General features: G+C 40.9%; 6 protein-coding genes across 12 annotated transcripts in view; 4 read left to right on the plus strand and 2 right to left on the minus strand.

The window, feature by feature from the left end:
* The first annotated feature begins 5,519 nt into the window (after positions 1-5,519).
* ubap1 (ubiquitin associated protein 1) lies at positions 5,520-38,478 on the plus strand. The gene is made up of 7 exons (XM_003226368.4): positions 5,520-5,657; positions 24,249-24,289; positions 25,632-25,756; positions 28,629-29,528; positions 34,763-34,963; positions 35,830-35,931; positions 37,142-38,478. The coding sequence occupies exons 2-7, from the start codon at positions 24,256-24,258 to the stop codon at positions 37,280-37,282; spliced, it is 1,503 nt and encodes a 500-aa protein (XP_003226416.1). The 5' UTR covers positions 5,520-5,657; positions 24,249-24,255; the 3' UTR covers positions 37,283-38,478.
* Positions 38,479-40,220: 1,742 nt separating this feature from the next.
* On the minus strand, positions 40,221-73,462 carry kif24 (kinesin family member 24). 4 transcript variants are annotated; one of them, XM_008119167.3, is made up of 15 exons: positions 73,140-73,461; positions 70,266-70,396; positions 69,031-69,304; positions 63,641-64,253; positions 63,241-63,430; positions 60,204-60,301; positions 59,746-59,961; positions 56,365-56,452; positions 53,737-53,858; positions 53,287-53,392; positions 50,960-51,031; positions 48,721-48,830; positions 43,244-45,361; positions 41,996-42,089; positions 40,221-41,550 (listed from the first exon to the last, which is right to left on the minus strand). In XM_008119167.3, exons 3-15 carry the CDS (start codon positions 69,080-69,082, stop codon positions 41,407-41,409), a joined length of 4,023 nt encoding a protein of 1,340 aa, XP_008117374.1. In that variant the 5' UTR covers positions 69,083-69,304; positions 70,266-70,396; positions 73,140-73,461; the 3' UTR covers positions 40,221-41,406. The 4 variants fall into 4 exon arrangements, with proteins under 4 accessions (XP_008117374.1, XP_008117376.1, XP_008117377.1 ...); XM_008119169.3 differs by lacking the exon at positions 70,266-70,396; XM_008119170.3 differs by lacking the exons at positions 69,031-69,304; positions 70,266-70,396 and having other exon boundaries at positions 73,140-73,462.
* A 228-nt stretch (positions 73,463-73,690) lies between these two features.
* Positions 73,691-78,195, plus strand: nudt2 (nudix hydrolase 2). Its single transcript, XM_003226376.4, has 3 exons — positions 73,691-73,829; positions 76,976-77,106; positions 77,819-78,195. Exons 2-3 carry the CDS (start codon positions 76,983-76,985, stop codon positions 78,130-78,132), a joined length of 438 nt encoding a protein of 145 aa, XP_003226424.1. The 5' UTR covers positions 73,691-73,829; positions 76,976-76,982; the 3' UTR covers positions 78,133-78,195.
* A 95-nt stretch (positions 78,196-78,290) lies between these two features.
* Positions 78,291-119,364, plus strand: spata31f1 (SPATA31 subfamily F member 1). Of its 2 annotated transcripts, none has more exons than XM_062972606.1 (4): positions 78,291-81,823; positions 104,734-104,788; positions 106,430-114,055; positions 115,386-119,364. In XM_062972606.1, the coding sequence occupies exons 3-4, from the start codon at positions 106,456-106,458 to the stop codon at positions 115,907-115,909; spliced, it is 8,124 nt and encodes a 2,707-aa protein (XP_062828676.1). In that variant the 5' UTR covers positions 78,291-81,823; positions 104,734-104,788; positions 106,430-106,455; the 3' UTR covers positions 115,910-119,364. The 2 variants fall into 2 exon arrangements, with proteins under 2 accessions (XP_062828676.1, XP_062828674.1); XM_062972604.1 differs by lacking the exon at positions 78,291-81,823 and adding an exon at positions 98,827-99,360.
* LOC103280372 (uncharacterized) lies at positions 83,672-94,041 on the minus strand. Of its 2 annotated transcripts, XM_008119171.3 has the most exons (7): positions 93,882-94,041; positions 93,504-93,686; positions 89,481-89,957; positions 88,108-88,251; positions 86,525-86,581; positions 85,679-85,769; positions 83,672-84,279 (listed from the first exon to the last, which is right to left on the minus strand). In XM_008119171.3, the coding sequence occupies exons 2-7, from the start codon at positions 93,556-93,558 to the stop codon at positions 84,069-84,071; spliced, it is 1,035 nt and encodes a 344-aa protein (XP_008117378.1). In that variant the 5' UTR covers positions 93,559-93,686; positions 93,882-94,041; the 3' UTR covers positions 83,672-84,068. The 2 variants fall into 2 exon arrangements, with proteins under 2 accessions (XP_008117378.1, XP_062828677.1); XM_062972607.1 differs by lacking the exon at positions 86,525-86,581.
* Positions 119,365-127,640: 8,276 nt separating the features above from the next.
* Positions 127,641-144,179, plus strand: part of atosb (atos homolog B) — a 46,002-nt gene continuing 29,463 nt past the window's right edge. The window contains exon 1 of one of the 2 annotated variants that reach the window (XM_062972610.1): positions 127,641-127,747. The gene's annotated coding sequence lies outside the window, so the exon portion shown is untranslated. Of the gene's footprint in view, positions 127,748-138,380; positions 138,477-144,179 lie in introns of those variants that run through there. The other variant, XM_062972609.1, reaches the window with a different exon arrangement.

A 144,179-nucleotide genomic window follows, 5' to 3' on the forward strand; every position in this document is an offset into this window, starting at 1 on the left:
CCATAAAAGTGAGTTACATTGCATAAAGGGGAATCATGAATGATATAAACAATTGAAAATACTTGATAAGAACGAAGTTCATAACATCTGGAGAACCCAGCGTGGAAATCCATAAAAGTGGAGTTTTAGCAGCATGATTTTACAATTCATGAAGTTGTTATCTCTTGCCTCAGGCTAAAAGGTCATCCACCTTTTGTGCAGAGAGTCACAGTAAACTCCAGTAAAAAGTCTCAATCACCTTCTACTATAAATATATGGAATATAGAACATAAAGTCTTGATTTTTGAACTATCTTTTACAAAGTCCTGGGGGGGGGGGGTGGTCACCTCGATCACACCAGCTTGGTACAATCAGCAAGCAGTTTATTGTATAACATATGTAGGAAAGCAATAAAATAGTAAAGTCCAAAATCCAAGATAATCTTCAAATGCTAGAAGAAAACCAGGTCCATTAGAACATAGAAATCCATGATGCAAGTCACATGAAAACAAGAAACCAAAACAGCAGCAACTCTCAGGCAAAAAGCTTAAACTTGGTAACAGCTTGATTCATGGAACATGGAGCACTTGAAAACGAAACCAGCATGAATTAAAGACGTTGACTCAACTGAGACACTAGTCTCACATTAATAATTATAAACCTCTTCCAAAGGCCAAAACTGACAGGAAAGCATTCTTTCTCCCTTTCCCACTAAATAACAGGTTATCTTTCTTTTGCTGTAAACGAGCACAACGCCTGAGATTCTGAAGGTTCTGCCGCTGTTTACTAAAACTTTGTTTTCTGTCCAAGGTTTCACTACCATCTCTCTCAGCACCTGGCAAAGCAATCTCAGCATAATTTTCAGGCTGCTGCTCTGAGAAACTTAGTGAAAGGTCTTTCCCAGAAATGCGGCTTTGTTCAGGCCTGTCTTCTGAACTTAACTCCGACCTGAGCCCATCATCAACACCATCATTCCCATTATGCATATCAACATGAACATCATTCCCATCATTAACATCAACCTGATCATCATTCCCATCATGAGCATCAGATTCACTCACAGGCTGAACAGGTTGACATACAACAACAAAGTGTCAGAAATTAGGATAACACACCAACAATGATAGGATGGTATATAAATAAACTTTTATTATTATTATTAATTGACCTCACACAGTGAATCGCAGCGCTCTCTGGACCATCCTCCAAAAAATCGGGTGCCCTGACAAATTTGTTTTTTTTAATATATATATATATATATATATTTATTGAAGGGTTTTATATACAGTTATCATAAAAGAAACATAGATAGGGGGAAGGTAAAGGAGGAAAAAAAGGGGGGGGAAGAGGCAATGAGGGGGATAGAGGAATAAAATAGGGTGGAAGAGGGGGATGGGAAAGTTAGGGGGTAATTGTCGATCTTCCATTCTCAGCACCTCGGTTTAATTATTCACTGTTAGTCTCTTTTCCCAATTCTCTCTGGGTGGATTTGTATCTTAGTCTATCAGTTCCAAATCCTGTAAATTCATCTTTACATTGAATCTTCAAGTTGATTTCTTATATTCTTCATAAGATGTCCAGTCTGTGCACTTAATTGGTTTTCCTCTGTGTGTTCTGACCAGAAATGTTAATAAGTCCATATCATATATTTCATCTAATTTGTCAAGCCAGTCCTCAATATTAGGAATATTATGCAATTTCCAATATTTTGCAAATATAATTCTTGCCGCCGTATTTATATAAGTAAATAAAATATCATCATTTCTATCAAACTTTGTGTCTTTATCAGTTATTCCCAGCAGATAGTATTCTGGTTTTAATGGGAAAGTCTTTTTTAGTATTTTCTGAGTTTCTATGTGGATCACTTTCCAAAATCTATGTGTTTCCTCGCAAGACCACCAAACATGGAAGAAGGATCCCACTTGTTTCCTGCATTTCCAACACTTGTTTTGTACATTTGGATACATTATCCCTAATTTTTTTGGAGTGATATACCACCTATGGAAAATTTTTAGCCAATTCTCCTTTAGAGCAATAGCATAAGTGTAATTTAATTTTTTGGTCCATACTTGTTCCCATTCCTCAAATTTAATTTGTCTACCGATGTTTCTGGCCCATTTCACCATACATACTTTTACAGTTTCAGTTTCGGTTGACCATTCTAATAGTTTGTTGTATAATAGTGTAATACTTTTCTTTCCATTTATGAGTAATTTGTCCCAAATTGTTACCGTTTCGTTAAAACCTATTTGATTATCTTTTAAATATTGCTCTTTTATCTGGGCATATTGGAACCATGATAGGTTACAATATGTCTCTCTTAATTCGTCTAATTCTTTCAACTGAAGCCGACCATATTTCTTTATTAAAATTTCTTTGTATGTGGGCCATTTTTTCCATCCAAGTATTCTCCTTTGGTTAGTCTCCAAAGGTGAAATCCATAGTGGTATTTTTGAATATATATATTTTTTGTATTTTTCCCAGATCTTAATAATTGAAGATCTTACGAAGTGGTCTCCAAAAGTTTTTTCCACTGATCTTTTATCGTATCCAATGTATGCATGCCATCCACGACACAAGTCGAATCCTTCTAGGTCCAATAATTTCTCATTCTTTAATTTTGCCCAGTCCAGTACCCATGTTAATGCTGCCGCCTCGAAGTATAATTTAAAGTTCGGAAGGCCGAATCCTCCTCTATTTTTTAAGTCAGTTAATGTTAAATTTTTAATTCTGGGTTTTTTCCCCTTCCAGATGAATTTTGAGATTTCCCTGTTCCAATCATTGAATATCTTGGCATTCCTGATGATCGGGTGCCCTGACAAATTTGTGAACATCCTGTGGCTCCTCCATGATGGCAACAGTCTTGGACAGCAATGGCTCCCAAAGTGACCCATTTAAGATGGAATCAGGTGTCAAGCAGGGATGTGTTATTGCCCCCACCTTATTTTCCATCTTCATCGCTATGATACTTCATCTTGTTTATGGGAAGCTTCCCACTGGAGTGGAAATCATCTATCGGGCTGATGGCAAGCTATTTAACCTCAGCAGACTGAAAGCCAAAACCAAGGTCACAACCACATCTGTTATAGAACTCCAATATACTGATGAGAACGTAGTCAGTGAGCATTCAAAAGACCTACAAGCCACTCTAAACACATTTGCAGAAGCATACGAGAAGCTCGCTTTCTCATTGAACATTGAGAAAACCAAAGTGCTCTTCCAACAGGCACCAGCTAAACCCTCTGCAATGCCAGGAATACAACTTAATGGTGTAACATTCGAAAATGTCGACAATTTCCACTACCTTGGCAGCCACCTCTCCACAAAAGTCAACATCGACGCTGAAATACAACACTGCCTGAGCTCTGCGAGTGCAGCATTCTTCTGAATGAAGCAGAGTCTTTGAGGATCGGGACATCCGTAGAGATACCAAGGTGCTCCTATGCCATCAACTCCGCTGGACTGGCCACGTTGTCCGAATGCCCGATCACTGTCTCCCAAAGCAGTTGCTCTACTCCGAACTCAAGAACGGGAAATGGAATGTTGGTGGGCAGGAAAAGAGATTTAAAGATGGGCTTAAAGCCAACCTTAAAAACTGTGGCATAGACACTGAAAGAAAACTGGGAAGCCCTAGCCCTGGAACATTGGAACTGGAGGTCAGCTGTGACCAGCAGTGCTGTAGAATTCGAAGAGGCACAGATAGAAGCCAAAAGGGAGAAACGCATCAAGAGGAAGAAGGCATGTTAAGCCAACCCTGGCCAGGACCACCTTCCACCTGGAAAGCAATGTCCTCATGGCAGAAAAAAAAAAAACCATGCGGGTCCAGAATAGGTTTCCACAGTCACCTACAGACCCACGGTCAAGACCCTACATTTGGAAAACCATCCGACTTGGACATGAGGGATCGCCGATGATGACTTTGAAAGTAGTCGTTATACCCCAGAAATGTCAGTTTTTGTGGCAGCACTTTTTTAACCTTTCCATGTGGCATTTTCAACCTTTTGTGCACAGTGCAAAAACAAGTTTTCTCAGTTTAGCAAACTTTCCCATGTTTTTATAATATAATTAATTAGGAAAGGACATTTCTAATCCAGGAAATAAAAAACATGTTGCATACTGAAATATGTACATTTTCCACATAGTTTTTTAGACTCTAAATATACCAATCTGCATATTCATAAGTATATTTTTATGAATGTCTAATGTAATTAATTTTAATTGAATTGCAATGTATTATATAATTTTTATATGTGTGTTTTTATTGCAAGCCGCCCTCTTGGGTGAGAAGGGCGGGATACAAATGCTGTAATAAATAATTAATTAATAATTAATAGGTTTGTAGATTTGGAAGGGACCACATAAGGCCATCCAGTCCAAGATCTTTCTGCCATGCAGGAAAACAACCAGTATAATACACTACCAGTATAATATATAATAACATATACGTATTATTACACTGTATTATATTATTATACATCAACATATATAACACACTATGAGAATATTATATAGGTAAAAGGTAAAGGTTTTCCCCTGACGTTAAGTCCAGTCATGACCGACTCTGGGGGTTGGTGCTCATCTCCATTTCTAAGCCGAAGAGCCGGCGTTGTCCGTAGACACCTCCAAGGTCATGTGGCCGGCATGACTGCATGGAGCGCAGTTACCTTCCCGCCGGAGTGGTACCTATTGATCTACTCACATTGGCATGTTTTCGAACTTCTAGGTTGGCAGGAGCTGGGGCTAACAGCAGGCGCTCATTCCGCTTCCGGGATTTGAACCTGGGACCTTTTGGCCCGCAAGTTCAGCAGCTCAGCGCTTTAACACACTGTGCCACCAGGGGCCCTAGACACCTCCAAGGTCATATAATATTACATATACTACCTATATTACATATAGGTAGTATATGTAATATTATATAATAATAAAAATAATAATAATAAAACTTTATTTATACCCCGCCACCATCTGCCCAACGGGGACTCGGGGCGGCTTACATGGGGCCATGCCCAGAACAATACAATATAACAAAATATATTAAAAAAATATCATCATAACACAATTAAACAATACAATAGATAACATACATTACAACACAAAATCAGAGAAGCAATAAAAAACAAGGGCGGGCCACATGAACACTAAGTTAAAACTCCGGGTGAGAAAGAAATAAGAATAAAAACCACAGAGAACAGGGTCATAAGATAGTGGTACATAAAGATAGTGGTAAATATTATATTACAACATTATCATAATAATAATTATTGCTAGTCGGGGCTGCTTTGATTGTGCTTTTCCTGCATGGCAGGGGGTTGGACTAGATGTCCCATGTGGTCCCTAAAATTCTATCATTAGTGGAAATTTTCTTTGAAATCATCGGGGAACCGGAAGTGCTGCTCGGCCGGCATTTGGGCTGAGCCTCTTTGGGCCCGTCGCCGCCTTTGCGTGGCGTGCCCGGCGTGATGACGCATGACGCCGCCGCCCGCCTGCCAGTGAGGGGGGAGAAAGAGGCGGACAAGATGGCGTCGCCCCGCTGCCGAGGTGGGTCCGGAGTTGGGAAGCGGCTGGTCGTCATGGAAAGGGGCCTGTAGCCGGGCGGAGGAGGCGGAGAAGGAGGAGCGGCGGGAGCGGAGGAGAAGGAAGAACCGTCGAGGCGGAGGAGCGGGGCCGCCGCCAGCCGGGTGAGTGAGGAAGGGAGAACCGAGGCTTTGGAGGCCTGAAGGCCCTCAGCGGCAGGGAGGGGCGTGTCGTTGTGCGCATGCGCAGAGCCGCTTGGGAGAGGAAAGTGCTGTATTCCTTGCAATAGTAATAAGAATAATAAAGAACCCCCCAAAATTTGGAAGCTGAACTGAAGGGAAGTCTCCCCACGTATTTCAGAACCCTAATCCCACATTAAAGGGGTGCTTTGGGCCCCATTTTTTTTACCTTATTTACCTTATTTCTACCTCGCCTTTCTCTACCCCGAAGGGGACTCAAGGCGGCTTACGTATGGCAACCATTAGGTGCTTTAAAATACATACAGAGACTTAAAATAAATTTAAAATTAGTGCATATTAAACATTTAAAACGTTACATTCAACATTAAAATCACATTTTATAGGGATATAAATATAACAACTGGAATCATCATCATGAATAATAATAAATAATAATCACATCACACAGTCCTAGACACTTGGGAAGTGTTCGACTTGTGATTTTGTGATACGAAATCCATCATATCTATCTTGTTTGCTGTGTCATACAATGTTGTTGTGTCAATAATAATAATAATGGCAAGAAGGTGGTTTTCTCCTGCCCCTTAATTTTACCTGAAAGGACCCTTGCCTCCAATTAAGGGGTGCTTTGCATCCCAATTTTGGGGGAAACAGGAATGTAAACTACAACAATCACAATTAATAATAATGGCACATAATACTTCCATTTCATAGAATCCTAGACTTGCAAGAGACCCCAAGAGCCACCCAGTTTCTGACATAGGCCTTATCTACACTACTATTATCAGTGTAGATCAGGAATGGACAAACTTTGGCCTTCCCACCTCCAGGTGTTTTGGACTTCAACCCACACAGTAATAATAATAATAATAATAATAATAATAAACTTTTATTTGTACTCCATCACCATTGCCAAGAGGGACTCAGGGTGGCTCACAGAGAACTCGAGGTTTAGCATCCGAAGTACAAATAGTGCAGAAATAAAACATAAACCATAAACAGCCAGCATAACATCACAATATCACAATTCCCCCTGATTAAAGACAGTAAAAATACAGCTATTGCTGCTGATAAAAACAGTATTCAATCTCAGACTAGTAAATTATTATTATTCATTCATTCATTTCTGTCCCACTTTTCTGCCATGGGTGGGACTCAAAGCAGCGTACAAAGTTTATAAATATCAATACATATACAATGGCACACAAAATACATAATCAACTAAAACATCATACTGTATACAAATTTAATAAATAATCCAACTTAAACACATCATATAAAACAGTTAATACTTATACCAGGTACAATTTAAAGTTTCCCTAATTCGTAAAGTGTTTGATGTAGAATCTGAAGGTCCTAGTATGTATTTTTAAAGAATCTAGATATGGTCGAAGGCTTGTTGGAAAAGCCATGTCTTTAATTTTGTGCAGAAGGCTTCCTAACAGCTTGTCCTAACAAGCCGAAGTTGGCCCATGCCTGGTGTGGAGTCATATAAAATTGTTCAATGCAGTTAAACTGGATTATTTGAGCCTGCATTGCCCATATAAGATAGTTCAGTCTGCAGTTTAATGGCAGTGTAGATGGCACCATACTGAAATACACAATCCAAGCCCTCCTGATAGATGGCTATACAACCTCTGCTTAAAAGCCTCCAGTGAAGGAGATTCCTAAGGAAGCATATTTCATTAACAGGGCGTTCTTCCTAATGTTCGGGTGGCGTCGCTTTTCCTGCAGTTTGAATTCATGATTCTTTTGTGTCTCCAGAGCAGTGGAAAATAATCTTACCCTCCCCTCAATGGGACATCTTTTCAAATGTTTAAACCTGGTTCTTGTGTCCCCTCCTCTCAGGCCCCTTCTACACTGTCTTTACATCTCAAGGTCTGATCCCAGATTATCTGCTTATCCCAGATTATCTGGCAGTGCGAAATCCAGTCTAAAGCAGAAAATCTGAGATCAGATCATGGGATATAGAGCCTGTTTGGAAGAGCCCTCATATAATCCAGTTCAAAGCAGATAACCTGTGATATAAAGATGGTGTAGAAGGAGCCTCAGCCTTCTCTTCTCCAAGGTAAACATCCCTGGCTTTCTCATCCACTCCTCATAGCCCTTGGCCTCAAGACCTTTGATCATTTTAGTCACCCTTCTTTGGACATGTTCTAGCTTGTCCAAATCCATATCTTGGATTGCTTTTCCCAGAACTGCACACACCATCATTACAGGTGAGGTCTGACCAGAAAGCAGAACAGAACCTTCGTTTGGGTTGTTTGGAGTGGAAGTTATTCAGGAGCTATGAGGAAAGCCAAGCTCTGTGGAAAAGCAGCTCCCAGGTTCGGCTCTTAACTTCTCATCCTTCTATGTCCCCTTTTTTTGTCCTTTATCTCAGTTTCAGCTGGGAAACTATTCTATACACCAGGCATGGTCCAACTTTGGCCCTACCTCCAGGTGTTTTGAATTTTAACTCCCAACAATTCCTAAGAGCTGCTGTTAGGAATTGTGGGAGTCCAAAACATCTGGAGTTTGTCCATGCCTGCTATACACAAAACAGACGTCACAGGTCTAATGCGAAGTGTGAATGATTTGCTAAGTACAATTACTTGTTTAAATGTGAAGTGTAGAGTTATTTGCCTTGAGGGGGGATTCAACGCAGTTAAAATACAGAAGTCAAACTAAAGACCATAAAAATACTTATATTAACCAACATAGAGCAACGATTAAAACACCAGTACAGTACTAGTAAAATGTAAAATTAAAATGCATAGTTTAAATTGGACTGGGCAGGCCTACAGCTTGTTTATCTGTCAGATCTTTTTTGTCAAGACATACCACAGTCTTTGGTAAGGTGACTTTAAGAAAGTTTCTACATGTGGTGAAAAAGTGATAATGAAGATCTGCTGTAGTTGGAGGGTGATCATGAAGGTTATATTATATCTACTGGGGCTGATGAATCCAGTTATACAACTGGAAGTGCAAGAGTGTATACAAAGAATGGGGAGGTGGTTTCCTTCAGAAGATGCACAGCAGGCTCCTGCTAGAAAATATTTGTCACTCTTATATCTAACTCAGAGCAGTGTTTCAGCCTGACAGACAACCGTATGAAGTTGAGAGCCTTTTGTTTCTCCTGGACACTGCTGACCAGCTGAGACTTCATTCTGGACACGGTAGTGGAAAATCTCATACTTGTTGCAGTATCTTTCTGAATTTTAGTATTTAGACATAGCAATCTGTAGAATTTGCGAAGCAACGCAACACACTGCGTGGTATGTTTAAAAAGCAAAAGTAAAAATAATCCTGTATTTTTGAAAGAATTGAAACTTTTTTCTCAGTACCTTTTGGTTGCTTTTGTTTGGAAAGTACCTAAAGCGCCTGTGTTTCTTTGGGGGCCCAAAAGTCCACAATCTCTTGTCAAAATGTGGAACACTTTTTCATGCATTCAGAGTCATGCATATCTAATTTGGAGCCTCTCATGTCATAAATCTCCTAGTTGACTTTCTTTATAGGGGGGAAAGCTTGGATTTTCTGTTTCTGAAAACAATAATGAAGTGTTTGTGTGTGAACTGAAGCAGAACAGGCTGTGTTTTGGGTTGGGTGGCTGCCCTTCATTCTTTAATGAGGTCTTTCTTTTAAACAGCGTATCTTGGGGTTGTCATATGTCAGTTGATCTGATAGCACATTCCCTTCTGTGAAGTCAGTGAGGTTTATTTCCAAGTAAATATGCCAGGAATCCTGCTTGAACTGAGTTTAGTTTTCTGCTTCTCTGGGAATGGAGAGTATTGCTCACCACCATTACTGGCAAATATTTGTAGATTTTCCATCCCTCTGCAAAATGTAGACCCCTATTATCTAGTCTCTGTAGCAATTTCCATAGAATGTAATAATAGATATAGTGACAAGGAAAATCTTTGTAGAAAGATTGTTTTTCCCATAAGGGAAGTAGAAAACATGTACCTTTTTTAACCATGGTAGAAAGCCCTATTTCCTAATCTATATCTTTGAATAAAGGGAGGAATTCTGTGCTGTGACTTGTTTCAATGCATTAGCCTATGCGCCTGTTTCTGTTTAACTTTTGGGCTGGGCCACTGGTAGGAACTCTGGACTCAATCAGTGAGGAAGCTGCTGAATAATGTTAGCTTAAAAATTCCGCCTACTGAGTCACAATTAGGTCATTTGTTATATTGATTTCCAAGTGCTTGTTCAAACAGCACAACATTAAAAAATGTTCTCTGTTCAGTTTTCCAGCAGTCAGCTGATGAATATGAGTTTGCTTGATTCCATTAATGCCTGTGACAGCTCCATGATGTGTTGTCTGAAAACTCCCACCATTCCCAGGTAGTTTGGAAAAGGTATACCTGTGGTAATATTTAACAGAAAAGTAGTAGTTACTTTGGAGTATAATGAAGGAGGTAAAGTCTTCTGTGTCTGAAATTAAGCCTCTTTAATTTTGCATCCTTTTATACTTTACAATGACAGCACTTTGATGCTGCTTTAAGTACTATGTTGAATCTTGTTGACACTTGGGATTTGTAGTTTTGTGAGTAATTTCCAGTTCTCATGTTTAGTGCCTCTGGAAACAGCAAGCCCCAGGGTTTCATAAGATACAATTATGGCATTTAAAGTGATATCTGAGTGCTCCAATTGTGCAGCGTGAAAGCGATCTTACTCTGTAGACCATAAAAGTCAATTCATGGCCTGAAGAATTTTTCAGTTCAGATTTATATAATCATCCAGGCAGATAAATAGAGTTTTCACTGTTCTTATGCATGGATTCTTGCAAACTAAGCAATATGCACTGTTTGCAGGGCAGTCACAGTGTGGCCCTTTGTGCATAGCTAGAGGAATGCAGGATATTTTGGCTTCCTCCCTAGAGCTGGCATAGGGATGATGTGACATAGTAATCTTAGGCTGTGAGTGTTCTTTAACTTCAAATGTCTGCTACCTTGTGACAGATTCTAAAAGAAATGGCATAGTGAGATTTTCAAATGGGGAGAAATGCTGTCGCTATTCATCTGCGGGATGACACTTTTAAAGGCACTTATGTGCTACTGAACAGCTCAGTGCATTAAAAAAATCTAATTTGAAAGTACATCCCGATACTTTTCAGTGAAGCATACTTCATATAAACATGTTGAGCATTGGAGAAGTAAATCTCATGGTAACAGGTACGTTTGGCTTAATAGGATACAATGGCAATAGATGTTACTTGGGAGTATGCAGGAGGAAGTTAGAACTAGACATATAAAATACTTTCTGAACATTAAATCCATGGCAGAGTTAAGAAATACTGTATTTATTAAATGAGGTGGAATATATTAGAGTAGAAATGGGATTTATACTAGTTAAGCTAAATATATTTTATAATGTTTCCCCCATGATAGGAATGGAGAAAAACAAAATCCTCCAAATGTAGACAAAAGGAAGACATTACAATAAGTGGAAGCTGTAGTTAAATACAAGTATATCTCAGGTAATGAAATTGATGTGTTCCTGAACATGAAGCAAGATGCTGGGTAACATTGAGTAAAGCTGGCCAGTTGCAGTTCATGAGACTACTGTGAGGGAAGGAATATAATAATCCAGAGGCTAAAGGGCAAGATAGAGCCAGTTAGGGAAGAGGGGAATGGAGGAGATCGGACTAGGGGTTTGGAGAGCTGAAAATGTGGAGCAAATTCAAGAAGTATTGCTTTGTTTGAAACCAAAATGTTACTATGTGCAGAACCAACATAAAGTCAGATGTTTGTTTTATATGCTTTTACAAAAAATCTTTACTGTTTTCATTTTCCATATTTCTCTGTGGATGTCTTAACTTAATAATTAACCAGAAAAACAAGTCTTGAACCTGCTGATCACCACATAGCTACTGGTACAGGAACATGGGCAGTTTGATGCTAGAGTAGGACCAGCCTAAAGGAGACCAGGCAATTGATAGAGGTTCAAGGATTGGGACAGTGGGCCCGACCTAGAGAGGGATCTGTCACAGTGGGCCTTGTGTGTTCAGCACAGAATTTGATACCAAAGGCAGAAATAATATAGAAAGGATAAGTATAAGGTCCACACAACTAAAGAACACTTCAGCAAGTTTCATCCAACTTTTTATTCAAAACTAACCATATGCACACATAAAATCAAGTAATATTGCATATGTAAATAAAAAATATTTTGACCTTCAGAGATCACATGAAGGCTTTTATCAAAATGCATCCTAATATGACTATTGTTCACCAGTCCCCAAACTTGGGATCTATGTTTCTTTAATGTGCTGGAGGGAGTTGGTGAGACAGGCTTATCCACTTCCCCCTTTTTGCTTTGTTTTACTGTTTGTATATGCTCAGTAAGGGATTCTGGAGGGAGCTACTTGTTTATCTTGCTGCCTATTGTATGGAAGCACACAGCTCCAGAGGGTCACGTAGAGAAAAATCCAGCTCTTTCCCAACTCAAGCTTTTATTGCATTGTTTACTACAGACAGGTTGCTGCAATCTGAAACTTTGTATTTCTCCATCCCTCTTTCACTAATTTCTCTTTGCTGATTTGGACAGAGGACATGAAAGAAAAGAGGGGCAAGATAGGCAGTGAAAATTATTGTAAAAAGGACCTTCGTTGTCAGAGGCTTTTTAAAATTGCTATACCTGTTGAAAAAATTAAAAGCCGCTTAAACTATTATGGACACACAAAATATTTTGTGGAAACTTAGACTAATATTTTTACTTTTCGGTTATTAATAGGTACAGGAGTTATTTTTATAGATTGCAATTTCCATTTTTATGTAAGATCTCCATCACTGCACAGTTCCAAAGGTTACCTTGCAGATTTAATATGGGTATACATCTTGAAAGATCAACTTAGCTATTTTATTATTCATTTGTTTATGTTTATATAATATATATGCTACATTTCTCCAGAGCAGAACCCAAGGCAGCTTCAAAAAATGACAGTACAGTTTTTAAATGATTGCAATACATTCTTAATACATTTTAAAATCAAGTATTTTTGTTAGACTTTACATAGTAAAAAGTTCACTCTTACATTTTACAATATACTGTTTCTAGATAGAAGTATAATGAAAATAACTCTGCATTTCAATTCTCGTTGGCCTTACTGTTTCAAATTCTCTAGTTATTCAACTCAAACATGTGCATATATGATTTGTTCATGCATCTCATGAAGTGGAATGTGTTCACCAAAGCCTATGAGCCTGTTAGTTTTTTAAGATGCCACAGTAAATCTTCACTGATTTGTTGAGAGAGTAGTCTAATTCGTTGTCAGATGGAGGGCCATTTTCCAGTTGCTGTGAACTTAAAACAGAATTTAGAACAGGGCAGCTGCAGCTGTGAAGGCTTTTTATATATTCTTCATGAATTTCTTCTCACATTCTGGTGGTAAGGCTCTCTGTTGGTTGCCCTGAAGCCCTACCTGCATTTGAGAGAGCAAAATGATAGCCTGGTGACCGGTCACCATGGGAGCAGAGATGGCTAGGAGGTGGCCATAAGAGATGACTAATCTGAAGCCTGGGCCTCCTCCCTTCGTCTAGGTATTTTTGAAAAGGAAGATATACTGCAATTTGACATACAAAGAGCTGAATCTAGGCTCTGTAAAAATGGTAGGGTGGTGACTAAGTAAATACTTTGGTGCTCTTTTGGGTTGCTACATAGCGTGAAGATAATTTAATTGTTAATTGTATTATGTGACAAGGGTCTTGCTCTGGTATCATTATTAGAATGTAAAAAAAATCAAGTTAATACTAAATGGAGCATACCAATGATGGTCACTCAGCATAGCAGAAGACAGTGACAATATCGGCCTAAGGGACCACGAAAAGTAGCTGCTTCATTCGAACATGCTTTTTCAGTTTTAAAACTACTTTAATATTTTCTTTTAAATTACATCTTAGCCTCATTTTGTGGGATGAAATTGACTAAGTCTGTGCCTGACTGACTGTTCAGGTCAATTGAAATGCTAGCATCCTGTGGCATAGTGTCACACACAAAAGAATACTGTCTGTCGACAGCTATTTCTTTCAGTTTAAAGGGTATTAAAGAGTGGCCTTTTTTTGGAACTGCCCCATATTCCTTTTGGGAAGAGTCAAGTGTTCAAGTGAGTTAGATTTTAAGAAATTTGCTTCACACATATCGTTCCTTTGCCAATTACCCCTGAATTTTATTTTCCTTAATGCAACATAGGTTAAGATAACATTACTATAATGTCATATTAATTGCTGTTTCTTGAATTGTTTACCTAAAAGGTATAAATTAGACTCTGTCTCTCATTTGTGGCAAAGTTACGAATTTCCAGTTACATTTGTCTCCAGATTGAATCAGTCTCATATTCTTCCTCACATCTGTTGTGAAAGTAATTTGGATTGCAAAAAGAAGTAATTGAAAATATCTTGGTTCTTATTGTTAGTACAAGAGCATATGCATATTCTTGGCTGGCAAAAAAACTGTCTTTCAGGGATGATCAACTGATTAGCAGTGAAAATTAGTTAAAACTAAGTTGTAATGTCATGCGTTGTAAATGAGGGCCTATGTAGAAGCACTTCTGCTGACAGATCTAGACTCGTCCTTCTTTCCTGTTACCTGTTAAAAGTGCTGGTTTCCTCACCATAGGTTTCTGTTTTTCAGAAAATAGTGCTGTGAATATGGAGTGAGCCACTGTTAACAAGGTTGTCTTCTATCACTGCCTGTTCTAGTAATAAAGTAACTGATTTGAAAAGCAATCTATATTAAGAAAAGATGTCTCCCTTTCCACTCCTTTATGGCCTTTTTGCACTTGATGAAAGATATGGCATGCCTAGTTTCCAGAAACTGTGGCTTATCCTTAGAGATATTCTTAGAAGGGAGCCTTAACATGCACTTGTGCTTTTTTGTATGTTCAAGCTTAAAATTAGTAATGCACTCACCCCAGCATCATATCCTGAAAGAGACTAGAGGAATGGTGTCACATTGCCTGTTCTCACACTGAGAATAGAAATTCAGCCGGTAAGGTGTGAGAAGTGATGTTCAGCACAATCTTTTCATTGACTCAGATTTAAGACTGGGTAGTTTCAATGGAACTTGCTCCTAGGGGAAAACAGTTAAAATCATCCCTTATTCCCTGTGGATATCCCTGTCTTTTCTGTAATATGTGTGGCTTATGCAATGTTTTTTTTTAACTAGGAGCATGGTGTTTTGATTGAAGGAAATAATAGAACCACCCTATTAACCATCAACCATTGTCAGACTTCACCTGGAATACTGGTGCGGTGAGATGATAAGCCACCATTAAACATTTATTTATTTATTTATTTATTTTCATCATTTCTATTCGGGGGAATAGAAGCCCCGCCCCCCCGCCCCGGTTCTCACTTGAAGGGACTCAGGGCGGCTTACAAAACCTGCAGAATTCAATGCCAATACACAACAATACAAAAGAATAAAAACATAAGCAGTTAAATTTTTGATGTCATATAGAACTTCAGAGACAAAGCTATGAACCAATGGATTCCAATTACAATTGAATCCTATTCTGGGAGAAAGGCAACATACAGATGCAATAAATAAATAATAAACAAAAAAGATACTAGCTAAACATTACGTTGAATCCTGATGGTAGGAGCTGTTTTACAATGAAATATGTGTGTACTTTGTGGATTGAAAAATCTTTAGAGGAGCTGGATAAGCATTTTCAGGGATTCTTTAGGTGTGTACAGTGGTCACTTCATATCTGCTAGGGTTTGGTTCTAGACCTCTCTGTAGATACCAAAATCCATGGATCCTTAAGTCCCACTATATAGACATGGTAAAATTATGGCAAAATCATAAGTAAGGCCCCTTGGTTCACTCCATATATGGTTCACTCCATATATATATGTGGATGTGAGGAAGAGAAATAAGTTGCATCGTCAAGAGCAGTTTTCACGATACTCTGTGCAAGATAGCCAGCAATTGATATATAAGAGGATGTCATACCTATTCAATGCTTCAGTGTTAGCCTTTTGTATAAATGGCAAACCTGCCTGGTAATGATCTCAGTAATTTTTGAATGGATGAGAAAATTGACTTAGTTATGGGCGACCTTGTATAGTATGCAGGGCAGTTCTAAGTTGCTGCGTTCTTCTTGAGGCATATCTTCATTATTAGGGCAGTGAAAGCAGACTGTAGCAAGGCTCATTGCATCTAATTTCAGGGTTAAATGACACCTGCTTTTGAATATAACCTTTCCCTTGGGATTCCACTTCTCATCCAGAGTCTTTTCATTTCAGCCTTATGTCTCCTTCCATTGATAAAAGCTTTCCATTCTTTATTTGGGCATATTGCCAATCACTAGTAGACATTATTGGCACTGGGACAATATTATTGGCCATTGCAAAGCTTTCTCTGTAGCCAAATGATTGGATTTTCTGCCAGGTGCTGTAAATCAGGTAAATTATGATATTTTCGATGATATCTTAAATTAATGCTGCAATTCCACTTTAAACATAGCTACAATAGTGAGAGTGGGTTTGTCTTCAATCTTTTTCTTGAGGAATAATGGGCTTGAATATTTTTTATTATTATTTTACTTCATGTTTACCCTGCCTTTCTCAACCCCGGAGGGGATTCAAGGCAGCTCAAGGATAGTACTATTTAATGGCAGGCTTGGGAACATTGGGGAAATTTGGGATAGTCCTTGAGACCCTGAAAGAGGAGCTGGTAATCAGAAATAAGGAAAGTACTGGCACAAATTGGTTGGGCAGTGAGCCAACATGGTGCAATGGTTTGAATGTTAAACACTGTGTGACTTTGGGTAAGCAACACACACTTTAGATCATTGGTTAGGGGAAATTTAGCCCCAAATAGGGAAAGAAGTCATCCAGCAACACCTGACGGCTCTAAACGAATTCAAGTCCCCAGGGCCAGATCAACTACATCCAAGAGTATTGAAGGAACTAACAGAAGTTATTTCAGAACCACTGGCAATCATCTTTGAGAGTTCTTGGAGAACGGGAGAAGTCCCATCAGATTGGAGGAGGGCGAATGTGGTCCCTATCCTCAAGAAGGGAAAAAAGGATCTGGGTCTGGAGAACAAGGGTCTGGAGAACAAGCCCTGTGAGGAGCGGCTTAAAGAGCTGGGCATGTTTAGCTGCAGAAGAGAAGGCTGAGAGGAGACATGATAGCAATGTACAAATATGTGAGGGGAAGTCATAGGGAGGAGGGAGCAAGCTTGTTTTCTGCTGCCCTGCAGACTAGGACGCGGAACAATGGCTTCAAGCTTCAGGAAAGAAGATTCCACCTGAACATTAGGAAGAACTTCCTCACTGTGAGAGCTGTTTGGCAATGGAACTCTCTGCTGTGGATTGTGGTGGAGGCTCCTTCTTTAGAGGCTTTTAAATAGAGGCTGGATGGCCATCTGTCGGGGGTGCTTTAAATGCAATTTTCCTTCTTCTTAGCAGGGAGTTGGACTGGATGGCCCGTGAGGTCTCTTCCAACTCTATAATTCTATGATTCTATGGTTCTCAACTTGTGGGTCCCCAGGTGTTTTGGCCTACAATTCCAGGAAATCCTAGCCTGTTTACCAGCTGTTTGGATTTTTGCGAGTTGAAGGCCAAAACATCTGGGGACCCACAGGTTGAGAACCACTGCTTTAGAGGAAGGACATGGCAAAAAAATTTTCAATGAATTTTGCCACGAAAACCCCATGATAAGGTTCATCATAGGGTTGCTACAAGATAAAAACTACTGAAAGGCACACAACATCAACAACACTTTCTGTTTTGCCACTCAAAAGGAGTTCAGTTGTGAATTTCCATGTTATCCGATACTTTGGAAAAGCAATGTTTACAAATTTCCTTGCATTTACTTTAGTAGTGAGAAGAAAAAAGGGCTTTGGGATGAGGCAGTGTATACATAAAGACGGACTATAAAGTAAATAAATGTGTCCAGATCTAGCATGGCAGTTGTCAAGAAAGATGTGATCCCTCACAACATTGGTTTTCTCTGATCATTGTATTTGTGGAAGTGGGTGTCTCTAAGGCTCAGCTGACAATAAAATCCAGTAATGCCCCCCACGCCCCAGAATTGAATATCAGTCTGTAAATGGATTACAAATTTGTGTTTCCTTAAAATGTAGGAGGGAAATAACTGGTTAACTAGAGGGAACGGCTGCATTGTGTTACAAAGGCAACTGTTTGCTTAATCTTTAGAGGTTTGCAGAAGTTGGGTGAATACTGGCTTATTGCACAAACCCCAATGAAGCTGAAGGTGAACGATGGTAATTAATATGAAATTGGATAGCTGTATTGAGACAGTAGCAAAGTATGACTTAATGTACCCTGAACAAAATCCAATTACAGGTTAAAAGCATAATAGAGAAAGTGAAAATTAAATGCTCAGTTAATGCAGAGGAGAGAAATTAAGGAGATACTGCTTGGGCCTGCATTTAGCATCTGTTTTATGTACTTAAAGTCAAGCATGTGATGGAAGGCATGCACAGATTTCTCAATGCAGACCAGGTCAACCAGGGCAGATTTCAATGACAAAACCTCTCTCAACAAACCTTGCCAAGCAAATGCTAGGATAGGGTCACCATGAGTCAGAGTTGACTAGGAAGCAGATAATTTGTAGAAAAATTTGTAGAGGTTGAATATATTCTATCTGAAATGCTGGAGAGCAGAAGGTTTTTGTATGTTTCTTTTTAATGTTTTGGAATACTGTACCTGTGTTTATGTATACATGCATAATTCAGATATCTTGGAGAGGAGGACCATGACATGAAATTAATTTGTGTTGCATAAATACCTTTTAAGTTTACCCTGAATGATATTTTATACAAATGTTTTGTGTATGAAGCAAAGTTTGTGTTCATTGAACCATTAGAAAGCAAAGGTGTCACAATCTCAGCCGCTCATGTGGAGTAGATCAGATAAGGGATGTTCAACCTGTACTTACTAAGGGAAACGAAGAGAAGGTTTCACTGGCAAATGAAGCCATCCTCTGAATAGGGGACTTAAGTTGGAGAAAGCAATGAAATATTCCTAAAGGCATCACCATTTCTTTAATAAATTGGCAGCTGTCTCTTCAATGCCTTCAGGCGTTCAGACTGGAGAAGGAACGCAATGCCTTGTTCAAGCACATGCTTCATCTGCAGAAGGTTCCAGGCCCTGTCCGTCATCCCTGATTAAGGAACAGGTGACAGGAAATGCCTCTCTGCCGACACATTGCCAATCAGAGCAGGAAATGCTGGGCTAAAAGGGCAGTGTGTCTGTCCTGACACCGGACAGCTTCCTCGGGCTTTTTTGGAGGCATGGTGTCAAGCATATCTTTGCTATTTTCGTAGCAGGTTGAACAGAGTTTTTCTTCAGCAACAGAATTGTCTTTCTGGCCCATCTCCTATCCATGAGGCTCTCGGCAGCAGTGAGGTATTTGAATATGGGGGAAAGGAACATGCTCGAACCTTGTAACAGGAACTGGTGTGACGTCATGGATGATCTCTCCCTGCAACATCCCAGCTGCGCAGGGAACACAGAACACTTGCTGCCCAGTTTGCTTGGAGGAAGAGGATGTTTACAGTTTGGTGAGAAGAAGCTATTCAGACAACAGTCTAGTGTCTATAGCAGGGGTCCCCAAACTAAGGCCCATGGGCTGGATGGAGGGCAGCCCTCCAAAGCCATTTACCTGGCCCCCACCCTCAGTTTTAGGCTCGCCCAAAGTCCGAAATGACTTGAAGGCACACCACAACAACAATCCTAATTAACTTGACTATCTCATTGGCCAGAAACAGGACCACACTTCCCATTGAAATCCTGATAGGTTTATGTTGGTTAAAATTGTTCTTTTATTGTTGTTGTTTTTTGTGTGTGCTACAAATAAGACATATGCAAATAAGACATAGGAATTTGTTCGTATTTTTTAAAAAAATGATAATTTGGCCCCTCAACAGTCTGAAGGATTGTGGACCGGTCCACTGCTTTAAAAGTTTGAGGACCCCTGGTCTATAGGATAGTACTGTTATGGGTGGATAACTGGTTAAACCAGCAATGGTCCATGGACCAATGCTAGTTAAAAAGCCACCAGCTTTTGTTCACACTTTCCAGGAAACAAAGGAACAATTTATAGCTAATGGGCACAAATATGATATTGTTTCCTAGCACATTGGGGGAAAGATATTGCTGGGCTTTCACAATATTTATCTTGAGGTTATTCAGTTTAAATCCTTTTGGAATACATTTTCACAGCAGAAGGAGGTAAGGACCGAAGTCTTTGAAGGGTCTATGTTGGGAGAATTAATGCCATAGTAAACTTTCTTGCTGAATAGCCAGCCAAGTGGAGAAATTTGCTGGCAATACCAAAATATTCCGTTTGGTAAAAAGGGATAGTGAAGAGTTCAAACAAATTATTTTTCCTGAATGCATGATCAAGCATTGAAATGGTAAATACTTTTCAATATCACAATGTGAGGATGCATAATATCCTGTCTTGACATACCTTTGGGGCCTAAACTGACAATGACTACCAAGGAAATGATTGTGGGATCCTGGTGAATGATTCAGGGAAAATATTAATCCAGGTGGCAGCAGATACAAAAACTAAAGTCCACATTAAAGCAGCATTAAGAGAGAGAGAAAAATAAAAGTGCTAGCGTGGTAATGTTTCCTACACAGGTTTGTGATGCCGCCACATCTGAAATATTCTATACACTTCTGGGCACCATTTTCCTAAGTAAAATGATATGGCAAGGTTAATTAATTTATTTATTTCCAGAATTTATACCCCGCCCTTCTCACCCGGGGGGACTCAGGGCGGCTTACACAGTTGGTCAGGTTAAGTCAGTTTATCTGAAAGCACTTAGCAAGACACAACAACAGAGCACCTTTCTTTTGGTGAAGGTGAATTGCTGGAGTGTAATAAAGTGGGATGGCATTCTCTCAACTCTGAAGGTAAGGCTTACACAAAATTAGGCCATATATTTTCTGTCCCTGAACTAGATGCCAATCTTACGCTGGCAAACAAAACAGGGAAGTTAGTAGAGTGCATGGTCTGCCTTTCAGTTATCTGCCCTTGTCAGTTTTTATTATATTTGTGTATTTTGATTTCTGGAGGGCTAAGTCCATGCACCTTTTCTCTTCTGTTTAAGCGCAAGAGCGAATTCCATCTTTCCAGGCTGTATTTACACACACACACACACACACACAACCCAGCAGTGCATAGCTCAGTGATGACTGTTTCCTCCCATTTTAAAAATGAAGTACAAATCTTTTTAACAATTATTTTGAAATGATATATTATGAACAAATAGGATGAACAAAGAAATGCAGGGTTGAATAGCATTGTTAAAACATGCTATTATACTTAGTTTTACTGGCTGTTTTCTTTGTTGTTCCCTAGTTGGATGAAGCAAATATGACTTTCACTTCATGCCTGAAGTGAGATTTTCAAGGGGTGTTTCTCTCTGTCTCATCTCAGTCCCTCACCCAACAATTCTATAGTTTGGTGCAATGAGTTGACTGCTCTTAACTGATTTTGACACCAGATTTGCAATTAGGTTCTAGGAAGGAATATATCTAGCAGTTCATTTCCTTGAATGTCCATTCTGCACGATTCTCTCACATATGCTTAATGCTTTGCTATTCTTTGGAGTGTCTCATCCCCTGGAGGAATGTTTCTGTGGAAAATGTAAGGTTGTAAAAACAGAGCAATGGAGATGACCTTGTATATAGAGGGTGTTAAGAGTTCAGACATGAAATCTATTATTTTGATATAATTTTAAATCTTTGTGCCCCAGGCTGTCTCATTTTGTTCTGAAATAGTGCTTCAGGTCTGCCCTGTCCGAACACATTCCCTTTTCGATAAATTACAGCTTATTTTAGTTTATGGGCCTTCTCACACCTACACAAGTGGAGCACTATATTTCCACATTAGAAATAGATTTACTGCCTCATCAGAGTACAAACCATAGGAGTTAAATGGAATTATAACACTGTATTTGTGTAGTGTGAAATAACCCTATGACTTTATGTTAAACAAGACCCACTGTCCTGAGGGCTATGGTTATGAATTTCTTGCACTGATCCAAGCACTAAAAGCGATTAAAAGCACTTAAAGATTGGGCGAGCATGTTTATGACCAGATAATAGTATTAATATTCAGTATAATACTACTAATACTTAAAGTCGTACCCTGACTCAAGCTGAGAAAAGAGGAGGAGGAGGGATGATGATGATGATGATGTACATAGTTTAGGCCATATGTGGCAATAATAGTTTGGAGGGAAACGTTCTTGGTCAGACAACTAAAAGTTATCCTAAATATATCTTGTAAACTTTTTTTTTGAAGGCACTATTATGCAAGTTTTGTGTGTGTTTTTGTATAATATTACAAATACTGAGATGCAGTGTTATTCAGGCACACATCTAAGGACATGTTCATCATATATTCCAACCATCACATCAGTTGAGCTTGGCTTGTGGTGGAAATGACTCTTAAAACAGTTTCCAGAATCAGATAGATTTCTGGCTCTGTAAATAGCTTTTTATATCATCTCTGTATAGTTTTCAGTGTACCCTTTGCAGAACTGGGAAACTCTTGTACAATTAGGAATGTTGGTAAGCAGATGTGCATACAATGTTGGAGTTTGTTTCCGTAGATCCGTGTTTTGAGTAGATCTGGCTTCTCAGTTTTGACACCCCAACTCCATTTTACATAGAATCTCAGAGTTCGAAGGCACCCCAAGGGCTATCTAGTACAACCTTTTGCCATATAAGGATACGTAACTAAAACACTGGTGAGAGGTAGCAATCCATCCTCTGTTTAAACATATATAACAAAAGAGTTTTCTTCACACTCTGTTCCACTGTCAGAACAGCTCTTACAGTAAAGAAATTCTTCCTAAAGTATAGTTGAAATCTCTTTTCATATGATTTGTATTCATTAGTTCTTGTTCTTATCTCTAAAGTGGCAGGCAGAAAACAGTCTTGCCCATCTTCTGCATGCCATCTGTTCATATATTTATAGATGGCAGAAATGAACATCCTTCTAGTTGTACGATAATCTTATAATGGAAGAAAAATTTGGAGTCATTCCACTCTCTTGTTTCTTGGACTGTCGAATAATTGCAGTGAAGTATTGCCCTGGATTTACTACCTGAAAGTGATTGTGACCTTCTCTTTTCCTTAATAAAAGTTTTATGAATGTTGCCTTGTCTATGGGTATGATACCAAAGATAATACAGGAAGACTTATCCAGTTCTTTTTTTTTCTAACTAATCTTCTAACTCTCACAATAGACAAGAGCATATCTCTTTTAAACTCCTTTTCAGCAATGTTAGCATTCTGAAGAACAAAATCTACTGTATTAAAGTCTGTGTTCCATATAATGCTGCTCTCAAGACAAAAGTGTGGGATATTCAGTACAATCAGTGTGGTGCATTTTTATCTTTGCATTCTACTTCTGTGCCAAATCAAAATGAGTTTACATTCTTAAGCAATGCTGCTCTGCTAAAGTCAGTAGAGATAATTTTATATGGGCTGTGTCGTAGAATTGAAGAAATACTGCAGATGTGTGATGTTTCCTGGCCTCTTTTAGTTTTTGGCAGAAGTGGCCGCTTAGGACATGATAGGATAAAAAATAAACTAAATGATTTTGAAACTGTATCTAAAAAGCAAGTAAACCAGAAATATGCTTCTCATGCTCATTGGCATGACAGAGGCAATTTGGCACTACTTCACATGACACATTCGGCCTTCAGCTGCAGGCTAAATGGTTATGTTTTGATCGCTTCCCCAAAAGCCTTATTGTTGAGAAAACTTTTCCTTTTTGTTGGCCCAGTTTAGCTTTTTTTAATAGCCTGTGATGCCTCAGTCGAGTCTGAGTCTCTCGCTTTGATCTCCTTATTTCTGCCTCAAGGGCAGGGAGGAGCATCTCATGTTTCCCCAAAACACTTTGTCTTGCTCATCCTCAACTGGCAGCTCCTTTCCTTTCATTGTGATGATTCCCCAGATTGATCAAGAATTGAGGAAGTTTTGTTTTGCCTCAGGAGTCTGTTGCACTGGAGTTGCTGTCTTGTTACTCAAACAGATGCAGCTCTTTGCTGAAGGTGGGCATCCAGTATCTGTAGATAACTGATATATTACCATCACACCAATATTCTAACAACATGGCTCATTCAAGTTGGCTGCACCATTTGAAGGAGGGAATGGATGTTGTCTGGTTTCCGGGTGTATGACCGTCTAGCAGCATTTTCTCCTGACTTTGAAGATCAATAGTGGGGAATTATTTCTGGAATATTCATTCAGTCACAGCAATGAAAGGTCTAGATCATGCATTAATAATTGTGCCAGTTTGTTTGTGACCAAGTTATTCTCAAGTTCAGGATAATATTGAAATTTTCACCTTGCTGCCACCTCTCATATGTTCTCACTTTTTGAGAGGGCTTTTGGGAAGAGTTCATCTTCAGATGGCATTAAATATCTCTGGCCATGTTAGGGTCATGGGCTGTAGATATCTATACATAGTTTGTGAAATGATTCCATCCAGTATGAAGTATGGATTGCAGGTGTGCAATGTAAATGTATGAAATTACTGACACTTTTCTCTTAAAATGTCTTGCAGATTCTAAATGGCTTCTGGGAAGTCGGGTTCTGACTTTCATGGTAAGTGAAAATTCGAGTTTTCTGTTTTGGATGTTCTGGAAGGATGATTCTTCAATGCATAGAATCATTTTAGCTGAGGAATAGCTCACTAGTTTCTTTATATTTGTATTTATATTTGAAGTGCCAAATTGAATGGTATTGAGTTTTAAATAATGTCTTGGTGATATAATATACTCCTTCTTGCTCAGCAAGTACATTGCCCTGAATGTAGTTGAAACATCATCATGGGGTGGGGGTGGGGAATGGGAGTACAGATATTTTTCCTCCTCAGGGAAATGCCAATCCCTTTGAAAGATGTGAGGGCATACCAAATCAGCAAGAAATGCAGCCTGCCTTGGTATTTTGTGCTTAGTGTGTGATTTGCTTGGTACTTAACTTTATAATCTGTCAGATTACTTCAGATCTGCTTTAGCTCGCTGTTTGAACATAGGATCTTCTGCATGGAAACCATGCGTGCCGCCACTAAATGAAGCAAAACTGGCCTTAAGAATGGGACACCCCTTGTCACAGGGGTGCATCTATGCGGCTTTTTAAGGGTATAGTTTGGGAAGCGTCAGTGGGGATGTTTGTAGCTGCAAATACCTTGGAAAATGCATAATCCGCTTGCTCTTTATTCCATCGACTAGAAGGCCTCCAGTGGCAGCAATCAGGTCAGGCTGTTGCCTCTGCAGAGTGTAGTGAACCGGTACTGAGACATGGCTGGCAATATGTAATACTCCAGGCAATTCCAGTAAATTGGCAGAGGCTCCTGCTCTCTGTTTTCTTGACAGTTGAACATTCCCTCTTGAATTAAGCTGATGAAAAAGAACATTTATGGAGAAATAGAAAGTGCATTTTCGTATGTTAAGAACTCGAGATTTTGACTCTAGTTTTGCTCAAAACTCCCTGGGCAGAACAGGTGCTCAGATACTTTCTGTTCATCAGTTCTCAGCAGAGGCCTGAACACCTGAATCATGATGTTATACCTGGCTCTAGTTGGTGGATCTCGGGATAGAAACAAAAGTAGATTTGTGAGCCTAAAATCGTAAATCTCTGTATTGTGGAAGCATGGAAAAAATGGTCTGCCCTCCATGTTTGTGGGGTTGCCCTTTCTAGATTTGATTATTCAGGGATGTGATTAATATGGCAAAAATCAACCACTGATTTGAAAAAGTGGTTTTTCTTGTCTGCGTGTTTTCATTTTCATGGGGTGATGTACCCCAACCTCAGTGACTGTACTTTATGGCAGAGTTACATTTGAATTGAGAACAAAAGCTTTGCATTTCAGTTGGCTTCAGTTTTTTGAAATTTGCTCTAGAGTGTTTGCCAAATCACCATATTTATGGGGTTTTCCCCCCTTCAGGGATCTTCAGTTACATTGACGACGTCCCATTCAAGATAGGAGACAAGTTCAAGGCACCAGCTAAAGTTGGTTTGCCCATTGGATTCTGCCTGCCTGACTCTCCACAGCTTGTCAGGGAAACTCAGGTGAGTGTTACGGTTGCTCTGTCCACATCGCACAAAGGAAGGAGGCTTAAGGCGCCAGCCACACGACTCTCACTGGGACTTTTGCTGTTGGCCTCAGGTTGTGCTGCAGGTGGACAGATGGCTTAATAATTGAATCATTTATGATTACGTGTGCTCCAATCTAAGCATGAAAAGATGGCCTTTTTATGACTGCACTGCACTAACTGCTTATGATCCTCTTAAATAGAATTACAGTACTACCATTTATTAGCTTTTGTTTTATTCTTACTGTTTTGTGTCTGTTTACACAAACCCATATGGCAGGAAAAAAAATTACAATACAAGGCTTTGTAGCTCAGGTGATAAATATAATATCCATCTTTGGTAGTCAGAAAGCAGAAGCACTTTCCGTCGTAACAATAGTAATTGTTGAGGGCAAGGAGGGTGAAGCTTGTTTGTTTGTTTATAATATTGCTCTAGTATTGAGGAGTAAGCCCTTTGATATTACCTTCAGAGGAGATGCGTAATGACCTCTCTTAGCCTTTCCAGAATGTAAAATAATAACCCCAAAGAATTTATATTTTGTTCCTCATAAAGACAGGAGAAGGATGTTATATTTTTCTATTATATAGATTTGAAACAAAATATTTTTTTTAAAAAAGCATAAAGAAGCAAACTACAATTCGAGCCCAGACTGACATCCCAGAAGTCTTCCTCTTATCATGTGTATTTTGTGGAACTTGACTCCCAAGAGATTTTTCCAAAAAGTGGAGGCATGAGCTCCTGTTGGTATGCTTCATTTCCTTTTAAAGAAGAAAGGGTTGAAATGTTCCAGGAAGAACTGGAGTCATGAAACCCAATTAAATCACAGGCTAGAAACTGCTAAACTCTATCTTGACTTTAGAGGTGCTGACAAATTGTCCTTTTGGGATGACGATCCTGTCGATTCTTTCTACTTCTCAACAGCTTTTGATCCAGCTGAAAGGAGCCAGATTTCTCCTGTTCTGGCTGGCCCAGACAGGGATGTGTCCATTACAAAAAGGATGATCTCTGAATACCAGTATGTTTTTGGCAGTTACGAATGCAATACCATTTTAGAAGCCACCTTGGTCCATGTATAGGAAGCATGGACAAACTTCGGCCCTTCAGGTGTTTTGGACTTCAACTCCTACCGGCTGTTGGGAATTGTGGAAGTTGAAATCCGAAACATCTGGAGGGCCAGAGTTTGTCCATTCCTGTTGTATAGGGGGACAAGTGGGGTAAAAATAAAATCAATCAATCAATCAATCAATCAAGGGATCTTGGTTCAACCAGAATCAATGTTTTGACTTCCCACTTCTCTGCATAATGTATATAGGGTGTTTGAAAAAGAACTCCCTAGTCATCATTCAAAATGAATGGTGACTAGGGAGTTCTTTTTCAAACACCCTATATATCAGGGGTCCCCAAACTACGGCCCGGGGGCCACATGCGGCCCATCGAAGCCATTTATCCGGCCCCCACGGCACGAAGGCTGAAGGGGTTGGGCTAAATGGCCCGAGGGTTCTCTTCCAACCCTCTTTATTATTATTATTATTATTATTATTATTATTATTATTATTATTATTATTATTAACATTGAGGCTGGGAGACCATTTGTCAGGGGTGCTTTGGTCCACAAAGGCAGAAAGGGGTTGGGCTAAATAATAATAATAATAATAATAATAATAATAATAATAATAATAATAATAGACACAATGACACAGTCTGACACAGCAAACAAGATAGATATGCTGTATTATTATTATTATTATTATTATTATTATTATTATTATTATTATTATTATTATTGCTCGGTGACCACCTGGCTAACTATAGTCCGGCCCTCCAATGGTCTGAGGGATCATGAACTGGCTCCCAGTTTTAAAAGTTTGGGGACCCCTGCTGTATATCTTAGAAAGTGTGTTCTGTGTACATGTGTGTTTGAAAGTGAAGTTTGTGGGGCAGGACTCTGCTTATCAGATACAATTCAATTTTTGAGGCAAAATTATTACTTTCTTTGCTTCAAAGCCTACAGTCTTCAAATGTTATAGATTGTCCTGCCTGTGTGTTACTGTCATCATCAGATTTATTTTGTTATCGTCAGATGAATGGAACTTATTAGCCGTAGCAACAGTAATCATAATCATTTGTAGCATTCTTGCTTTTTGCTATTGACAGCTTTATTTATATCATTTCTTTTTTTTATCAAAACTGCAGCTGAAGATGGCTTACAAATAAGTTTGGTTAAAATCATTTTCTTTCAAAACCTTCAGATCTCAAAATCCTTTTGGAATAAAAAGTGTTCTGATCAAAGTACTGCAACTGGGGGTGTTGGTGGGTGGGTTCTAACCTTAAGAAGTGAGCCTCAGCGCCTAGGGGCAACCACTAAGTTCTGCCTGATGGGACTAAGAGAAGAGTCTGGACAGACTCATATGCAGAGGTGCAGTCTGTCAGATGGCTGAGACTTATGCCATTTAGAGCCAATGTCTGCCAGATAAACAAAATTCCATTATTTTTAGAGATTCTCAGCTTATTGGGGCAGTTAGAAGAAAGGCTTTCTTAGATAATACCACTTCAGTTAGAGAAACTCCTTCCTAAGGATACCTAACTCGTGCTTATCTGTCATCTATGTGGAAGCAGATAGAAACGACTGGTTTGCACAGGCATGGGCCAACTTCAGCCCTCCCTCCAGATATTTTGGACTAAGAATTGTGAGAGTTGAAGTCTAAAACACCTGGAGGGAGAGCTGAAGTTGGCCCACGCCTGGGTTAGTAGCAACTAGTTTGCCCTGAAAAGGTGAAAGGTGGTCTGGCTATAAATGTACCTAATGAGACCGAATGTCTTACCTTTGTGTGCTTGTTTCTCCTTTCAGTATGACTTTTCCCTGGAAAAGAGGACTATTGAATGGGCTGAGAACATTAAGAGGATCCAGGCCGCCCAGCAAGAGGCTGAGCGGAAGGCAGAGGAAGCTGTAGCCAGCAGCAAGGCCGCCTTGGAGGAGGAGATCCAAGGGGGCTGCCCCTCGGGGACTGTCATGCCGCCTCCCATCAACCCCATTCTTGCAAGTCTGCAGCATGACTGTATCCTGACCCCAACTCCAGCCAGCACCAGCTCCTTAAAGCAAAAGGCCCTGAGTCCTCCCCACACGAAGGCCGATTTCAACCCGGCAGACTTCGAGTGCGAAGAAGACCCCTTTGATAAACTGGAATTAAAAACGCTTGATGACAGAGAGGAACTGAAAAACATTCTGCAGATCCATGTTGGTACCACTGGGCCCATCGTGGCCCAGCTCCTAGATAGTAACTTGCCCAAAGTAGCATCTGAATCTGTGTTGCAAGACCAGGAAGTCTTGGCATCCTTAGAAAGGGCAACTTTGGACCTCAAGCCCCTTCACAAACCGAACGGCCTGATCACTTTGTCCCAGCTGGGAGGCTGTGAAAAGATGGCCCTGTCTTCCAAAGTGTCTCTTTCGCCAGTGACCTCTGTGAGCAATATCAAGTCTCTCTCCTTCCCGAAGCTCGACTCGGACGAGAGCGACTTGCAAGCGGCCAAACTGGCAAACTCCTCCCGCCTCCACAATGGCACTTTCCTCAGCTCCTTGCAGAGCAAAAGCGGAGAACTGAACGGGCATCCTAGGACTGGGCTTTCCAACCTCAATGTGGACGGAGACCTCGAGGCTCCAACATTGTCCTCAGCCACGTCCAGACTGCCTTCTTTGCCCACCTCTGTAGCGTGTACAGAAGATATCCCGGCTCTCACCACAGCCACGGCGGTAAGCCCTGCACAGGCGGGAATACTTCTTTGTCACAGTGGGCTTGACTTTCGGAGGGAAAAAAAATGGGGGGAGTGAATTTGGGATGGACAGTGACTGGTTGAAATAGTTAAAGGCCCCCTACATACAGCTGGATCTGAAAAAGAGCATATTATGTATTTATTTCATTTATATCGTGCTTTTGTCTTGAGTGGAGCTCATAGCTGTTTACAGTGTACCATGTATAGCAGGCATGGGCAAACTTTAGCCCTCTAGGTATTTTGGACTTCCACTCCCACAATTCCTAACAGTAATTATGTACTAGGGGCCCCTGGTGGCACAGTGTGTTAAAGCACTGAGCTGCTGAACTTGCGGACTGAAAGGTGCCAGGTTCAAATCCCAGGAGCGGAATGAGCGCCTGCTGTTAGCCCCAGCTCCTGCCAACCTAGCAGTTCGAAAACATGTAAATGTGAGTAGATCAATAGGTACCGCTCCGGCGGGAAGGTAATGGCGCTCCATGCAGTCATGCTGGCTACATGACCTGGAGGTGTCCATGGACAACGCCGGCTCTTCGGCTTAGAAATGGAGATGAGCACCAACCCCCAGAATCGATCATGACTGGACTTAACGTCAGGGGAAACCTTTACCTTTAATTATGTGCTAAAAACAGCACACCCAATTGCACTCCCCCCTTAAGGCCTGTTTAAACAAAAATGTTCTGCCTGCCTGCAAAAGGACAGCAGATCAAACCTTCAGGAGGGATTTCCAGAGCCCGGGAGCAGCCATCAAGGAGGCCCTGTCTTCTGTGTCCTCATTAGGCAAGTCTGGGAGAACAGTGTAATTGAGAGAAAGCCTCCCCCCAAAGATCCTAAGACTTTGGGAACCTCATATAGAGTAGACAGGCTTTCAGATAATTAGACTATCTGGTATCGTTTTGTTGCTGTTTGTCTTGTGGAAGGTCTTTCTCAATTCTGAGTCTTGATCACTTTGGACAGTGTAAAGGTCTTCATTGCATCCAGTGTTTTTGCTGCAGTGCTGCTTAGTCTCAGGTGTCATAACACCCACCTGATGTCTCTTCTATGCGCACTGCTTGATGGTCTTCATATTATTATGAAATGAGCCAGTGAAAAAATGACATTGGTTTTTAGACAATGTCAATCTGATTGATAACAGAGTGAAATTGACTGATTTGGGCCTATGGTTATTGTTTGGTATTTGTGGAAGTGAACAGCAATATCCTAGATTGGGAGTGTGGGGTGTTGCTAATGATTGTCCAGTGATCTTGAGATTGTCCCAGTTATTGGCCTGTGTGGATCAAGCATCAACCTTATACCAGTTATTTTTGCTAAGAGTCCCTGAAATGCAGGTTTCAATCTAGTTTGAGCTCATTTAGCATCTGCAGTGGAGTTTTTGGGATCTTGCCTTTTCGCTCACCCCTGTGTCCTGCTGCCTTCTCATGAGATCTACTATTAATAGAAATCTAAAATTTTTAGGCTAAAAGTAATGGTATGTCTGGGCTTTGAATGCTGTCTGGAGAAATGGGGCTATTGGTCATCTGGTGGCAGCAGACCCCAAGGATCATGGGCACTTTCTCCTCCCCACAGAATGACCTTTGATTTATTCACATATCAAAGCTTTGGATCACATAGGGAAGGGTTAACACCCCTGTGGGGGTTTCTTTTTCTGTCTTTACCCCTATTTAGAAGATTTCCGCTCATTTTCTGACTCTCTGATAATTGGATTTTGAAAAAAAAAGTCTTCTTGTGAAAACAAGGATTGGAGAGAAAGCTATAGTGGAGACTTCTTTTCTCCTTGCTAACTCTTTCAGGAGTGAATTTCCCTTCCTAGGAACAGATTTTTCTCACTTCTTGTTTTCTCACCCGCATTCTTATCTAGGAGTCATTTGTTAAGTTGGATGTTTGTAAGTCAGGGACTGCCTGTACATATGATACTTTCCCACAGCTATTATATTATATTTTTAATTTATATCCAGCCGTTTTCCCTAATGAGGCTAAATACAAGTTATAAACCACTAGCTGTGCCCGGCCACGCGTTGCTGTGGCAAAGTGGTGGTGGTATTGGTTAAAAATTGTTGTGTAATTTTTATTTGACTTTATTTGCATTTTTTTATTAATTTTATTGTAAGTTATATTTTTATTTATTATATTTTATTATTTTCTTGTATTATTTTTAGTTATTTTCTGTTATTATAGTATTTTATTGTATTAATTTTTTTAGTGTTTTTTATTATTTTTTATTGGGTTGCTAGGAGACCAAGTTGGAGGAGCTTAGCCTTCTAACTGGCAGCAATTGGATAAAAGCAATTATTCCTCTCTCTCTAATTAGGACTTCATTTTTCTTTTCTTTTTGTTGTATCAATCTAGAGGCATGGATGATGGGTTGTGTTGTCAAATTTCGAGGTTGGGGGGCCTGTAGTTTTGTTGTTTTGTGGGTCGCCGTGATGCCATCACTCTTTTATATATATAGATACAGAAGTAAGAAGTACTTTATGAGTTCAAACACTAAAAATATTAAAATGGATTGAAATAAATGATATCTCCTTTCATTCAAGGTACCTATTAGAGGCACATATTCTTTTTATGGGTTAACTGTAGGATTAGCATGATATTAATATAATATTTGTTGGAAGTGAAGCATCAACACTTGTATATATAGAGCAGTGGTTCTCAACCTGTGGGTCCCCAGGTGTTTTGGCCTACAAATCAAAATCCCAGCCGGTTTACCAGCTGTTAGGATTCCTGGGAGTTGAAGGCCAAAACACCCACAGGTTGAGAAGCACTGATATAGAGCCATGAGGAAGAGAGCAAACCCTGTGGTGGAAACATGCCTCCTACCTTGTTTCACCTCCCTTGCCTAGTTCTACAAAGTTCAACATAATTTTTTGCTTCCTGCCTGCCTGGAGAAGCCACTTCCCTTTCTTCCCAAGCATCTTTAGTGCTTTATTGTTCTTTTGTTTGAGAAGGGAGCATCATGAGGCATCTCTCTGCCCCACGATGCCTGGCACAGAGACATGAAAATCAGCATTAGGGAGTCTGCTACTAAAGTTAGGTGCATTTCTTTTGTGTCTCTACTTTTTTATTTGAGATGTGTTACCTGCAATAAAGGAAGTGTTTACCTTTTTAAAAACCTTATCAGAGCATCCTATGTCTTTGCTCTCCTATTTCCTACCATAAGTTCAGATATAGCACTGACTACACTGCACTCTGCTGTAGATACCAGATATTCCTACAATATTAACAGTGCTGCTCTTTAGAACAATGCTGATTTTAAAAAAGACCTTAGAAGTGGGATGTATATCTTATGAAAAATGTTCTCTGCTTTGGTGCATCTGGATCCAGAGGAGCCCGAGTGGCTTGGGTGTATCACCTGTTTTATAGAGAGAGGATCACCCTTGCTTCCAGCTTTTTCCTCTCAAGATTGTTGTAGCAGAGATTGACTCTAACAGGCATGCTGTAGATTATGTTTCTGCCCCAGTCCCCGCTCTTTCAGGAAAAAGAAGTCTGCCATCCCGCTAATGAGATTACAGACTAAATCCTGTTTTCCACTGTGGTCACAGCAGAACTTTTCTCCTCCTCTTTGGCCCATGATGTTTTCTAGAAACAGGTTTTCCCAGCCCCTCGGCTCTTGTTTAGGGGTTTCCTGGGGAGAGAGGAATTCTGTGATCCAGCTGTTTTGCAAACATTTGGATATTGCCAACATACAGATAATAACTATCCCATTGTTCAACTTCCATATGTGATACTGCGCAATGCACTTGGGTACTTGATTTCAATATGTAAAACGTAGTTGAAATTTTAAAATAAAACGCCAGTATAAATATGTCACAAAGCACTATTTTTATCCATCATTTTGCCTAGAAATATGAAAAACAACTTCCCCCGTTCTTTTAGAATGATAGAAGTTTAAAGACAAGGCTTTTATATGTTTACTTCCCAAAATTATTTCTAAAAACTGTAACAGGAAGGCCTTTTGTATAGGACTGTGTGCAGGATCAGATAATTACAATTCCAGATCCTGTTCCCTTTTCTATCTTTTTATGAGAATGGCTGCTTTATGTCTAGTTGACACTCTAGAAGCCTAGAAGAGACAAAATGGCTCAACGTTGTTTTTGTCCAGTTCTCATAGTTGACGAAACCAAAAGGACATCTTGCAGTTTAGTTGCAAAAACATAACAGTTTTAAAAATTCCAGTAATTGTATCAAACTGTGCTTTTAATATGCCAGATATGCTGGTTATATGCCCTCTCAAATTAGACGTAATGGATTTTCTGTTCCTGGAATGACAAATTGATTTGCAACCTATAAAAAGTATCGGAATTGCATCCCCCCCCCCCCAGTTTTTGCAAAGGTTTCTACTTCCCTGGCCCTTTCCCCCATAGATACTGTTTCCCCTAAACAATCTGTCTTGTATTTATTTTTTCCCAAGAAGAAACACTATAATGGTTTATTTTCAGGGGATGTCTTTTTTATTAAGTATGGTACAACAATTTATATTTATTCAAATAAAGTTAAGTCACCTTCTTCTGAAACATTGTCATAACTCTCCAAAACCGGAATTCCATCCTGAATTTCTTTCAGCTCCATTTCCTTTAAAACCATTGGCCCCAATCTTTCATGTCGAGCAATAGAGCTGTCATTAAATGAGCTGCTCTTATCCATGTAACCCGCTTAGAGTGTATTGGCAACAACACTGTCTATGATTTTATCCCTTGTTGATGGGGCTGCCCGCACCTCTCTGGTCACCTCTGAAATAGCAGCTGTCATGATGGGACAGATGAGAATGCTTGCCCATCTTCTTTACCGTTCAGCGCCAGTATGCTGCATAGCCACTCCTATCACTATGTCTTATTTTCGGGGTATGGCTTATATTGCACAAATGCTTATAAGCTACGGCTTATTTATGGGTATTTTTTTTTTCGTGGAAACAGGGTAGCGTCAAGATTTCTGGAATGTTGACATTTCTGATTTTGAGAGCAGGCTGCTTGGAGTTGTGTATGCAACTTGCCATTGGTATAGCTATGAAGATGAAGATACAGCTAGGATTCTTAGTCAAATTCTTACTCAACTTAGTTTGTGGAGAAGTTGTGATTTAACCTCTGCTCCAAGCACATTTTAGTCCAGCAGTGCTTAGAGGTTGATATGATGGATTATGCTTCGGCCTTAACTTAAGTTGGTGCAACTGCATCCCACCTTTGTCTCTTTCCTTCCATGAAAGTTTCCGTTTATTGCTTCCAGGTGACTCACCAAAGTTTCCCGACATCCCAAGTGCCCAGGGCCCCCGGCTGTATGAAATGGCCCAGCAGCTCCCCCTACGCAGAGGCGTTGCAGGCCCTTTCCTCCAGTGAGCGGCAGTGCGCCGAGACCGTGGTGAACATGGGCTACTCCTATGAGGACGTCCTGAAGGCGATGAAGAAGAAGGGGCAGAACATAGAACAGGCAAGTCAGGCTGGCGAGACTTTTCATGCAAACCCAGTAAGAAAAGTTAGAACAGAAACCTTGAATCAGCTGGCATTTGGTCACAAGGAAGGAAGCCTGCTGTCTTGACAAAGCCCTCCTTGAGAAATAATATACAGTATTTTGATAACAGTTCCCATGTGTTTTTAGTGGCTGATACCTTTCATGTAACTCAGACTGCCAGCAGTCAAAACTAACAAAGAGAATAAAAAAATAGTCAAGAGCATGAGGCTGCCATTGATAAACAAATATCATATAATATGTGAAAATATTTGGTAAGCGTATTACCACAATATTTCTTCATCTGGTGCAGTCATGCATGTTTTAACATTTTTGTTATGTTACAATTTCTTTAGTATTTCTTTGTTGGTTGATATATTAAATCATAGAGTTGGAAGCAAGTCCAATCCCCTGCTGTGCAAGCATAGACAACCAAAGCACTATGGTAAACACTAATCCATATTTTGGAGCACCCACATAGCCCAATAAACGCCAAAATTTGTCCCGGTCTCATTGTGGGATGGCAGTTGATCTATGATATGATGCACTGGCGATGCCCAATTTAATATTTGCCAGTTACCTGGAGCTCCTTGAAATATGTGGTATTTTTATGCTAGCAATGTATTCAGCATCCGCATTCAGCTTTATCACTTCAGGATGCTTTCCCAACACAAAGGTATTCTTGTGTCGGGCATGAAATGTTATCGATTTTTCATGTGAAGGATTCATCAACAAGAGGCTCCTGATAGGCTTAGTTTGGGCAGATTAGCCAAGGAAATGCATGCCTGAATGGATTATCCCTACAGAGCGAGTGCCTCAGTTCATCTCTGGCCTGTTCCTCCTCATAGGTTCTAGACTACCTTTTTGTCCACGGGCAGTTCTGCGAGAAGGGATTCGATCCGCTCCTTGTGGAGGCTGCTCTCGAAATGTATCAGTGTTCGGAAGAGAAGGTGAGTGGCTCAGCGCGTCCGTTGTCTAGCCAGTATTATATATGAGCTTATGGTAGGAAATGGGAAAGAACAATAGTTGGGATGGCAAGGTTTTGAAAGGATACCATGTAATACGCTTGAAATAAAAGAGTAGAGACACAAAATTACAGTTACTTTACTAATGCTACTCCTTAATGCTGACACTCATGTCTTTGTGTTCTGCATCTTAATAATAATAATAATAATAATAATAATAACAACTTTATTTTTATATCCCACCCCATCTCCTCAGAGGGACTCCGAACGGCTTACATGGGGCCATGCCCGACAACAATACAATAACAGCAATAAAACAATAAAACAAGATCAGCAATAAAACAATCTTGAGGCAGAGAGAAGCCTCATAGTGCTTCCTTCTCAAACTAAAGGAGAATAAAGCACTAAAAACCTTTGTGAAGAAAGGGGAAATGACCTCTTCATGCAGGCAGCAAATGAAACACCTAGAGTTACATAGATGTAGGAGACAGAAGTGAAAGTAAGACAACAGGATCCCCTTTGTCCCTAATTGCTGTGATTCACTTCTACCACTTAATCTAGAACTTTCCAAAATATCACATGTTTTAGGAATGCATCATTGAATGACATGGTAATTCCATTTTACTGGCAAACTGGAGATTAAGCCTTTCATTTATATATTTAAAAATAAATGATGCATTGGGTTGTTGTATGTTTTCCGGGCTGTATGGCCATGTTCCAGAAGTATTCTCTCCTGACATTTCTCCTACATCTATGGCAGGCATCCTCAGAGGTTGTGAGGCAACCTCTGCGGATGCATGCTATAGATGTGGGTGAAACGTCAGGAGAGAATACTTCTGGAACATGGCCATACAGCTCGGAAAACATACAACAACATTGTGATCCCGGCATGAAAGCCTTGGACAACACATGATGCATTGCTTATTTCCCATAGACCTAGGTGTCATCTTGCAACTGACACACTACTAAAGAGTCACAGCATAGAGTTTGGAAAGCTTTGATTTAATGTTTTCCTTTTGTGCAGAGGGAAGGAATATAAATTCTGACATAAACTTGGCTTGAAAGCTCTAAAGTGGCTGTCATTGTAAAGGAAGACTTGGATTTGCTTTGCAGAACCTGGGATGTCTTACTTTTTCATTGGGTTTTCCCTTAAAATTCTTATAATAGCATTTTCTTTTGTTTCTCTCTTTCTCAGACAACGGAACTTCTCCAGCTCATGAGTAAATTTAAAGAAATGGGCTTTGAACTGAAAGACATTAAAGAGGTATTGTTATTACACAACAATGACCAGGACAATGCACTGGAAGACCTCATGACCCGGGCAGGGGCCAGTTGAAGAAGGCTGAAGGGAGCCCACTCCTGGCCCGGCCATCCGGACCCTGGCCCTCCTTGCCAAGGGGCTCTCTCTCTCTGCAGGCATTTGAGGAGGGGCAGCAGACCCCCAGGAAACCGACAAAGCTGGGGGGCCGTCCCATTGGCACTCCATTGGCGTCTCTCCACTCTGCCATTCCCTGGAGAGAGTCCCGTCTGCTTTCTTCAATTACAGTTTAAGTGTCCTTTCCTCTCCCCTCCCCCCCCCCACTTTTATTTTGACTAGGCCACGGGAAATCTTGACTGGAGCTGTACATAGTCAGGCCAAGGCTAGTTGTATCCTCTCTCTCCCCCAAATCTTGCACTGGACTTGCCCCGTTTTGGAAATGAACTACGCTTTGGTTCTTTGAAGCTGCTTTCGTTTGTGTATGTCTGCCTGTACTGAAAATATGGACTCCTGGTTGAGAGTAACAGGAATCCGGGAGCTTTATGGGGCGGATGGGGAAAAATAGGGGGGCGTCTTTGGTCGAAGGGTAGTGCGCAATGTAGTTCAACACTGGTTCTGAAACTGCCGCTATGCATATAAGAGAGAAGCCTTATGGTGGGCCCTTTTCTCCCTGATGTTCGTTCTGGTCCGGGCTGCCCCACTCTCCTCTGAGTAGATGAACCCAGGTCTCAGAACAGGTAAGCTGTGAATCCCGTTTGGATCTCCTCCAACACTGCTGATTTTGAAACGCTGGGGAGTGAAGGCTCCCCTTGGAAATACATTTTCTATTTATACAGATCTGTGCAAACTTCAGCCCCCCCCCCCCCCCAGGTGTTTTGGACGTCAACTCCCACAATTGTGGGAGTTGACGTCCAAAACACTTGGAGAGCTGAAATTTGCACAGGCCTGAATTATAAGCAGAAGCCCTTCTGAGCAACCAGCCAATCATACAGTGTGAAATTGGAAATCTTTATCTTTCAAACACTTTCTTTTTTCATATTCACTGCATTGGTTCCATTTTCCCCCCACACTGCTATAGTTACATTAATCTATTAACATCTAGTGATAGGAATCAAGACATTTTGGTTTGGTTTTGATAGTAAAAAAATGTATTATGTTGTACATGGTTAAAGATGTAAATACATAAAAAATTATAAGCAGTCCTGATGATCTTTGGAGTAATTTGCTAAGTATTTTGGTTCTGCAGAAGGAGACTAATAAAAACTTAAAACGTGTCCTGGTTTCCTGTTCTAGGGATTAATAGGGAAAAGAAATGCCTGAGTATTAAATAGTCATCGTGAATTAAATCCATCATAACCTGAGTATTTTCCACAAGTGTCCCTATGCTAGGTTCGGTTCGGTGGTTGTTTTTCGAGCTCCTACTGGCATGTTGAAAATGTTATTTCTGGGGAGTCTTGCATGGTTCTCTACAGACTTTATACTGAGAACAGGTGCTCTAAATCTTAACCCACTTGGGCAGATCATCCCCATAACGTGTCAACTTCCAGTTTGCTTTGATCTTCAGAGACTCCAGACTCCACCAAGACTATCATTTCTCCTCTTCATCTTAAAGCAAGGGATTGTGGAAACACAAGTTGGTTGACAATTCCTTTCAGAATCATGCAGACAAGTGAATGGTCCAATATTAGCACCCAAATTTCATGAAACAGGCTTGAGTTGCAGGCCAGGGTTAAATGAATCCATGTTACCGAGCAATAGACAACCACCCAACCTCGACTGCTATAATCCCTATTTAAAGTACAGTAGAGTCTCACTTATCCAACACTCGCTTATCCAATGTTCTGGATTATCTAACACATTTTTGTAGTCAATGTTTTCAATATATCGTGATATTTTGGTGCTAAATTCATAAATACAGTCATTACTACATAGCATTATTGCGTATTGAACTACTTTTTCTGCCAAATTTGTTGTCTAACATAATGTTTTGGTGCTTAATTTGTAAAATCATAACCTAATTTGATGTTTAATAGGCTTTTCCTTAATGCCTCCTTATTATTCAACATATTCGCTTATCCAACATTCTGCCGGCCCGTTTATGTTGGATAAGTGAGACTCTACTGTATTACACTATGTAACAAAATTTGAGCCATTTTCTGTTCCTGATTTGAAAGTGTTATTTCCAGTTTAATTGTGTGGGAATTACTTTGAAAATAGTTGTTATACTCCAGAAACTTTGTTTTTGTGGCTGCCACAAACTAGGTTGAATTGGTTGAGACACAATGAGATATTAATTGAAAAACTAGAGCAAAATGTACTGCAGGATGTGCCACAAAAACAAAGTTTTTGCAGTTTAATACACTTTTACCATGTTTTTATGATAGAACCAATTAGAAAATAACATTTATTACCCAGGAACAAAAATCATATTACATAGTGTTATGTAATAATAATCTCTTGAGGGAATATATGTTTAAAGGTCAAATGAGTGAGTGCTAATGGCAGTAAAGTTCCATTAAACTCTGCATGATTAGGATAACATTTTTCATACTAAGATATGAAATTGAATTGTATACTGGGAGGAAAAAAACACCTCTATGCTGCTGTTGTCTTGTCTCCTGGCCAGCCTTTCCTTTTCTATCTCTAGTTGGTGCTCCATTGTCCTGGGAGTGATGTCGGAGCTGAGAAAGATCGGAAAGACTGGATCCTGAGAAAGAGGAACCCTGAATGGAGCCAGTAAATGTCCAGTTTTGGCTAATGATCTCAAACAAGCCTGGGCAATGGCAGAAAGATCATTGATATCCCATAAGGCTCCTTCCAACTCTAGGATTCTAAGACCGAGTACAGCGAAACATTCATCTAGGCCAGGCATGGGCCAAGTTCGGCTTCCTCCAGGTGTCTCAGAGTTGAAAACACCTAGAGGGAGGGCCAAAGTTGACCTATTTCTGCTCTGGAGACTTGGACTCAATGGAGCCATTGATTTGCTTAATTTGACACATAATAAGACCCAACTGTGTAGCAAATAAGACCTTTTAATGAAAGAAAAATCAACTCAGCAAAATAATCATCAGTATAAAAATGACATGCATATTACAATTCAATCATTGAGTTTTCAGCAGTTTGTGTAACTCTGAGAACATTCATTCTTTTTAAACAAGGAGCCTCTAGAAACAGTAACACACAGTAAATGCAAATTGCTCCATTGACGCCACTCATGGGACTGCGGCATCATTTCGGCAATCAGGATGTGCGGTTTGCAAACATGAGCAGGAAGGACTTTTTGGATCTTGTCTACTTGTAGAAATGAGGAGTCAGGGAAGAATTCTACAGACATGATTCCTCTCTCAAGGAGAACTGCTATTTTGAATGCAGCATGGCTACCTGGACCAAGCCTGCATGTGTTGCATCTTTTAAAGAACATGGCAGGTGTGTTGCCGATCTTGCTGTGATCTCTGGTGCTTCTGCCACTGTATCTACGCAAAGGGGGCATGGGTGGGCCTGAGTGAGAAACTTCCAGAATATACCTGCATGTTAAATAGAGAGAAAATGTGTATAGCCAGCCCTACACATTTGCTGGGGCTAAGGGTACGCAATCCCCACAAAAGTGAAAAAAATGCCAATTAAAACATTCATTTTTAAAAAAACCTGAGTGAACATTGCTGTAGGATCCTCCAGTGTGACTTTATGATCAACTTCTGCCGGAAATTAACCATATATTCATGCTGGCAGACTTAAGAGATTTCTAGAGTAGACTGTATTACTCAAATCTGCAAAGGTTAAACCCAAATTATCCAGCCAACAGCCAAGGTGTATTTGGTACTGGGAGAAGGGGATTAATCGCTTATAGGCATGATTCGTACAAATTCTCTTCGGGGAACCTGTTCTGCACTGCTGACAACAGGCCCTGTCACTCACCTGACAATTTCAGTCACTCTAGAAGGCCCTATATTGCTGCAGTTCATGCATTTAGAGCTGATAACTTCCTTTTTTCAACGCATGAGCTGGAAATAGAACCAATGATCGTATGGAGTCACTTGTCATCAGCGATGAAAAGACCACGTGTGTTATAGGTGAGGGTTAGGAAACAGGAACACACACAGGCTGTTTTTCTTCTTAAGTCTTCCAAAACATACCAGGTGCCTCTCAAGTCTTTGCTGCCTGCCAGAGATGAAGGATTTGATGCCTTTGTTGCTTCATCACGGCTATGTTGGGGAAGTTGGCAGGAGTGCGGCCTCGTTGGAAGAAGTAGCAGCCAGGAAGGGCTGCAGCTGGGTCCGCATCCTTTGGATGCACTTGGACTTCAGGGTCAAGATTTCGTCCAGCTTCGTCACAAAGTCTTCAAAGTCCTAAAGGGAAAACAATCAGTGAGTGGAAAATGCAAGGATTCAGAAAAGTTGATTCACATGCCATTTATGAAATTTGTCTAGAGTGGGCATGGGCAAACTTCAGCCGTCCAGGTGTTTTGGACTTCAACTCTCACAATTCCTAACAGCCGGTAGGCTGTTAGGAATTGTGAGAGTTGAAGTCCAAAACACCTGGACGGCTGAAGTTTGCCTATGCCCACTCTAGAGTATTTGTTGGAAGCCAGGTATTTTCTGACCTGTGCTCTGTTTATTAGCTGCCAGGCCTTATGTATGTCTACTCATTATTAAAGGAGCGCTCCTTTTCCAACTCAGATGAGGCCACGCTTAGTGCTTAGCTCCTGCTGTCTAAATAATGACACTGCAAGAGATGATGCGCGGAGAAAAACCTGGCTTCGGGGAGCGTAGAAGAGCCTGCAGACCCACTCACCAGCTCTGGCATCTTACGGATCAGACTTTCTTCCCGAAAACACAGGTTTGCCATTTCATCCAGTTGTTTCCGATGGATCTGGAGCACAGATTGCCTACGAGGCACAATTAAAAATAAGAATGACTCTGCTAACAAGCGTACTCCACTCCACTTAGTACAAACACTTATGGGCAACAACCTATCAGATTCAACTTGTCATCTGACCAGCTTCCCAGGAGCCTTCAATAACCCCAAGAATGGCACAATTTGGGGCATTAGTATACAGAGTTTGACATCTAAGGATCCAAATTATTGTGCTCACTTTCCTGCAGCAGTCTTGTACTTGCTTCCCCTTATTGCAGATGAGAGGCCAAGGCTTATAGAAAACCGTTTGCCAAAGGCAAGTTTTAAACTTACTGCTTTACAGCAAACAAGGTGTAAATACTTAAGAACACAGGTTAGAGGAATCACATTTGAACTTCCCTGAAATCATGGATAGCTGGACACCCACCCCTTTTCTAAACTTTTTTTTTTTTTGGTTTAAAGTAGCATCCTTGGAAGTTTAGGGAACAATTTCACCAAATTGAGATCCTTCCAAGCTATATTGGGTCCAGGAAAAGCTACAGGAATTTGATTAATTTGGTGCAAGAAGACAAAAACATGTGACAAAGTTGGACCCTCATCTCCTTGGACAGAACTCCTCAGGGTGATGGACCATAGCCCAACCCCTGAACCAGTGTCTTGCCACACCTGGAGTGATTCTAAGCAGGGGAAATAACCTTTGTTGCCAATGGACACAAAAATGGTGCCTGTTCTTGGAACACGGGGAAATACTGCCAGTCTTGCACATCGATAGCTGAAGATGTAGCTCTTTTGTAGATCAACGTTTGAATCCCTGCTCAGCCATGAAAACCCACTGGGTGGCTGAGCAAGTCACGCTGTCACTCAGCCTCAGAGTGAGGCAAAGGCAAACCCTCTGAAAAATCTTTCCAAGAAAACCCTGTAATATGTTTGCCGTAAGTCAAAAATAACTTGAAGGCCACAGCAACAGTAATTTTAGCCAAAATGTTGGGATGCTGAGAGCTGCAAAATGCCCTTGAAACTGCAGGTGTGTCTCCCGGCTTTGTGTCACCACTTTTTCATTAAAAAAATCAAGGCACTTTCACCTTTGGGACCATTCCACATGTTTCCCACACCTGCCAATCCCTTTAGGAACCCAGTTCTGCCTTGCAAACTGAGTGAGGACAAAGGGAAACCAAGAATGCTCACCTTCCCAATGCTTCTTTACTCTGGAGTGCCATTTCCTCGCTGCTGAACATCAATGTAAATGCCTCTTCTGAACAGTCAGGGTCCCCTTTCCTGAATGCCAAACTGGATGGCAGGGGAATGCCTTCCTTAGAGGGCTTTTTGCTTCCTGCATGATCAGAGATGGGCAATGGGATGAAAGGCTTTCCCACCATGTCGGGATGTTTGACTTGTGCGCCTGGCTTGGTGCTGTCCTCTTCCCCCAAGATGAAACAGGCCAAGGAGCCAGTCCTAGCTGCTTCCGTGTCGGCATCATATTGTGGACTGGTCACATAGTCACTGAACTGGAGGTTACTAAGAAGCAGAGGGTCCTCCTCGCCCTTCCTCTCTGAGCCTGGAGAGAGAAGATCCGCCAGGCCTGTGGCTCCAGAGGGATATTTATGAAAAACAGAGCTCTCAAGTTCATTTAAGGCTGATTCCACTCCGAAGGCAGGAGACGTCTTCTGCAGATTAAGGTGAGACTGTGAGAGCCACCTGGACCTGGCTGGTGGAGAAGCTCCTGGACCAGCTGCTCTCCAGTGATCCATTTCCTGCCTGATGGATGGAGGGGATGTTTGGTTTCCGAAGAACCTCCTGGGGTCTTCATCCCATCGCTTTCTGGGCTGGGAGGGCTTCTTTTCCCACTGTGCCTCCTGTTCCTGGCGCTGCTTCTTTCTTTGCCCCTGTACGGACTGGCCTTCTGGACTATCAGGGTCGAGGAGGGACACTGTCAAGGGAGCCGTCTCTCCAGCAAAGTCCCCTGAACAACTCAGAGCCTCATCAAGGTCTGTTCCTTTGTGGGGGTACTTTTTCCTGCCAGTCTCTGACACAGGAGCATGTTTACCTTGAAGAGATTCTTCTTTCAGGCCATCCGCTATGGGGCTTGCAGATGCCAACAGGTGGGCAAATGGACTTTGCATTGCATTTTCTACAACAGAGAAGCACTTGTCGGGACAGGTTAGAGGTAGATCTGAACATCTGGGCTTCTTTGGACTGAGCAGGGTTTCTTTGCTTTTGCTGTTACATACAACACTGTCATCCTGCGAGCAGTAAGGTTTTTCGGGCGTATCATTCTTCAGAGAGGAACTGAGTGCTGCAGATGCCTCTGTGCTCCACTCCGACTGATTCCTACAGTCTTCCTTGCAGATGGCAGAATCCTCCATCCCTGACCAAGCTTCTCTCCTTTGATCCTCAAGCTCAGGCTGTTTGGAAAAGAGTTCTTGTCCAGCTTGGACTTCCTGGCCTTCGGCTTCATGCTCTCTCCGGTGGAGGAAGAACGAACCCTGGCTGCATTCCCGTTTAGCTTGCACCTCGACTTTCCTGGTGCTCGGACCGGGGGAGAAGGAGTCCTCGCTGAAGTCACTGTCGTCCAGGTCTTCCAGCTGCATTGTCTCATCGCAGTCCGGAGGGGAGAGAGGGGTCGGGGCGGGGGCCTCCTCTCTCACCCGTACCTCCTGGGGCTTGTACTGGGCTAAAAACCTCTCCAGAGGCTGGTAGCTCAGCTTCTGCTGCAGGATCGGAGGCTGCTGGAACTGCTGGTGATAAAGGCGGAGGTGCTGCTCCCGGTCTCTCTGGTGTGGAGGGGGCTCTGCCCAGGCCGCCTTGCACTGCTCCATAAAGAGCCTCCCTCCTTCCTCCGCAGGGGCCACCGAGGGCCGGTTGGTGTCGCCGAGGGAAAAGTCCTCTCTAGACACCAGTTGCTTCTGCACAGGCTGCACTTTCAGGCACTTGACCCCTGCGCTCCTGGACACAAAGTCCTTCCCAAACGGGTTCTTCTCAAAAGGCAGAGATGGATCCTCGGGTGCCTTCTTGGCCGGTGCTCCTGCCCTTGGGGTGCTGCAGCTATGCCAATCCTGAGTGCCCAAATGCCCTTTGCGGGCCTGTCCTTTTGGGACAGAAGAGAAAGGAAACTGCCCTGGTGAAGCCTTGGACTTGGACAAGGTGGGGTGCTGAAGCCCCAGCTTTACTTTCTTTGGTGAGTTCTTCTCACCGCTTTGTGCGCAAGGAGAGCTCTGGATGCGTTTGGGAGACACGTTTGCCGTCGCCCGGCGCCTGTTCACAAGTGGGGTGCAGCACTTCATGCCCCTCTTCAGCTCCTTCACCCTGCAAGTAAAGAAGAGAAAAGAGTGTGGGTGTTAACTTGTATTGTGCTCATTTGAAAGGTTTCTAGACTGCGTTGTAGGGCACGGGCTTCTAAAGGAGACTTACAGAAAAAGAAGAAAATTCTAATAAAATGCAACCAAAGTCAAAACAGCAGTTGATATACTTCCAAGGCCAGAACAACCTTCATAACCATTTAAACAGATAGTATCTTCCCAGTTATGGCAGCCCCGGTGGCAAAGTGTGTTAAAGCACTGAGCTGCTGAACTTTTAGACCGAAAGGTCCCAGGTTCAAACCCCGGGAGCGGCGGGAGCGACTGCTGTTAGCTCCAGCTTCTGCCAACCTAGCAGTTCAAAAACATGCCAATGTGAGTAGATTAATAGGTACCGCTCTGGCGGGAAGGTAATGGCGCTCCATGCAGTCATGCCGGCCACATGACCTTGGAGGTGTCTATGGACAATGCCGGCTCTTCGGCTTAGAAATGGAGATGAGCACCAACCCCCAGAGTCGGACACGACTGGACTTAACGTCAGGGGAAACCTTTACCTTTACCTAGACTGCGTTGTAAGGCACGGGCTTCTCAAGGTGACTTACAGAAAAAGAAGAAGATTCTAATAAAATGCAACCAAAGTCGTAACAGCAGTTGATATATTTCCAAGGCCAGAACGACCTTCATAAGAATTTAAGCAGATAATATCTTCCCAGTTATAAACATCTTACAGTGTCAAGACCAAGAATTTGAAACCAGAGAAAAGGATATTATTAGACATTTACATACACATTCAGGCTTTTAAAACATGCCTGTGTCTTTGCTCCAAATATTGGCTCCTTGGTTCCCTCAGTTCCTCCCTCCCTCCTGGTCTCTGTTCCTGTTCTGCCTGAAATTACCTTCCCTTCTCAATGCATTACAACAGTTTCCTCTTCAATTTTACATCCATTTTCCAAAATCCTGCTGCAGCACAATCCCCTGAATTAGCCAACTCAGTCTCCTTCTTCTCCACTGCCATCTGATAACTCCTGGCCATTCTTTTGACTAACAGGACATGGTAGCCATGAGTCAAGGGCTGCAATACCTCATTGTGGTTGTTTTTCCCCCCTACAGCATCCAGCAGATTGGACAATGGAGGATTCTTCTGCACTGCCTTTGAGACTCCCATTGGTATGTTTAGCTTGCAGAAGTGACAACTGAGGAGCGCTCTGATCCTCATCGCTTGTTAAACCCACAGGCTCTCTTTATGCCGAATGTTTCTTGCAAGGCTGAGTTAATCAGAACGACATGGCCAGAAATACACATACTACCAGTTATTTTAACCTGAAAGCTAAGAATAGTTTCTGGCAAATTAAAACATAAATCTGAAGAGAAGTGTTTGAACTGCATTTTGTTCATGCTTTCGGACAGCAGCCCAGCAGTTGGGAACCTTCATTATTCTGCAGGCTCCACCAGTTTCCGCAATTACAGCTGCTGCTTGATGGATTGTGCCATTTATCTGGTCTCTGCGTAAGAAGCCTAGCAAGGAAGTAGGTCAAGGAACAAAGCCTAAGGCGGCATGAGCCAAGAGGCCACCCAGGAAGGCCGGGGCAGAACAGGAAGCCCAGGCCTTGGGATCTGAAGGGCAGGGTGGCTCGAGACGCCTCCTCGCTCTCTTAGCAGCAATACAAGGCCTGAGATTCATTGCTGTATACATTGACTTTCTTGCTGGGCAGGATCTTGGCATCCCATTTTGGAAACCTCTGGAGTTCAGCCAGTCTTCAGGCATTTTGGAGGAACAGAATACTATTTAGTCTGAAGAAAGGGAGTAGAACATTTCACCCCATCGCCAAGGTGTCCAGAACTTCATAAAGAATCCAAGGTGGTACTTTTTAAAGAAGCCGTAACTCTTAGGTAGATAACATGTTTCAAAAGTATTTCACTACTAACCTTAAGACTGTGATAGGTTTGCATGTGGACCTATGTTAATTTATGGCATACACCGCCTCTGACATGAGTTAAGAGAGTGATGTGGCAACCAAGGGCCGGGCTGTGGCGCAGCTGGTTAGTAGCCAGCTGCAATAAATCACTGCTGACTGAGAATTCATAAGTTCAAAGCCAGCCCGCGTTGGATTGAGCGCCCGACCATTAAAATAGCCCAGCTCATTGTTGACCTAAGCAACCCGAAAGATAGTTGCATCTAACAAGTAGGAAAATTTACGTACCGCTTATGCAGGGAGGCTAATTTAACTAATTTACAACACCATACAAAATCATCCAGCAGCATGAGGAAAGGAATGAGGAAGTATCCACCAAGGACTCGGCGTCACAGTGCATGATGAAGCAGCAGCTCCCCTTGTGGCCGGAATCGAGCATACCCTCATGAAGCCAGAAGCTGGAATGTTAAATATCCTCTGTGTGTCTATCTGTGTGTGTCGTATGTCTAATGGCATTGAATGTTTGCCAGTATATGTACATTGTGATCCGCCCTGAGTCCCCTTCGGGGTGAGAAGGGCGGGATATAAATATTGTAAACAAACAAACAAACAAACAAACAAGCCAATGTGGTTCTGGGCTTCATCAAAAGGATAGTCCCTAGATGAGGAAAGTCACAGTCCCCATCTCTTTGGCTTTGCTCAGGCCTCAACTAGAATAATAACCCTGCGTCCAGGGTTCCACCATCCAAGGAAGAGATGAACAAGATGGAAGGTGCCCAGAGAAGGACCATCAAAAGGATCAAACGTGTGGAAACCGTGAATTCTTCTGAGAAGTGGATGAGGGAGATGGGGGTGTTTAGCTTGGAGAAAAGAAGGCTGAGAGGGGACAAGAGAGCCAGGTTTAAATATCTGAGTGGATATCCCATTGAGGAGGGTACAAGCTTGTTTTCTGCTACTCTAGAGACTAGGACACAAAGGATCAATGGATTCAAACTTCAGGAAAGAAGCTTCTACCATTAGGAAGAACTTCCTGGTGGTAAGAGCTGTTTGGCTGTGGAATATGCTGCTGCCTGAGTTTGGCAGAGTCCACTTTTCTAGACGATTTTAAACAGAGTCCGGAGAGCCATCTGTCAGGAGATGCTTCTGAAGTCTTGCCTGCTACCCAAACAGCAGGGAATGATCATATAGGGGAATATAGAGGCTGCTCAATAAGTGGAGTGAGGATTTGGGTGCTCTGGGAGGGGAAAAATATCAACCCCACAATGCCCCAAAATTACACATGTGTATATCCCTAAAGGTGCCAGGGAAGGTGATACAACAATGTTGTCTCGGTCAACTCCTTGTTGTACAACAGCTCCTGCTCGGCAACCAATGTCTAGCCACCTTATCTCAACGTCCTACAATCTTGCCCTTGGCTCAGCCTCTCTTCTCCTTTCAGTGCAGTTCTACCACTTACCTGTCTGCATAGCGTAAGGTGTTTAAGGTGTGCTCTGTCGCAATGTGGCTGGGCGAGACGTTGGCGATCATACATGTCTTGGAGTTGCCAACAAAAGAGTCTTTTAGGACCTTGAAAGGAAATGGAAAGAAGGTGGGATTGAGGGTGCCAACACAAAAATCGCATAATTCCAGATTTAACTAGATTACTGCAATCAATCTCAGCAAAGACAGGGCTGTATCAGAACCATAATATACTTAGTAAGCTTGCGTATTCCTTAGTACAGTCCTTATTATATGATGCAAAGGGATCGTGTCGCACCTTAGAGACTAACTGAAAGAACAAAGTTGGTAGCTTGAGCTTTTATTGACTTCCTCAGATGCCAATAAACTTAGTAATGAAAGCTTATGCTACCAGCTTTGTTCTCTAAAGTCCTACAAGATAACTTTGCATAGTGATATTTCACATGAACACAGCTAAACTAGCATTCTAACTTTGGGCCCGTCTACACTGCCATATAATGTAGAACATCAAGGCAGATAATCCACATGATCCGCTTTGAGCTGGATTATCTGAATTTACACTGCCAGATAATCCAGTTCAAAGCAGATAATCTGGATTTTAGACAGCAGTGTAGAAGGGGCCTTACACACCACTATTAGTTTCAGTAAAGTCTCTGGGATCTAGTTCTATGTCCTCTTCCCACATGAAAACTGGTTTGACTGCTTAGGAAACACATTTAACTATAAGGCTGTTTTCTCAATTAGGAATTCATTACAAACTTCCAAGCAACCTGAACCACATCTTCCGGTTCTGTGAAGCCTGAGACTTCTAGGGTGTCTCAGGATTTTCACAAAACTATTTATTTATTTATTTACTACATTTATATCCCGCCCTTCTCACCCCGAAGGGGACTCAGAGTGGCTTACAAGTAATATGTACATACAATATATTATACTATTAATATAGCACAATATTACTATTAACATAGCACAAGCTTTCGATGGGTGAAAACTTGGGGCTAAGTCTGTTCTTATTGTTATCTAAAGCTAATTGTATTGTTTTATCTATTTCTGTAAACCGCTCCGAGCCAAATTGGGAGTAGCGGTATACAAGTCCAATAAATAAATAAATAAAATATTAGCATTAGATATTACTATAATGTACTATACCACTATACTGTAATGTTATTAGTAATATTACATGTAATATATAATATATAATTACTATTATATTGTATTATTAGCATTTATTTATTTCATGTCAAAAGCATTGCATAATAAATAAGTTTAAAAGTGATGAAATAAAGGAATCACAAGCAGCTAAATAGTTTTAGACCAAAAGTGGGCAACAGTGACCACATTGTCCGTAGCTTTGAACAACTCCTCCTCGGTACATAAGGCAGGACATTGTGGGTAAGCATTATTAGTATTACATATATTACATCGTAATATTAATATCAATATTATACGTATATACAATATATTATTATTGTATATTATATTGTATATTATATACAATATTATATATACACATATATATACACACACACACACATATATATATTGTGTTTCCCTGAAAACAAGACAGTGTCTTATATTAATTTTTGCTCCCAATAATGAACTAGGTCTTATTTTCAGGGGATGTCTTATTTTTCCACAAAGAAGAATTCACATTTATTGTTGAACAAAAAAATGAATTTATTATATACTGTACAGTAGTTGTCATCACAAACCAGCATAACCAGACAAACTGTGAATCTTATCAAGAATGTCTTGTTACTACCATTATTTCCATGTACAACAATATCTATGGTACGTACATTTACCGATCCTGCATGCTCTGGTGTTCTGTTCAGCGGGCATGCTTCCAAACAAAAACTTTTCTAGGTCTTACTTTCAGGGGAGGCCTTATATTTAGCAATTCAGCCAAACCTCTAATAGGTCTTATTTTTTGGGGATGTCTTATTTTCGGGGAAACAGAGTATATATACACATACATACATACATACATACAGTATATAAAATATATTATATTATTAGCATAGCATGTTACTGAGGGGAGCTCATGTGGGCTGGGAAAAGAGTCCAAGAAAGAGTTTAAAACGACAGAAAGTTAGGCGCACAGAAAAGTTTTACCCTGCAAATGAAACCCATTAGTTCTTGGGTGGTTATTCCCCTGAAGTCTCAGAATTCTGAATGAACCATTGCACTTTTCCAAAATGGCTTTAGGGCACGATAAAACAGGCTTGGAGGTTTACCTGAGTCAGCTTGCTTTGCCTGAAGGGAGTGTGAGCATGTTCCTGATCCAAGGCACGGATGCATTCTTTCAGCTAAAAAACAGAAAACAGTAGCACCACACAGTGGTTGCAATGAAACCAGCACAAAGCAGTCAGTACTGTACAGAACAGCTGTTTTCTCAAAAGGCAACACTGATTTCTGCCATGGAGGCACTTGGGACCTTGACTGGGCCTTGGCTGCTACAATTCCACCCTGTTGATCCATCTGGGCCTAATGGTCTGACTCTGTAAAAGCAGCTTCCTATGTTCCCAACTCCTTTCTAATTAGATCAATCGAGTGAGATTTCTCAGGGCTTAAGCAGCTCATGGCAGCAGTCTGTGAAAAGCCTTGCCTTATTTATGCAAACAGGAGTTGCTTTTACATTCCTCAATAAAAAAGCTACATCCTAAAATGACACACATGACCTGTTGTTCGGCCTGACCACTGTTTCATCTCACTCACTTTTCTGTGGCTGGCAGTGGCTCTTTTGGGGTCGCAAAAAGAGGATATTCCCAGTGCCTGGTACAGTTTCAAGGACGTGTTTAATGGTCATCTGTGTTTTTATATATATATTTGCACTGGTCTCTTTAGCAACGCAAAATAGCCTACTACAGCGTTTGGCTCAGACATGGAATTTGGAAGCCACATCAATCAGAATGAGAACAAATCCTCCCCATAAGCTACCAATCTGTCTAAAAGGGCCAGAAGGCGTGATTCTCTGACTGAAACCTTTGTCTATTTGCAGGAGCTTACTTAAAAATTGCTGAAAACAAACAAGGAGCCACTGGCAACCTGAAAACACAGTTTGATGACTTTTGGAGGGATCTAAGCCTGGGAATGTGACAACAGTATCAATTTCTGATGCTGAACTAGACTAAATCCAAACATGTCTCTGCACAGGGCGCTCTTCCCAGAGACACTTCTACTAAGTAAAAAGTCATTTTCAAAAATCAGGCATATAAGAAGCTATCTTATACACTGAACCATCAAATACAGTGTTGTCTATCCCACAATGGGAAAAACTGAACAGTCCTCCTGAGATTGCTGGATTGCAACTCCCTGCATATCTAGCCAGAACAGCAGATGGTGATGAATGTTGGGAATTTTAGTCCTGCAGGTAGAGATTGCCCAATACAATTTTACAACAGGATATGTTATGATTGAGCCTCATGGCTCTGTTACTGGCAGACGTGGGCGTAAGACTCCTCGAGAGTCAGATACTCTCGAGGAGCGAGAAAGAAAGAGACTGCGAGATATCTTTGCAGCACCATCTGACGAAGAGTCTTTTGAGGGGTTTACGGAGAGAATGGAGGAGGGGCTGGTTAGCTCGGAGGAGGATGAGATGGATTGGACTCGGGTGAGGGAGGAATTGGGTGCCACTGGCAATGATGGGATGGAAGATGAATGGGGACCTTCAGGATTAGACCCATGGACAAGCTGGAGGGATGGGACGGGATCCACAGCTGGGGATGCTGTGGGGCGTAGTCAGAGGTGTTCCAGCTCTGATGAGGAAAGTGATGAGGAAACGCCCGGGTTAAGGAGGGCAGCTGATAGTGATGAGGATTTGTAACTGGCATAAAATGAGGCTTGGGAGCAATTGCAAATTGCGTTGGGCATGGTAATCTGGACGAACGCTTGGGATCTGTGTGGGACGCTTTCCTGAAGACTGGTGTGTTTTCGTGTGCTGATACCTTTGACCTTCCGTCGTCTTCTTGACGGACGCCATCTCCTGCTTTGGATTTCGGACTGAACTGACCACGGCTTGACTTCCCCCTACTCGGACTTGGTGAAACTACTGCTTCTGGCTTGAACTACGGAAAGGAACTGGGTCTACTCTACTGCTTCAATCCTCGGCTGATCTGTGTGTATTGGAAATCTTGCCTGCTGTGTGGAGGAGTGACTCAAGTTACTCAAAGCACAGTGCTGGCAGCAGAGAGGAATCTGCTGCCAATTAATTGCATTCTTTTGAACACTTTGTTCCCCGGCTTCTGTTTTGTTTATCCCCAGGCTGAAGCAAGCTGTTTTGTTTTTACCCGGATTAAACTCCGGTTTAATCCGGTTTATCTTTTGAACATTTTTCCTTGCCTCTTTTTGCTTTTAAAGGCTAATACTGCCTGGCCCTTGTATTTTACGGGCATTTTGAGTTCTGTTATCCAATAAACTCTGTTATCTTTGATCTTGTGGCGTTCTGTCTTTGACAGGATAAAAGACCATTGGTAGGTCTTTTTGGGGACAGCAGGTAGTGCAGATGAGATAAAGCACAAGTTTCTAAAATAATCTCAAAGGGATACACTTTCTACTGACTTACAGCTAGGAGGCTTTGATTTATTTCTGCCCCTTCCATTTTTGTCTGTCTGTCAGAGTCTCTGGCATCAGCTGCTCTCTCGCTCCCAGCCAGGTCAATGAAGGAGATTCTGGGAAAAGATTAATAATCCATTTAATACACACCCTTCTTCGAACTGGTCTGCATTTGACACTATTGTAATGACTGAGAATATGTAGATTTTGTGAATTCTACACATTCATTATTGCAGTATATACCACAAAAGAATTAAAAGTATTATTTTGGGTTTTTTAAATGCAATTGAGGATGAGGATTGACTGGTATCTTATACTGCAGTATGTATCTTTGGTAAAGAGGCTAGGATCAGGAAAAGGTAACTACATAGCACCATAGATTGTTCTCCATGCAGCCTCCAAGAGCACCTGGATATATATAGTTTAAGAACAATGACCTTGCCCCAAGTTTCTACCTCACCTCCCAAAGACTCTGCTTGCTGGATCTTTAATCTGGATCTGGATAATGGCGTGGGAGCGGGAGGAATCGGAATTGACTCCAGTTGCCCCTGTACTTCGTTCCTTCCCTCCTTTCAAAATCACCTGTGAGAAACATGGAGAAGAGTACAGCGTATTTTTATATACATCCGAAATTACTCAGGGTCTCTAATGTCTTGAGAAGTTTCAGATGATTGACAATTCAAAATGAATTTTTGAATTCATTTTGGAAATTCAAATTGGAAATTCAAAATAGGCACAGGAAAGACCAGATACTTATCAATCTCAGCCATGGGACAGAGTCAGAGCAATCGCTTTGCAAAATATTAGGCAGCGATAGAATAACAGTGGAATGGCAGGCAATGTTTGGATTGGAAGGTTTTCCTGGTATCGCCGAAAGCAGTTAAGGCACCCACTATAGTAAACCCCAAAGGGACATTTAAAGCCAGTCATTTGCTGACTCTCCATCACTGCCCTAAAGACATTCCTTATGGCTCATTTAAATTCTTTCAAAACCTGGCTGTGTGGAATATACACAATAAAGTCACGAAGCAAAATGTCTTTTGTGAATGAGCTAAGCTAAATAGTTTCTCTCCCCCATTCCCCTCCCAAGTTCATGTTCCAATAATACCGATAGAGACAGAAAACAATAATAATAATAATAATAATAATAATAATAATAATAATAATAATACTTTATTTATACCCCGCCACCATCTCCCCGTGGGGACTCGGGGCGGCTTACATGGGGCAGAGGCCCAAACAACACAAGTACAAAATATAAGCAGCATAATACAATCACAATATAAAACAGATAAAACAGTAATGCAATATATCAATTAAAACAACAATACAGGATAAAAAATTACATTAAAAACACATAAAAGGCAAGACCGTAATAAATACAGGATAGATTATTAAAAACCCTCTGGGGCTGATTAATTAATGACTGTATAATTAATAACAGAGGCAAGCAGCTCCATATTGTGTGAAATGCCAATTTGCTCTTCTCTGTCTATGGCTAATAGTAAAGAAAATACTGCCAAAGCAAACAGCAAATCTGAGATAACGCTTGACAATTAGAATTCATGACCAATGGACCAAACGAGGAATGGTATCTGAAGTAAGAACCCTCAGGGTTAGAGTTATTTTGGATTCACTGCAGTGAACAATGCCCTTTACAACTCGGATCATGCTTACCCTCACTAGCCCAGGCTTTTGGACTTAAGGTGATCCTACTATCAAGGGGCTTTTTCTTGGTATAATTTATTTAGAGGTTGTTTGCCCTTGGCTTCCTATAAGGCTAAGAGAGCTTGACTTGCCAATGCAGTTTTCCATAACAGAATGGAGATTTGAGCCCCAGAGATTTAGGATTCTGAGGGGACTACGAAGTGGACATGACCCAAAGGCACAATGCAGCAGCTAAAAAAGCAACTGTGATTCCAGACTGCATCAATAGGAGTATAATGTCTAGACTGAGTGAAGTCATAATCCCTTGGTCAGGCCTCCCCTGGAATAACAACCTGGTGTCCAGTTCTGGGCAAAGCAGTTCAAGAAGGTTGTCCTCAGGCTGGAACATGACCAGAGAAAAGAGATTCCACCTAAACATTTGACAGTGGAATATGCTAGTCAGCATGAAAAGATGGTCCAGGAAATGAGATGGAGTCAGAGAGATGGGAAGATGAAGCCACAGGTGACAGGGCTGCAAATAATATGTGTAGGTCTACCACAGACCCTAGAACAGGGGTCCCCAAACTAAGGCCCGGGGGCCGGATGCGGCCCTCCAAGGCCATTGACCTGGCCCCCGCCCTCAGTTTTAGACTTAGGCTCGCCCAAAGTCTGAAATGACTTGAAGGCACACAACAACAACAATCCTACTTGATTATCTCATTGGCCAGAAGCAGGCCCACACTTCCCACTGAAATCCTGATAAGATTACAGTATGTTGGTTAAAATTATTTTTAATTTAAAATATTGTATTGTTCTTTCATTTACCAATATTGTAAATGAAATATTGTAAATGAATTATAATATATTGTGTATACATATAATATTGATAATAATATTATAATGTAATACAATGTAATATTTATTTATTTGTTACAGTATTTCTACCCCCCCTTCTCACCCAAAAGGGGACTTAGGGCGTCTAATAATAATAATAATAATAATAATAATAATAATAATAATAATAATACAATATAATAATATTGTATATTATAATAATATTAATGACATATTAATATTACAGTACAGTGATATAGTACAATATAGTAATATATAGTGCTAATATTGTGCTATGCTAATAATATAATATATTGTATGTACATACAACTTGTAAGCCGCTCTGAGTCCCCTTCGGGGTGAGAGAGGGTGGGGTATAAATGTAGCAAATAAATAAATAAATAATTGTTGTTTTGGGGGGGGGGGGGTTGCACTACAAATAAGACATGTGCAGTGTGCATAGGAATTTGTTTTGTTTTTTTGTTTTTCCAAATGATAATTCGGCCCCTCAACAATCTGAGGGACCATGAACCGGCCCTCCACTTAAAAAGTTTGAGGACCCCTGCCCTAGAAAATAAAAAGGAGTAATGTCAGCCATCAGAATTACCTCTAGAAGTAGGTTGACAGTACTGACTTGGATCTCACGCAGCCCAACAATCTGCACCACACGCTTGCTATCTTCCCGTGCAAAAAGCCTGCCAAGGAAGACACACATTAGTCAAGAAAGTACTTTTTGAAAACCGGTTCAACAACAAAACCAAATTGTTTTTTAAAAGCCCATCCCACGAAACTAGTTGCCTGCAAGATGTGTTCTGAGCAGAATGCAATTGATATCTATTATTGGAAATGTATAGAAACAGCCAAAGAAGAACCAGCTCAATAAGAAAACAAGGAGACAGTCAAGCAAGCCAACCAAAATTATATATAATGCAATGTATATTCCTAAAGTAGGAAAATGACTTTCAGCCTATAAAGGGTGATCTATTGCAGTTTACAATGTTTTTCTTAAAAAATCAAATTCTTTTTCTGGGGGAAAAATCTTAGCAAAAACGGCATAATATGCATGGCTTAATATGTACATATGGGTCCCATTTTAATTACACTATGTAACAAAATTTGAGAAGTTTTGTTCCTGATTTGAAAGTGTTATTTCCTGTTTGATTTTGCGGTCCTTACTTTGAAAGTATTTGTTCTACTCCAGAAGCTTTGTTTTTGTGGCTGCTACAAGCTATGTTGAATTGGTTGAGACTCTATGAAATATTATTTGGAAAAACTACAGCAAAATATGCTGCAGAATGTCTCCACCGCAAAAACAGCTTTTGCAGTTTAATAAACCCTTTTCCATGTTTTTATGATTGAATCAATTAGGAAATGACATTTATAACCCAGGAACAAAAAAACGTGTTACATAGTGTTATGAAAGGATTGTTGTCGTGGGATTCCTTCAGGTTGTTTATGTTGTGCCCCTATCATGAGTTTTTGTGGGGATGAGGGTATGTGACTTGGCAAGATTTATTTAGAGGAAATTTGCCATGCCATTCCTCTAAGGCCGAGAGAGTGTGACTTGCTCAGTTAACCAATTAGTTTCCACAGCAAAGCAGAGCATTGAACCTTGGTCTCCACAATCATAGTCCAACACTCAAACCACTACCCCATGCTGGCAATAGCATGTCCCTTCCCTTTAGTCAGTGAAGATGGGGAGATAACTCCAATTCTACTTGACACAAGTGGTTACTGACTAGAAATTGGTTTCATTCTTTTTCAGCATGTCATCCATTTCATTGTGAATCACAATTTATAGCTGCAACTTCCCAACGGCAGCTCTGCATTTCATTTCACACTTGAACTGCACATAGTGGTTAGTTAAGCAGGATTGATTATACTGACGTCTAAATTATTATCTGCTGATTGCTCAGTTAACCACCCAGAGAAAGGTAGAATCTTCAGTTTCTATGGAGTTCTTACAACATAATAAACTCAGTCCCTGTGCAAGAAAGCAACTCCTTTGTTATGCAAACACCATTATGTTTCGAATGTCACCTTGCTAAAGGAGGAAGAAAAGTGAATGTGTGCACTGCCACTTGTCATGATTCGAGAGAAAGTGATAATACAGAAGAGCCTCACTTATCCAAGCTAAACGGGCCGGCAGAAGCTTGGATAAGCGAATATGTTGGATAATAAGGAGGGATTAAGGAAAAGCCTATTAAACATCAAATTAGGTTATGATTTTACAAATTATGCACCAAAACTTCATGTTATACAACAAATTTGACAGAAAAAGTAGTTCAATACGCAGTAATGTTATGTTGTAATTACTGTATTTACGAATTTAGCACCAAAATATCACAATATATTGAAAACATTGACTACAAAAATGGCTTGGATTATCCAGAGGCTTGGATAAGTGAGGCTTGGATTAGTGAGACTCTACTGTACCTAGTTTGGAGCACTTAAAAAAAAATCTGTGTGCTGGCTAAAAGAATCATAAGAAAAATGGGATGGATTTTTGTTGAATTATATTAAATGAGTAATGGCCCAAAATCCTGTTGTTGTACTATACTAGCAGTTACACTTTGCCCAGGATTTATTTCATATTCTGCCTTTCTCCTCAAGGAAGGCAGGCAAATCTGCCTTCGAAACAGCGGAAAAACACTTGCGCTGCTCGTGTACCTGGATGCACAGCAACAGGCATCTATTGTAGACATCTACTCATGACATCTTGGAGAATGTGTTGTCCCTTACACATCATGCTTTTCACCAGCCAAGAAAGTAATTTATAATTTCATACCAAGAGTATTATAAGCTATGCCTACAACTACTTTTAAGAGAAGAGAGAAGACCACGTTCCTTTCCCACTGACCTACGCATTATCTCTATAGATTGGGGTTGGCAAGTGTGCATTCTGCCCAGGACTCTTCAAAGGATATACCCTACCCAAACAAGTCCAAATACCTTGGTTTTCCTATATAGTTGCTCCCAAGATAATGACAGAAGAGACTGCACAGGAAAATATTTTAAGAGGAACCATAGAGCAACAAAAAAGCATTTGAAGATCGTTTCTAGTTGATCATTAAATTATGTATGCATATGAACACAAAGTTAAAACTGATGCTTTCTATTAGACAGCATTTAGATGTGCATTTATGAAGGGCAGCCCATGTAGTTCATTCCAACACCATGATTGTATAAATTGTATTTTATAAATTAGTGATGTTAACTAAATAGTTCACTTCATGTCTTGTCATTGTTTAAAAGTTTGCTTTCTTGTATATGTTATGAGCTATCTTGGGAAAATAAGATTAAATAACATCTTTCCTTGTGCTGTTCTTCAAATTTTAATTGAAAGGTACTGGATTTAATGCAGTAATCATAACAATATTGTCCCCTTCCTAGAAAATCCCTTCACCTTCTCTTTGCTGTATATGTAGTCTTTCAGATTATACTGGATTCCCTGAAGCTGTTGGTGCATGCAGTTATAGCTTTCTGTATTTAATACTCATTCTTTTCTGCTGTAAATTAAAACTGATACTACGTTCACATTACCTAACTATCAACTATTTCCTTCCCATTATATCCATTGGCCTTTCCCAATCTAATGCCTTCCAAATGAACTTGGTCTATCATTATTCCCAGGGAGGTTGGTCAAAACCAAAATGCTAGGACAAATAGCAAGCAACAAGAGAGGAGAGACAAATAGTTTGTGTAGTTCTTCTACATAATTTGGAATAATTTAAACATTATTTACAGCAAGCATGGGCAAACTTCGGCCTTTCCTCCAGGTGTTTTGGACTTCAACATGCCTGGTTCACAGGCTGCTACATGAACTTTAATAAATATATTCTAGACAGAAAACTGAGTTAGCACACCAAAACATTGCATACTTCTTCAAAAATGTTATCATTTTCTGATGCCAAGAAGCTTTCGCTCTGATCAACTCGATTTGATTTACAGTCTTTGTTTCAAAAGACATGTTCTCAGATTTAAGTACCTTTTCCTTCCATTGAGCAGGTCATAAAGCTGCCCGCAGTAGATCTCGTAAAAGCTGATCCAGACATGAAGGTCTTTCCTGGTGTGTGATTTTTCCAATTGCCTAAAGATATCTTTAGCTGCCAGGGCATAGAGTCCTGGGTTTTGGTGAGTGCCAATCATTGTGTAGGTTTTGCCAGCCCCCGTCTGCCCGTATGCAAAGCAAGTGGCATTGCCGCTGCAACAGAACAGAGAGAAGTATCTTTGAAAACCTTTACCCATTAAAAATATAGGATAAAACATACATTATTATCTGTTTTAAAACATAACACTCATAAAATAACCGACCTGCCAAGAAAAATGTGGAATGGGCTTTGAGAAAAGTTCACAAGGAAGAAGGGTGAGCAGAGTGAAGAAGTGCATGAACAGTGCAAATGTTAAAAGGGTTTCCAGCCAATGCATCATGCAGTGATGCCCTACCCGTTGAAAATGTGCTGGACGAGGGGGTGAGCAGTCTTCAAGTACACATCCTGATTGGAACAGGCCTCCCCGAAGACTTCGTCAAAGTAAAACGCATGCTGGAAAAAGGAAAAGGGATAGTTGGGAAAAGAGGGAATTCACTCTTCAGCTGCACTGGCAGCAAAATATAGATCGTACAGCGCTAGGTCACATAACAAATTCAGGCCTAATGCAGCCAACATACAACCTTCCCCAGGGGCAGCAAACCAATAGATTTCAACAAATAAAGGCGAGTGAGAGCTCTCGCTCATTTCATTTTCAGTCCTCCACGGATGTCACTGGAAATAAAGCATGGAATGAAGCTAAAATTAAGATGTAGGTTCATGCCAAAGACCCTTAAATGAGCTGGTGGACAATGATGTAATGAATTTGTGCAGCATGACGCTATAGCATGAAATCTGGCCTAGGACAGGTTTGATCAATCCCAAATGTTGGGATCAAAAGAAGCCAGACCATTTTGGGATGCAGTTTTTTATGATTTCAGATCTTTGTCATCTAAACCCTTCTGATCTGTAACTGTTCCTTATTGTAGTGTTCAGGATGCCTAGCAGCTCTTCTTCATTGCAATTACAGAAAAGGACTGTGCTGGGAAATGGGCCTAATGGCGCAAACTTCCTGCAACGCAAAGGCTACAGGAATGCTCTGGGAGATCACTGTTCAAATGCAATTTAGTACAGTCAATTATTTTTGACATATGAAATCCTAAGAGAAAAGACACCACATAGTTTTACCTTAGAAAAACCAGAAGGTCCAATAGCAAACTAGAAATTGGATAAACCTCCACTGAAATGAACATGAGAGGGAAAGAGAGCCCAAGCAATTCAGCAACAACTTGTACTTTGTATCTTAAGTTTGAACTGCAAAACTTCTCAGGTTTGGATGTTTCTGTTCCTTCCTGCATTTCTTGACTTCAGTGTTCCTGAGCCAGATGAAAAGCTCAAGACTATTTCTAGAAAGCTTGTACGCTTTTGTGGCATTTTGGTTGGCACAAATATATGGGTATTTCTCCTACCATTAGATCATGAGGCAGTGCAGCTTTGTTTTTTTATCTAAAAAGCTAGAAGTTTATGCATGGACCCTGGATTTAAATTTGAGACTTCCCTTGAAACAACTGATCATCGTGCGGATTTATTCTTGCAACTGGATTAGAATCACAAAGTGTACTCAATAAGTATCTAAACAAGGAACACTAACAATAACTAGAGAATAAGCAACACTAAAATCAAATATGCCAGCAGTAGTCTTAGCATCCTGCTTCTAGACAGGTTTAGAATCCTAGAATCTGCCATCCTAGAATCTGCCATTTCTAAAAATATTCAAATAGCTGAAGTGGTCAAAGCTGAAAACAAGTTGGGATTTGTAGGATGGACATTAGAGGGCTTATGTAAGTTGAAATCACATTAGCAGCATCTGAAACCCTCCTGTGTCTTTTGTAAAGATTATCTATGACTTGCCTATAAAGGGCCAACCGACAACTAGGAAGACTGGAGATACTTACAGAGAATCTGCACTTAGGGTGAAACTCCTTATTTTCAAGAGGTCCTAGTTTGACAAAAGCACCACTTATTATTCCTCTTATCTAGATGAATCAGTGACTTTTCCCTGGTCAGATGGACCACTGATAATCAAGATGGGAAAGGAATGGAAGATGTTTTATAATCTGGTAGATAACCGACTACTGCAATTCTATTTCATGTTCTGAACAGTTGGGCTCAGACCCTGGACTAGGGTGTGTGTGTGTGTGGCTGCTCTGTAGACCAGCTGTATTCCAGCTACTGTCAATTAGACTAAGGAATTCTTCTATGGCAGCGAAGACGACTTGGGAATGGAAAGGAAAGGTGCAAAACTACTAGCCCAAAAACCATTCACTCAAGAAGGAAGGGAAAATGAGGAGGAAGTGCAGAGAGGATATTGCATGTGAGTACAAGTGATCATTAAGGTGGAGCTTGTGTACCAACTGACTGTGAGACTCTTGCCCTCCAGGACTGGGGAAGCTGGTAAAAGGGGGATTCCCAAGACTGGTTTCCCGTTGTTCTGCTCTGATTTGAATAGAACAGCTGAAGATGCATAGACTGGTGCCCTCCGAGGCTGCCTTCAGTATTGACTGGGTGGGCAGCAGGGAGCAGAAGGGGGAAGCCAGCTAGCAATCAGAAAAGAAGACCCATAGACTGCAACTCAATCAATTGACAATTTGTCTTGCTTGTGTAGCTCTCAAGTAGCAGAGGGAAGACATATTTTATCATTACCACAAGATGATGCATCCTTTCCAGGAGCACAAGGACACAGCCATCATCATTTCCATCTATGTTTGTGCAATCACAAAACCTTGGGTCTAGTGTAGTTACCATGTTTCGGGAGGTGGGGGAGTGTTCAGAAACTGCAGTACACATTAGCTGTTAAATTTTGTGGAGTCGGATGGTGAGAATGCATGATGTTTATGTCAATGGAACTGTACTGGCTCCCTTTTAGCTTCTGAGAAGATTTGGACTTTCTGTTTTATCTGAATTTATATGGGCATATTCTGTCTCTGAGCCTGAATATCCACTAACCACTTGGGAAGAAGTTCCTTTGCTCTGCATCTTCTACAAGGCCTAAACAAACAAGCAAACCCCCAACCCCACGCAAAAACAAAACCCAAAATAGCCACTGTCTGTTAGCCACATTCAAAAAGAAGCTTCCACTTGTAAAACACTTCCTCACTACAAAATGGCATAGAATATTCAACAGTGTTGGCACTTTGCTAAATATTTTGAATAGGGGTTTGCTTGAACTCTTCTGGTTTTGTATGTTCAGGTTTATGTATTCTTTTACATAACCTGAGCATGCAAGTGGTTACTTTGAAACTAGTCAAATTAAGCACTGATTTAAAAAGACAGGACTTCCATTTCTGTACTGGAAAAAGGTTTTTTAAATCCTTGTTTGATGAACAATAGATCATTTTGATCCTTTCACTTGAAAACTTTTAATAAAAGATTAAAAGGACAGAAAAAATTGCAACCTGCAAAATGTACTGGGTGAGGTCCACCGCCTCCTTTTTCTCATGGAGCAGGAGTGTGTCCTTGTCTTCCACTGTGATGATGTTCACTTCTCCACGCCGCTCCTCTCTCAAGCCAAGGGGACGCTTTCGCACACAAACACGGATCTTGTCTGTTTCAGTCCACGGAGCCTCTTTCTCGGAAGAAACAGATCTGCAGAACAAGGGACATCAACATGCAGTTAGAAAACTGTTACTCCACAAATTAAACCATACAAAGCAAATGCATGTGAAATTATCTCTGGTTTCAGATTTTTAAAATAAAGTATTTGTTAAATTTGACCCATTTTCTATGTACATGTGGGAGAGAATTACATCACTAATGTTCTTTGTATGCAAAGGATTTCAAAGACATTGTTGTTACCTGGTACAAGAATGTGGCACTCCGTAATTATAACCAGAAACATGAGCTATTCTTTGGACAAAGGGGGCTTCAATCTCCCCTGAAAGAGGGGCAATATCACTCGATGAGCTGATAACTGGAACACCCACTTTGTATTCTGTCCACATTGAAGACTCTTTCCTGGGTCTTTTGTACTCAGCTTGATGACTGCTCAACACAGCAGCTAAATCCTCTTTATCTTCACTCCCAAAGCAACTAGATAATGCACACGGTCCAGGTTCAAGATCTTTCCTTCCATCTCCTTCGTCTGGCAGGGAATCAAAGTGGAGTTGTCTCCGGGGGCCAGACCTAGACACTTGTGGCTGAAGGCGGACAGCACCGGCCTGGAAACCCGTCTGCTTTCTCCCTGCTGTTGCTTCTTCTGCCTGCAACATTCTGATGATTCGAATGAGCTGGAAAAGACGCTTGCGGTCCTTCATGTTGTGTACCCCCAGTTTGGCATAATCTTTCATGGAGACCTTGGCAAGTTCATCGATCCTCTGATAACCAAGGGCAGTAAAATGGGGGTAATATTTTTCAAGTTCTGCCTCACACAGGCATTCGTACAAACATGAGGCCATCTTCAACTCAAAGTCTGATAGACAAATAAATAAGACAAAAGAGGGAAAACTTTGTTAAAAAGCATATTTTTCACAATGCATATACTCCGTCAAGCACTGCTGCCACTGAACTTCCATTTCATACTGCTAACAGGCTTATTCGTTGAAGGTATTCTAGGAGCAGTGCTTAAAAGACCAAGCCCCATCCAGGATAATTCCTACTATGCAGTCCGCACCCACTCTGCCCAAAGCTATGCCTGTAAATAGCTCAAAGGGCTCCAGAATTCCAGGATAATATTCCAAGTGGCTTGGACTCTTCATTACTACCCCATGAAACAATATATTAAATACTGAAAATAAGACACCACAGCATGACTCTGGTCATAATCTTATACAGTGGGAATAAATATCAATGAGTAAGGAAGATACTATTAAGCACACTTTAATATGATTGTTCCTGTACAGAACCAGGGACTTAAAGAAGTTGAGGTTCAAATCCCTACTCAACCATGCCTTTGAGGCAGTTACTCCTCCTAGAAGAACAAGAGCTTTCAGATACTTTTCAGTGAGCAAAAGCTGGAGGGAATTTGAAGCTGAAACTTTCTGGATCCGTTATTACTTCCCTTTGACTTCACAGGTTACAGCACGCTCTCTTTTTACTACAACTATTTCTACATATTTTGCTAAATTTGGAAAACATCTTATGTATCCAATACAGTAGAAACAGATCAATGTGTCACAAGACATTTTGTTTCATTTTCTTTTCCTTCATAGGCTAACATGGGCAACCCTTCTGACAACTGCATTACACTGTTTCTTCTGAAAATTTAACACACTTAGAATTGCTGGCTCTGTTTCTATTTGTTTGGATTCATATTTCTGATTTTCTGCTTTTTATTGTTAGATTTTAATAGTTCTGAAGTTGTTCTTTTTAAATTGTATCAGCATGGTTTTCTGATTACTGTTTTGAGTTTTGATATACAGAAATCTTAATAAATACATTAAAGCTGTAGTTAAATTGGTTTATTTATTTATTTACAGTATTTATATTCCACTCTTCTCACCCCGAAGGGGACTCACATTACACATATAAGGCAAACATTCAATGCCTTGACATAGAACAAAGACAAAGACAAACACAGACTCTGAGCTAGCCTCGAACTCATGACCTCTTGGTCAGTGTGATTGGTCGCAGCTGGCTGCAGCTGGCTGCTCACCAGCTTGCGCTACAGCTCGGGCAGACCAAGCATAGGCAAACTTCAGTCCTCCAGGTGTTTTGGACTTCAACTCCCAGAATCCCTAGCAGTGTACCAGCTGTTAGGAATTGTGGGAGTTGAAGTCCAAACAATTGCTAAAGTTTGCTCATGCCTGATTTAGATTGTCACTGTTTTCATCTAGCCATTGAAAAGGTTAAGCAATGAGTCTCCCAGGAGCTTAGTAGCTCATGGGCATAGCTGGTACAATATTGTTTTATTTGGACTTTGTGATATAAAAGAATACCGAGAAAAGAGAAGTGACTTGTGTGGACGATGGCTATGTCAGTGTTTGCAGTGGTGCGCATCCCATTACATTTCCGACACCATAAATATATATGCCTTCAAAATCATGCTTGTAGATCACCCAGGTAAAAGGAATAGGTCCCCACAACCCGCAAGCCACCTGTTAAACCAATATTCTTAAAGAAGGGAGAACAGGTAGCACTTCACCCATTTCACAGAAAAGAAGAAGTTGGTCTTTGTTTATCCAACCAGGAAGAGCCTGCAATTTCATTGCTTAAATTGTCATTCACAAAAAAATGTGCATGTCAGAAAAATAGTCAATCAACCAAGGGAGACTAAAAAATCACAGCAAACAACAAAGTAATGCAGATAGTATGTACTTAAAATGCACTCACTTACTGGTATCTCCCACCTTCTTCCACTTGTAAAGTCTATGTAACAAGTGGCTCAAGCTGCAGACACACACCACACCAGCTAGCTAGAGAAAGCAACAGGCCTAAATTTAGATCTGCCTCTTTCAGGCTAGTCACAGCCCCCCAAAGCTCTCTATAGCTATGATCAGAGGCTGTGAAATAGATAGATTGCACCACAATGGGAAATACAAAGGCGTGGTTGCATGTATTAATAGATAAGGTAAGCTGCTGGAATCTGGAGCATGATATTACTTCTTTTAAATACATAGACTTCAGTGATCCTTAAGGTAAAGCATGTGAGGGATCAGCAGGGTCACCCTCTTCAAAAAGACCCCAGTACAGTTCTGGGCTGCATCAACAGAAGTATAGTAGAAATATAGGCATTTTTCAGGGGGGCTGTAGTTGTGCATTTCTGCATGGCAGGAGATTGCACTAAATGATCCTTGGGGTCCCCTTCCATCTCTATGATTCTATGAACTTTTCCTCCCAAATACAAGGAAAGTACAGCAGGGTTTTCCCCTTCAAGGCCCACATTGCTGCCTCCTTTGCCACCTGCTGGTACACATAGGAGGCACTAACAATTTGCTTATTTCAATATGTGTTAAAGCCACATAGTTTGATAATATATCAATGAGACAATGATATCAATAGTTATACAAAACAGAGACTCAGTGTTCAAATCTGCAAAAGTTTCATACTTTCACTAAAGAGTATCAGTTCCTCCAGATAAAGAGTCCTGAAGCAAAGCAGGATTCCCAAGAAATGGGTTCATAAGGTATGATGGCAGAACGGCTGGGGATCTGGGAGGAATTTGTCACTCATATTTAAACTTCGTCTCGAACAGCAGCAGCTGTTGCATTTGCATGTGCATGCATGAACTAAGAGATCACAGAGTAGAATAAAAAAGTCTAATTGAATGGCTGGCTGGTCCTGCTGGTTCAAATCATCTAGTTTTTCAGTTACATGCTCAATTCAACACACACTAGTTTATACTTTCAAGTCTTTTCATTCAACGCAAGTGCTGTAAATTGTAAAGGCAGATGGAAAATACTTTTTTAAAAAAGGAGAAACATTTATTATGGTTCATTCTCTGGCTGTAGCTAGAATTTTACAGATAAACATTTGCCTTTACTACCTTCAACTCAAAAAAGGTAGTCAATTTATCCACTTTCTGGACAATATTAACCATTTTCTTTGTAAATCTTTATCCATTTTCGAATCACTCTTTCAACATAATTTTAGCTGATGATCTCACTGGAAAACCTTCTGCACAACAACTGATACAACAACTGCTTTGAGACAACAGCTGTTGCAGGGTATGAAAACGTCTCATTTTCATGGTGCATGCATAAAATAAATCCGTTATTCTGGGTGATGATTATTTAAAAGTTGTGTTTGATTCTTTCTGGTAAGCGATGCCCCCAGAAATGCAAATGTGTTTCTATATAAAGGAAATGTGTTATCATATACATAGGTACAACTTCATTCCCTGTGTTTTGGTTGCTGTGTTAGTGGTTTCTGTTACATGGCAACCAGCTTCTTCCTTTCAAGTTAAAGCAGAGGGGGCTGGTTAGACTTCACCAAGAACTTCCTGCTTCAGCTTGAGCTGGGAGAGGGACATTCCAAAGCCCTAAAATGTCCTCTGAGCTATGGCACCGGGAATTAAGCCTCTGGCAGGTCCAGCAAGTGAACAACCAAGAAAGTACAGGGGACATGTTACATTTCATTGAGTATTGCATTTCATTTGCTTTACCTACAGTGAAAAGCAGGATACAACACCGAGACTGTATGGCAAAACACACCATTCACTACCAAGACCCTAAAAAGGCGCCCCCTCCATTCCAACTGCCACAGCCCCAGCCCAGGAAAGGAGATGAAGGCACAGCTCCATGTCCAAAAAGCAGATGAAAGGTCCAACTGCACCTGCAGTGGGTTCAGAGAGAAAGAAGAACAGGCAACACAGCTCCCTCATCCTCAGGAAGAAAAGAAAGCCCCCTCCCATCCCAACTGCCATAGCCCAAGCCTCGGAGAAAAAGGAAGAGGATCAGGCATGGCTCCATGATGCTTAGGCCCTTCCTTCATCCTAACTATCACAGACCTGGTTTCAGAGAGAGAGAAGCAGCATCAGCTTCTGCTGACTTAATCCCCTCCTCCACTTCCATCCTCTTTCTGTGTGCATCCTGCTTTCAGACCACTTATGAGAAGAAACACATTGTCGCTTGAAAGTTTCAGTGTGGCTCTTTCCTGATATCTTGTAAAGTCTAATGGATTCTTCAGCACAGAGAATTAGCTCTTTTAGCATGCTGAGAGCATATTGCCGCAGTAAATACACTTGAGAGGCTTAATAGCAAAACTCTGCTCAAGAGATTCAAAAAGCATTTTGCTCTGCCTTGAAAGAAAATTTAGTCAAGGTGGAAGAGCTCAGAACTTAATTTGCATCCCAAAAAATTAAAAACATTACATGAAAGTAGTAAAAGAAAACCAGGATGGTTAATTCATTTGTTGCAACCTCCCTTGCCATTTCAAGGAAAGTGGATAACCAAAAGCCAAGGACCCTCTCAAGAAGTAAAAGGGAGATCATTTGAGGGATCCCATACTCTCATTGAACTTCAAACACCAAACCATTTAGGAGTATGAGAAACACTTCTGAAGCCCTCTTCATTTCCAACTGTATGAAAAGTGCATACTCAGACAGAGGCAACTTTCACCGCAGCAGGGTCTTGTCTAGATAATACATCATCTACAAACATTATAACATCCCCATCAGTGTAATTAGCTTTGCTTGCATCTGTTCTAAAATGTTGACACATGAACAATATCTCTAGTGTTAAATGTCTGTGCAGCAAAGATTCTGCAAGTGAAACATGATAGGCAAAGGCAAAAATGGAATCAGCACTTACTTATTACATTTTTATCCTCTCTTTCCTCCCAAGAGCTTGGAATGGCATCCATAGTTCCTACCACCCATGTCAGCTTCAGAAAAGTCTTGTGAGTAAAATAAGATAAAATGCCTGGATGGAAGTCAGCCAATATACATAGGATCTTGAGAGCTGAAAGGGACCAAAAGGGTCAATCTAGTCCAAATCCCTGCTTCATGGTGGATTGGGAATCTTCAGGAGCATCTCTCTACTTCTAGCCTGCCACTGTAATGACTCCACTGGTCCTCAGGTATCACTATATGATGGAAAGAAAAAGGCCCAGTAAAACGATAGGAAAACAGTGAGGTAATCTCTTCCTAAGTAATCATTGTAATCCCCATGGTAATCTCTGTTTAGAAGAGTCCAGCCCAACAGAATAACATAACAATAGTAAAATAAAACACAAGGAAGTCAGTCCGTAAACGTGAGCTGGGATTTATGTCTGTGCCAATCCAATTAGCAGTGCAGAACTACCCACTTTAAGAAAAATAAAAAGCTTATGTGCTTTGCAGCAGCAAAACTTCACCTTAGAATCTAGGGTGACAAGCTTCATTTTAGACCTTAAGACACAGGCCAAACCGCAACCCAGTGTCTGGACTGAATCCAATAAAGGCAACAAATGACTTGGAGCTAGAAAACTCAAATTCACAATTTAAATCCATGAAATACCCTGGGAAACATCATGTTACTGACATACACATTCATAGGTCTGGCCTGCATGCATGTCACCTGCTTTTGGGTGGGGGGCAGTGGCAATTCTTTTCACCTATCAAGTCCTAAGAGGGAAACATTGCCAATGCTTTCTGACAAGGAAGGAGGGGATAATTCAGATATGAAAGAATTGGCGGCTCTTGGCTTCCAAGGAAAAGGAGGACACTCTTTCACTGTAGCCCTTTCCCCATAGCTGAAATCAGATACTTCTTCACCCTCTAAATGACCTCCTTCCACATCTTGCAATCACTACAACAGCAGGGCTTTGAGAACTGCTGAGGTGGAGGAATCACGCAAAAATGAGCAGGCTGTGCAATGTACTCTCCCTGCTTGAAGAAGAGTCCTGGCTAATAGATCAGTGCTTGCTCCCAAACTCCTAGCCAAACCCAAATTCCTGACATTAAAGTTTAATGACTGGCTTTTTCTTACTTATATAAAGATCTCTTACAGAACCCATTTGTATGAAGTCAAATAGACTGAAGAAGCAATTTTATCAGAGGTGTCACCTGAGTTTTGGATTCCTCTCTGCAGGCGAAACCAAACAACCTTGTGGCACTTAGAGACCAACACGTTTGTTGTGGCATCAACTATGATGTTGTCATGTAGCATCTCTGGTGCCTCAAGACTGGTTATTTTCCTGCAACAGACCAAAAGAGTTTCCTCTCTGAAAAGCCTCCTTGAGAAGCTTTGTCAGGTAACACCTTAATCCTGCCTGGATTAAAACATCAAACATATGAATGCAGTCAATAAAGATATTAATCAGTGTTTTAAGATCTAACAAAAACACAAATTTGTGTACTTGAGACAATCAACAAGCACTGCTGTAATGATAGGATTATCTAGAACTTTTTCTGGAAGGACATGGAAGCAGAGATGTCTTTCTGGTCCTTAAAACAAAGTAGGCACACATACATTCATATTAAACAAGTGCATTACATGTTTGTTTACTTCAGTCTTGCCTGCCTCTAGATGTATTAGTTTGCACCTCAACTGTTCTCTCTGAAGGCTTCTTCTTTACTTTCTTGATGCTTCCAGCATTTCAAGAGCAGCTTTTCCATTATAAGGCTAATGCCACCTCACACTTTTAACTGGATTATTTAAAAGGATTTTGAAGTGAGAGCTGAGTACATTATCTTTTGTGACACAGCTTCTAAATAGGAATTTGGTACAACAATTTGAGAGTGTCCTAAAATACATGTGAATCATTGAGAGTGCAAATGTATTGTTCTTATGGTTGGTATTATTACATATTTATATATCGCCGACAATGTACATGGCACTTGATAAGTTCAACTAACCAAACACACACACACACACACACACACACACATTGCATTGTAGAGACTTATATGTTATTATTCCTTTACTCTGGATGTATGTATATGTATTTATATGCAAACTATAATTTTTATTTTTTTTATTTTTATATTATGATATGATTACTTAAGTCAAAATATACTATAATATTATACACTAATTTATATAATTACTTTTACATTTTATATATATATTTGTGTGCGTATCTATATATATATTTGTGTGTGTGTATATATATATATTTGTATATGTATCTGTTTTAATACTTGTATATATTTTAAGTTGCATTGAAATGCTTTTTAGTGCAAGCTGCTTTGAGTCTCCTTGTGGAGTGAAAAAGCGGGATATAAATAAACATAATAATAATATTAATTATTATTATTATACATTATATTATACTATTTCCCTCTCTATTGGGCATAGTAAAGCTAAAGAATTTCCCCTGACATTAAGTCCAATTCTGGGGGATGGTGCTCATCTCCATTTCTAAGCCGAAGAGCCACCATTGTCCGTAGACACGTCCAAGGTCATGTGGCCGGTGTGACTGCATGGAGTGCCGTTACCTTCCCACCGGAGCGGTACCTATTTGCATGTTTTCGAACTGCTAGGTTGGCAGAAGCTGGGGCTAACAGTGGGAGCTCACCCCCTCCCCGACCTTTTGGTCAGCAAGTTCAGCAGCTCAGCGGTTTAACTCACTGCATCACCGGGGGCTCCATTCTTGTGCATATATATACATTATACCGGCATATATAAATGTATATGTATGCATTACTTATACATTATATCATACCATTTCCCTCTCTATGTGCATATATATAAATTATATAAATGTATGTATCAAATATACATTGTATCATACTATTCCTCATGGAGCCCTCAGTGGTGCAGTGGATTAAATCCTTGTGCTGGCAGGACTGATGGCTTGAAGGTTGGGTTGCTGACCTGAAGGTTGCCGGTTCAAATTCAACCTAGGGAGAGCGCGGATGAGCTCCCTCTATCTGCTCCAGCTCCATGTGGGGACATGAGAGAAGCCTCTCACAAGTATGGTAAAAACATCAAAACATATGGGTGTCCCCTGAGCAATGTCTTTGCAGACGGCCAATTCTCTCACTCCAGAAGTGACTTGCAGTTTCTCACCTTGCTCCTAACCGTATTTCCCTCTCTATGTGATTATGTATGTAAATAATACATTATATCATTCTATTTTCCCCTCTATATGTATATGGAGTAAATAATAGATTATATATATATACATATATGTCTGCATTAATTATATATTATATTATATTATACTATTTCCCTTTGTATGTACATATGTATGTAAATACTATATATATATATATATATATATATATATATATAAATACATTATATATCATACTACAGTAGAGTCTCACTTATCCAACATAAACGGGCCGGCAGAACATTGGATAAGCGAATATGTTGGATAATAAGGAGGAGTTAAGGAAAGGCCTATTAAACATCAAATTAGGTTATGATTTTACAAATTAAGCACCAAAACATCATGTTATACAACAAATTTGACAGAAAAAGTAGTTCAATATGCAGTAATTCTATGTAGTAATTACTGTATTTACGAATTTAGCACCAAAATATCACGATGTATTGAAAACATTGACTACAAAAATGCATTGGATAATCCAGAACGTTGGATAAGCGAATGTTGGATAAGTGAGACTCTACTGTATTTCCTTCTCTATGTCAAATACACACAGTATATATTATACATTATTTTATACTATATATGTATATATATACATATACTATATATGTCTGTGTATGCATTAATTATACATTAAATTATACTATTTCCCTCTCTATGTGCATAGATATGTAAATAATAATAATAATATACATACATATAGATAGATAGATATATATTGATTATACATCATATCATACATTTCCCTCTGTATGTATATATATAAAATACATGTATACACAGTGAGACAGAGGGAAGGTATAATAAAACAAATACTTAGTAACGTAATTATAAAATTAGTGCTATAGATTTAAAAGCCTCCAGGGCGATTTGGCGTTACCTCTTCCTCCTTTCCTTCATAAATCGCTTGTCACCATGGCGACAGGAGGGCAGAGGCGTAGTCTTGTTGTAAATAAAAAGAAATAGCATGGAAATCAGGGATTAGTTGTAAATCGAAAGAAACATGAGGAAAGGCCGCAAGCAAGACTGAGGCGAACTCGAGCGACGGCGGCGCCGCCTAGGCCGCGCGTTTCCCTGGCAACGCCGCCAAGCGTAGCGTTCAAAGCCTCGCGCCCGCACGCCGCGCCGCTAACATCCAATGGGAATCCAGCAAGCGAAAGGAGCGGGGCTTTATCCGACCAATCAGAAAAGCGGACGTAGAATCCCAATCCCGCCCTTTTATTCCAGGCAGGAAGACGCTTCTTCCGTCCCTCAAATTTAGCTGGATTTCTCATCCAATGAAGAAAGAGGCTCGGATTTTCCCTCTAATTGGTGCATCGACCTATCAATCCTAGTTTGAACTCCAATCAAAGCTCCGTCCTTAATACACCGCTCCGCCCTCGCTGTTTGGTCACGTCAAAGGCGGGTAAGTGTTGCTAGGAGTAATCACGTAGCTCTTTTTCCGATTGGGCGAACGGTTTGCCACGACGATTGACAAGCGCGAGGACCAACCAGGAGGCTCTATTGCAGCCAGGCTCTGATCAGGTCTTTCTGCTTAGTCTTCAAGGAAGAAATAGCCCGATTGGGTGAGGTAAATGATTTTTCTTAAAAGTCTCAAGATTTAATAATGTGTAATAACTGAACTTTTATTTATTGTATGTATTTCTATTATTTTTGTTATATTTATACCCTTAAGGAACTATTTAATTAAAAACTAAATACAGTAGAGTCTCACTTATCCAATATAAACGGGCCGGCAGAATGTTGGATAAGCGAATATGTTGGATTATAAGGGGAGATTAAGGAGAAGCCTATTAAACATCAAATTAGGTTATGATTTTACAAATTAAGCACCAAAACATCATGTTATACAACAAATTTGACAGAAAAAGTAGTTCAATATGCAGTAATGCTACGTAGTAATTACTGTATTTATGAATTTAGCACCCAAAAATCACGATATATTGAAAATATTGACTAAAAATGCGTTGGATAATCCAGAACGTTGGATAAGTGAATGTTGGATAAGTGAGACTCTACTATAAGTGTATTTGCTTTTAATTGTGCATTTTTTAATATTACTATATTTTATCAAGTCTAGGATGTACTTTCTCCACCATCTCTAAAAATATGATATGTCAGTGGCCCCTTCTACACTGCCATATAATCCAGATTATCAAAGCAGGAAATCCACATAATCTGCTTTGAACTGGATTATACGAGTCTACACTGCCATATAATCCAGTTCTAAGCAGATAATCTGGATTTTATTTGGAAGTATAGAAGGGGCCTTAGAATCACAATTGCTTATTCTCATATCTAAATAAAGCTTTTTTCCTGTTCATGGTAATGAAATCAGTGTGCATCTTACAGTCAATGGCATCAGAAGCCTCTTCCACACAGCTGTATAAAATCTACATTGAACTGGATTATATGGCCGTGTGGGCTCAGACAATCTAGTTCAAAACAGATATTATGGATTATTCGCATTGATATTCTGGGTTAAATAGCTGTGTGAAAAGACCCTTAGAAGCAAAGAAATACAGTAACATCAAGAATACAGAGTTTATGGTAGGATGTATACGGGGGTATAGTATAATGCCTAAGTTTATAAGTAACGCTCAAGCAACTAGAAACTACATTTATCCAGTATCTACCAGGTAAACTGAACGTCTACTGTATTTATAATGTCCATTTAAAACAATCTAAAAGTGTAGCTCCCACCTATACAATTCTATGATTGTGTGATGACTCATGGGCCTTGTAGTCCTGTTCCTAGTACTATTGTGGCAGACGAAGAGGAAAACATGGGATTTTCGCCGGTTCGGCCAGAGCCGGAGCCTCTTCACCTGCAGGATGTTGATATTTGCCCACAAGAATCTAGCCAAACAAGCCTTGGACAGAACTCCCCCCGTTTTCCCGGAGGGACAATTATACCAAAGATAGGGGAGTCAGGGAGGCTAATCGCAGAAGCCTGAGAATCGCTGCCAAACAAATGGCTGATTAGGCCTGCTTCCCTTGGGAAATTCTAAGGAGTCATGCATCTGGACAGAGTTGGGTTTCGCTTCTCGTTCTCTAGGGAAAGAATTCTGTTGGCGGGAAAACGAGACCCAATATAGGTGTTTCGCGCAAGGGAGACTTTGCGGAGTCAATTGATCAGCTTGAGGAGAGAGATCGTGTGTGGACTTCGTAATCCCAGTTCCTTGCTTCCCGGATCAAGTTTCAAGCCTTGCCTTTGTCTCATGTTTTTACCACGGACTATGTTTCATGCTTCATGTTCATCTTGCCTCCAGTCAAGGATCTAGTCGAGAATCAAGTTTATTCAGCCTTGTTGTCAAGCTTCATTGGACTTTAAAGACTCTGTTATTTCCCCACACTATTGCTTGGCAAAGTGTGTGTTTCGGTCAAGTGGATTAAAACTTTGAACTCTAATATCTTATATTGGACAATACATTTCTTGACTATATTTGACCTTATCTGAAAGGTCTGCTTCTGAACTATATTCTTCACTTGTTTTTATTGATTTTATATATTTCTTTAATAAAGATATTAGATAGATTCTGGCCTCTGTGTAAGGTTATTGGTGCCCTGCAGCCTGGGTCCTGACAGATTGGTAGCTTGGACTGAAGATACTTGGAGAGCTACAAGTTATGTTATCATATAACACACATACATATATACATACATCCATACATACATCTATATATATAAAAACATAATGTGTGTTTTCAATAACAAACCCACTGAACCAAATCACACCATCCAATCTATGTCTTTCAATCAAATAAACCTACAAAATTAAAGTCAAAATTAAAAAAAAACCCCGCTGAAAACACAAAGTGGGGGGGGGGGGGAGAAGAGAAGGATGAGGAAGAGCTGTTCTCCCTCTGGCTGCCAGTCAGAAGGGTAGGTCCTGCCCCTTTTAGGCTCCCCCACTTCGTGTCATAGCAACCTCCTCAGCCACAATGGTGCCCGGGAGAAAGGCAGGGTTCAATTAGGCCTCTTCCACACTGCCTATAAAATACATGGCAGTGTAGACTCAAGGCCCTTCCACACAGCTATATAACCCAGAATGCCAAGGCAGATAATCCACGGTATCTGCTTTGAACTGGATTATCTTGAGTCCACACTGCCATATAATCCAGTTCAGTGTGGATTTTATAAAACTGTGTGGAAGGGGCCTCATATAATCCAGTTCAAAGCAAATAATTTAAGATTATAAATATAATATATTAAATATAATATATTAAAATTACTGTTGTATAATAAAACAGAAAAATATAATATCTAAAATCAGGACTATGAATAAAGAACAACACTCTGAAAACGGGAATTCTAGACAGAAACAATCAGGGCCAACTAACACCTCCCAACAAAACATTCCCCCTGGGAGGAAGCAGCCAGTCTTTGAAGCTGAAAGGCCATTACATGCTAATCATTCTGGCTAATTGCAGCATTCATACTTGCCTCCAACAGACAAAAAAAGGAACAACGAGAAATATTGTATATCCACGAGCTTTAAGAAATAACATATACTAACTACCGGTACCATCAATTCCTCAATACTTTATTTTCCATGCCACCAGACTTCGCCACAGCAATCTGCGGTCGGGCACAGCTTCAACTTCCACAATTCCTAACAGCCAATAGCCAAAACACCTGGCAGGAGGGCCCAAGTTGGCCCATGCCTGGTGTAAATGCATTCTTAGTATCTGCTCTCCTATTTATTCTGAACAGGACCAGCATGAGTGTAAGAGCGTGTGGCTTGATCATCTTCAGGAAGCTTCAGGAGCTCTCTTCTGCTTCCGCCATTGAGTTCCTCCTCCTGCAGACCTCCTATGGAAGCCACCACTGGACCCCTCCCAAAGGTGTGTATTTTTTGGTTTTTACCAAAGGAGTTCCTTTGGATTTCACTGCCTTTGACTGATGTAAGAGAGATCCCCCTATTGTGTGGAATTCCAGACAAAAACAATCAGGGCCAGCTAACACCCCAGGCAGGAAGGAGCCAGACTTTACAGCTGAAAGGCCATTCAATGCTAATCAAGCTGGCCAGTTGCAACATTCACACTTGTCTCAATCAGACAAGAGTTTTTTCTCCCGCTCTGGACATCATTCCACAGATATATAAACCCCACTTGCCTAGTTTCCAATAGACCTCACCATCTCTGAGGGTGCCTGACGTATATGTGGGCAAAACATCAGGAGGGAATGCTTCTGGAACATGGCCACACAGCCTGGAAAACTCACAGCAACCCAGTGATTCTGGCCATGAAAGCCTTCAACTACATATCCCAATCTTATCAGTTGAAACTAACCTATCCATAATTCGAAATTTCTTAGATTTTAAGTGGTTGCCTAATACAAAGTAGAAATGTATATATCTAATAGTAATAGCATTCTCCATCCACAGTTATTGAGATCCCACTCTTCCTGGCTCATATATATTTATTTTAAGTAAAGTTGCCAGGAATTATTTGATTGTGCTTTCCTGCCTGGCAGAATGGGGCTGGACTGGATGTCCTTTGGGGTTCCTTTCTAGCTGCATGAGTCTGTTCCTGACTTCTCATCTCTGTCCATCAGGCCACGTTGATCCTGGGGAAGATGACCTGCAGACGGCCCTTCGGGAGACAAAGGAAGAGTCTGGGCTAGACGCCTCCCAGTTCACCATCTTGGAAGGGTTTAGGAAAGAGCTGAACTACACTGCCAATGGCAAACCCAAGACCGTGGTCTATTGGCTGGCTGAGATGAAGGACAGCAACGCCGAGATCAAGCTCTCTTCGGAGCACAAAGCTTTCCGTTGGCTGAGCCTCAGCGAGGCTTGCAAGCTGGCAGAGTTCTTGGAGATGCAAAGTACTTTGAAGGAGGCACATCAGTTCCTCTGCTCCAAAGTATGACATTTTCAAAGGAATGGTTAGTGTGCCTCATCCATAAAAATAAAACATGGGCTACTAGTAAAATACATGTCTCTTCCAGTTCTACTAGAGCAGGCATGGTCAAACTTGTGCCCTCCAGGTGTTTTGGACTTCAGCCAAATTCCTAACAGCCTATTGGCTGTTAGGAATTTGGCTGAAGTCCAAAACACCTGGAGGGCACAAGTTTGACCATACCTGGTATAGATGCATCTGGTGGTTTTTTGTTTTGTTCTCAATCTGGCGGTTGTAGGGGGGGTGTTAGAGGGGTCGTGGGAGTTATGTGTGTCAAGATTGGTTGAAGTCCATCGTTGGTGGAGTTCAGGATGCTCTTTGATTGTAGGTGAACTATAAATCCCAGCAACTACAACTCCCAAATGTCAAGGTCTATTTCCCCCAAACTCCAGAATTGTTCAAATTTGGGCATATTGAGTATTCATGCCAAGTTTAGCTCACCAAATCTTTCTAGTATTTTCTGTTGGCCATGGGAGTTCTGTGTGCCCAGTTTGATTCAATTCCATTGTTGGTGGGGATTCGGAATACTCTTTTGATTGTAGATGAACTATAAATCCCAGCAACTACAACTCCCAGATGACAAAATCAATCCACCCCCAACCCCACCAGTATTTAAATTTGGGCGTATCCGATATTTGTGCCAAATTTGGTCCAGTGAATGAAAATACATCCTGCATATCAGATATTTACATTACGATTCATAACAGTAGCAACATGACAGTTATGAAGTAGCAATGAAAATAATGTTATGGTTGGGGGTCACCGCAACACGAGGAACTGTATTAAGGGGCCGTGGCATTAGGAAGGTTGAGAACCACTGTTCTAGAGGGATAGGGTCATCAATAGTCATCATCAACCACCTTGAAAAGTAACATGACTTTTTTTTTTATATCTCACTAGCTGTGCCCGGCCACGCGTTGCTGTGGCATTGTCTGGTGGTGTTGGTGAGAAATTGTTGAGGTAGTGGTGGTATTGAATGTCTGTTGTATGGTTGTCTTTATGTTTAGTATGCACACTGAAGTGGATTATATGGCAGTGTGGAGTCAAGATAATCCAGTTCAAAGCAGATAATATAAGATTCTAAATGGGTTATATAGCTGTGTGGAAGGGCCTTGAGTCTACACTGCCATATAATCCAGTTAAAATCTGATAATCTGTGGAAGAGGCCTAAGTGAGGCCTAACTGTGCCTGTCCCCTGGGCTGAGTAGGTTGCTAGGAGACTAAGTGGGCGGAGCTTTGCCTTCAAACTGGCAGCAATTGGATAAAAACTGTTATTCCTCTCCCTGTAATTAGGACTTTATTTTTCTTTTCTTTTTGTTGTATCAACCTTGAGGCGTGGATGATGGGTTGTGTTGTCAAATTTCGAGGTTGGGGGGCCTGTACTTTTATTGTTTTGTGAATTGCCGTGATGCCATCACTCTTTTATATATATAGACTAGCTTGGGGGACCCGGCGGTGCCCGGGTTGTTAGAACAGTGGTTGTCAACCTGTGTGCCCCCAGGTGTTTTGACCTACAAGTTCCAGAAATTCCAGCCAGTTTACCAGGTTTTAGGATTTCTGAGAGTTGAAGGCAAAAACATCTGAGAATCACTTCATTAGAAGAAGATATTTTTTTTTTGTTTTGGGTTGTTAGGTAATATTACTGAAGTGTGGTTCAGTACTGGCTGGCTTCGTGCCGTCTGGATAATAGTGAACTACAACTCCCAGATTCCCAGAGCAATCACCTCCACACCCTGCCAGTATTCACAGTTGGCCATGTTGGGTCTTTGTACCAAGTTTGGTCAAGATCAGATGTCAGCTGGGTTCAGAGCTTTCTGGATGTAGGTGAACTCTAACTTCCAAAATCAATGTCAATTCCACTACCCCCTCCAGTATGTTCAGTTGGTTATGGGGATTCTCTGTGCCAAGTTTGGTCCTGATCCCTTGTTGATGGGGGGTCATTGTTTCTCTGGATGGAGGTGAACTATAGCTCCCAAAATCAAGGTCCATTCCCACTACCCCCTGCAGTATGTTCACTTGGTCATGGGGCTTCTCTGTGCCAAATTTGGTCCCAGTCTATTGTTGGTAGGGGTCACAGTATCAGTGAAGGTACTGCAAGTCCCATCATCCATGGCCAGTGTGGTCCAGATGTATTGTTGGTTGGGTTAACAGTACTCTCTGGATGTAGGCAAAGTACAACTCTTGTAAATCATGGTGTGAATTTTCCCCAAACGTCTCTAATATATTCAGTTGCTGATCAATTCCTCTGTTAACTGTGTGCCATAGGAAAGGGTAGGAAAGAGTTAAGGTAGAGGTGGTGGGCGGGGTCATGCAAAGTAAGGAACCTTGGGATGTCCATTCTGGAGGAGAAAACAGAACGTCTAGGATGAGATTGTCCCCGCATGAAAGCTTTCACTTGCGCGGGGGACACAATGGTGTTTGTGGAGGACACAGGCAGGGTTTGGGCTGCACGTTCATGGCACTCACTATAACCTGTAAAGTCAGGTGAGGAAATGACTTGGTGGCTCCATAGCATTGGGAACTATAGTCTGTTTGTGGAGGCAAGAGGCTGTCTGTGTGAGCAGACACTTGTGCCACATACACACATACAGATTTTTCACTTTTATTATCTGTATATAAGGATAGAAGATAGATGATAGATAGATAGCTAGATATCAAAGAATCTTCCAGTTAGCATCACCAATGGAAGTTCTAGCCCAAGAAAAATATCATCTTCTAGCTGTGGGCTATTGTCTAGAAAAGGTTTGGGGCAGAAACAGTGTGCAATAGGCCCTAATATTCTCCTAATAAGGAGTTAAGGTTCCTGTCTATATATCTGGCCGTAGTGTTGCAGCCAGGAGTGGTGCTGATGTGATGTCATGCTCAGCACATGCATTGTGAACTCTCTTTATGTGTGAGCTATGGCGTAGCATTGTCATCTAGTCAAGCATTGCACATCCAATGTGTCGTTGAAGGCTTTTATGGCCGGAATCACAAGATTGCTGTGTGTTTTCCGGGCTGTATGGCCATGTTCCAGAAGCATTCACTCCTGACGTTTCGCCCACATCTATGGCAGGCATCCTCAGAGGTTGTGAGGTATAAGATGTGGGTGTAACGTCAGGAGAGAATACTTCAGGAACATGGCCATACGGCCTGGAAAACACACAAAAACATTGCACATCCAGTTACACTTTCTGATACAGTGCTTATTCACTACCAACTGGGAATGTGCAAGCAGCAGCCACATTCACGGGGATGTACTTGGCTACACAACATCATCCTTCAGCACAAGGTGGCGCAGCTCGAGAGTTGCTTTGCGATGAGTGCAGTTTTACTCTATGGATCCTTTAGTGAGATATCAGTTAGGTTGTCCCTTTCTAGACTGTCCTGTTCTTTAAAGATACAGGAGGCGATGTCTCTGTTCTAGTTAAGACAATGACCGGAACTCTGTTGTCGTCAGTGACCTTTATGTGTGAGGTTTTACTCTGGGACAATTGCACAATGGCCGTATTAATTCACAGCTACCCATTGGCATGGAAGGGTTGACTTGCATCAGTGACCTTTCTGCATTTGCTTTGCAGTTTGAGGCTGGGAAAAGAGAGGAGGAATGAGAAGAGTCAGGGCAACAAATGCCTCTGTTGCTGACCTGTGTGCATGAGTTCCCATTGTGATTAGAGAGGAGGTGAGTCAGCTGCACTTTGACCCTCTTTGTTTGGTTCTGCATTAGATAAAGCCTTGGGAACCAGTCTTCCCTTGGACCCACCTTGCCAAAGGGCTCCTCTTTGTTTGAGTGGAACTTATTGGCTATGCAAGGACTGGCATACTTCTCTGCTGTAGACCACCTCCGGCATCATTTGCCACAAATAAAGCTTATGTTATAGCACTAGAACCAAAGGGATCCTTTTAATGGCAGAGAAGTATAACTGTTTCTGGAGCAAGACGGGGCCTTTTCAATGGCTCCCCTGAATCCCAGAAGCCCCTCTTCCTAGATGTATTATTATTATTATTATTATTATTATTATTATTATTATTACTACTACTACTACTACTACTTGCATTTCTGTACCGCTTTTCTCACCCCTGGGAGGGCTCAAAGTGGTTTACAGCATAAAAAATGGCAAAATTCAGTGCCTCACCTATGTGTAAAAATTATCACATATCTAAATCAAAAATATAACTAGATTAAACCATTAAAACTATAAAAACATAAAACATAGACATACGCACGAAACAAGTTATTGCAGCAATTAACATAGATCCTTTCTCTTCCCTCATCACCCCCCCCCCCCCCAATCTTCCTCTCCTTTGGCAGGAAAATACATTTTTTAATCAGGTAGTCTTCTAGAATATTGTTCAATAAAGGGTTGATATTGCTGCTGTTGTTGTTGTTTCCCTTCAAGCATGAATTAGAAGCCCCGTCTCCAGAGCCACAGTCAAGCATTGACTCCACTATGATGTCTCTTTTGGTTGCTTCTGTGGAACTGTGTTGTTGAAGGCTTTCATGGCCAGAATCACTGGGTTGCTGGGAGTTTTTTGTGTTGTATGGCCATGTTCCAGAAGCATTCTCTCCTGACGTTTCGCCCACATCTATGGCAGGGATCCTCAGAGATTGTGAGCTCTGTTGGAAACTAGGCAACTGGGGTTTATATATCTGTGGAATAATGTCCAGGGTTGGAGAAAGAACACTTGTTTGCTTGAGGCAAGTTTGAATGTTGCAATTGGCCAGCTTGATTGGCATTGATTGGCCTTGCAGCTTCAAAGTCTGGCTTCTTGCTGTCTGGGGGAATCCTTTGTTGGGAGGTGTTAGCTGGCCCTGATTGTTTCATGTCTGGAATTCCCCCAGTAAGGAAGAAGCCAGACTTTGAAGCTGCAAGGCTATTAAATGCTAATCAACCTGGCCATTGCACCATTTACACTTGCCTCAGGCAGACAAGAGTTCTTTCTCACACCCTGGACATCATTCCACAGATATATAAACCACACTTGCCTAGTTTTCCAACAGACCTCACAAACTCTGAGGATGCTTGCCATAGATGTAGGCAAAATGCCAGGAGAGAATGCTTCTGGAACATGACCATAAAGCCCAGAAAACTCACAGCAACGTTTGTGGAACTGCTTTTAATTACCTTTTATCCTTTCGGGATGCTTGCCTTGAATTGTTTTAGTGTTGGAAAGAGTTTAATTTTACTTTAATGTTGATGTTTGTTAAACTTACATATAACCTTGAGTCGTGATTTTGCAGGAAAAGTGGAGTACAAATATAGGCACAAACAAATAAATAGTCTGAGGCCCCCTTTACACAGCTGCATAAAATCCAGATTATCTGCTTTGAACTGGATTTTGTGTAGAATCAGATAATCCAGTTCAACGCAGATAATGTGGATTATCTGCCTTGATATTCTGGATTATATCGTAGAGTAGAAGGGCTCTGAGTTCTTCACATTGCTCCACCCAAGTATGTCTCTTTACCTTGGTTGACCCATCTGAAATCTGGATTAAAACTGCAGTGAACAGTCCAACACTTTTGGGACCAGGAGGCAAATGCAGACCTTTATTGGGGTGATCTATGCAAACTTGTAATGGCCAGTATGAGAAACAGTTGTATCCACACTGACATTGAGTATTTTATTTATTTTAAAACAAGCAGCATTTGAATGAGGGTGTTTGGTTAGTGACAGCTAGATGGTAAAGCATGGTTGATCTAGAGTGGGTAGGGGCAAACTTTGGCTCTCCCTCCAGGTGTTTTGGACTTCAACTCCCACAATTCCTAACAGCCTACCGGCTGTTAGGAATTGTGGGAGTTGAAGTCCAAAACACCTGGAGGGAGAGCCAAAGTTTGCCCATGCCAGCTCTAAATAAAGGCAGTACAAAGGCACTTTGTGCAAATAAACTCCACTTAAAAGCAACACCTTCAGCTCAAGTCCCATTTAGCATCTCTGCTCGCTCGTGCCGTCAAAGAGAGGGGTGATGGTCCCGTCCTTCCATTCGATCAGAATCTCCCCGTGTTTTAGCGAAGGCGAAGGGAACGCTGGGGCCACCTGCACCTTAGGGCTGGAGGCAGGTGTCCCAGGTAAGGACAGGCCCTCCTCCTGCCTCACCTGCCGGCTCTTCAAAGCAGACAACATCCTCTTCTTCTTCCTAAATCGGAAACCCAATGACATTATTTACAAGGTGATATGCTCTGAAATCCAGAATGAGGCTTCCCAGTATGGTACATGAGCATTTGCCCATTGAAACTTATGTGTTCAATGATGCCAAGGCACAAATTAATCAGCCAAGATCCCTGATCTGTGTGAAAGATTTCCTGCTCCTCAGTTGTTGTTGTTGTGTATTATTATTATGTTTATACCCCAGCTTTTAAACCATTGAACTGTTGAATTTGCTGGCCTTAAGGCTGGCAGTTCGAAGCCTGTCAGGGTGAGTTCCCGCTTTCAGCCCTAGTTATATGATAGAATAATAATAATAATAATAATAATAATAATAATAATAATAATAATAATAATAATATAGTTCCTGCCAATCTAGCAGTTTGAAAACATGCAAATGTGAGTAGATCAATAGATACCACTTCAGCAGAAAGGTAATAAAAGGCTCCCATGCAACTATCTTATTAATTAATAAAATGTATATTTTAATATCAATTAATAACTTAGTAAAGGTTTCCCCAGTCGTGACCAACTCGGTGGGTTGGTGCTAATCTCCATTTCTAAGTCGAAGAGCCGGCATTGTCCATAGACATCTCCAAGGTCATGTGGCCGGCATGACTGCATGGAGCGCTGTTAGAGTTAATTAATTACTTGGATATTAATAATATATATGTATTAATTAATAATATTTAATAATTAATATAATAAGTATTATTAATATTAATATTAATATAATAAATATTATTAATAATATTTAATTATTAATATTAGCAGAATATTCTTGGAAAAGTATCACCATCAGATCCTCAGAGGTTGCCAGCCACAGATTTGTTTATTTGCTTCATTTATACCCCGTCATTCTAAACCTGTGGGGGACTCCAGGCGGCTTACAACTCTGGCAAGATTCAACGCCATTAAAAACATAATAAAACATATCCCATCAATTAAAACAGTTAAAACTGTTAAGCAATAAAACACATAGAACAATAAACAGAATAAAAACAGATGCACTTGAAATGTCAGGAGAAGATTCTGCTAGGACGCGTTGGCCACACAGCCCAAAATTCACCCAACACCCCAGAATTATGAGTCTACACTGCCATATAATCCAGTTCAAGGCAGATAATCTGGACTTTATATGGCAGTGTAGAAGGGGCCTTAGTGGCTGCCCAAAGTTCTGGGGTCTCTTTCCTTGGAAGGCTATGAGATTGGCTCACTTTGAGAAAAGAAAACAACTATAGTTCCAGTGGTGAGAGGTGCCTTGGGAGCAATTCCAGACAAAGAATGTGAAGGAGATTGCCATAAATCGTATTCCATTAGGATGTCAAGTTTCCCTCCCTGATGTGAGGCTGGTATTCTATTTATGTTAATATTGCATCAAGTCAACTTACCTGTTGTAGTGGATATTGAGCAGGAGAATGACCAGTCCCAGGATAAAAGCCACCGGACTGAGGACAAGCATGACTGTTTTCCAGTTGGTACCTGAACACAGAATTGTATATTAGGAAATGACACCTATAATCCAGGAACAAAAATGGTATTATTAGCCACGATAGCTGAAAGCCCTTTGCATAGAGAACATCTCTTTGAGAGATTTTGAGGACAATCAACAAGATGCTGCCATTATCTGGACGACTCTCTGCTCGTGCCCAGGAGATTCCCTTGCAATTCAATCATATACATATGTACTCAGACATAGAGCCCGTTCAGTCCAATGGGACTTAGTCCCAGAAATATGTGTGCCAGATTGCATCCTTAAACTGCCTTTTCAGTTTGTATAATCAAGAGGTGGGAATCACAGTAGCATTCAGATGTTGCTTGAGGACTGCAACTCCCTACAGACTCATCCAGTACATCCAATAATGATGAAAGATGGGAAATGCCGTCAAAGAACATCTGGAGGGCAGCACTGTTCTCAGGTGTGCCTTCAAGTCCCCTGTCGATTTATAGTGACCATATGTATTTCATAGGCTTTTTGGAAGCAGGGAAGACTCAGAGGAGGTTTTGCCAGTTCCTTCCTCTGAAACAGAGCTTAAGAGTGCTTGGGATTCATTGGCAGTTTCCCATCCAAGTATTAACCAGTACTGTTCCTGCTTCCAAAGATCAGACAAGATCTGGTGCTGTTTCAATGCCTTTCACCAACACAAAAAGCCACCGCTATATTTTCTCATAGTGAATTCCAGGAGTATTTGTTTTCCTTGAATATTCTATTTCCCTTTTTTTGGCTTCCATCCTACCTGGATGTCGGGAACCTGCAGCTTTCCTTGGATGCTTTTTATGATGGGTGTATCTCTCTGGCGGGGAAATAAAAATACGGAGAATGAGATTAAATGACTTGGAGCAAAAGGAGGTACCTCTGTTTACACAATCTTGGTTGGCACTCATGCCCCTGAGTTTCAAAATTCTATTCCTTTCAGTATCATTTAAGAGTCTTGTTTAAGAGGGGAAAGTGAGGTATGAAGAAATATCATCATCATCATAATCATCATCAGTGCAGATTGATGGCAGCACCAAAAGCTACAGAGGTGGAATTAGCATGATTGCAAGAAAAGGAAAGGAAAATGAAGCAGAAGGGAGGAAAGAGAAGAACAATGTCTCTGGATTTCCATCCATCTAATCCCGCAAGATACAGTTTGTCAAATATTGGACTATGACTCAGGAAATCTCTTGATTTTTCAAGATTTATTGCAAGACCTGATATGTTTTCAATTTTTTAATTTACTATTTCCTTTACGGATTTCCCTGCTGTCCCTAATATTATTGTGGCATCATCAGCATATAATTTTACTTTTATTTCTTCCCTACCTAATCCTTTTATTTTTTATTCATTTCTAATTAAATTAGTTAAAGGTTCTGTTGTCATGGCAAATATACTACGGGGAGAGAGGACAACCTTGTTTTGTCCCACTTTTGATCTTGATAGTTCTTGACTTACACTCTCTCAGCCTCAGAGAAAAGCAATGGCAAACCTCCTCTGAACAGATCTTGCCAAGAAAACCCTGTAACACGTTCACCTTAGGGTCGCCATAAGTCAGAAGACACACAAGAACAACAAGAAATCCAGATATATCATAGCTTCAAAGCTGGAAAACAATGTAGCAGCTATACGATGCTCTGTAAATGCACAGGGCACAATTTCATGCACAAGTCTGCCTCCATAACCTTGAATTGAATGCAAACATTCTACATCAGATAGAAAACATCCAACTACTTTCATAGCAGACGAGCAATGTAAATATGTAAAACACCAGACTGAGAGGCTCTAATTCATGATGGCCATGGATTTAGATGACTACCGGTGCATCTACACTGAAGAATTAATATAGTTTGGCCCCTCCTTGACTGCCATGGCTCAATCTTTTGGAATCCTGGCATTTATAGTTTGGTGACGTACCAGTGCACTTTGCCAGAGAAAGCTAAATATCTTGTAAAACTGCAGCAGCCATAATTCCATATTCCATGATCCCATATTGGCCATGACAATTAAAGTAGTGTCAAAATGCATTAATTCTACAGTGGAGATGCACCCTAAGAGAACTACACTGATTCAGAAAAATACTCAGTTCATTCACTGCCTATGAATCGTGGAACCTAAAAGCTTCCAATGACGTCTAGCTCTGAATACCAGTTTCCATCAGGAAAAGAATAATGGGGGACCATTGCTTTTTGAGCTTCATCATAATCATCATCATATGCTGGAAAGAGGACATTAGAAATTTCCTGTTTTTGGACTAATTCCTAAACAGATAAAGTACTCCTTGCCCTATAAAGTTCTCCTGTCTTCTTCTGCCTTGGTGACAGCTCTGTTTACAATACTCACCTTGATCTTCTACAAAGTCCCCATCCTCATTTTTTGAAAAAGTGCTGGTGATGTTAGAAAAATCTTCCCAAATGGTGGCTGGAGGGACAGTGGTAGCCTCAACAGAAAACGTCATGTGAAGCTCAAGAGAAGCTGTAGATTTACCTAGGAAGAAAGATGCCAAGAGGTGGTCATCAACATTTCTTCTGGCTATAAAAGATGCAGGGATCAGTGTGTCAGCGAACATCCAAGTACAGAAATGAAGTGGCCATGTTGGCTGGTTTAACTATACACTACAACTCTCATATCCATGGGACCCTTATCTGCGGTTTCATTTATCCACATATGACAAAACAACCTTTCTATGTATTTTCTAGGTTCTCCGGTGTGACTCTGTCTATGCCATGGAATTCTAAAGTCATGCATCCTTCATTGCAAAAGGGTTTGTTATTAACTGTGGTTTCACAAAGTAATGAGAGGTCGGGCAATGCATCCCTTGCAGATATGGGGGTGGTCCTGTATTCTGGTGTAATTTGTATTGCAAATTGCCAGGCATTCCTTGCTGGGAGGAACATATAGGATGGGTGACACCTGGCTTGGAAACAGTCTATGCGAAAGGGATCTAATAGACCATGAGCTGAACATGAGTCAAGAGTGTGATGCGACAGCTCAAAAAGTCAATGCAATTCTAGGCTTTGTCCGTAGGATTGAGGGAAGTTCTAGTTCTAGGCTGTTTTCTTCTACTCTAAAGACAAAGAGTCAATCAATTCAAACTGCCAGAAAGAGATTCCACTTAAACATTAGGAAGAACCTCCTGACAACAACAGCTATTTGCCAGTGAGATATACTTTCTCTGAGTTTGGTGAAGTCTCCTTCTTTGTTGCAGGTGCTTGGATTGCATGCTCCTGCATGGCCGAATGGGGTTGGATTGGATGGCCTCTGTAGTCATAGAATCATAGAATCATAGAATAGTAGAGTTGGAAGAGACCTCATGGGCCATCCAGTCCAACCCCCTGCCAAGAAGCAGGAAATCGCATTCAAAGCACTAGTCTTCTCCAATCCTGTGATTTTGTGACGTCACATTAAGGAGGGGAGCAGCTTGATTTCTGTGCATAGAAACTAGGGCACAATGGATCAATGGGTTCAAATTGCAGGAAAAGAGATTCCACCTCAATATTAGGAAGAACCCATAAGGGTAAATGCTTTCACACTGGAATATGTTACTGACTGGGAGTCTGATGGCACCTCCTTCTCTGGAGGTTTTTAAGCAGAGGCTGGATGGTATTTGGATTGGATCTTCCTGTATGACAGAAGGGGGTTGGACTGGATGGCCCTTGGGTTATCTTCCAACTCCTGCAATTCTATGATTCTATATGATTAAAATGGAAATATACTTTCTGGGACCCACTCCAGGGGGTCTAGAGATTCCTCCACTTGATCTCCAAATCCAGGATCCATCACGTCTGGTTCTCCAGCACAGACTATCTTGTCAGTGAGCGTCTTCCACCTGCTGAACTTGTCCTTCTCTTTGGACAGGAAGGCCTTGTGCCCACCAGGTTTGGTGGTGAGGTGGAGGCCAGAGCCTTGCAGGGTGAGGTGTCCCTTTTGGCTGCAGGCCCAGCCCTGGGGTGACCCTTCTTCTTCGCAGGCCGCTAGCTGTGCCAAGGCAAACTCTTCTGGGTGGGAGACCGACAGGCATTGCTTGGTTGCGAGGCTGACCACGGCCTTCACAGCCAGGTTCCAGCGCCATTGATGGTGGAGGGAATGGGGCTTGCATTCGGAGAGGCCCACTTGGTCAACCGCGTGGGGGAAGACGTGGATGCACTTCCCCAGCCGGGAGTTTTTGATGAGGAAACTCTCTCCTCCCGATGCTGAAGGGAATAAGACAACAACAACAACATTCAATGTGCTTCTAATTTGATACCAGGCATCATCTTACCCCTTTCATGACCCGTTTCTTCTAGTAACACATGTCTTGAGGATGATTTTTCCCTAATTCATATAACTCCACCACTTAATCAACATAAACCTTGTGTCTCTGTATTCATGGTTATGCTTGTACATTTGGTGCCAACTGTACTTGTATCCTTTTGGATTGGATTGCTAATTAACCTCTGTGGCTGCTTTCACCTGGTGAGTGTGTTGTTCATCAGTTGGGAACTTTGGGCTTTAGCATAAATGCTCACCAGGCATGGACCCTCCTTATCCACAATCCTAGTCTGAATTCACCCTCATATCTACATCTGCAACATCTCCTGACCCTCCACTAGCCCTCCTTAATAGCCAGCAACTGCCTTGGGAAGAGGAGGGTTTTTTAGCTGCTGTTGGAAGTCAAAGGAGGAGGATGTTTCCATCCACATCCCTCCAGCAAGCCACGAATTAGGATCTTCCCTCAGCCTCAGGTTTTGGCCCCCTAAAAATAGGACATTGTTCATGTGCAGCAGGGACCCAATCCTTCCTTGTGTGCTTTAGAAAACAGGGTGTTCCCCACCCCTTCTCTTTGCTTCATAATAAGTCCAAAACTCTATAGAGAGCTTCCTGTTCCTTTGGACATGAAGTACAATACCTTTAATAAGGTGCCACAAAAAAACCCCAAAGATCAGCCTGGCTGTGTCAAAGGAACTTGGCTGGGAAATGAGCATACAATAGATGAAAAGCTTTCACTGTTTCCTTACAGGAAGATCCCAATAAGTATTTGGTTTTTGCAAGAAGGGGATCTCTCAACGTGAGCTGAGCACTGAACGGGGCCAGAGAAAAGCAAACAATGCAATCCTGTTTAAGCTTCTACACCAAGCCTGGGCAAACTTCGGCCCTCCAGGTGTTTTGGACTTCAACTCCCACAATCCCTAACAGCCAGTACACCTGAAGTCCAAAACACCTGGAGGGCTGAAGTTTGCCCATGCCTGGTAAATTAGGATACAGTAAAAACTACAGAAAGTCAACACTTTCTGTAAGAAAGCTGCGTAATCCTTTAACCAGTTAAACCCCTGGCTGCAGCTCTTGTACCAAGTGACATTTCTAAGCCTTCAAAACCATCCCCACATAGTTCCTTACAGTTATCCCAATGGGAATGAACTCAATATGTCCCGGTGGCCAGGTAAGGCAGGTCCCCAAAGAGGCTGAGAAGGTGCACAAGTTAGACGGGTGCAGGGGCGGCTAAACCTATACACAAAGTACGCAAATGCGGAAGGCGCCAATCCCCTGGGGGCGCTATTGAGGTGCCCGGTTCAGTGCCCAGAGAGAGAGAGAGAGGTGGGCAAACAAAACTTCTAGGAAACAGCAACGCGCCCCGGGTTTCTTTAAACCGGGCCTTTGCCGGAGGGAGGAAACTCTTCCCTCTGGTAAAGGCCCGGGACTTTGGGGACATCTCCATGGCTCCCTTCTTCCACTCTCACTTCATTTGGAGGTGGGGGACAAAATACTGTTTGCTTACACTTGAAAATTGCCTAGGGCCGGCCCTGGACGGGTGCAAAAGCAGTCCTTGTTGGAAATGCAGCAGTGAAGCGAAAAGTGGGTAGGAGTAATAGGGTTAGATAGTTAGACCTCTGTTTAGCTATTGTGACTCCTCTGTGATACAAACGGATGCTCTTTGGGATGCTTCTCCACCTCTTCTGCTTCCCACGAATCTTGACCTTTCAAGTTGTAGCTAGGTCGGGTCAGGCCTCTTGAGTAACTTTCCTGTCTTAGAACAGAGTTCCTACAGTAAAGCTTCGTAGTTCCCTTTCTCCAAGCCAATGGCATGTTAAATCAAGATCTCTAACTCAAAAGGGAAAACCTACTCTGTCAAAATAATGCAATTTTCACCACTTTACCTCACCATGGCTAAATGTTATGGAATCATAAGCGTTGCAGATTGGCACAGCACCAGCACTCTGGCAGAGAAGGCTAAAGACTTAATACAGGGCGTTTGAAAAAGAACTCCCTAGTTTCACTGTATATATACTTAAAACTAGGGAGTTCTTTTTCAAACACACTGTACAATTACAATTCCTAGGATTCTATAGCACCAAGCCATGCCAGTTACAGTGATGTCAAACTGGGTTAATTCTTCAGTGTAGGTGTATCCCTAATTCTCCTAATTCACCAATAATTTTCCTTGGGAAGGGGGAACAGAAGTGAGTAGGGTTTCATATCAATCCAAGAGGATTGACAAGCTCTTCTGCCCGTATTATACACATGATAAAAGTGAAAATCTGTATGTAGCTGGGGTGTCCATTTACACAGACAAGCTCCCACTTCCACAAACAGCTATAGCTCCCACTACCCAGGAGACACCAATGGCCCTCCCTTCAATGACATTTCAGATTATAGAGGGAACCGTAAACATGTCCAAGAACCCTGACAAAGTCCTTCACAAACACCATCCTTCCCACCACCCAAGTGAAGGTTTTCCTACAGGGACAATTTCATCCTAGTTTTTATGTGTTTCCTCCACCACAGACATCCCAGTGTTCTGACTGTCTCCATTGGTTTGGAATTTGCATGATCCCGCCCACTGCCTCTCCCATAACCCTTTCCTATTCTTTTCTATGGCGCACATCAAACAGAGGAATTGATCAGCAACTGAACATACTAGAGAGAATTTACCATGATTTATAGGAGTTGCAGGGATTGGAATGTATAGTTCATCTGCAATCTAAAAGCACCCTGAACTCCACCAACGATGGACCTGGAACTAACTTGGCACACAGAGCTCCTATGATCAGCAAAAATTACTGGAGGTCTTTGGGGGAGTTGTAGTTCACCTACATCCAGAGAGCACTGTGAACCCAAACATCGATGGATGTGGGCCAAACTTTCCACACAGACCTGATATGCTGAAATTTGATTACTGGAGGGGTTTGTGGGGAACTGACCTTCCTTTCTGGGAGTTGTAGTTCGCCCACAGCCAGGGAAACTGACCTTCACCAATGATGGATCTGGACCAAATTTGGCATACAGAAGCCCATGATGAACTCAATCTACTGAAAGGGTTTGAGCGGACTGACTGGCTATAGTGGGAGTTGTAGTTTGCCCTACAGTCAGAGAGCACAATGAACCCCACCCATGATGCATCCAGAGCAAACTTTCCCAACATAACAAACTTTAAGTACTGATGGAGTTTCTGGGGGTTAACCTGGCATGATGTGAGTTGTAGTTCAGCCACGACCTTATGCGTTTTGTACAATTAAAAAACTGACTTTTTCAAATTACCTGGGCAACTCCAGGGACCCAAGTTAGTATATATATTTATATATTTGCACACTGAATCCTTCAGATGTTGCCAAGCGATCTGGCTTCACAACAAACAAAAAGCAGACCAAACAGGGGAGGCAAACTAAAGTAGTTCCCACAAGCAGGAAACATCTAATCTTACCGACAAGAAGAACATTCCCAAATTATGAATAAATTAGAAATAGACGGAAAAACGAACTTACCCTGGAGCCACAAAAGGAGGAACGTCCAATTTGGGCCACTTTTGAAAAGCCCCATTGTGTCCCTCCCAGCAAAGAAAACCAGGAGCAAAGGACAGGGAGAGAGAACAAGGAGTTTTCTTTTGTAAAGAGCAAATTGGATTGCAGAGGGGAAGCTGCTTCAGTTTGCGTCCGTCCGGAAACGGGCTGGAAGGGAAAGAAGAAAAGATGCTAAGAGACAAACAAATGCCATAAGAAAACAAGGGTCCCTCTACCCAACAGATGCTAGTGCTCAAAGCGACAATGAGCTGCGGATCCACAAAGGAGAGACTCAGGGACATGCAATTTGCATCTCTCAGAACAAAATGTGACATTGCCCAGAGACGCCTGTCCTTGCCTTACCTCCCGATAGTAAAAAGCAGCGAAAGCTTTGGAGCCACACAGAGTTCTTCTTTGGGAAGGAAGGCCCCACCTTCCTAACTATGTGTCTGGAGAGGGATGCTCAATATAAATATTCTGAAACTTTAGGACAAAGGAAGGACCCCCCCCCCCTCTTTGGAAGCAGAGCTTTCTGAAGGGTGGCAGAGAATACTAAAGAGCTTGAGGGAGGGGAACATGCCTGAAAACTGGAAGAGAGCCAAGGTATCCATTATAAAGGCAAACAAAGGAGGAGTGGAGGCACAAAGTCGCCCAAAGTAGGAAGCTCATCGTTTGCTGCCGATCCTGATAATCCACATTGCACTGCTGGTGCTTGAATGTGTAGCTGAAAGCTATTGACTCTGGCCTATGGCCATCTATCTAAAGGGATGTCCTGTGCAAGGTGCAGCAAATTTATTTTCTGCTGCTTCAGACAAATCCAGAATTTCCAAAGTTTTTGAGTAGAGGTGACAATCATGAATCAGATCACAGGAATTAAAAAACTTGGGACTGCGCTTTGAATCAATACAGTGAAGCAAGGCCAAATCCATATACTTGATCAAAGTTATATCCAGAACTTGAGAACAAAACAGAGGATCTTCTTTGTTTCCGACTCTTCATGACCTCATGGACCAGTCCACGCCAGAGCTCCCTGTCGGCCGTTGCCACCTCCAGTTCCTTCAAGTTCATACCAGTCACTTCAAGGATAACGTCCATCCATCTCGCCCTTGGTCGGCCTCTCTTCCTTTTTCCTTCCTTCCCAGCATCATGATCTTTTCCAAGCTTTCCTGTCTTCTCATGATGTGGCAAAGGACTTCATCTTTGCCTCTAATCTCCTTCCCTCCAGTGAGCAGCCAGGTATTATTTTCTAGAGGATGGACTGGTTGGATCTTCTTGCAGTCCAAGGCATGCTCAGGATTTTTCTCCAGCACCAAAGTTCAAAAGCATCTATCTTCCTTCGCTCAGCCTTCCTTATGGTCCAGCTCTCGCATCCATAGGTTGCTATGGGGAACACCACTGCTTTCACTATGCGGAACTTCATTGCCAGTGTGATGTCTCTGCTCTTCACTGTTTTGTCAAGGTTGGCCATTGCTCTCCTCCCAAGAAGGAAACGTCTTCTTATTTCCTTGCTGCAGTCTGCATTTACAGTCATCTTCATACCTAGAAATATAATGTCTGTCACTCTCTCCACGTTTTCTCCCTCTATTTGCCAGTCATCAATCAGTCATCAATCAGAGGATAAACCAGACCAAAAACCATGAAGACAGGAACAGGAATTAATATGCAGGAACTTGAAACATAAACAAACAAACATGAACAAGACCCAAGATCCAGAAACTTGAACACTTAAAGCAAGGCCATAGAACTTCAGAGTTGTTCCAACTTGAAATGCAATGTTATTCTCACAAAGAGCAGTCTGCTTGGAGCCCGCTTAAAAGCCTCAATTCCTTCCCATAACATAATTTCTCATACACCTGGTTCTTCACTGCTTATCTCAAAGCCACTGGGAAAAGCGAGTCTGTCTCTCTTTCACATTCTCTCAGCACAGCTGCAGCTGCTCTGACCTAGTAACAGACTCACACTACCCCACATTCCTCTCAGGAGCAAACTGTGGCAGATTCTCATGGGAACAGATTTCACTTTCTCTAACATCCTGTGAACTACCGGGATGTTCACTAACAAATCTCTCCATGCCACTTCCATTCTCCATTCCCCCAAACCCCCTCCTGAGACCCCACAAAATCCCCTTCCTCATCCTCTGAAGCATCAGATTCTTCACAAACCACAACAAAGTCCAGCACATATGATAAAATGTTCCAGTTGTTGTCTTACATTTCAAGCATAATTTCGATTTTTTATTTATCTTTGAGAGTTTTTCTGGAGTTTTGTACCACCTGGAGATCGTTTTGTAAACATTTTCTTTAACTGAGTAACATTTTGTAAATTGAAATCTTTTCTTCCAGAATTCTTCCCATTATTCTACTAAGTGTATTGCTTGCCCTATGTTTTTTGCCAATTGGATCATGGAGTCTTTTATTTGTTCATCAATTGTGTATTCCTTCAGAAGATATTGATATCTTTCCCCCAATTCATGTGTTCTTTACATTCCATTGATCTTCCGATTCTTGTCTACCTTGTTTTTTGTCTGAGCAGAGTCTTGCTTGGCTTTCAAAACAGCAATAGGGAGAGTCCAAATTGGCAGCACACAAACTTGATTATCAGGAAATAGCTATACACAAGTTGCCATTCTGCCTTCTGCCTAAATACCAAATGAAAGAACAATATGGGGATATTATGTATACACCGGGGATATTTTCCAGGACCTCCATCCTTCATGGAAACCTGAAACCCTATATGTTGACGACATTTGGCTGGAAGCACATTACAGGACTGTACTGGAGAACCCAGAGAAATCTACAAATACATTTTGCCCTTTAAATTGTTTTATTATTTCCAAAGTGTAACACATTATAACATAAGTATTGGTATATAAAGCCATCAATTAACAGTAGTAATTTTACACTTTCTAATAGTGGTAAAACATATGTGCCTTCTTTGTGAATAATTTTAATTTTTTCTTATAGTGAAACATTGAAAGTGGTGGAACAATATATCAATAGAAAAGTGGGAAAGTATCAAGAGAAAAAAATAAACATAGAAATAAGGGGTAAAAAAAAAACCAAAGAAGAAGAAGAAGAAGAAAAGAGAAGGAAAAAATCGGGTTATACATCCCATCTTGGCTTCGGAGTTGTCTCTTTCATTAATTGTGTCTTTATGTATTCCGTTTAATCTACTTTATATATTAGACAGGTCTATCGTAAAATCCATTCTTCTTTTTGTTAGGAATTTTATAAAGTTTGTCCAGTCTATTTTGTTTTTCTCTTCTCTTATTTTTTGTGTGTTAACTTATCCATTTGTACTGTCTAGTATTCTTATTATCCATTCTTCAGGGGTTGGGAGTCTTTTTCCTTTCGAGATCTTTGCAATTGTTAATCTTGCCACTGTGCTTAGATAAAAAATATATTTTATCTTTGTCTTTCTTAAATTTTGCGTTCATAAAACTTAATAAATACATTTCTGGTTCTGATTTAAATTTAATTCCTAAAATTTCTTGTGTCATTTCGTAAACAGTCTTCCAAAATTCTTTAATTTTCTCACAGGTCCACCACTGATGAAAAAAATTCCCAATTTTTTTCCCGCATTCCCAGCACATATTAGATTTCTTTTTATTAAAATTTGATAGTTTTTCTGGCATGTAGTACCACCTATATTGTATCTTATACCAGTTCTCTCTGATATCAGTTGCAGCCGTATATTTTAATTTTTCTTTCCAAATTTTTTCCCAATATTCCAGGTTCAAACTATGACCTATGTCTTTCGCCCATTTTATCATACATTCTTTTATGTATTCTTCTTCTGTTGCCCATTTTAGCAGTTGTTAATATAATATTCCTATTAACTTTTTATCTTTTTTATTATAATTTCCCATGTTCCCTGGTCTTGATTGAAGCCCTTTTTGACATATTCCTTAAAATTTATTTGTAATTGATAGTATTGATACCACGAAATTTGCTTGTATATTTGTTGGATTTCTGTATGAGTTTTTATTATGTATTTATTACTATTCTTTTTTAATGTTTGTTGGTATGTTAACCAGTATTCTTTACTGAATTCTCTATTGTCTTCTTTGAAGGAAAACTTCCTAACCTTACACCGAGACAGATTCTTGCAATAATTTGTCCTATCAAGCAACATGTTTATATATATGTAAATTTTACATAAAGTATTCAAAAGTGACCTAACTGTACAACATTTAGCATAATCTTGCTCTTCTATCTGACCAATCGCTCAACACTATTATAGACCAGTATTTAAATGTTCTACCTATATATTTTGCAGAAGGCTTCCAATTATTTTGAAAACATTGTATTGTTTCATTTCTAAGGAGACAAGTTAGTTTATCAAATTCTGCAGAATTTAGGAGTTTAGGAGTCAACCCTTCTTTTACAGGTGGAATAATACTTTCTTTCCAGTTTTCTGGCATAAACTATTTGAACGGCTGCTATAGCATGCTGAAAAAACCCATATTTTTCTTATTGATGATATCATTTGCCAGTCCCAACCAAAATATTTCTGGTGAAAATGGTATATTCTGTTGCAAAATTATTTGGATTTTTTCTTTAACAGCTGTCCAATATGCATGGGCTTTATGACAGGTCCAGCACATGTTCCTTCTTTTTTTCTTACATTTCCAACATTTATTATCAATTCTTTTGTTTTTATTCATCTTGGCAAGTTTTAGAAACACATTTTGGAGTGTGGGTAAGGAGAACTGTGCATTAGAAACATCTGGCTCACTTAGATTGATGCCCAGAGGGGGCCTGGAGACCTTTATGAAGTCCTGGTGATGCCTTCAAACCCATCACTGTTCAGAGGGTCAGACCTTTATGAAATCCTGAGGTTTCTTCTGACCCATGGTTGCTGCTCAAAGAGGACCTGGAGACCTTTATGAAGTCTGGTGATGCCTTCTGACTCATCATTGCTCAGAGAGTCAGACCTTTATGAAATCCTGAGGTTTCTTCAGACCCGTGGTTGCTTCCCAAAGGGGACCTGGAGACCTTTATGACATCTGACCCACCACATCTCAGAGGGTCAGACCTTTATGAAATCCTGAGTTTTTTTCTGACCCATGGTTGCTGCCCAAAGGGGACCTGGAGACCTTTATGAGGTCTGGTGATGCCTTCAAACCCATCATTGCTCAGAGGGTCAGACCTTTATGAAATCCTGAGTTTTTTTCTGACCCATGGTTGCTGCCCAAAGGGGACCTGGAGACCTTTATGAGGTCTGGTGATGCCTTCAAACCCATCACTGCTCAGAGGGTCAGACCTTTATGAAATCCTGAGGTTTTTTCTGACCCATGGTTGCTGCCCAAAGGGGACCTGGAGACCTTTATGACATCTGACCCACCACATCTCAGAGGGTCAGACCTTTATGAAATCCTGAGGTTTTTTCTGACCCATGGTTGCTGCCCAAAGGGGACCTAGAGACCTTTATGAGGTCTGGTGATGCCTTCTGACCCATCACTGCTCAGAGGGTCAGACCTTTATGAAACCCTGAGGTTTCTTCTGATCCTTGGCTGTTGCTCATAGGGGACCAGGAGGTCTTTATGATGTGTACTGGACTCCTTTGCACCTGCCTCTCCATCTAGCATTAGCCAAGGGTCCAAGGTGGCATTGCCACCTTGGGTTTGTTCCCAGCGATGGAAGAGGCAGTGCTAGACAGTGATTATTGGATTGATTTTGAATGCATTTTAGTCATAGGAATAAATGCGTTCACATTGTACTTGATTTGGACGCTCCTGAGTGAGCACCCTACATTATGGCACGAACTGTGTCAAATAGGCAACAGATACCTTTCTGTCTGCCTTGGAATTTTATCCCAGCTTTGGCCCTTTGGAGAATGGGTGAGTACTTTTGCCTCTATAAGTGACCCAAGGTACCTGTGGCTGAGCACCAAGGAACTGAGGGTTCTGTCCATCTCTATAAACCGGTGCGATCAATGGGAAAAAAATATTTCAATACTCATTACTAAATTAGGGGAGGCAGTGAATTGTTTCTAAAGTGTTTCCAAATTATCATAAGAGGTCCATATCATAACTATAGTGATGTAATGAAATTTTTGTTACTTTTCGTTAAGCAATTGAGCAAGTGGGGAAGCTTCCAGGACTCTTTTCTCCCTCCTTTTTAGATCTATTGGAATGAAATTTGCTACAATGGTAGAACACATTTACTACTGTTAAACCCCACTCCCCCAGTTTCAGAATATTTCACACATCCACTGATTTTTGAGAATTTAAATTTTTTTAATGAACATTAAAAAAAACTCCAAAAGCTATCCCTTTGAATTTCTGTTTTCAATGATACAACATAACAAGGGCATCATTCCGCCCAAGTTTCAGAAAAATGTGCACATCAATTGATTTTTGGGATTTTTTTTTGTATAAGTTATGTTTTATTTTGTTTTCAAAATAACAAAAATATAACTCAAAAAGGGGGGGGAAGGGAAAAATAAGGACCATTAAAAGATATAATATGTGAATTGTGGAGCCATGTAAGTTAATTAGTTCTATACATAAGTCTATTGTATCATCAGAGACATGGAGGGGTCGGGGTGTGTGTGGAATTATCATTATACATATTCTTTAATAAACAAAGGAAGTGAAGTAAAAGGAAAAGGAACAAAAATCCCATTTTAACATTATTTCTGGCAAGAGTACCAAGTTGTCCTTCCGGATCTGTATTAGCTTATTTTATCATATTTTCTTGTCCCTTCTTATTTTCTCTTCTCTTCCAATTCCGCGTAATATTCCTTCTCCTTATTAACAAATTCGAACTCTGTTTTTTAATATTCTTAATGGCAGTCAAATATATACATATCTTAAAGTTAGTTTCATTTGTTAATAAATTAGTAATAGGCATGAAAATATTTGTTATAATTATCTATCATTCACATAGGAGCTACACATAGAAAATTATATAATTTATATCCATTTATTATTTCATAAGCTCTCGGTGGCGCAGTGGGTTAAAGCGCTAACCTGCTGAATTTGCTGACCAGTTCAAATCCGGGGAGTGGGGGGGTGAGCTCCCATTGTTAGCCCCAGCTTCTGCCAACCTAGCAGTTCGAAAACATGCCAATGTGAGTAGATCAATAGGTACCGCTCTGGCAGGAAGGTAACGGCGCTGCATGCAGTCATGCCGGCTACATGACCTTGGAGGTGTCTACGGACAATGCCGGCTCTTCGGCTTAGAGATGGAGATGAGCACCAACCCCCAGAGTCAGACACGACTAGACTTCATGTCAGGGGAAAACCTTTACCTATTCTTTCATAATACTTCTAGTTCTAAAATTTTAAAAGTTTTTATGAACAACATTTTAAAAAACAAAAAGAGCTATCCCCTTGAATTTCTATTTTAAATGATACAACATAACCAGGGCGTCATTCCCCCCAAATTTCAGAAAGATTTGCATATCCACAATTTTTTGGGGGGAGGATTTTAACCAACATAAACTTAACGGTACTATTTCATTGGAAGACTCCAGAGGCCATCCAGGAAAAGCACAGTCAAAGCATCCCCAATAGATGCCCATCCAGCCTTTGAAATAATAATAACAACAGTAATATTGTATATACTCGAGTATAAGCCGACCGGAATATAAGCCGAGGCACCTAATTTTACCACAAAAAACTGGGTTAATTTATTGACCTGAGTATAAGCTGAGGGTGCGAAATGAAGCAGCTACTGATAAATTTCAAAATAAAAATAGATACCAATAAAATTACATTAATCGAGGCATCAATAGGTTAAATAATGTATATACAGTAGAGTCTCACTTATCCAACATTCGCTTATCCAACGTTCTGGATTATCCAACACATTTTTGTAGTCAATGTTTTCAATACATCATGATATTTTGGTGCTAAATTCGTAAATACAGTAATTACTACATAGCATTACTGTGTATTGAACTACTTTTTCTGCCAAATTTGTTGTATAACATGATATTTTGGTGCTAAATTTGTAAATACAGTAATTACTACATAGCATTACTGTATATTGAACTACTTTTTCTGTCAAATTTGTTGTATAACATGATGTTTTGGTGCTTAATTTGTAAAATAATAACCTAATTTGGTGTTTAATAGGCTTCTCCTTAATCTCTCCTTATTATCCAACATATTCACTTATCCAACGTTCTGCCAGTCCGTTTATGTTGGATAAGTGAGACTCTACTATATTTCTAGTTCTAAAATTTTGAAAGTTTTTGAACATTTTAAAAAACGAGAAGAGCTATCCCCTTGAATTTCTATTTTCAATGATACAACCAGGGCATAATTCCCCCCAAGTTTCAGAAATAGTTGCATATCCACATAACATAAACTTAACAATACTATTTCACTGGAAGACTCCAGAGGCCATCCAGGAAAAGCACAGTCAAAGCACCCCCCAATAGATGCCTATCCAGCCTTTGAAATAATAACAACAACAGTAATAATAGGAAACCTACTAGGCAACCTTTGGTGTTACTGCCTTGCAACTTTGCCCACCTCAGAGGGTTGATCCAACTCCCAACAATCCCCTTTTATCTTGAAATCCCTTTAGCGAATGAGCACCAAAACATTCAGGAAAAAATTCTGGGTCAGTGTTTTGAATCTTAAGTTTTTTGTGTGGACGCCCCTTGTGTTTCTTAATATTGAGCCATATGTATGAATCTTACAAAAAAGATACAACAAATGAGGCACAAACAATTTTTGTACAACCCTAATGTCTATTAATGTTATTATTCGTTGAGTTTCTCTGTTCTGAAATGCTTGGGATAAGACATTTTCCAGATTGCCGTTGCTATGAGAAATGACACCAAGACATCTGGTGTGGCTCCATTGTTAGGTGTGTGGAGGATTATGATGGGGATTTAGGGGATTATGATGAGGATGAGACAAGCGGGAGGTGTGTCCACATTCTGGGGAATTTCCAAGAAACTTATTGGAAAGGTTACTTTTTAGGGTAACAGTGAAGTAATTTCAGCGAAGACTGTGACAAAAGAGGTCCGCGCTCGGCGAGCTTTTGCTTAACCAAATTGGCCAGGACAGAGAAAAAAAGCACTTCGGGTTTGAAGGCAAATTACAGAGATTTATTATAATTTGGCCAAAAGGGATGCAAGTACCGAATCACCACTCAAAAACATACATTTTATAAGACATTTTATACATTTTGACAGCTATTCAGACTTCTCATACCTCCTCCTGATTGGCTGAGAAACACACCAACTACGAGGGTTGAATGAAAAGTAATGCTTCCACCTTCGTAACTCCTCAACAGATGGCAGTCCTGGTCTGCGGCAGGTTCTGGCTTGTTCAGTAGACTCTCCTCTCCAGTTCCATTTGGCAGGAAGCCTTAGCATTGAACGGTTGTGTTGTTAAAGTGCAAAGTATGGAACCCTGCGCAGACGGGGAAGCCTTAGCATTGAACGGTTGTGTTGTTAAAGTGCAAAGTATGGAACCCTACACAGACGGGGAAGCCTTAGCATTGAACGGTTGTGTTGTTAAAGTGCGAAGTATGGAACCCTGCGCAGACGGGGAAGCCTTAGCATTGAACGGTTGTGTTGTTAAAGTGCAAAGTATAGAACCCTGCACAGACGGGAAAGCCTTAGCATTGAACGGTTGTGTTGTTAAAGTGTGAAGTATGGAACCCTGCGCAGATGGGGAAGCCTTAGCATTGAACGGTTGTGTTGTTAAAGTGCGAAGTATGGAACCCTGCGCAGATGGGGAAGCCTTAGCATTGAACGGTTGTGTTGTTAAAATGCGAAGTATGGAACACTGCGCAGACGGGGAAGCCTTAGCATTGAACGGTTGTGTTGTTAAAGTGCGAAGTATGGAACCCTGCTCAGACGGTTGGTCAATGTGACTTAAGCAATGTGCAGTCATTGAATTCTTGACAGCAGAAGGTGTCACCCCAAAGGAGATTCATCAAAGAATCCATCTGTTCTCGATAATGAAAGAAGATCTGCAGGGACATCATTATGCTTCTGATGAAGACGTTGAGAGAACTGTGAGACGATGGTTGCGGAAACAGAGTGTTGACTTCTTCCGTGATGGCTTCAGAAAACTTGTTCATCGTTGGCAAAAATGTATCCAATTGTCTGGTGATTATGTAGAAAAGTGAATAGTGGTAGTGAAAGAGCAGAGTCTAAGGATTATTTGTGCGTTTGATTTATTAAAATATTCCCATCCAAACCCAAGTAACAGAGGTGGAGGCATTACTTTTCATTCAACCCTCATAGGATCCATGCAGGGATTGGCTGGAGGTTTCCCTTTCATCACAGATGGGGAAAAGATCCCCATGGCAGCTGATTATTGGTTGATTTAAAGGTCCAATCCATTGAGAGATGCCTCGGCAGGGTGGGGGGTGAAACTGAAGAGGAAGATGACGTGTGTCTGCTGATGACTCTTTGATTGACAAGTGTCCAATTCCAAAAAGAGAAAGGTGCAAGATATGGGATACAACGGCTGGTAATGCTGGATACCCAGAGGCTTGATTGTCCTTTTAAATGGGCTAATTTATTCATCTTTGTTTTAGCGTTCTCTTCAGTAGGAGCTATTCTCTGGACACATTTGGTCAAGAAAACAGTATAAACATGACCCTGGTGATAAAGCGATTATTGGTCTTTCACATATACAAAAGAGATTATATTATCAAGTCTGGGAGATTGCTGGAGGGATATTTTCCTGATGGCTCAGGGATCTCTGTTTCAGAAGCTTAAGCTAATAGAGGGCACTGGGGAAAATGGATGCCTTCACAGTACGTTCGATTTTAGACTTTATATATTTAGGAACTATGAATACAAGTTACATAACAATATCATTTAGTACATTTCATTAAAGGGTTTAGTTCTGAGTTTGGGATACAGTTGTTGCCCGATCCGTCCAGAACCTCCAGCGGCTTTGGAACAGCAACATTTCAACAGAGTGGAAAAGGTTTAAAAAGAAAAATAAAATGATATATTTTTGCTTGATGTCTTCCAAATGTCCAGACTAATTTGGGAGAGTGGTATGTACAGTGGCTTGACAACAATGAAAATGACCATGTGGCTGGCTATATTTTTCAATGGAGCTATATCTTACAGTTCACATATTTTATGTAATTCATATTGTTGGGGGCCTGATTTCTTGATAACCGGATCTTGCCTTTCCAGGGCACTCAGGATAATGAGCCCGTCTATGGTTTGCTGCATTATAACTAGGGATTTCCCTTTTTCTTCTTCTTTCTTTTTGCAGGTTTGTGGAAGAAGCCAAGAAAGGCTGCAGGAGGCAGCAGCTCAAAGAGGGAAAGGTGAAGCTCCTTCTGCCCCAAATATCTAGAGGATGAATGTTTTCAAGGGCAGTTTGGGACATTTTTTGTAGGGGAGTAATTTATAATTTGGGGAGTATTTTGCTTTCTTTAATTCTTGCAGATTTGATTACTATCTCCTCTCTGGTATTCTCTTAGGTCCTCTAGCACAACTGTATCATCAATGTTGTTGTTGTTGGCCCCATTTTAGGAGGCAACCCCTGGCAGTGAGACCAGGGAGAAGCCTGTTGGCAGAAACCCAGGCAAGTGATCCGCCTGAGCTGCCCATTTTGAGTGAGTTCCTGCTATGGCGAGCCTACAGATCAGGCCCAATTGAAATTAGCTAGCAAGCAAGGAGAGAAGGTGATTTTCAGCCAAGGAAGATTTTATTATCTGCAGATAAGATGCTAGCTAGTGATACATTCACAAAGTAGATAGCATACAGAATAGAGTTTCACAGCCTTTTTTATACATAGGCTGCAGCCAAGCCTCTAATTTTGACCAGTCACAGAGAGGGGCTTGGCTCACTGGGAACAAGGGATAATTAAGTGTTGATGAATGAAGTTCCTTTTACTGAACAGGAAAAATAACAAAGTGATTGAGGGCATTTTCTGGCTCTACCCAGGAATGCTATTGTCTTATGAGATGAACATGACATGGCCCATTAATAGGGCTGGGCTGGTGATTCCAGACCCCAGAGAAACAAAACATCATATATTACTACAATCATGCAAAAATGACAGAGGATGGGTTTTGGCTGTAGACATGCTGATTCCTTCCAATGTGAGCAGTCCCATTCATCAAAGGCGCAGGGTGGTGAAATTGGTTCTTCCCCGAGGGCGAGGAGAGGTGATTTCTCCCGCTTGAATAGAAGTATTGTGTTGCAATGTCCAGGTAAAGTCCAAAGATATAGGTGAAACTGGGAACTTGATGAGGAATTTCCCAGCTTAGTTTCTTTTCCCCAGGCTATACAATTGTGTGGGATGCAAGACATCTTTGGGTTCAGGAACATGGTTTCCCTCAAAGGGAAGTAATGGGGATCTCAGGAGCATAAAACATTAGGTTAATACAACATATAGGCAAAATAGGAACACATAGGAAAAAACATGGAGAGTTTAGGGCAAATTATATACACAAGAGACATAGTTTTCCAAAGTACCTTTAACGAGCCATGCTTCCCAGTAAGTCATGGCCAGGGGTAATCTAAAGTGTTCTTTGCCTTTTATTGGGTTAGTGCTCCGGCAGGCACCAGAGAGAGAAAAAAGAGGAAAAAAACAAAGGAAACTTCAGTGGGTGGCCCACGTAAACTAAACATCCCAAGGACCCAGGGTTGGTTTTCTCATGCAACATTGTGGAGGAGCTGGAGATTCATAGAGAGGCTATATTAACCAGTATGTAAGTTCTCCAACATGATTCCATGATCAGCATATGCCAGACATTGGTTAATGATACAGTGGTGCTGGAGGACCAAGAAAGAAAGAGGGAGTGCTGGTGTCAAAGAGGCACTGCATTTGCCATATTCACTTTGAATGCGGATTGGGATTTTCATTTGTGGGAAAGGAACAGAAGAGCAAATGCTTTGTAGTGTAATTTCTGGGTCGTATCTCTTTCTGTCCTGTATTATTCTTCCTCGTGCCTTTGCAGGGAGAAGACACGGGGCTTCTTCCACCATGCCGCCATTGCGTCGTCCTCGCTTTCTAGTGAGTGAACATCAGAAAAGTCAAGGTCGAAAGCAGTGCAAAGGGTTTGGCAACTGTTCTGACGACCAAATCTCCATCACTTTATCTTTAACCAGCGAAGAAAGGTCTCTTGCTTCCAGTGTGGAATCCTATTCAGGTCTCTCTGAGTTCTCCTTCAGCAGCTCAGAGTATAGCAGCACAGAATCCATCATAGTCAGCAGAAGGCGCAAGAAAAAGGCACAGAGAAAGCAGAGAAGAAGCAGGTCCAAGCGCATCATGTGCAAACAAGGTGGATGCAACGAGGCCCAGCAGGCCCTATTTGAAGCCATGCCAATTCCCTTTATGGAGGAGGAGGTGATCGCAAAATTAGAGTCTCACTGCATGGTCAAGAGAACACAGCACCTGATGGGACTGCCCTCGACTCTGCTCCGGTCCCTCAGGACCTTCATGCCTCCTGCTCCAGACCTTGCTTCCCGGCGTCGTCGGAAAGAAACAGAAGTATTACTGAGGGTTAAGGCTCCCTCCTTTCTGGCAAAGGAGACCATGAATAAACTGGAGCGGCACTTGAAGAAAATGATTCTGCAGAAGGCTTGGCGGCTGCCAGGAACTGTGCAAGAGGCTGTCCGGCACTTTGAGTCCAGGGAGGAGAAGGCTCCTTGGACCATCTCTGTTCAGGACAGAAGGGAAAGACTGTCCACCAGATCTGAAACCCTGGACTCCAAGACCGCTTGGGCTTGTAGAGGACACCTCCAGGCCCATATGATGAAGACATCCATCTCAATGAGACAAGAGTACCTCCCTGTGCAGATCGATGCAGGATGCAGGCACCTGCTCCTGCCCAGGCTTATTCCCCCCGGTCAGAGCTACCTTCAGCAGAGGAGCAGCCTGTGCGTGAGCCTTCGGGGGAAAGCGGATATTGTGGAGATGAACATCAAGTGCAAACGCCTTCACTTCTTGTGGGGTCTCCCAACCATCCAGATGCAGTCCCTGGCCAAGATGGTGCCCAGACCCCCTCTTCTCCCAGCTACATGGCCCTCTCGGGCACCTACCCACCGTGAGTTTCGCCGCATCGAACCCTCCTTCATAGCCCCCAAAGAGAGGCAGGATTTGGAGGACCATGTCCTCAGGAAGAGGCTCCAGCACCTCTGGGGACAGCCTGGCCTCGTTCAAAGGTCTCTGAAGAGGCTCCTGTTGCCTGTCCCGGCATCATGGCCCCGCTCGGCCCCCATGACTACTGCCCAGTGGGAAATGCAGATAGGCATTAGCATCATTGACATCCCTTTCATCCAGCGGGAAGTGAAGGGACGCCTTGAGGTCCACCTCAGAAGGAAGATTATAGAGAGGTATTGGGGTCGACCCAGGAGAGTATTGGAGGCCCTGAAGATGTTCTCCCCCATCTCTCCTCCACCCATGAAGGGATTCAGAGAGGATGGAGGGAGCTTTGTGTTAACTCGGCAAAGCTCCATGAAGATGTCTTCCCTAACAATGCAGAGATTTTCTCAGAAGCCTGCAGCCCCTTCAATGAAACCCTGGGAAAGGAAGATACTCGAAGTCCACTTGGCCAAGAAGGCTGTGGAGATCCAGCTGGGCAGAATTCCTCTGGCAGCACAGCAACCTTGCAAAGAAGCCCCTCGGGCGCTCCCCAAAAGAATTCCTCCTAGAAGGAGGTCTCTGCAGCCAAGGTCCCGGGAGCTCCTCTTTGTGGACCGGGCCGCGCTGGACCGCATCCAGCTTAACATTGTGCACAAAGAGGTGGCCTACCGATGGGGGCTGCCTACCATATACCACAAGTCCCTTGCCCAACTGCTCCAGGGTGCTGCCTTCCCAGTGACCTTTGGCACTCTCTTCCCCAGAAGGCAGGGCAGGCCCAGCTTCACTGCCCGGGAGACCCCTTTCATTAATGCGGAATCCCGGAATCTTTTGGAGCAGCATGTGAGGAGCAAGGCCTTGCAACACACATGGGGCCTCCCAAGGCTAATCCAGAGATCTCTCCGGCGCCTCCTTCCAGACACTGCCCGTATTTGCCCCCAGAAGACCAAATACAGGGAACGGGTGGCTGTTCGCCTGACTGAGCTCTCCTTCATCAGCAAAGACACTCAAGCCTTGCTGGAGAAAAACGTGGCCCAGAGGGTCATCCATAAGCAGTGGGGTTTGCCCACAAGGGTCCTCAATTCACTCAGGTTGCTGTTCCCAGAAACCAGAAGAAGCACCTTCCTTGAAGGGAGGAGGATTGGGGATGCAGCCTTACATCAGACCAGGTGTTGCCACAGACTAAAGGATGCAGTCTTGGCGACCTTGAGGTGCCATTTGACGAAGAAGTCTTTGGAAATCCATCTGGGATCTTTCCCTCTCATCATCACCATCTCCTGGCAATGCACTTTGATGACCCTGAGGCGGTCTCTTCCGAAGCTCATTCGTCCTGGGGTTAGGCCACTGGAACCTCGTATCCCCTCCCACTTATTCGGCCTACAGGAGATGGGCAGGATTGAATTAAATGTACGGTGTAGACGCTTGGAGTCCCTCTGGGGACTGGGGACAAAGTATGTCAAGGCTATTGCTGGGATGGAGGCACCCAGGATGCCTTTTGCTCCACTCCGGACAAGAGGAGCCATCCTTGAATTTGAAGGCACAGAAATACGCTTCCTACAGAGGACCTCCAAGGAGATTATAGAACAACATGTGAAGAAGAAGAGGGTGCAGCACGAGTGGGGACTTCCTACTCTTGTGCAAAGATCTCTCCGGGGCCTTATGCAAGAAACGCCCTCCATGCCTCATGGTCCTAAGACTTTAACTCAAACCTTTGTGACATCAAAGGAGCTGCTTTTCCTGCCAAAGCGTGTCTGCCACCACCTGGAGATCCACATCCAGAAAATGAAGCTGCAGCACCACTGGGGTCTACCCCAGAGAATCCTCGAAGCTACCAAAACCTTCCTCCCTCTTTCTCCCCCAAGAAGGGCTCCAATTCCTCAGAAGATCAAGAGAAAGGAGTCAGTGAAGGCAGTGTCCCGCATCAGAGAAGAGAAGGTGGACCATGGAAGGTGGACACTGGACAACAAGAAACCCCTGCAAAGCCAAAGCAGTCTGCATGACCGCTTGAGGAGGAGTCCTCTTGAGACCCATCTGAAGAAGAAGGCTTTGAATGTTGAATTCCAGTCTAGGAGATTTGCTGAGTCTCCCAGGCAAGGCCTTCTCCCAAAGCCTGCCTTGGTTTCTTCAGAACGAAGGCCCAGAAGGTCTTCCTTGTATTCTATGGAACAGGAAGCTCTGAGGAAGATCCAGCTAAACATCAAGCAAAAGCACCTAACCAGCCTTTGGGGCCTTCCCACTGTATACAGAGAGTCCATGACTGAGATGTTTGGAGGAGATCCAGAGCGGCCCTGGCCTCATAGGACCATAGCAATAAGAGCATCATCTAAGGTATCCATATATCAAAAGAAAGGGACAGCATACTCCACAATCTCAGAAGTAACAGGCCGTGAGTCCTCTAAGCGAGGGCCAGCTTTCATCCCAAGAAAGGCCCAGGATCTTCTGGAAATGCATGTCCAACGTAAGAAGCTGCAACATCAGTGGGGTTTGCCAGTCACTGTTCAAAAATCCCTTCGTGCATTAGTTCCAGCTCCCCCAGAAGCAGAAAGGTCTTTTCTGAGACCGAGCCATGCCGCCTCGTTCCCTCGGGATGAAGTAACATGGAGGACAAGTGTTTTTAAGAGCATGCCCTTTGATCCTGAAATGACAAGGACCCTGGAGTCTCATGTGAAGAGCCGGAGCACATCACACAAGTGGCACCTTCCTTCACGGGTGCAGGACTCCCTGAAGGCCTTTCTGCCTCCTGCCTCATTCCCCCAAGATAAAAGGGCCATTGCTCGATCCCAGCTCCCCTGGCCCCTCGCCCAATCCAGGATAGGAGCCACCGCAAAGCCAAAGGAGACCGTCCGGCAAAGGACACCATGTGCAACTGCACAACCCAGCCTTGGAAGGGTAACCTTTACTTGTTCCGAGGAGAAGCCCTCTTTCCTCACGGAAGAAGCCTGGAACCTTCTGGAGTTCCATGTTGTGCACAAGAGGATCCAGCATGCCTGGGCCCTGCCGTCCTGTGTGGTGAGGTCCCTGCGCCATTTTGCTCCATTTCCACATCTTCCAGAGAGAGAGGCAAAAAAAAGTACGAGCAAAACAAAGCCATGGGAGAGGACAGAAGTGAAAGCCATCCTCCAGAACTATGTTTCCCTCAGCCCCAAGAGGAAGGACTTCTTGGAAGCTCATGTGACAAGCATGGTTGCAAAACACAGATGGGAGATTCCAAGGCAGATGCAGAAGTCAACAAAAGGGTTTATGCCTCCCAGACCCCCTTCCAGATCCAAGCAGGATCCATCACTTCCTTTCACGTGGGATAAGTCCAAAACTTTCCAAGTGGCAACAGATGATTCCCAAACAGAAGGTGAGAAGGAATACACACCAAGAAAGGCCAAGTCTAGGAGGTCAAAGAGAAAGCAAGATGCCTCCTCTCAAAGGACAAGACCCTTGAGCGATAAAGGATCTGCTTCCTTAAGACCTGAGGCAAATCTGCCTTTCTTGTCGGCCAAGGCTAGAGATTTTCTGGAGTTCCACATTCTACACAAGAGAATCCAACACACCTGGGGTCTTCCCTCCAAGGTGATGCAGTCCCTGCATATGTTCTCCCCAATTCCTCTCAAGAAGGAGAAATTCGCCGGACACCGTGTGGCCATGGCACGTTCACAGGAGAGAGAAGAAGTAAAGATTGTGCCTTCAAGTCTCTCTTTCCTCAGCTCTAAAGCACAGGAGCGTTTGAGTGCCCACCTGAGGCATACGATCGCAGAACACAGGTGGGGCCTCCCGGAACGGGCTCAGAAGTCTGTGAAGGCATTTCAGTCTCTAAGAGATCCTCCTCGATCTAGGATTGATTCACCACATCCTCTCTTTTACTGCCAGTATAAGTCCGTCAAGAGGGCTACGGATGACTTCCAGTATAAAGATACAGAAGCGCTGCAAGAGAAATTCCATCATAAAAGACATCCAGCAACAGCTGCTTCTGGACATGTTGAAGGAAGAACTTCCTCAAACATCAGGGTGAACACTCAATTTTTCAGCATTGAGGTCTGGAACCTTCTGGAGTTCCACATTCTACACAAGAGAATCCAACACACCTGGGGTATTCCTTCCAAGGTAATGCAGTCCCTGCATATATTCTCCCCATTTCCTCAGAAAGAGAAGAAATACGCAGAACAGAGTGTGGACAAGACGCGCATACAGGAGAGAGGAGAAGTACGGGTAATGGTTCCAAGTCTCTCTTTCCTCTGCTCTGATACAGAAAGGCGCTTAGATGTCCACCTGAGCCATAAGGTTGCAGAGCACAAGTGGGGCCTTCCAAAACGGGCTCAGCAGTCCCTGCGTGCTTTTGCCCCACGTCCTCCCCAACCACAGGGAAGTGACAAAGCTAGAAGAGCACCACAAGCTACTTCTGGGAATTTAGTGACATCAGGAGAGGTTGGTGGTACTGTCCAGTTATCAGAATCAGCAGAAGACCTTCTGATCCCACCTTGCCTCCTACATTTTTTGAATGCAGAAATGCGGAATAGCCTGAAAGAGCATGTGAGTAAGTGGGTCATGGAATACAAATGGTTACTTCCCAAGCAGATTCAGGCCGTGTTGGAGGTTGTGCATTCTCCTTCTCATCAGAAATCCTGCACGGAAGGAAGACAGCATCATTCCAAGAGAAAGGGAGAGTCACGGCCCCTTGTCCAATCCAGGAAAGGAACCACCGTGAAGCAAAAGGAGACCACCCGGCAAAGGGCACGAGGAAGAGCTGCACAACCCGGCTCTGGAGGGGTAGCCTTCCATTGTCCTGAGAAGAAGCCCTCTTTCCTCACGGAAGAAGCCTGGAACAGTCTGGAATTCCATGTTGCGCACAAGAGAATCCAACATACATGGGGTCTTCCCTCCAAGGTGACACAGTCCTTGAATGTGTTCTCTCCATTTCGTCTCAAGAAGAAAGAGCACACAGGACAGAATGTGGGCAAGGCACGCTCACAGGAGAGAGGAGATGTGAAGATTGTGACTCCGAATCTCCATTTCCTTTGTGCTGAAACACAAACGCGCCTGAATTCTCAACTGAGCCGTAAGATTGCGGAGCACAAGTGGGGCCTTACAGAACGGGCTCAGAAGTCCCTGAAGGCATTTCAGCCTCCAAGAACAGAAACCTCTCAAGAAGATGATGAAGGAACAACTTGTGCCAGTGCTGATACTGGTTATGAACAAGGTTCTGCAATGTCAGATGCTTCATTTCCAATAGATGCAGAAAAGAAATGGAGCTCCAGTCCAGAAGAACAGAGCATCTACCAGATGGAGACATTTGGTGAAATAGGCCAGGACAGACGGGAGCTTGTTTGGCTGGGCGCTGAAGAGCCTTGCTTCTCTTCTGACACTGAAAGCACCCAAGTCAGAGCAAGCCAAGGTACAAGAGTCAGCTGGAAGACTGAGAATGAAATCTCCGAACCAAGCGAACTCCAGGAGAAATCTGTCTTGGATTTCCATCTCAAGAGAACCTCTCAAGGGCAGTCTCAGCTTTCATCTGGAACCTACAGCTCATCTGAGAGCCGATCCAGCTCTCTGGATGTAAAATACAAAACTCTAACAAGAGCTGGGAGCACAGCATCAATCTCTTACCTTTCCAAGAGATCAGAAAAGAGTAACACAAGGATCGAAGAAATGGTGGATGATAGACACCACCCAGTTGGGCTGTGGCAACCACTTGGACCATCGACATCAAAAGACATAAAAGACATTGGGGAGACAGAACAATCTGATCAGGCCCCTGAGTGTTCTTGTTCGTGCCAGTCGTCAGCTTCCAGGAAAGACTCTGTCCTTTCTTTACCATCAAGTGTAGAACAAACCTGGCAGTGGGAGCAGCAAGAGGATATCCAGGGAAAGGTTGAGTGGACAACGGCTTCCTCTTCTCTGCCATCAAAGCCTCCCAGTCAGCAGAGTTCTCTTTCCTCCCTAGAAGAGGGCAGGAGGGCTCTTTGGCTTTCAGGGCAAGGCAGAGCATCAAAGACCCCATCCAGCTCCCTGCAGGTCGAATGCACAACGATGACCTTTGCAGAGAGAAAAGAATCCATATCTTGGTTTTCCAAGAGGTCAGAAAGGAGTAACAAAAAGCCCTTTGAAGCCCAACAGGACATGGCTTCCAATCACGAATACACAGATCTTGTCCTCCTGCCACCTCCTCATGTTGAGTCTCAGTCTTCCTATGAGGATTGCGTAGGGAGGAACTACCAGAGGGGAAGGAGCGAGAAGCGTGAACAACCAAGCACCCGGCAAAGACAAAGGAGAGGGAGCAGACTTCGGTGGAGCCGAGTGAGGGGGAAGGCATCACCCTGCCAAATCCTGGGAGACTTTGCCACAACTTTGGAGACAGGGCCCCCAGCATCTCCTCCAGCCAGAGAACAAGCAGAAGGGTCCTGTGAATCTGCTTCCAAAGAGATATGCTCTTCCAAGTCTCCCCAAGGTCCGGAAGGAAACAAGGTCTCCATCCAGGAGCAACCGCTCCAAGGAGGCATCCAAGCTTCTGAGGGAGGTAAGGAGGACTCCTTTGAGGGCTCTGGAAACTTGGGATAGTCCTCAGGAAGCCTCAGCTCCAGCCCATACTCAGAACTACACATATGGATGGAGAAGGTGGCTCTCAAACCCATCCAGAAGCAGAGGGATGAAGAGGGAGGAGTGAGGCAGGGATGGGAGGAGGAGGATGCTAGAATCTCCCCTGATTAGGAATATAGCAGGGGTCCCCAAAAAGGGGGCAGGGGTTCTCCCTGCCCCCTGGAATTGGCAGCCTCCAGATCCTGGACAGTTTGATCTGAGACATGCACTTTTGAAGCAGCTGCACCTCTCTGCTCTTCCCCTGCCTCTGTGCTTCTTTAATCAAGCACACTGGAACTCTGTATACCTGCCAAGAGCCCTTGGTAGTTCCCTGTTTATTATTGTTCCAAACTATTTACAGATATTCATGCTCAGGGACCTCATCACACTACAGCTTGGATACACTTTAGGTCCACTTTAGGGAGGAGCTTTAAACAGCTAAACCAGACAGGTCCTGGGCCTCACCAAACTACAAATCCCAGAATTATGCAGGAGGCAGAAACTGGATTGAAAGTGGATCCATGCTCTAGTGCAGTGGTTCCCAAACTTATTTGGCCTACTGCCCCCTTTCTAGAAAAAATATTACTCAGCACCCCCTGCAAAGGACTGAATGTTTTTAACCCCTCAGTTACCCATACTACCAAACACACGTCTTGGGAATGATTTTTCTTGGCATAGAGTTCCACCAATTAATTAATTAATTAATAGAAGAGTCGTATCCTTTGTCTGGAGAAGGAATATCTCAATTCAGCAGAGATATTAAAACTGTAGGAGATTGGGCAAAGATGAGGAAGATGCGTGTGTGTGTGTGTGTGTATGTGTGTGTACGTATATATAATGAGATGGGGGGCTGATGCATTATTATAAAGGGGAATGAGTTCATTATTTGTGATTTCTTAGTTATGATAGATTGCCTCTTACAAGAGATTGACTAGACAGGATAGTATTCTGCTTAAATATGTGAACTGATAAAGATTAAGGATTCAATAATATTACTAACTCTTTATTGACTCAATGTAGAAAATCAGCAGATGTTTCGCTAAGCTCTTGTTTTGATTATTGCAAGATAAGAGAGAAGGATAGAGAGAAGTATAAACTCATTACATGTCTAAATAACTGTTTTAAAGAAAGTGGGAAATCACGTTTATCTTTCTGGATCTTCTTTCCCTTTTGTTCTTTTCTTGTTTCTCCTTTTTGTTTCCTGTTTTACTGCTTTGGTTATTTTCTATTTATTTCCTTTAAAAAATCTATTTTCCAAAAAACAACAACAGATGAATTGGTCAAAAACAAGACAGAAAACCCTGAAGCCAGGACACCAAGTAAAAGAGGAGCTGGAATTATTGGGGGAAAGAAGGAGGAAGAGATGCCACTGAGTCCAAGGGAAGAACATCACTGTGGACTCCCTTTGTTTTGTGGGGAGCAAAGCAAACAAGATCTCCTTGGAGGAAAACAAACAGAAAAGAGCACATCTGAGGGACACGGATCCATCGCTGCCATAGGTCCCATTGATGACCAAGTGGCCGTCATTGCTGCAGCCCTGGAGAAGAAACTGAACCTTGGGGAAAAGCTAATGATATGGCAAAAGTACTGTGAATTTAAACGTCTGGAGGGCAAAGAAGCTAAAAAACCCGAGTACCGCCCTCAACTCACACACAGTTGGGGTGCCAAGGACCAGAAAGCCTCCATCACGGCTGCAAAGCCAGAGAAGAAGAAGCCAAACTGTCCCGAGAGGATGAGAAACTGGTGGAAGAGCCTGACAATTTCAAGTCTGAAGACCAAAAGATCTGGAACTTAGCAGAAATAGGAGGAAGAACACTTTGTAAGACATATTTAAGAATATAGTATTTTTAGTTTCTCCATGGTAGGACTTCATGTCAGGATCTCTATTCTTAGCCACAGGTGGCTCCAATCTCCTCCTTCTCCACACTTTCCCCAACATAGTTTAGAAATTTCATTATTGGTCCTATGTAGTTTGAGTGAATAATAAACTTATCTATGCATAATTGCAAAAGTCTTTGCTCTCAGTTGTGTTGAAATTGATTTGGATTTTCCAAAGTGGGTCCCATTGTTTCTCTTCTATTTTAAACTCCAGATTTGGTTCCCATAACAATCCATGTAACGTTCCAAATTTTACTTCCTGAATTATCCAACGTACTGTATATACTCGAGTATAAGCCTAGTTTTTCAGCCCTTTTTTAGGGCTGAAAAAGCTCTCCTCAGCTTATACTCGAATGAGGGTCCTGGCTGGCTTCTATTCAGTATACAAGTATTCAGAGTTGGACAGTCTTATCTTATTAAAGCCTTATTATTATCTTAAATTACAGTTTTATATAAATATTCAAAAACATTTAACCTACTGATGCCTCAAATAATGCAATTTTATTAATATCTATTTTATTTTTGAAATTGACCCATAGCTGCTGCATTTCCCACCCTCGTCTTATACTCGAGTCAATAAGTTTTCCCAGTTTTTGTGGTAAAATTAGGTGCCTTGGCTTATATTTGGGTTGGCTTATACTCGAGTATATACGGGTAGTTTTGAAACTTGCCCTTTGGTTTGATTTCATTGATCACTACAAATTGATTCAAATAATATTAAAGCTCTCGGGGAGTGTGGGTGTCCTTTTCTGATTATAGTTATCTGAAATGTATTTTATTTCTATTAATTGAACCCGAGATGAATTAATTGGCTTTATTTATTCATTGTTCCACTTGAGTGGGTTTTCCTGATAAAAATAAATCATTCATTGTATACATCCCTTTCTCTTCCCATCCCTAAAACTGACTATATTTATCTTCAGGTTTTAAAAATGGGTGTTCTAAAACTGGGGAGAGCGGTTGAGGTTGAGATTCAGTTAACCGCCAAAAAAGTGGACCGAGAGTCCAGTACATGGTGCTACCCTGAAGATCAGAGGCAACAGGAACAGAGGTTGGTTGCTTTCAGGCCTGAAAGGATGTCTGATACAGAGTCTGCACTCAAAAGGATCAGACATAAAGCATGCAGTACATGACGGCTGTTGGGAATTGTGGGAGTTGAAGTCCGAAAGGGCCTAAGTTTGCCTATGCTTGTTCTAGCCTCTTCACTTGTTCAATGAGAACTTTTCAGCTGCTCCCTCTAAATCCAAACCTTATGACTTCTCTTTTTTTATACAGTAACATGATTGAGAGATGAAGGGAATGCTGTGGATATAATATATTAGTTAGATCTAAGATTCCCCATGAACCGTCGGGTGTGCTTTCAATGCAGTTTTCCTGCTTCTTGGCAGGAGGTTGGACTGGATGGTCCACGAGGTCTCTTCCAACTCTATGAGTCTAAGCTTCTATGATACCGACAAAGAAGCTAGTAAAATATTTATTTATTTATTTTTCAAACTTATATGCCGCCACTCCCCTAGGGCTCGGGGCGGCTTACAAGAACCGGCTAAAACAACAATTTAAAAACATCTTAAAAACATCTTTAAAACATCTTTTTTAAAAAATATTAAGAACATCCTAAAAGCACCTTTTAAAATATCAACAGAACTCAAAAGCCTGCCGAAACAGGTGTGTCTTACATGCCCTGCGGAAGGCCGACAAGTCCCGCAAGGCACGAAATTCAGGTGGGAAGGTGTTCCACAGAGATGGTGCCACTACTGAAAAGGCTCTGCGTCTAGTTGCTGTTAGACGCAAGGTCTTAAAACTGGGAACTTCCAACAGGTCTTGGTCCTCAGAACGGAGGGATCTCTGGGGTTTGTAGGGGGTGAGGCGGTCCCTCAGGTACATCGGCCCTGGACCATGTAAGGCCTTGAAGATAAGCACCATCACTTTGAAAGTGATCCGGTGCTCAATTGGTAAACAGTGCAGCTGCCGTAAGATTGGTGTTATGTGGCATCTTATCGGGACTCCCGCAAGGAGCCAGGCAGCTGCATTTTGCACCAATTTGAGCTTCCGGATCACCGACACAGGAAGGCCAATGTAAAGGGCGTTACATTAATCCAGTCTCGAGATGACCGTAGCCTGGATCACCGTAGCCAGGTTGTCCCTAGACAGATAGGGGTCTGGCCGTCTAGCCTGCCGAAGATGAAAAAAGGCGGTTTTGCTAACGGCAGAGACCTGGGCCTCCATCGTCAGTGAAGGGTCCAAGAGGACTCCCAGAGGCAATGCTGCTATGAGGTGGACGGGGAACTGGTTGACTGGCTGAACCCAAAGGGGATTTCTGTCCATTGGCTTCTCCTTCCTCCTGGAGAGAAGTGACCAGTGGGCACCACAAGGGTCTGTCCTGAGCCTTTTGGGGCTATTCAATATTTTATCAGTGACTTGGATAATGTCATAGAAGGCACACTGTTGTAGCCCAGCCTGCTCCTGAGCTGCCAGGGGAGCCTGAGGTTGGGCCTATTCAGCCTGCGATTGTCCCTGATCCTGACTCTGTGATGGTTCCTGCACCTGACTTCTGGGTTTGGGCCTGAGGTTCCTATGCAGCTAGAGTTGGGGAAACTGCTGTCCCAGGCCAGTCAGAGTTTGGCTTGGAGAATGCTGGAAACAGGCAGACAATGGTTTCAAGCCAGCAACTTCAATTGCATTCCTTGAAGGAGTCAAGGTCGGGCTTTCCTTTGCCAGATGGGCATTCTAGTGAGGATTCTAGTTGTGATAAAGCTGCTAATGGGCTTGACAGAAAGAAAGCAATTTATCAGCAGAGAAGAGAAAGGGAGGGTTTTCGCCGCAGCCGGAGACTGTTATTGGGAAAGAATAACGAGCAGACTTCCCGCGGAAAGAGGCCTTGAGTTTACCTTTAAGAGGAACTGTGTTCTGTGAGAAATTCAGAGGTGGTAACTTTGCTCGAGTTAGAGATCCCTGCTTTATGCTCCATGTTCCTGTAAACTTTCATGTCAATTCATGCAGCCTTGTGCCTTGAGTCTTGTTCCAGTCTTGTCTTTGGTTTTGGAGATTTTTGAATGTCCAGTTAGTGTTCCAGCAGTTTGCAGTTGGATTACTGCTCCAGTCAAGATCCTGCCTTGTGTTCCAGCATTTATTCTGTTCTTTGGACTAATCTTGGAGATTTGTTTCCTACGCTCTGGTTTGCCTTAGATTAATTTTGATACCTTGTTTGGATTAGTTTTGATATCCTGTTTGGATATTCTGTGTGACTTTTATAGACTTCAAGATTCTCAAGTATTTTGTACCTTGTGAATTTAAACCTTATTTCATTGACTTTGGACATCAATTTGCTATTACTTGCATATAATCTTCAATAAACAGCTTGCTTTGCTTATATTCTGGGGCTCCGGTGTGGTTTTGAGGTGCCTCTGCAGCCTAGGGGTGCAACACACACGGATCAAATTTGCAGATGGGGCCAAACTGGGAGGAAGAGCTATTATTCCAGAAGACAGGTTCAGGATCGAAGAGGACCTTCACAGATTGGAGAGCTGATTGGCCAAAACTAACAAAATGAACAGCAACTACTTGTGAAAGAGACAGAGGAACGCCTTGCACTAGTACTGATACTGATTATGATCAAGCTGAATCGCATAAGCGCATATGTTTACACATAGTGTTGTCGAGCATAGTTAGGGTTCGTCTCTGGAGCAGAGGCGAACCGATGCTCTCTGACTGCAGGATTTGATCCTGGCCAGCGGGGACACTGCGAATTAAAAGTAATAATCTCACCCAGATCTTGAAGAGAGAGAACCGAGTTGCCTTTATTCAGTTCAGCTGAAGAGGATGACACCCGCGATCGTTTGTCAGGGAGCCATGTCACATAACACATTACAACACTTTTTATAACATAAAAACAGGGCGTCAACTTTGGATTTCCTACGGGCGCCCCTTCAGACCAGCCTCACGCTGATTGGTTGTTGCTAACAGCGGGAGGGGGAGGGAGTTTGGCCCCTCGGCCAATCAGGAGCAGGGAGGCGGGCCGGGCGGGAAACAATGAACCGGGGATGGTTTTTGAGTGGGTTTAAGCGATTCATGGAGGATAATAATGGCTGGCGAGATCTCCTGGGTTTCTCAAGCCAAGCAAATATTGTTCTGCAGAAGTGGGAATATACATCTGTGTCTGGCAGAAATGCCAGAATCTGGTTTCCTAAAGGCTGAATATTGAAACAAACCGGTGGAATCAGCTACCCTGTTTCCCCGAAAATAAGACAGAGTCTTATATTAATTTTTGCTCCCAAAGATGCACTAGGTCTTATTTTCAGGGGATGTCTTATTTTTCCATGAAGAAGAGCTCACATTTATTGTTGAACAACAGAATGAACATTTATTATATACTGTAAAGTAGTTGTCATCACAAACCAGCATAACCAGACAAACTGTGAATCCTATCAAGAATTTATTGTTACTACCATTATTTACATGTACAACAATCTATGGTACCTCTTGCAGTTTAGGTTTCACAAGGTTTCCACGCTGATTTCTCTCTATTCTAGTTTCAATGTAGTCATGAATAATATAATATAATAATAATAATAATATAGAATAATAATAAAATAATAATAAAATAATAATATAATAATATACAATATATTAATGGGATAATATAATAATAGGATATAATAATAACAGAATATGATGATAATAATATGATATTAATAGGATAATATAATAATGGGATATAATAACAGAATAGCATAATAATATAATAATAATAGGATAATATAATAGAATAAAAATATAATATAATTATATAAAATATATTAATAGGATAATATAAAATGGAATATAATAATAATAACAGAATATGCTAATAATAATATGATAATATAATAGAATAATAATAGAATAATAGTATAGAATATAATGATATAATATATATTAATAGGATAATATAATAATGGGATATAATAATAACAGAATATGAGGCTAATAATATGGTAATAATAATAGTATAAAATAATAAGTTTCATGGCATAGGATAGGAATAAGAATGGGAGGAGAATCCCAATGCGTCCTGTACCTTTAAGAAGCAGAAGGAGCAGGAAAGGGTGTTGAAGCCCTCTTCCTTCCCTCCCACCCTCCCTTGCCCTGGCACCAGGAGCCAATCAGAAGCGTCTGGGACGAAGGGAGCATGGCCAGGACGGAGCCTTGTCTCCGAAGGAAGGAAGAAATGGCAGGCCCCAATGGAACACTGCTGCAGCCTTAGTTGCTAGGTCTTACTTTCAGGGGAGGCCTTATATTTGGCAATCCCCCCAAACCCCTACTAGGTCTTATTCTTTGGGGAGGTCTTATTTTAGGGGAAACACGGTAGGTGTGTAGACAAAGGAGTGAGACGGTTTTTGGGTAATCTCTACTTTCCAAAGGTGGAGGGTTTTATCCCAGTGGAATGTGGTAATCCTGTCCAAAGGCTCTCTACCTTGAGTGGCCATCCTCCGAAGCTCAAGTGAACAGCCATTCCTATTGTTCATTCAAAATGTCTTGATTGAGACAAAGGAGTGTGATTATGTGCCGAAACACTGGGGTCATGCCAAGGTGACATTTCCTATTTTAAACGTTCATATATGAGGAAATATACAGCATAGAACCAGAAATCATATTGCCTACTCCCACCCACCCAAAGGTCCAGAATGAGTTCATGAAGTTTCATAGGAAAGTCCAGAATCCAAGGGAAAAGACATTGCACAAGGAAATAATGTTTGTAAGTCAGGAAAGGATTAAGAGAGTTGTTATCTCTTGCCTCAGGCTAAAAGGTCAAACACCTTTTGTGCCGGGAATCACAGCAAACAGTAAAATATCTCAGTTACCCTCTGCTATAAATATATGAAATATAGGACATATAGGACAAAATATATGTCAGGACCCTGGCTGCAGAGCACCAATAACCTTACACAGAGGCCAGTCTCTATCTAATATCTTTATTAAAGAAATATATAAAATCAATAAAAACAAGTGAAGAATATAGTTCAGAAGCAGACCTTTCAGATGAGGTCAAATATAGTCCAGAAATGTATTGTCCAATATAAGATATTAGAGTTCAAAGTTTTAATCCACTTGACCGAAACACACACTTTGCCAAGCAATAGTGTGGGGAAATAACAGAGTCTTTAAAGTCCAATGAAGCTTGACAACAAGGCTGGAAATAAACTTGATTCTTGATTAGATCCGTGACTGGAGGCAAGACGAACATGTAGCATGAAACAGAGTCCGTGGTAAAACCGTGAGACAAGGCAAGGCTTGAAACTTGATCCGGGAAGCAAGGAACTGGGATTACGAAGTCCACACACGATCTCTCTCCTCAAGCTGATCAATTGACTCCGCAAAGAATCCCTGGCACCAAACACCTATATTGGGTCTCGTTTTCCCGCCAACAGAACTCTTTCCATAGAGAACAAGAAGCGAAACCCAACTCTGTCCAGATGCATGACTCCTTAGAATTTCCCAAGGGAAGCAGACCTAATCAGCCATTTGTTTGGCAGCGATTCTCAGGCTTCTCCGATTAGCCTCCCTGACTCCCCTGTCTTTAGAATAATTTTCCCTCCTGGAAAACGGGGGGGAGTTCTGCCCAAGGCCTGTTTGGCTGAATTCTTGAGGGCAAACATCAACATCCTGCAGGTGAAGAGACTCCGGCTCTTGCTGAACCGGCGAAAACCCCATGTTTTCCTCTTCGTCTGCCACAATAGTACTAGGAACAGAACTACAAGGCCCATGAGTCATCACATATAGGACATGAAATATAGGACACATTGATTTTTTTAACTCTCTTTTACAAAGTCCTGGGGGGGGGTCGATCACAATAGCATAAGCACACACAATTACACGTTATCAACAAATGCAGGGGATTTATTTATTTTTATTTATTTATTATTTACATCACTTTCCCCCCGCCTTTCTCCCCGAGGGGACTCAAAGTGGCTTACAATAAATAGGCAAAAATTCAATGCCTAAAACCAATGTAAAAACAACAATTCATATAAAACAATCTACAAAACAACAATTCATATAAAACAGATACCATTGCAAAATAAAATCACATTATATACCATTTTAAACATGTCCAAGATTAGAATGGTCACGCGTGAGTTATGAATGGGTTTGTACAGAGCTTATGAATGGGTTCAGAGAAAACATACAAGCAGACTCAGAAGCGAGGAAGAGGCCCTTTGGAATGATACTACAGTAGAGTCTCACTTATCCAACCTTCACTTATCCAACGTTCTGGATTATCCAACGCATTTTTGAGGTCAATGTTTTCAATACATCATGATATTTTGGTGCTAAATTCATAAATACAGTAATTACTACATAGCATTACTGTGTATTGAACTACTTTTTCTGTTAAATTTGTTGTATAACATGATGTTTTGGTGCTTAATTTGTAAAACCATAACCTAATTTGATGTTTAATAGGCTTTTCCTTAATCCCTCCTTATTATCCAACATATTCACTTATCCAACATTCTGCCGGCCCATTTATGTTGGATAAGTGAGACTCTACTGTATATACATAAAGGAAAAATATCAGTCAGGGGATCAGTAAGTATTCCATCATTTTGGGTTTTAAAAAATAAGTAGAATTGAATTATTATTATTATTATTATTATTATTATTATTATTATTATTATTATTATTATTATTATTTACACCACACTTTATTTCTCCCGTATGGGACTCAAAGCAGTTCAACATAATAATAATAATAACAACAACAACAACAACAACAACAAATATACAATAATAAAACATATCATATATTATTACCGTATATATTATCAGTAGGAATTCTATTTAATATATAAGTATTACTATATTACAATATTATTATATTGTATTATTATTAGTATTATATTGCATTGCATTATAATATTATCAATATTATATATATATATATATATATACATACAATATATTATTAGCATAGCACAATATTAGTATTCTATATTACTACACTCCAATATATAGTAATCATACATGTAATATATAATATACAATTATTATATTATTAAGGTAAAGGTTTTCCCCTGACATTAAGTCCCGTCATGTCCGACTCTGGGGATTGGTGCTCATCTCCATTTCTAAGCCGAAGAGCCGGCGTTGTCCATAGACACCTCCAAGATCATGTGGCCGGCATGACTGCATGGAGCGCCATTACCTTCCCGCCGGAGCAGTACCTATTGATTTACTCACATTTGCATGTTTTCAAACTGCTAGGTTGGCAGAAGCTGGGGCTAACATCAGGAGCTCACTCCGCTCCCTGGTTTCGAATTGCCGATTTTTCGGTAAGCAAGTTCAGCAGCTCAGCAGTTTAACCCTCAGCACCACTGGGGGCTCCTATTATTATATCGCAATGTTATAATTTCTATATATTATTATATTATTTATATTGAGGGTCTCCCAGCTGATGTTCATATTATATATATATATATATATATACACACACAAACACACACACAAATACAATTATATACAGTAGAGTCTCACTAATCCAAGCCTTGCTTATCCAAGCCTCTGGATTATCCAAGCCATTTTTGTAGTCAATGTTTTCAATACATCGTGATATTTTGGTGCTAAATTCATAAATACAGTAATTACTACGTAGCATTACTGCGTATTGAACTACTTTTTCTGTCAAATTTGTTGTATAACATGATGTTTTGGTGCTTAATATGTAAAATCATAACCTAATTTGATGTTTAATAGGCTTTTCCTTAATCCCTCCTTATTATCCAAGATATTCGCTTATCCAAGCTTCTGCTGGCCTGTTTAGCTTGGATAAGTGAGACTCTACTGTATATATTATTTATACATATATTAAATTATATATATATATATATATAGACATTGGCTCAAAATAAAACTAAAGTTTACATATAATTGAATATATACTTAACTAGCTTTGCCCGGCCACGCGTTGCTGTGGCTTATGGGAATCCTTTGTTGGCCAGGTGCAATAGCAGCGAATAGCCTTGCAGTCTCAAAGCCTGGCTGTTTTCTGGAGTAGCTGGAGCTTTTTGTTGTATGAACGTAGAGGCAGATAATCTGTATTTTATAGGCAGTGTGGAAGAGGCCTAAGTGAGGCCTAACTTGCCTGTCCCCTGGGCTGAGTGGGTTGCTAGGAGACCAAGTGGGCGGAGCTTAGCCTTCTAACTGGTAGTAATTGGAATAAAAACAATTATTCCTCTCTCTTTAATTAGGACTTTATTTTTCTTTTCTTTTTGTTGTATGAACGTAGAGGCATGGATGAGGGGTTGTGCTGCCAAGTTTAGTGTTTCTGGGATGTGTAGTTTTGTTGTTTTGTCCTCAGCCGAAATTTCATTACCCTTTTATATATATAGATTGAATATATCTATATATATAAAATGATAAAGTTGTTTGCGCAGTGACTATAACAACAAAACTAAACATCCCAGAAATACGAAATTTGGCAACACAATGCAAAAGGCTTGCCTCCAGGTTACAACAACACAACCACACCACAAAACCACAATCCAGACCCACAAAACTCACAACAACGCATCATGCGATAACAACACAACTAAACGCCCCAGAAATACAAAACTTGGCAACACAATGCAAAAGCCTTGCCTTCCAGTTGTAACAACACAACCACACCACAAAACCACACAGGACCCACAAAACTCACAACAACGCATCGTGACTATAACAACACAACTAAACGCCCCAGAAATACGAAACTTGGCACACAACTAAATGCCCCAGAAATATAAAACTTAATAACACAATGCAAAAGCCTTGCCTCCCAGTTGTAACAACACAGCCACACCACAAAACCACAATCTGGACCCACCAAACTCACAACAATGCATCGTGACTATAACAACACAACTAAACGTCCCAGAAATACGAAACTTGGCACACAACTAAACGCCCCAGAAATATAAAACTTGACAACACAATGCAAAAACCTTGCCTCCCGGTTGTAACAACACAACCACACCACAAAACCACAATCTGGACCCACAAAACTCACAACAATGCATCATGACTATAACAACACAACTAAACGCCCCAGAAATACGAAACTTGGCACACAACTAAACGCCCCAGAAATACAAAACTTGACAACACAACACAAAAGCCTTTTCTCCTGGTTGTAATAACACAACCACACCACAAAACCACAATCCATACCCACAAAACTCACAACAACGCATCATGACTATAACACAACTAAACGCCCCAGAAATACAAAATTTGACAACACAATGCAAAAGCCTTGCCTCCCAGTTGTAAGAACACAACCACAACACAAAACCACAATCCGGACGTACAAAACTCACAACAACGCATCATGACTATAACAACACAACTAAACGCCCCAAAAATACGAAACTTGGCAACACAACACAAAAGCATTCCCTCCCGATTGTAACAACACAACCACACCACAAAACCACAATCCGGACGCACAAAACTCACAACAATGCATAGTGACTATAACAACACAACTAAACGCCCCAGAAATACAAAACTTGGCATACAACTAAACGCCCCAGAAATACAAAACTTGACAACACAACACAAAAGCCTTGCCTCTCAGTTGTAACAACACAACCACACCACAAAACCACAATCCGGACCCACAATACTTACAACAACGCATTGTGACTATAACAAATACAAAATTTGACAACACAACTCATCCACCTCCCCAATCCCTACATTCACACTTGGCCTCCAAAAAAACAATTACAATAATAACAATGACAACAACAACAATAAGAATCAACACCATCACAGGCAAGAAACAGCCAGGCACTGAGGCTGAGAGGCCAGTCAGTGCTACACTGGGCCTCCAAAAAACAATACAGTAGCATCTAACTTATCCAACCTTCATGACCACAACAACAACAATAATAATAAACACCTACACAGGCAAAACAAAAAAAGGACTATTGTACCACAATAAAAATATAAACCGCACTCAGCAGAATCAGACATTACAACTAACAACAAACCAAAGACAACAGGGATCTCAAGCAATTATCAATCAACACAAAAATTGAAGAAGGTAACAGACTTCAAATACTACTACTAATGTGAGTATAAAGAAGGTGGAGGTCACAGCATAAATACAACCTAATGTAGACTGACCAACACCACCAGACTAAGCCACAGCAACGCGTGGCCGGGCACAGCTAGTATATATATATATATATATATATATATATATATATATATATATATTCAATTAAGTATATATTCAATTATATGTAGAATTTAGTTTTATTTTGAGCCAATATTTTTTTCCACTTTCTATGCAGAGTTTGTACAAGAACTGTAATTGCGGCAAATGGGAACCTGTCCCTTTAAGTTTCATGTTTTTTTCTGCCTCTGCCTATATATCAGCTTTTGCTTCTTCCTGGTACAAGCCCCGCCCAAGCAATGACGTAACGATACCGGCCACGCCTCCTCTTCACGCCCCGGACCAATCAGCGTCCACTTGCTCTCTTTGAGGCCCCGCCCACTTCCCCTCCTCCCTGCCCTGCTGTCATCACAGACCCGCACGTGGAGGGGGCGTGGCTTCCTCAGCAGCTGCTGCTCTTGCGGGCTCCGATTGGTTGCTGGGCTTCAAGGCTTGCCGATCTGACCAATCAGTGCGGGTGGTGGGCGTGGCTCAGCTCCAGACCCGGAAGCTGCTTCTGGGAAAAGAAAGAAGGGGGCCAAAAAACAGAAAGCTGGAAGACAGTGCAGAAACCGGGTAAGTGGTTCTAAAGAAGAGAACACCATGGAATATTATATTATAATGTTATATTATTATATTTATTATTACATGATTGTATGAAAGGAACACCATGGAATATTATATTATATTATAATATTTATTTTTATATATTACGCTATGTAACACTATGGTTTTTGTTCTCTGCTTATCAATGTCATGTCCTAATTGGTTCTAGCATAAAAACATGGGGAAAGTTTATTAAACTCCAAAAACTTTGCTTTTGCAAGACGTCCTGCTATAGCACATTTTGCTCTAGTTTTCCAATGGCTATCTCATCATGGAGTCTCAACTCATTCGTCTCAAACTCATAGTTTCAGGCACAAAAACAAAGCTTTTGCAGTAGAACAATAATAATAATAATAATAATAATAATAATAATAATAATAATAATTTTATTTTTGTACCCTGCCACCATCTCCCCAGAGGGACTCGGGGCGGCTTACAGATATAAAACCAACATACAATAATATCAAATACAAAACACACAAATAAATTTAAAAGGCAGAACAACTACAGCAGAGTCTCACTTATCCAACATAAACGGGCCGATGTTGGATAAGCAAATATGTTGGATAATAAGGAGGGATTAAGGAAAAGCTTATTAAACATCAAATTAGGTTATGATTTTACAAATTAAGCACCAAAACATCATGTTAGACAACAAATTTGACAGAAAAAGTAGTTCAATACGCAGTAATGCTATGTAGTAATGACTGTATTTACGAATTTAGCACCAAAATATCATGATGTATTGAAAACATTGACTACAAAAATGCGTTGGATAATCCAGAACGTTGGATAAGTGAGACTCTACTTTCAAAGTAAGGACTGCACCATTAAACAAGAAATAACACTTTCACCCTATGGGTGAGAAGGGCAGGATATAAATATTGTAATAAATAAATAAAAATTTGAAATTTTGTTACATAGTGTTATTGTAAAATATTGTTATTGTAAAATATATTCCTCGTTTTTTCCCCCTTTTCCAAGGGCAGTTAAAGCAGCTTGCAACTCGGGGCGGCTTACATGGGGACCGAGCACAGTAATGTACAATAAAATACAACAACGTAAAATACATTTCAAATTACGATAAAATTGATGCATAAAAACATATAAAATCACAGTATGGCTTGACAAGTTGATTCCTTTAGTTCCACATTATATCATCATATATTGTTTTGTAAAGATTGAATGTGCATGATGCACTAATATACAAACTGTGTTGTTAACAAACAAAAAAAACTTTTTGGAGTCCTGAGAAATTGTTCAAATACCGTAGACTACTTTAAGTCGGTTTGACTCCAGTCCGCATTTCAGCCTCTAAGATTGCAGTTTCTTTAAACATTATATTTTATAAGATACTTCTGCGTATTACAACAGTTGACTGTACTTTATTGTTGTGAACACTTTCATGAATGTTAAATGTATATGATGCTCTAATATACATACTGTGTTTATATGTTTTGATATGGATATTGGATATTTCTTGACATTGTTTAAAATAGACATCTGTGTTTATTTATTAGTACAGTAGAGTCTCACTTATCCAACACTCGCTTATCCAACGTTCTGGATTATCCAACGCATTTTTGGAGTCAGTGTTTTCAATACATCGTGATATTTGGGTGCTAAATTCGTAAATACAGTAATTACTACATAGCATTACTGCGTATTGAACTACTTTTTCTGTCAAATTTGTTGTATAACATGATGTTTTGGTGCTTAATTTGTAAAATCATAACCTAATTTGATGTTTAATAGGCTTTTCCTTAATCTCTCCTTATTATCCAATATATTCACTTATCCAATGTTCTGCCGGCCCGTTTACGTTGGATAAGCGAGACTCTACTGTATTGACAAGAACCTATCCAGTAATCAATGGCCAGCACTATGGCATGTTTAATATTAGAGGCAAGGCAATACATTATAGTTGTACAATAAATATATTGCAAGGAACTGATAAGGTGGGCCAGTGATAAAGTGCGGTATGGGTGGAGGTAAGGGACTCTGTCAAATTGTGCCAAAAATTTATAACAAAAATCAAGTTCAACGGGGACAAATGCAAAATACTCCACTTAGGCAGAAAAAAAAGGAAATGCAAAGATACAGAATGGGAGATGTCTGGCTCGATAACAGTATGTATGAAAAGGATCTTGGAGTTCTCGTGGATAACAAGTTAAACATGAGCCAACAATGTCATGAAGCAGCTAAAAAAGCCAATGGGATTTTGGGCTGCATAACGAGGAGTCTAGTGCCTAAATTTAGGGAAGTCATGCTACCCCTTTATTCTATTCTGCCCTGGTCAGACCACACCTGGAATCACACTGCGTCCAATTCCGGGCACCAAAATTGGAGGGAGATGTTGACAAGCTGGAATGTGTCCAGAAGAAGGTGACTAACATGATCAAGGGTCTGGAGAACAAGCCCTATGAGGAGCGGCTTAAAGAGCTGGGCATGTTTAGCCTGCAGAAGAGAAGGCTGAGAGGAGATATGATGAGGGCCAGGGATCAAGATGGGAGGGAAAGTCATAGGGAAGAGGGAGCAAGTTTGCTGGAGACTAGGACGCAATGGAACAATGGCTTCAAACTACAGGAAAAGAGATTCCATCTGAACATGAGGAAGAACTTCTTAACTATGAGAGCTGTTCAGCAGTGGAACTCTCTGCCCCAGAGTGTGGTGGAGGTTCCTTCTTTGGAGGCTTTTAAGCAGAGGCTGGATGGCCATCTGTCGGGGTGCTTTGAATGTGATTTTCCTGCTTCTTGGCAGAATGGGGTTGGACTGGGTGGCCTATGAGGTCTCTTCCAACTCTAGGATTCTATGATATTATTCTCTGATATATACGCTGTATTTTTACCCCACTCTATCTCAACCCCGAAGGGGACTCAAAGCGGCTTCTAAACTGACAATAATTCAATGCCACATTAACATAAAGACATACGAAATTACAATATACATTGTGCATGAAAATCATGAAAATCATAAAATGCTAACATATAAATACTTTAAATGAGCTGTTAAAACAGTGCATATAGACTCGAAATCATAATCCAGAAGCCATTCCAATCACATTGCATTCACTTCGTAGCTACAGTAGAGTCTCACTTATCCAACACTCGCTTATCCAACGTTCTGGATTATCCAATGCATTTTTGTAGTCAATGTTTTTAATACATCGTGATATTTTGGTGCTAAATTCGTAAATACAGTAATTACTACATAGCATTATTATTATTTATTATTATTTGCTGCATTTATATGCCGCCCTTCTCACCCTGAAGGGGACTCAGAGCGGCTTACAAATTAAATTGACATACAATATTATATTAGCACAGTACAATACTGGTAATAAATTACTATATTGTACTGTATCAATATATTGTAATATTATTAGTAATATTACATGTAAAATATAATATATAATTAATATTATTATATTGTATTAGTATTATATTATATTACAATATATTATGAATATTATATGTATATACAATATGTTATAATTATTATATATTATTGAAAATTATATTGTGTGTGTGTGTGTGTGTGTATATATATATATATATATATATATATATATATATATATATATATCTTGTGTGTATATATATATATATATATATACACACACACATATAAACACACACATATGTCTGTATATTGAACTACTTTTTCTGTCAAATTTATTTATTTATTATTTATTTATTTCAATTATTTATACCCCGCCCTTCTCACCCGAGGGGACTCAGGGCGGCTTACAAGTGGCAATTGATGCCGTTACACTGATATACAATGAACTAAAACGATTAAAACAGTTAAAACAGTCATAAAATAGTCATAAAATACAATATACAAGTTTAAAACAGTGCAAAGTGCTTATGCCATTCATCTACCAGACCTTATACAAGAGCCGTAATTCAGACCGTGATGTTTTGGTGCTTAATTTGTAAAATCATAACCTAATTTGATGTTTAATAGATTTTTCCTTAATCTCTCCTTATTATCCAACATATTCGCTTATCTAATGTTCTGCCTAACGTTTACGTTGGATAAGTGAGACTCTACTGTACCTATAGCGCTGTACTACTCTCTGAACCCTCGAATAAATACATAAATAAAGATAATTAATCACTCTAGCTTTTACCACCCAAGGTTTGCCACCCAAACAATTGCAAAAGAAAAGAAGTTGAGCTTTATGTCAATATTCAAAAACACAATAAGGAATTTTAAAAACCCAAATAAAATACCTAGAGAAATAAACCATACAATAAGGACTCAAAAAAACCCCAAATAAATACATAAATAAAGATAACTAATCACTCTAGCTTTTACCACCCAAGGTTTGCCACCCAAACAATTGCAAAAGAAAAGAAGTTGAGCTTTATGTCAATATTCAAAAACACAATAAGGAATTTTAAAAACCCAAATAAAATACCTAGAGAAATAAACCATACAATAAGGACTCAAAAAAACCCCAAATAAATACATAAATAAAGATAATTAATTACTCTAGCTTCTGCCACCCAAGGTTTGCCACCCAAACAATTGCAAAAGAAAAGAAGTTGAGCTTTATGTCAATATTCAAAAACACAATAAGGAATTTTAAAAACCCAAATAAAATACCTAGAGAAATAAACCATACAATAAGGACTCAACCCCCCCCCCCCCAAATAAATACATAAATAAAGATAATTAATTACTCTAGCTTCTGCCACCCAAGGTTTGCCACCCAAACAATTGCAAAAGAAAAGAAGTTGAGCTTTATGTCAATATTCAAAAACACAATAAGGAATTTTAAAAACCCAAATAAAATACCTAGAGAAATAAACCATACAATAAGGACTCAAAAACCCCCCAAATAAATACATAAATAAAGATAATTAATTACTCTAGCTTCTGCCACCCAAGGTTTGCCACCCAAACAATTGCAAAAGAAAAGAAGTTGAGCTTTATGTCAATATTCAAAAACACAATAAGGAATTTTAAAAACCCAAATAAAATACCTAGAGAAATAAACCATACAATAAGGACTCAAAAAAACCCCAAATAAATACATAAATAAAGATAATTAATCACTCTAGCTTCTGCCACCCAAGGTTTGCCACCCAAACAATTGCAAAAGAAAAGAAGTTGATTTTGCTCCATCCTCTTTGCACTCAGCAGGTCATTTTGGGAGTTCCTGAGAAAGAGAGCATTATAATTATTTTTTTCCATTTGTTTCTTTTTTTCCCCATATTCCTGGGGGAAAAAAGGCCCTTTCGTGCCCCACTCATGATGCCCAGGTTCCTGATAGAAGTGTCCCAATTCTGTGGGTTTCCTTTTAAAACCACAACTTCTTCTCTTGAATTCGGGGCCCTTGCCTGGCAGAGCCGGGTTTCCCGCAAGCCCGTCTCGCCTTCACGCAGCAACCGCTTCCTCAAATTTATATTGCGGCAACGAACCCCTGAACCAGACAGGAAAGCAGAAGTGCCATAGCATTGTATTGTAGGAAGAGACGTCAAGGGCCATCCAGTCCAACCCTTTTCCAGGCAGGAAGATACAATCCAAGCCCTCCCGACAGATGGCCATACAGTCTTTGCTTCAAAACCCTTCAGAGAAGGAGACTCCAATGCACTTCCAAACAGTATATTCCACTATTGAACTGCTCTTACCATCAGGAAGTTCCTCGTAATGTTTACGTGGCATTTCTCTTCAATTCCATTTTGATCCATTGCTGCTTGCCCTGGTCTCAGGAGCTTCCTCTTCAATGGAACATCCTTTCTAATATTTAAACCTGGTTATCATGCCTGCTTCTCTCAGCCTTCTCTTCTCCAAGTTAAACATCTCCAGCTTCCTAAGGTGCTCCTTAAAGAGATTCCTGGTTTCTAGACCTTTGACCATTTTGGTCGCCCTTCTTCGGACACCTTCCATCTGGTCCATATCCATATCTTGACCTGGGGTGCTCATGTTTGACTTACTGTATAACTCGAGTTTTTCAGCCCTTTTTAGGACTGAAAAAAAAAAAAACCCTCCTCGGCTTATACTCGGGTGAGGGTCCTGGTGGGCTTATATTCAGGTCGGCTTATACTCAAGTATATATGGTATATTTATTATTTTTCTATATTATTATTGGTATTGTTACATTTATTGCTTTGTTGTATGTCTTTCGGGCTGTGTGGCCATGTTCCAGAAGTATTCTCTCCTGACGTTTCGCCCACATCTATGGCAGGCATCCTCAGAGGTTGTGTGGTATGGATAAACTAAGTCAGGAAAGGAAAGAATATATATCTGTGGAGAGTTCAGGGTGTGGCAAGAGTCCTTTGTCACTGGGAATATATATTCTTTCCTTTCCTTACTTAGTTTATCCATACCACACAACCTCTGAGGATGCCTGCCATAGATGTGGGCGAAACGTCAGGAGAGAATGCTTCTGGAACATGGCCACACATCCCGAAAGACATACAACAACCCTGTGATCCCGGCCATGAAAGCCTTCGACAACACATTTATTACTTTATTCTATTAATTATTATTATTACATTTATTATTTTACTCTATTATTGTTGTTACCTTTACATTTATTTTACTCTATTTTTATTATTAATACATTTATTATTTTACTGCATTTATTATTATTATTATTATTATTATTACATTTATTACTTCACTCTATTATTATTAAAAGGATACATAAGCACATTTACATTGAAGAAGATGAAAATAATGATTTAATCAGAGTTAAACAGTCATATCTTAAATTACAGTTTATTTATTTATTTATTTATTTTTCAAACTTATATGCCGCCACTCCCCTAGAGAGTTTGATGTAAAGATTCAAAAACATTTAAACTACTGATGCCTCAATTAATGTAATTTTGTTGGTATCTCGGCTTATACTGGAGTCAATGTTTTCCCAGTTTTTTTGTGGTAAAATTAGGTGCCTTGGCTTATATTCGGGTCGGCTTATACTCGAGTATATACGGTATATTGGTCTTATTTATGGTGTCCTGCAATCATTGAAGTGCCAACCCATCCTGCAGCTTCACAAGTATATTCTGTAAGGATATTTCAACAGGGAAAAAATTCTATTGATGATGCTCATGATGAGTAAAGCCAATGGTCAGTTTGGTTGTCACTTATTCTCGTAGGCTAAATATTGCAATGTACATGCCTTACTCCATCTCCCAATAACACTGTGTAACACGATTTCTGTTCCTGGGTTCTAAATGTTGTTTCCTAATTGGTTCTATCATCAAAACATGGGGAAAGTTTATTAAACCGCACGGGGACATCCTGCAGCACATTTTGCTATAGTGTTTCAATGAATATCTCATCATTGAGTCTCAACTAATTCAATCTAGTTTGTGGCAGCCACAAAAATGTTCTAATGTATGACAACCCTACTCTATACAAGGATTTCTTGACAAGGTTTGTTCCAAGGTGTTTTGCCTTTAGGTGCATCTAGGCCAGGGGTCCCCAAACTAAGGCCCGGGGGCCGGATGCGGCCCTCCAAGGTCATTTACCTGGCCCCTGCCCTCAGTTTTATAATATAATATTTTTATATCAGTTTTAATAATATAATATTATATCTATATATATAAAAGAGTGATGGCATCACGGCAATTCACAAAACAACAAAAGTACAGACCCCCCAACCTCAAAATTTGACAACACAACCCATCATCCACGCCTCTAGGTTGATACAACAAAAAGAAAAGAAAAATAAAGTCCTAATTAGAGAGAGGAATAATTGCTTTTATCCAATTGCTGCCAGTTAGAAGGCTAAGCTCCTCCAACTTGGGTCTCCTAGCAACCCAATAAAAAATCATAAAAAACACTAAAAATTAATACAATAAAATACTACAATAACAGAAAATAACTAAAAATAATACAAGAAAAATAATAACATATAATAAATAAAAATATAACTTACAATAAAATTAATTAAAAAATAGAAATAACGTCAAATAAAAATTACACAACAATTCTTAACCAATACCACCACCACTTTGCCACAGCAACGCGTGGCCGGGCACAGCTAGTATACATATAATATTGATAGTAATGTTATAATGTAATACTAATAATACCATATAATAATATTAATTATATATTATATATCACATGTAATATTACTAATAATATTACAGTTTAGTGCAGGGGTCCCCAAACTAAGGCCCGGGGGCCGGATGCGGCCCTCCGAGGTCATTTACCTGGCCCCCGCCCTCAGTTTTATAATATCATATATTGTATATACATATAATATTGATCATAATATTATAATGTAATACAATATAACACTAATAATAATACCATATAATAATATAGATTATATATTCTATATTACATATAATATTACTAATAATATTACAGTATAGTGGTATAGTTCAATATAGTAATATATAATGCTAATATTGTGCTATGCTAATAATATAATATATTGTATGTACATATAATTTGTAAGCCATTCTGAGTCCCCTTTGGGGTGAGAAGGGTGTGATACAAATGTAGTAAATAAATGCAGTAAATAAATAAATAATAAATTTTAGACTTAGGCTCGCCCAAAGTCTGAAATGACTTGAAGGCACACAACAACAACAACAACAACAACAACCCTAATTAACTTGACTATCTCATTGGCCAGAAGCAGGACCACACTTCCCATTGAAATCCTGATAAATGTATGTTGGTTAAAATTGTTTTTATTTTTAAATATTGTATTCTTTCGTTGTTGTTGTTGTTGTTGTTGTTTTTGCACTACAAATAAGACATATGCAGTGTGCATAGGAATTTGTTCGGTTTTTTCTTTTCAAATGATAATTCGGCCCCTCCACAGTCAGAAGGATTGTGGACCGGCCCTCGGCTTAAAAAGTTTGAGGACCCCTGGTATAGTGGTATAATTCAATATAGTAATATATAATGCTAATGTTGTTCTATGCTAAACTATAATATAGTGTATATACATATAAATTGTAAGCCGCATCCGGCCCCCGGGCCTTAGTTTGGGGACCCCTGCAGTAGAGCCTCACTTATCCAAGCTAAACGGGCCGGCAAAATGTTGGATAAGCGAATATGTTGGATAATAAGGAGGCATTAAGAAAAAGCCTATTAAACATCAAATTAGGTTATGATTTTACAAATTAAGCACCAAAACATCATGTTATACAACAAATTTGACATAAAAAGTAGTTCAATACACAGTAATGCTGTGTACTAATTACTGTATTTACGAATTTAGCACCAAAATATCATGATTTATTGAAAACATTGACTACAAAAATGCATTGGATAATCCAGAACGTTGGATAAGCGAGACTCTACTGTACTAATAATACAATATAATAATATTAATCATATATTATATATTACATGTAATATTACTAATAATATTACAATATATTGATATAGTATAATATAGTAATTTAATGCCAGTATTGTGCTATGCTAATAATATAATATTGTATGTAAATTTAATTTGTAAGCCGCTCTGAGTCCCCTTCGGGATGAGAAGGGCGGGATATAAATGTATTAAATATATATACAGTATGTGTGTGTGTGTGTGTGTATATATAGTGTGTGCATGTGTCATACACATATAATAGGTCTATGTACAAGGTCTATGTACAAGGTTCTTGGAAGAATGGAATTAAGTAATTTATATGTTTTTAATGCTTTTCAATCTATATATATAAAAGAGTGATGGCATCACGGCGACCAACAAAACAACAAAACTACAGGCCCCCCAACCTCGAAATTTGACAACACATCCCATCATCCACGCCTCTAGGTTAATACAACAAAAAGAAAAATAAAGTCCTAAATAGAGGGAGAGGAAGAATTGCTTTTATCCAATTGCTGCCAGTTAGAAGGCTAAACTCCTCCAACTTGGTCCCCTAGCAACCCAATAAAAAATAATAAAAAACACTAAAAAAATAATTAAAAACAGTAAAAGATTAATACAATAAAATACTATAATGATAGAAAATAACTAAAAATAATACAAGAAAATAATGAAATATAATAAATAAAAAGATAATTTACAATAAAATTAATTAAAAAAATACAAATAACGTCAAATAAAAATTACACAACAATTTTTAACCAATACCACCACCACTTTGCCACAGCAACGCGTGGCCTGGCACAGCTAGTGTTTGTATAATGTATTTTTACTGATTACTGTTCATGGTTTTAATGTGTTGTTAATTTTATTGATTGTTTGGCATTGAATCTTGCCGCGTGTTGTAAGCCGCCTTGAGTCCCCTCGGGTGAGAAAGGCGGGGTAAAAGTTTTGTAAATAAATAAATAATATGCTATATTATTTTATACTCTATATGCTAATATATATTTACATATCGAATATTACCATCTATTATTTTATATTATATATATTATTGTGTGTGTGTGTGTGTGTGCCATTATCTTGCACTGCAATGATCTACGATATCTGTCATATATATATATATAAAATATAGATATGACAGATTATCGTAAATAATTGCCATGCCAATCAACGAGTGGCTGCTGCTGCTGCTGCTTGTGCTGTCTCTGCAATGCCATAGCCTTGCTGCTGGTGGGCGGAGCTTTCCAAGGGAAGGGCGGGGCGTGGGGCAGAGCGGCAGGCGGGGCGGCCAATGGGAGCCCGGGTGGGCGGGATCAGGGCAGCAGCTGGTAGGAAATGGGCTGTGAGTCAGGAGGGAGAGAAGCAGCAGAAGGGAGCCGCTCAAAGGTGAGCCCCCCATTGCATGGAAGCCCTTTTTGGGGAATTGGGGAGGGGGTCAATGGCATGGGCTTTGCATTGCATGCACCATTGCATTGCACCCAGGATCAATGGCATGGGTTTTGCATGGCATGCACCATAGTGTTGTATTTCCAACCAATGCAAGCAATGTCATCTCCTCCTCTTCTGGTGAAGCTTATGGTTTTGCTTAACTGCCTGATGTGTCTGATTATTATGTGAACTCATTTCTCCTGCTTTGATTGTATAGTACTGCCATTTGCCAGCCTTTGCCCTGCCATTTCATTTTTGTCATAATCTCATTGTGGCTGGGGAAGTTTTGGATGAGTCTGATGGATAACTTAACGCTTTGCAAGAAAATTATTTAGAAATAGATCCTTTTCCCCCCCCGCACCGCCCTTGCAAAAATATGTGTGTAAGACAGAAAGAGCTTAAATGCATTAGCAACACAAATAACTGACACACACCATAATATATATAATTTAAAATAATAGATGGTAATATTCTATATGTTAATAAATATTGACATATAGAGTATAAAATAATATACCATATTATATGTGTGTGATGCACACATACACACTATATCTATATATATAAAAGAGTGATGGCATCACGGCGACCCACAAAACAACAAAACTACAGGCCCCCCAACCTCGAAATTTGACAACACAACCCATCATCCACGCCCCTAGGTTGATACAACAAAAAGAAAAGAAAAATAAAGTCCTAATTAGAGAGGGAGAGGAATAATTGCTTTTATTCAATTGCTGCCAGTTAGAAGGCTAAGCTCCTCCAACTTGGTCTCCTAGCAACCCAATAAAAAAATAATAAAAAACACTAAAAATTAATACAATAAAATACTATAATAACAGAAAATAGCTAAAATTAATACAAGAAAATAATAAAATATAATAAATAAAAATATAACTTACAATAAAATTAATAAAAAATTGCAAATAACGTCAAATAAAAGTTACACAACAATTTTTAACCAATACCACCACCACTTTGCCACAGCAACGCGTGGCCGGGCACAGCTAGTATCTATATATATAAAAGGGTAATGAAATTTCGGCCTAGGACAAAACAACAAAACTACACATCCCAGAAACACTAAACTTGGCAGCACAACCCCTCATCCATGCCTCTACGTTCATACAACAAAAAGCTCCAGCTACTCCAGAAAATGGCCAGGCTTTGAGACTGCAAGGCTATTCACTGCTATTCCACCTGGCCAACAAAGGATTCCCATAAGCCACAGCAACGCGTGGCCGGGCAAAGCTAGTATTATATATATATATATATATATATATATATATATATATATATGGACAGAAAGAGTTTAAATGCATTAGCAACACAAATAACTGACACACACAATAATATATATAATTTAAAATAATAGATGGTAATATTCTATATGTTAATATATATTAACATATAGATTATAAAATTATATACCATTTTATATGTGTATGATACACACATAAACACTATTATATATATATACGGACAGTACCATATTATTTATATAACATACATTATATAGAACGTGTGTGTGTATGTATGCATATGTATATACTGTAGAGTCTCACTTATCCAAGCTAAACAGGCCGGCAGAAGCTTGGATAAGCATATATCTTGGATAATAAGGAGGGATTAAGGAAAAGCCTATTAAACATCAAATTAGGTTATGATTTTACAAATTAAGCACCAAAACATCATGTTATACAACAAATCTGACAGAAAAAGTAGTTCAATACGCAGTAATGTTATGTTGTAATTACTGTATTTACGAATTTAGCACCAAAATATCACGATATATTGAAAACATTGACTACAAAAATGGCTTGGATTATCCAGAAGTTTGGATAAGCGAGGCTTGGATAAGTGAGACTCTACTGTATAACATATACACATACATATACACATATTAGGGTTTTTTTTGGGTGCAATCTTTTCCGAGATTTCAATAACCAATGGTCACAATTGTTTGCTTATTTTATTTAACTTTTGTGAGATGTGTTATTATACTGTGATTTTATTGTGTCACTGTTTGTATTGATGTAATACTGTTTTGGGCTTGCCCCTGTGTAAGCGGTATAAGTAAAGTTTTATTATTACGGTAGAGTCTCGCTTATCCAACATAAACGGGCCGGCAGAACATTGGATAAGCGGAAATGTTGGACAATAAGGAGGGATTAAGGAAAAGCCTATTAAACGTCAAACTACGTTATGATTTTACAAATTAAGCACCAAAACATCATGTTTTACAACTAATCGACGGGAAAAAAGCAGTTCAATACATGGTAACATTAAGTAGTACAGTAGAGTCTCGCTTATCCAACCTCCGCTTATCGAACGTTCTGTATTATCCAACACAGTTTGTCTTTTAGTAGTCAATGTTTTTGTAGTCAATGTTTTCAATACATTGTGATGTTTTGGTGCTAAATTCGTAAATACAGTAATTACTGGATAACGTTACTGTGTATTGAACTGCTTTCTTTGTCGATTTGTTGTAAAACATGATGTTTTGGTGCTTAATTTGTAAAATCATAAAAACACATGGAGGGCCTAAATTTGCCCATGCCTGGTGTAGATGCACCCTCTTCTTATATGAAATTGCTGGGTCTGTTTAGCTGCAGAGGAGAAGGTTTAGAGAAGGAGACGTGAGAGCCATGTATGTGAATTGTTTTCTGCTGCCCTGGAAACTAGGAGTCAGTGGAGAAACGGGTTCAAATGACAGGAAAGGAGGTTCCACCTGGACATTAGGAAGAACTTCTTGACCATAATAGTGGAAAACATTTTGCATCAGAGTGTGGTGGAAGCTCCTTCCTTGGACGCTTTGAAACAGAGGCTGGATGGCCATCTGTTGGGGGTGCTTTGATTGTGCTTTTCCTGCATGGCAGTCCGTTGGACTAATGGCCCATGTGGTCTCTTCCAAGTCTGTTGTTGTTGTTGTTGTTATCATTATTATTGGGTTGTTGTATGTCTTTCGGGCTGTGTGGCCATGTTCCAGAAGTATTCTCTCCTGACGTTTCGCCCACATCTATGGCAGGCATCCTCAGAGGTTGCGAGGTATGGAAAAACTAAGCAAGGACTGTTTATATATATCTGTGGGAAGTCCAGGGTGAGGGAAGGATATATATATTCAGATATATATAAACAGTCCTTGCTTAGTTTCTCCATACCTCACAACCTCTGAGGATGCCTGCCATAGATGTGGGCGAAACGTCAGGAGAGAATACTTCTGGAACATGGCCACACAGCCCGAAAGACATACAACAACCCTGTGATCCCGGCCATGAAAGCCTTCGACAACATATCATTATTACTATTGGATGGCCATCTGTCAGGGATGCTTTGATAGTGCTTTTCCTGCATGGCAGGGGGTTGGACTTGATGGCCCATGTGGTCTCTTCCATCATCATCATCATCATCATCATCAACATTAATATTATGACTGGATGGCCATCTGTTAGGGATGCTTTGATTGTGTTTTTCCTGCATGGCAAGTGGTTGGACTAGATGGCCCATGTGGTCTCTTTCACCTCTATTATTCTATGATTATTGCTATAATTAATATTATGACTGGATGGCCATCTGTTAGGGATGCTTTGATTGTGCTTTTCCTGCATGGCAGGGGGTTGGACTTGATGGCCCATGTGGTCTCTTCCATCATCATCATCATCATCATCATCATCATTATTAATATTATGACTGGATGGCCATCTGTTAGGGATGCTTTGATTGTGCTTTTCCTGCATGGCAAGGGGTTGGACTAGATGGCCCATGTGATCTCTTCCATCATCATCATCATCATCATCATCATCATCATCATCATTATTACCATTATTATTGTGACTGGATGGCCATCTGTTGGGGGTGCTTTGATAGTGCTTTTCCTCCATGGCAGGGGGTTGGACTAGATGGCCCATGTGGTCTCTTCCAACTTTATTGTTGTTGTTGTTATTATTATTATTATTATCATTATTACCATTATTATTGTGACTGGATGGCCATCTGTTGGGGGTGCTTTGATTGTGCTTTTCCTGCATGGCAGGGGGTTGGACTAGATGGCCCATGTGATCTCTTCTATCATCATCATCATCATCATTATTATTATTAATATTATGACTGGATGGCCATCTGTTAGGGATGCTTTGATTGTGCTTTTCCTGCATGGCAAGGGGTTGGACTAGATGGTCCATGTGGTCTCTTTCACCTCTATTATTCTATGATTATTGCTATAATTAATATTATGACTGGATGGCCATCTGTTAGGGATGCTTTGATTGTGCTTTTCCTGCATGGCAGGGGGTTGGACTAGATGGCCCATGTGGTCTCTTCCAACTTTATTGTTGTTGTTATTATTATTATTATTATTATTATTATTATCATTATTACCATTATTATTGTGACTGGATGGTCATCTGTTGGGGGTGCTTTGATTGTGCTTTTCCTGCATGGCAAGGGGTTGGACTAGATGACCCATGTGGTCTCTTCCAAGTCTGTTGTTGTTGTTGTTGTTATCATTATTATTATTGGATGGCCATCTGTCAGGGATGCTTTGATTGTGCTTTTCCTGCATGGCAGTCGGTTGGACTAGATGGCCCATGTGGTCTCTTCCAAGTCTGTTGTTGTTGTTGTTGTTATCATTATTATTATTGGATGGCCATCTGTCAGGGATGCTTTGATTGTGCGTTTCCTGCATGGCAGTCGGTTGGACTAGATGGCCCATGTGGTCTCTTCCATCATCATCATCATCATCATCATCATCATCATCATCATCATTATTAATATTATGACTGGATGGCCATCTGTTAGGGATGCTTTGATTGTGCTTTTCCTGCATGGCAAGGGGTTGGACTAGATGGCCCATGTGATCTCTTCTATCATCATCATCATCATCATTATTATTAATATTATGACTGGATGGCCATCTGTTAGGGATGCTTTGATTGTGTTTTTCCTGCATGGCAAGTGGTTGGACTAGATGGCCCATGTGGTCTCTTTCACCTCTATTATTCTATGATTATTGCTATAATTAATATTATGACTGGATGGCCATCTGTTAGGGATGCTTTGATTGTGCTTTTCCTGCATGGCAGGGGGTTGGACTAGATGGCCCATGTGGTCTCTTTCACCTCTATTATTCTATGATTATTGCTATAATTAATATTATGACTGGATGGCCATCTGTTAGGGATGCTTTGATTGTGCTTTTCCTGCATGGCAGGGGGTTGGACTAGATGGCCCATGTGGTCTCTTCCAACTTTATTGTTGTTGTTGTTATTATTATTATTATTATTATTATTATCATTATTACCATTATTATTGTGACTGGATGGCCATCTGTTGGGGGTGCTTTGATTGTGCTTTTCCTGCATGGCAGGGGGTTGGACTAGATGGCCCATGTGATCTCTTCTATCATCATCATCATCATCATCATTATTATTAATATTATGACTGGATGGCCATCTGTTAGGGATGCTTTGATTGTGTTTTTCCTGCATGGCAAGTGGTTGGACTAGATGGCCCATGTGGTCTCTTTCACCTCTATTATTCTATGATTATTGCTATAATTAATATTATGACTGGATGGCCATCTGTCAGGGATGCTTTGATTGTGCTTTTCCTGCATGGCAGGGGGTTGGACTAGATGGCCCATGTGGTCTCTTCCAACTTTAT

This window comes from Anolis carolinensis, chromosome 2 (genome assembly GCF_035594765.1).
Source record: "Anolis carolinensis isolate JA03-04 chromosome 2, rAnoCar3.1.pri, whole genome shotgun sequence".
NCBI lineage: Eukaryota > Metazoa > Chordata > Lepidosauria > Squamata > Dactyloidae > Anolis > Anolis carolinensis.

What these genes read in the sequence shown, in the direction of transcription:
- ubap1 (XM_003226368.4), top strand. Translation starts at nt 24,256, where the DNA reads ATGGCTTCTGGGAAGTCGGGTTCTGACTTTCATG. An exon ending in GTCGGGTTCTGACTTTCATG is followed by an intron (nt 24,290 to 25,631) that starts GTAAGTGAAAAT and finishes TCCCCCCTTCAG; the next exon opens with GGATCTTCAGTTACATTGAC. An exon ending in CTCTCACCACAGCCACGGCG is followed by an intron (nt 29,529 to 34,762) that starts GTAAGCCCTGCA and finishes TATTGCTTCCAG; the next exon opens with GTGACTCACCAAAGTTTCCC.
- kif24 (XM_008119169.3), bottom strand. Translation starts at nt 69,082, where the DNA reads ATGGATGCCATTCCAAGCTCTTGGGAGGAAAGAGAGGATAAAAATGTA. An exon ending in GCAAGCAGAGTCTTTGGGAG is followed by an intron (nt 53,393 to 53,736) that starts GTGAGGTAGAAA and finishes ATCTTTTCCCAG; the next exon opens with AATCTCCTTCATTGACCTGG. An exon ending in TAAATCAAAGCCTCCTAGCT is followed by an intron (nt 51,032 to 53,286) that starts GTAAGTCAGTAG and finishes TCTGTTTTTTAG; the next exon opens with CTGAAAGAATGCATCCGTGC.
- nudt2 (XM_003226376.4), top strand. Translation starts at nt 76,983, where the DNA reads ATGAGTGTAAGAGCGTGTGGCTTGATCATCTTCAGGAAGCTTCAGGAG. An exon ending in CCACTGGACCCCTCCCAAAG is followed by an intron (nt 77,107 to 77,818) that starts GTGTGTATTTTT and finishes TCTGTCCATCAG; the next exon opens with GCCACGTTGATCCTGGGGAA.
- LOC103280372 (XM_008119171.3), bottom strand. Translation starts at nt 93,558, where the DNA reads ATGGGGCTTTTCAAAAGTGGCCCAAATTGGACGTTCCTCCTTTTGTGG. An exon ending in CCTGGAGTGGGTCCCAGAAA is followed by an intron (nt 88,252 to 89,480) that starts GTATATTTCCAT and finishes CTTTCTTCCTAG; the next exon opens with GTAAATCTACAGCTTCTCTT. An exon ending in GGACTTTGTAGAAGATCAAG is followed by an intron (nt 86,582 to 88,107) that starts GTGAGTATTGTA and finishes TTTCCCCGCCAG; the next exon opens with AGAGATACACCCATCATAAA.
- spata31f1 (XM_062972604.1), top strand. Translation starts at nt 99,157, where the DNA reads ATGGAAGAGGCAGTGCTAGACAGTGATTATTGGATTGATTTTGAATGC. An exon ending in TTTGGCCCTTTGGAGAATGG is followed by an intron (nt 99,361 to 104,733) that starts GTGAGTACTTTT and finishes TTCTTTTTGCAG; the next exon opens with GTTTGTGGAAGAAGCCAAGA. An exon ending in AGCAGCTCAAAGAGGGAAAG is followed by an intron (nt 104,789 to 106,429) that starts GTGAAGCTCCTT and finishes GTGCCTTTGCAG; the next exon opens with GGAGAAGACACGGGGCTTCT.